A 144,179-nucleotide genomic window follows, 5' to 3' on the forward strand; every position below is an offset into this window, starting at 1 on the left:
ATCTTCTACAGAGTTTATCATCTCAGAGAATACAATATTTCCCAATTTAACTTCCAAGACAAAAGTGATATAATTTGAATGCCTTTTACTGAGCTTATTAAGCATAAAGATCACAGAAATTTCAAATCCTGAAAGATAACTGTTTCATCTGTGATAAAATGGAAGTCACATTTTTGTAGCTTACTGGAGGTAATGGGAGAAAATATGCTAATTAGTAATATAACCTCATTTACTGATTTGGTATGTCTCTTGTTTTAAATGATAGTCTGTCTAGAATAGATATCCAGTCTGATATAAATGTAAAAAGGAAATCAAGTGAAGCTACTGTATATGCAATAAAGCTGTGCGTAGCGTTCTTATCATTCTACTTTTCTCTGTGTGTGTGTGTGTGTGTGTGTGTGTGTTGGAAATCAGGAATCTCCTTAAAATAAAATAATTTTTCTCCTAAGATCTGCCCATTGAAAAGAAGGCTATTTATATCCATGGTTCATGCTCATATTTTGACCTTAAGGAGCGACATATGGGTCAGATTATCAGCTAGTGTAAATTGACATATCTCCAGTGAAGTCAATAGTTATGCTGATTTACATCAACTGAGAATCTGGCCATAATTATAACATCTTTAAACTTCACAATCAAATCTACAGTACTATGAGGCAAAATTCCTCTTCTATATTGTTTCTTAGGCCTGGTCTACACTACGGGTTTATACCAAATTTAGCAGCATTAAACCGATATAACCCTGCACCCGTCCACACAAGGAAGCCCTTTATATCGATATAAAGGGCTCTTAAAACCGATTTCTGTACTCCTCCCCGACGGATTAGGGTTAGTGTGGCCGCAATTTGATGGTATTGGCCTCCGGGCAGTATCCCACAGTGCACCATTGTGACCGCTCTGGAAAGCAATCTGAACTCGGATGCACTGGCCAGGTAGACAGGAAAAGCCCCGCGAACTTTTGAATTTCATTTCCTGTTTGCCCAGCGTGGAGTGCTGATCAGCACAGGTGGCCATGCAGTCTCAAATCCAAAAAGAGCTCCAGCATGGACCATACGGGAGATACTGGATCTGATCGCTGTATGGGGAGACAAATCTGTTCTATCAGAGCTCCGTTCCAGAAGACAAAATGCCAAAGCATTTGAAAAAATCTCCAGGCTATGATAAACAGAGGCCACAGCAGGGACTCAACACAGTGCTGTGTGACAAGTGTAACGGAAAGCCAAAGAATCAAATGGACACTCATGGAGGGAGGGAGGGGGGACTGAGGACTCGAGCTATCCCACAGTTCCTGCAGTCTCTCAAAAGCATTTGCATTCTTGGCTGAGCTCCCAATGCCTGAAGGGTCAAAAACATTGTCGCCAGTGGTTCAGGGAATATGTCGTCAATTTACCCCCTCTCCCCCATCAAAGAAAAGGGAAAAAAATGTTTCTCACCTCTTTTCAATGTCACTTTATGTCTACTGGATGCAGCTGGTAGACGGGGTGCTGCAGCGCTAAACAGCAGCATCCTCTCCCCTCCCTTCCCCGGTGGCAGATGGTACGGTACAATATGACTGATAGCCGTCCTCGTCATCATCCTGTGAGTGCTCTTGGCTGGCCTCGGTGAGGTCGGCTGGGGGTGCCTGGGCAAAAATGGGAATGACTCCCGGTCATTCCCTTCTTTAAGCGTTGTGTCCTGGAGATTCAGTCCTGGCAGATGGTGCAATAGGGCTGGTAACCGTCCTCATCATAGCAGCTGGAGGCTGAGCTCCTCTCCCTCCCCCACCCCTTTCATGTATAATGGAGATTCTGGACTATCATAGCAGTGGGAGGCTGTGCTCCTCTCCCCCTCACCCTTTAATGAGTAATGGAGATGTCCTGCCTGGAATATCATAGCAGCTGGAGGCTGCCTCCCCCTCATTTTATCTCACTAAAAAGTCAGTGTTTCTTATTCCTGCATTCTTTATTACTTCATCACACAAATGGGGGGATAACTGCCATGGTAGCCCAGGAGGGGTGTGGGAGGAGGGAAGCAACGGGTGGGGTTGTTGAAGGGGCACCCCCTAGAATGGCATGCAGCTCATCATTTCTGAGGGATATCTAGGGCTCTGACCTGGAGCGGCTGTGCTGTCTGCTTCTCTAGTAGACTTGCTCCATATTCTAGGCAGGACAGACTCTATTTTTACACAAAACATAAAGAAGGGAATGACCTGGGAAGTCATTCCCATTTTTATCCATGTGCCCCCGGCCGACCTCAGCGAGGCCAGCCAGGAGCACCCATGACAGCAGCAGATGGTACAATATGACTGGTAACCATCATCGCCAATTTCCAAAGCAGCAGATGGTGCAATAGGGCTGGTAACCATCTCTGCTACCTTGCAAAGACAAATGAATGCTGCTGTGTAGCACTGCAGTATCGCGTCTGTCAGCAGCATCCAGTACACATATGGTGACAGTGAAAAAAGGCTAAATGGTCTCCATGGTTACCATGCTATGGCGTCTGCCAGGGCAATCCAGAGAAAAAGGGTGTGAAATGATTGTCTGCCGTTGCTTTCACGGAGGAAGGATTGAGTGACGACATTTACCCAGAATCACCAGCGACACTGTTTTTGCTCCATCATGCATTGTGATCTCAACCCAGAATTCCAATGGGTGGGGGACACTGCGGGAACTATGGGATAGCTATGGGATAGCTACCCACAGTGCAACGCTCTGGAAATCGACACTAGCTTCGGTACATGGACGCACACCGCCGAATTAATGTGCTTAGTGTGGCCGCGTGCACTCGACTTTATACAATCTGTTTTAAAAAAACGGTTTCTGTAAAATCGGAATAATCCCATAGTGTAGACATACCCTTAGTGTGTCTCAGAATGAATGTTACTTTAAAATCAAAATGCTTGTAAAATAATCCTAATAATTAAATAATGATTTACAGTGGAATTTTCATTGACTTTCAGTGGGACTTGTGCTCCTTAATTATTTAGGTGCTTTTGAAAACCTTACGCTTAGTTAGCAGACATTGCGCCTCATTTAAAAGTGTTTAGTTCAGAGAAATATACAATAGTAACTTAATAAAAAACCTTACTCCTTTAAAATTAAAATACACAAAGCAAATGAGCAGCAGGAGTAGCCCCTATATTCAACAATCCCTTTTGGCCTCTATCATTTCCACTGGATTAGCAGTAAATAATTGCAATAACACCTAGACCAGGAGAAGGAAGAGTTGTTATTTGCTAGTGTGTGTCGTTTGATTGCCTGTCAGTAGCTCCTCATAGTTCACCAGAGGAGCCTCTTGTACATATCAGATCTCAGCTGGAATAAGTATTGTTGGCTAGAGTAAAATAAATGGGAATTATGTGATGCTATTTGGGCTAGTATGGAATACAAATTAACTGTTCTGGGACCTGACATATCCTCTTTAAAAAAAAGAACCAGATAAATTAATGGAGGATAGGTCCATGAATGACTATTAGCCAAGATGGACAGGGATGGTGTCCTTATCCTCTGTTTGCTAGAGGCTGGGAGTGGGCAGCAGGGGAAGGGGGGCACTGGCATTGGCCGCTGTCGGAAGACAGGACACTGGGCTAGATGGACCTTTGGTCTGAGCCAGTATGGCTGTTCTTATGTTTTTATGCTATTTAAATCCTTGACAGGCCTCTCCTTGGTGTCTCTTTCTTGCAGGTTGGACTACACAGTAGGTGCTTCTTCTATAAGTGGACTTTCTCTAAATATTTCACATGGAAAGGATTTTGCTTCGGAATTGCCCTTTTGTACACTGGAAGTAGAGTACTGCTGAAAGTCCTGACATATATTTTGCTGTACAGCACTTATGCCTGGAACAAACTACATACTCTGTCTATGCACACAGCTGGACTCGTTCAAGAACTGAGCTCAATAGACCAGGTTTTGAATGACCAAAGTCCAAAATGGCTTGAGAACAGAGCTAGTAGACTCTCTCTCAAAAGTACAGTAGAATATTTTTAATCTGCAATTCTTTTGTTCATTAGTTAATTTGACAAACAAATTATATAAAATGTATTAATAAAATATTTGTATGAAGGTGCATGAAGATATAACTAGATGTCCTGGGTTGAAATTTTAAAAAAGGAAAGTTTTTGGAATGAAAAAGTGTTGTAATGGTGTGATTTATTAGACTGCAGTATAGTCTCCCAGGGGAAGTGGTAGAAGCCTCATTAAATAATGGAAAAACTCGCATCTCCTGAGGACCAGATCTTAAGGGAATTAACACAAGAAAATGGAACACATTTAATTTAGGCTAGAATTGGCCAGTTCCTTTTGCCATTATTGTATTCCCCAGGCAGCAGCAGAACAGATATACAGCATTTCCCCACCATTTGTGTCTGCATGGCATAAACACTATGAAATACGTTCCAAAATAATTGCCCTTGATGATGATTGTTACTATGCACAGTGACCAGTTTAACAGTAGGAATATTGTACTTAAGTTAATCATTCAACCTCCCTAGGCAATTTGTTCCAGTGCTTAACTACCCTGATAGGATGTTTTTTCCTAATGTCCAACCTAAGCCGCCCTTGCTGCAATTTAAGCCTATTGCTTCTTGTCCTATCCTCAGAAGTTAAAGAGAACATTTTTTCACCCTCTCCCTTGTAACAACCTTTTATGTACTTGAAACTGTTGTCATGTCCCCTCACAGTCTTCTGTTCTTCCAACTAAACAAACACAATATTTTCAATCTTCCCTCATAGGTCATGTTTCCTAGACCTTTAATCAATTTTGTTGCTCTTCTCTGGACTTTCTCCAATTTGTCCACATCTTTCCTGGACTCAATACTCCAGCTGAGGCCTAATCAGCGTGGACTAGAGCAGAAGAATTACTTCTCGTGTCTTGCTTATAACACTCCTGCTAATATATTCCAGTATGGTGTTTGGGTTATTATTATTATTTTATTTTTGCTACAGTGTTACACTGTTCACTCATATTTAGCTTGTGATCCCATGATCTCCAGATCACTTTCCTCAGTACTCCTTCCTAGGCAGTAATTTCCCATTTTATATGTGTGCCACTGATTGTTCCTTCCTAAGTGGGGTACTTTGCATTTGTCCATATTGAATTTCATTCTATTTACTTCAGACCATTTTTCTAGTTTGTCCAGATCATTTTGAATTTTAATCCTATCCTCCAAAGCACTTGTAACCCCTCCCAGGATGGTGTCATCCATATACATTATAAGTGTACTTTCTATGCCATTACCTAAATAATTGATGAAGATATTAAATAGAACCGGACCCAGGACCAGTCCCTGGGTGACCCCACTTGATATGCCCCTGCAGATTGACTGTGAACCATTGATAACTACTGTCAGGGAATGGTTTTCCAACCAGTTATACACCCACCTTATAGCAGCTTCATCTAGGCTGTATTTTGGTAGTTTGTTTATGAGAAGGTCATGCAAGTCAGTATCAAGAACCTTACTAAAGTCAAGATATACTATGTCCACCACTTCCCCTCTATCCTGAAGCCTTGTTATCCTGTAAAAAAACAGTTGTTAGGTTGGATTGACTGTTTCTTATAATCTTATCATCTTCTAGATGTTTGCAAATCGATTGCTTGATTATTTGCTCCGTTATCTTTCCAGATACTAAGGTTAAGCTGGCTAGTCTGAAATTCCCCAGATAGTCCTTATTTCCCTTTTTATAGACTGGCAGTATATTTGCCTTCTTCCAGTCCTGTGGAATCTCTCTCGTGTTCATAAGTTTTCTAAGCTAATCACTAATGCCTCAGATATCTCCTCAGTCAGCTTCTTGAGTACTCTAGGATGTATTTCGTCAGGCCCTGCTGACTTGAAGACAACTAACTTGTCTAAGTTCTAACTTGTTCTTTCTCTATTTTAGCCTCAGATCCTTTCATTGCACATCATCTCATTTTCACTGGCATTCACTAGGTTAGATGGCCCATGGCTACTAATCTGAAACAAAAAAGTCATCTAGCACTTCTTCCATTTCCACATTTTCTGTTATTGTTTTTTCCCTTCTAATTGAGTAATGGGCTTACCCTGCCCTTCGTCTTCCTCTTCCTTCTAATGTATTTGTAGCATGTTTTCTTGTTACCCTTTATGTCTCTAGCTAGTTTGATCTCGTTTTGTGCCATGGCCTTTTTAATATTGTCCCTATATACTTGTGTTATTTGTTTATATTCATCCTTTGTAATTTGACCTAATTTCCACTTTTTGTAGGACTCTTTTTTTGAGTTTCAGATAATTGAAGATCTCCTGATTAAGCCTCTGTGATCTCTTACCATACTTCCTATTTTGTCTACTCTTGCATATTTAGCCTGGCACACATGCATTTAACAATCACTCATTTAGGACCTGCTTCTGCAATGGGAACAGGAATGAGCCTTTAGAGACCATTTCCCAGGGGAAGCTAAATATCTCCTAACCACTACCAACTCTTGATGAAGTCAATGATATTTGAGTTTGCTGAGCGTAGAGCAGGTGGTGGTCAGCACCTTGTAGGCTCAAGCCATCAGTCCTGATTCTCATTGAAGTGAATGGCAAAACTCCCATTAACTGTGTGAGACAAAGATCAAAATTTTAAACAGACAATGGACCTGAATCTCCCTTGTGTAGCTTCTTGCACCTGTGCAAAGTGGGCATTAATCTCTACTATTACGTACCTGGGTTGACCACCCAGCTTGCCCTTATTTTGCACAGATAAAATTGCAGTGGAGATTCAAGCCTGGTCTATATAGTGTCATTCCATATTTAATGTCTTTGAAAAGTAAAGACTCAAGGAAGGTTACTTATACATATTCTTTTTTTTTCATATGTCAGAATATTCTTCAAGATATTTGGAGTAAAGTGTGTAAACCTGGCTATTTATTATATTGCCCTCTGAACATGTTATTGAAATGTTACTGGAACACTACACATTGATGGTTTCATGCAGCAAGAGTACAGTGGATGGCATTTAAGAATATCATCCTTGCATTATTATTTTTAAGACTATTGATTTTTTTCTAATAGCCTCTGAACTATTTCTTGGGTTCAATGGTGTTTCTTTATTCCCTAATTGCAGAGAGCTTACTGACTATTATGCTGTTCTTTCTCTCTCTCTATTGTTGACATTTATGGAAATAAGGGACTGTTTGCTGAGTTTCAATATATAGTGTCTTAAATCAGGAAAGCCCATAATAAATATGAAACTAGAATATTCCTTTTTGTATATACATCTGCAAGCCTTACTGCATCACAGTAAGTATATTATAGATTCATTATATTACTTGGCTCACATTGAAGTCACCTCAAATTTTATTTTTACTTTTTCTGCCCATTGTGTGAATAAACATTGGCTTCTGTTTAGTGGAGTAATTGGAAAATATCCAGCATCTGCATGTAATGTATGGAATCAGGAGAATATAAGAGTTATCACCCACACACATTCATTTTTCACATTTGTGTTTCACATATTAAGCTTTTAGGAGGGGGGCAGCATAGGTGTTGCTTACTAGAACCATATGAAATGTTTCACAGAGGGACAGGAAAATGAAAAATTCTTTCTCACACCAATGTAAATTGGGAATAACTCCGATGATGCCAACTGATCTACACTGATGTAAAACTAGCAAGTGAGTAGAAACCCCCAAACCTCTTGCTATTGTAGGTTTAGCAGGTTAGTGGAAATTAAAGTGCCCTGGGTCCAACTATTTTGTGCAGAGAGACCTGAAAAAGTGGCCTTCTACACAGGTCCTGAGGCTGACTCTGGACCCCAGATGCCACTTCAAACATCCACAGGGACAGCTGGCTCTATGTTCTCCCATCTGTACTGGGGAAATTCCCAACAGGACAGTTAAACCAGTTTTTTGCCTGCTTTGGTCTGCCAGAGTGTTCTGACAAGTGCCTCAGGACCTCGTATCTGCTCTGAGCAGTCAACATAAGTAGGAAATCAGGATTCTGTATTCCTTACATTTCATCAACTCCCATAGATTATTCAAGGAATGCAGAATGGGGTCCTCATTAAGAAACTATCTTACTAGCAAGTAGAGTGGTGTCATGGATCAGACAACTAAAGGTCAAAGTACCATCACTTCAGATATACAGACACAGATTAGGTAAGACATTAGTAGCAATGATGTAGTGAGTGAGCCTGCAAATTGAAGAGAGTCAGACTTTGAAACTTCACACATGATTATTTTCTATGCCCTCTGTGCCTCATTCTGCTAACATTCTACAAAATTCCTTGGGCTTCTCAATTAATAGCAAAGACAAGATCAAGTCCATCAATGTTAATGCCTGTGTCATATATCATGGAATCATAGGTTATTAGGGTTGAAAGGGACCTCAAGAGATCATCTAGTCCAACCCCCTGCTCAAAGCAGGGCCAATCCCTAAATAGCCCACTCAAGGATTGAACTCACAACCCTGGGTTGAGCAGCCCAATGCTCAAACCACTGAGCTATCCTCCCCCTTCCCTGTAGTATAGGTCTTGAGAGTCTTTCATGCAAAATAAATGATTAACTTCCTATCAACATGAACCAAATGTTACATGTCCTATTTAACTGTTATTGATATTAGTTATTGATTGTTAGCGGCAACTATTGCTGGCATTAACAGTTCCTGAAAGACAGCATCATTAGGCTCTTCCAAAGCATCAACACATACTTAATGCATGTCTACAGTTGCAGCTGGAAGTGTGATTCCCAGACTGAGGATACATAATTGTGCTAACTCTCATTGAGCTACCACACTAAAAATAGAAGTTTAGACATGTTAACATCAATCAGTGGGGATGGCCCAGACACTCCAATTACAAACCCAAGTACACACCCAGGCGGGTAGTTAGCCTCAGCTGCTGCCCGTGGTACCATAGCTATGCCACAGTTTTTAGCACACTAGATTAGTGAGAGCTAATGTGAGTATGTCTGTTTGAGCTGGGAATCACATCCCCAGTTCCAAGTGTAAACAAACCTTTTGTTATTTGGTCAGCTATACTGGAAATCTTTAATTCATCAGTATGAGCCATGGTGTAAAAAGTCAATACAGTTAAGATCAATCATGTCATATCTATTGTTTGGGTGGATATAGAACTGTAAATAGAATTGGGGACAAAAGATACACAAATAATATATTTAACATTGACACTATTTGTAAACCCTCAAATAATAATTATTTATTATATGTTTACTTGAGGTGAAAATTAGACTTACATAAGAACATAAGAACATAAGAAAGGCCATACCGGGTCAGACCAAAGGTCCATCTAGCCCAGTATCTGTCTACCGACAGTGGCCAATGCCAGGTGCCCCAGAGAGAGTGAACCTAACAGGCAACGATCAAGTGATCTCTCTCCTGCCATCCATCTCCATCCTCTGACGAACAGAGGCTAGGGACACCATTCCTTACCCATCCTGGCTAATAGCCATTTATGGACTTAGCCACCATGAATTTATCCAGTCCCCTTTTAAACATTGTTATAGTCCTAGCCTTCACAACCTCCTCAGGTAAGGAGTTCCACAAGTTGACTGTGCGCTGCGTGAAGAAGAACTTCCTTTTATTTGTTTTAAACCTGCTGCCTATTAATTTCATTTGGTGACCCCTAGTTCTTATATTATGTGAATAAGTAAATAACTTTTCCTTATCCACTTTCTCAACATCACTCATGATTTTATATACCTCTATCATGTCCCCCCTTAGTCTTCTCTTTTCCAAACTGAAGAGTCCTAGCCTCTTTAATCTTTCCTCATATGGGACCTTCTCTAAACCCCTAATCATTTTAGTTGCTCTTTTCTGAACCTTTTCTAGTGCTAGAATATCTTTTTTGAGGTGAGGAGACCACATCTGTACACAGTATTCGAGATGTGGGCGTACCATGGATTTATATAAGGGCAATAATATATTCTCAGTCTTATTCTCTATCCCCTTTTTAATGATTCCTAACATCCTGTTTGCTTTTTTGACCGCCTCTGCACACTGCAGACTTCACCAATTAAAAATAGAACAAAAAATACCTGGATCCTTAAGGGTTTTCTTCTTTAAATTTAAACTTTGCTTATCAGTCTCTCGAGATGCATCTTGTTTCTGAGGGCCCTAGGGAATAGTTGGAAATTCATACATATTTAATATTAGTCAAATCATCCTATGCAGTAACCTTGCTAAAACAATTATGCAGACTATTTATGTAAATATAAAATAGGAATTACATGTTTTTATTTAGAACATTGGAAAGACTTGTAAATTATTTAATCTAAGATGACCCGCTTTGGGGTGATTTTGAGCAATTTTTTTACAATATACACTGTAGCAAAAGATATTATTTATGTTTTCATACTCAAATCAATTTCAGCTTGGTTAAGATTAGAATGATCTTCAGAGGCCAGAATGATGATGATCATACAAATCTTTACAATTGTTTGTCTGGTTCAGAGATAGGTTAGTTAATATTTTATTACAAATATTTTCTACCTAAGAGATTTGGCAAAATCAGAGTTTTTGTTGTTAATAATACATTGCACTTCTATAGCACCTTTTAGGATCTCCAAATGCTTCATCCATTTTACTGAATTTAATCTACACATGGAGATCCTTGCATGTTGTTGATCAACATGAAATAGGCTATGGAACCCATTCCAAAACATTTTGAATCCAGTCATTCACATGACTCTGGGAGGAACAACAGGATTCTTTTGCAGCACCCCAACTTCAGACCTGCTAACTATGGTTTGTAACCTATCATTTAAATCAGCTTCTGTATCAGAGACTGGAGGATAGCTAATGTGACACCAATTTTTTCAAACAGGCTCTGGCAATTACAGGCCAGTAAACCTAACCAGGAAAATTGGTTGAAACTATAGTAAAGAACAGAATGAACAGACATGTAGATGAACACAATATGTTGGGGAGGAATCAACATGGCTTTCGTAAAGGGAAATGATGCCTCACCAGTCTATTAGAATTCTTTGATGGGGGTCAACAAACATGTGGACAATGGTGATACAGTAGATATAGTGTACTTGGACTTTCAGAAAGCCTCTGACAAGGGTCCTTACCAAAGGTTCTTAAGAAAAGTAAGCCATCATGGGATAAGAGGGAAGGTTTTCAAATGGATCAGTAACTGATTAAATGACAGAAAATGAAGGGTAGGAATAAATTATCACTTTTCAGAATGGAACGGGGTAAATAGTGATGTACCACTGGGAACTGTACTGGGACCAGTGCTGTTCAACATATTCATAAATTATCTGGAAAAAGCAGTGAACAATGAGGTGGCAAAATTTGCAGATGATACAAAATTACTCAGGATAGATAAGGCCAAAGCAGACTGAAGAATTACAAAGAGACCTCACCAAACTGGGTGACTGGGCAACAAAATGGCGGATGAAATTCCCTGTTAATAAATGTAAAGTAATACACATTAGAAAACATAATTCCAACTATACAAACAAAATGATGGAAACTCAGTTAGCTGTTACCACTCAAGATAGAGATGTTAGAGTGCAGTGGCAGTCAAAAAAGCTAACCATGTTAGGAACCATTAGGAAAGAGATAGAAAATGAGACAGAAAATATCATAATGGCACTATATAAATTGATGGTATGCCCACACATTGAATATTGAGCGCAGTTCTGGTCACCCCAACTCAAAAAAGCTATATTAGATTTGGAAAATACACAGAGAAAGACAACAAAAATGATTAAGGGAGTGGATCAGCTTCCATATGACGAAAGATTAAAAAGATTGGGACTTTTCAGCTTGGAAAAGAGACAACTAAGGGTATGTCTACACTACAAGAGTAGTTCGATTTAACTTAGGTCGAATTTGTGGATTCGACCTGATGAATTCGAATTTGTGTATCCACACTAAGGACACTAATTCGACTTTGTGAGTCCACACTAACGGGGCAAGCGTCGACATTGGAAGCAGTGCATTCTGGGCAGCTATCCCGCAGTTCCCGCAGTCCCCGCTTCCCATTGGAATGCTGGGTAGAGCCCCCAATGCCTTCTGGGGGAAAAATGTGTCGAGGGTGGTTTTGGGTAACTGTCATCATTCAACCGTCACTCCCGCCCTCTCTCCTTGAAAGCGCTGGCGGGAACTCTGTTCGCGCACTTTTCTGGTCAGTGACAGCGCGGACGCCACAGCACTGCGAGCATGGAGCCCGCTGCGATCATCGCTGCACTTATGGCCGTTGTCAACTCCTCGCACCTTATCGAACACCTCTTCCACAGTCAGCTGCTGAGAAATCGGGCGAGGAGGCTCCGGCAGCGCGGTGAGGACGTGAAGTGTGAGAGTGGCACAGACCTCTCACAAAGCACGGTATGCCGCGCCGTGGAGATTATGGTGGCAATGGGTCACGTTCATGCTATGGGACGGCGATTCTGGGCCCGGGAAACAAACACGGACTGGTGGGACCGCATAGTGCTGCAGGTCTGGGATGAATCACAGTGGCTGCGAAACTTCAGGATGCATAAGGGCACTTTCCTTGAACTGTGTGACTTGCTGGCCCCTGCCCTGAAGCGCCAGGACACCCGGATGCGAGCAGCCCTGAGTGTGCAGAAGCGAGTGGCCATAGCCCTCTGGAAACTTGCAACGCCAGACAGCTACCAGTCAGTAGCGAACCACTTTGGCGTGGGCAAATCTACCATGGGGCTTGCTGTGATGCAAGTAGCCCACGCAATCGTTGACCTACTGCTCTCAAAGGTGGTGACCCTGGGAAACGTCCAGGTCGTCATAGATGGCTTCGCCGCGATGGGATTCCCAAACTGCGGTGGGGCTATAGATGGCACTCACATCCCTATCCTGGGACCGGCCCACCAGGCCAGCCAGTATATTAACCGAAAGGGCTACTTTTCAATGGTGCTGCAAGCACTGGTGGACCATAGGGGACGTTTTACCAACATCTACGTCGGGTGGCCGGGCAAGGTTCATGATGCGTGTGTGTTCAGGAACTCTGGTCTGTTTAGACGCCTGCAGGAAGGTAGTTTCTTCCCGGACCACAAAGTAAGTGTTGGGGATGTGGAGATGCCTACAGTGATTCTCGGGGACCCAGCCTACCCGCTAATGCCCTGGCTCATGAAGCCCTATACAGGCGCCCTGGACAGTGACAAGGAGCTCTTCAACTACCGGCTGAGCAAGTGCAGAATGGTGGTGGAGGGTGCTTTCGGACGTCTCAAGGGGAGATGGAGGAGCTTACTCACTCGCTCGGATCTCAGCGAAACCAATATCCCCATTGTTATTGCAGCTTTCTGTGTGCTCCACAATCTCTGTGAAAGCAAGGGGGAGACCTTTATGGCGGGATGGGAGGTTGAGGCAAATCGCATGGCTGCTGATTACGCTCAGCCAGACACCCGTGCGATTAGAAGAGCCCAGCGGGAAGCGCTGTGCATCCGGGAGGCTTTGAAAGCTAGGTTCCTCAGAGAGCAGGGTAACCTATGACTGTCCAGTCTCTTTACAGAGAAGCTGAACCTGCCCCTGTTTCAGTTACTATTGACTTTTTTCAGCGGTTACATACCCCAGGTTTCCCCCCTTCCAACCGACGTTTAAAAATAAAGTTATTGGAACACTGATTATTAACAAAGTTTTCTTTACTAACTAATTCTCGTTCAAGGGTTCCAACAGGGACGCAGACTGTGGTGGGTACAGTGTGCAGTGATGTACAGACCGCTTCTGCACTCGAGGACTGACAGGCTCCTGCTCCTACAGCGGTCTCTGGGGGGAGGACGGTTACCGGAGGGTGTGCAGGAAGGGGTGGGTTTGCAGGAAGGGGTGAGGGGTGTGTGGGAAGGGTGAGTAGGTGTGGGGGGATGATGGCTCTGGCTGGGGCTCAGGGCATCGGAGAGGTTCATGGCTAGGGTGGAAGGGCATGGTAAGGGCAGCCTGCCTTGCCATTTGTGGATGCCAGGCGCTCGGACCCTGGGGCAACATACACCTCCCAGACTGACCTGGGGCAGCAGACACCTCGCAGAGTGACCCGGGTGCCTAGTGACTGCACTCTGTGTGTGACCTGCTGTTGATCCTGCCCCCATGTCTGTACCCTGTTAATGGTGGCTGTCCTATGCAATTAACAAACCCCTCCCTCCCCCTCACACAAAGTCTTCTGCAAAGAAACATGACGGAAACAGTAATGAACAGCAAACTATTTTTAATACTCAACTACACAGTTGGGGGATGAAACTGGGATTTGGGATCGGGTGAGCCAGGAAGCCAAGCAATTCTCATACTTTAGGGAATGAGAGCTGTTTGGTACATGAGCGCTCTGCTGGGGTGGAGTGACAGTTTTCACGGCCCCTAGCGCCCCTCCTTCTTGTGATATTGGGTGAGGGGGGGGACAGGACTTTGTGGCGGGGGAGGGCGGTTGCAGATACAGTTCAGGGGGGCTCTCTGCTCCTGCCTGTGGTCCTGCAGAAAATCCACAAGGCGCCGGAGCGTGTCCGTTTGCTCCCTCATTAGTCCAAGCAGCGTTTGAGTCGCCTGCTGGTCTTCCTGCCGCCACCTGTCCTCCCGTTCGCTGTGTGAGCGCTGCTGCTGAGAGAGGGTCTCCCTCCACTGGCTCTGCTGGGCCGCCTCGGCTCTGGAGCAGGCCATCAGTTCAGCGAACATCTCGTCCCGAATCTTTTTCTTTCGCCGCCTAATCTGCGCCAGCCTCTGTGAGGGGGATGCCGGGGCAGTTCGGGAAAGAGCTGCAGCTGTGTGATGGGAAAAAGGAAGTGATTTCCTTCCAAAGATACATGTTTGCGAACACTGAACACAGTCTACTCAGTTTCTGTGAACAAGACCATACAGGGCACCTAATCTCATGTGCTCTCAGGACAAGTTCGAATTTTCGGCATTCGCTTTCATTGCCTGGGGTCTTGCACTGGAGATCGGACAAGCGGGGCAGGACAGCAGAATCCGTGTAGCAGCCAGGCCTGGTAAGCCGTAAACTTTAGGCTGCTTAACAGTTAATGGATAGCAGTGCCCTCCTGCTGCAGGCAATCTGGAAAGCATAAAGTCTGACCCTGTTCCAGCCCCTCGCAGCTGTCCCCGGGAAAGATCCCTGTATGCTTTCCCTCTGCAGCCTACAACACGTGGGTGTTAAACGACGGTCATTGTTATGCAAAGGAAAAGTCAAGCATTCACAATAGTAACATTAAAGTAATTCCCCTAATTAGATGCAGCAGTCGCCGAGCGAGATCACCCTGAGGCGGGTCTCCAGGAGAAACAGAGAGTGCCTGCTGCGTGAATCCCTGCACAGACCAGGGCCCTGTGCTGCCATGCTGGTCGAGGTGATGCTCCCATTATACCTCCTGATGGCCTGGCGCGGAAGAGTGTGCTTCCACGGAGCACCCAACAAGGCACCTCTCCCCAGGAACCTCCTGCGGAGGCTTTTCGAGTACCTCTTAGAGAGCTTCGTTGAACTGTCCCAAGAGGATTTTTGTTCGATCCCTATATGCATTGACCTTCTTTTTATATAGTTTTTATTCCTGTTTTGTTAAGAAATAAATGTTTACATGTTTATAGCATTTACCGACTGATCCTTCCCCTGATTCGGAGTCCGGGTTAACGACCGGGGAGGGTTGGTAGGGGATCTCTGTGAGGGTGATGAAGAGATCCTGGCTGTCAGGGAAAGCAGTATTGTAACTGCTGTCGCCTGCCTCGTCCTCCACAAACCCTTCCTCATCTTCCCCATCGGCAAACATCGCCAAGAAACTGCCCCTCGACACTATCCCATCCTCAGAGTCCACGGTCACTGGTGGGGCAGTGGTGGCAGACCCACCGAGAATGGCATGCAGTGCCTCATAGAAGCGGCATGTCTGGGGCTGGGCTCCGGAGCGTCCGTTTGCCGCTTTGATTTTTTAGTAGCCTTGTCTCAGGTCCTTGATTTTCACGCGGCACTGCTTTGCATCCCGGCTGTATCCTCTGAGTGCCATGGCTTTGGAGACCTTCTCGTAGGTCTTTGCATTCCGTTTTTTGGAGCGCAGCTCCGAAAGCACAGACTCATCGCCCCACACAGCGATCAGATCCAAGACTTCCCGGTCAGTCCATGCTGGGGCCCTCTTTCTACTCTGAGATTGCATGGACTCCTCTGCTGGAGAGCTCTGCATCGCTGCCAGTGCTGCTGAGCTCGCCACGACGTCCACACAGGAAATGAGATTCAAAATGGCCAGACAGGAAAAGGAATTCAAATTTTCCCGGTGCTTTTCCTGTATGGCTGATCAGAACATCTGAGCTCGGACTGCTGTCCAGAGCATCAACAGAGTGGTGCAGTGTGGGATAGCTCCCGGAGCTAGTAAGTTCGATTTGCATCCACACCTAGCCTAATTAGACATAGCCATGTCGAATTTAGCGCTACTTCCCTCGTTGGGGTGGAGTACCGAATTCGAACTAAAGAGCCCTCTAGGTCGAATTAAATGGCTTCCTGGTGTGGACGGGTGCACGGTTAATTCGAATTAACGCTGCTAAATTCGAATTAAAGTCCTAGTGTGGACCAGGCCTAAGAGAAGATATGATAGAGGTCTATAAAATCATGACGGGTATGGTGAAAGTGAATAAGGAAGTGTTTTTTTTTTTTTTTTTACTCTTCACATAATAACCAGGTGTCACCCAAGGAAATTAATAGGCAGCAGGTTTAAAACAAACAAAGGAAGTACTTCTTCACACAACACACAGTCAACCTGTGGAACATGTTGCCAGAGGATATTGTGAAGGCCCTATATGGGGTTAAAAAAAGAATTAGATAAGTTAATGGAGAATCAGTCCATCAATGGCTATTAGCCAGGATGTGCAGACATGCAACACGATGCTTTGAGTATCCATAGCCTCTGACTTGATGATTGTCTGTTCTGTTCATTCTCTCAGAAGCACCTGACATTGTCCATTGTCAGAAGACAGAATACTGGACTAGATGGACCATTGGTCTGACCTAGTATGGCCGTTCTTATGGTCTAATGTATATCAAATGAGAAGCCACACCAACATGGATAACCCCTACCTGTAGCTGCCCGTGCTAATATCTGCTAGCATGTCAACAAAGTCTTGTGGTCAATACTATCAATGATGATGCATAAAAGAATCAGCACAGGGGGAGGAATACTTGGCAAGGGGCTATCATCAACCACAGACACCATCAGTTTCTGTATCTTTTCCAGACTTGAAGCCCAACTGAAAAAGATCAAAGAAATCCAATGACTGCAGGTGGGTGTCAGAACTATCTTGCAACCATCTGCTCAATTGTTTTGCCCAAAGGATAAGTTATTGACATGGCAATATCCAGAGAAAAGCGACAAACAGTCCTTTGGCACCTTATAGACTAACAGAAGTATTGGAGCATAAGCTGCATCTGACGAAGTAGGTATTCACCCATGAAAGCTTACGCTCCAATATTTCTGTTTGTCTATAAGGTGCCACAGGACTCTTTGTCACTTTTTACAGATCCAGACTAACACGGCTACCCTGATACTTAATATCCAGAGAGTTCATCAATGTCAACATACAGTGTCTTCATCAGAGGCCTAACTGCTAAAGTTGGATAAGGTAATCTTTCATTAGTGTCCATAGAACCCTATTACAATTTGCTCATATCAGCCATAAAGCTACAAAGATATTATGCGGGCCTGTTCCTTAAAGTCTGGAGAATTAAAATGTTTATTTTTTCTCTTTCCCCTCCATTCCAATGTTCTCCCCTCACCTCACAGAGATAAAAATAGGCTTATTTTCGTTCTTTTTCTCATAGTAGGCCAGGAGGTTAAGCTAACACTTCTTAGCTTTGCACCATTCATGACATGTTTCAAAGGCAGACAAAAGATGTATTTGAGCCTGGCAGGCATAGTTTTATGAGCCAGGCAACTAATATGCCTCTCTTAACTGCTCTGTCTTTTGCTTCTGCTGTGTTCACATACTACAAAAGAGCCTATACTACTAAGGTCAAATTAGACAGCAATATCAACTGAAGATCAATGAGAAGAAATCAATAGATATATCATGATATATATATATATTTTTATCCTAAAAAAACCCTATTGGACTTATGATGTGATTGATTCATGAGCACAACACTTAAAATATGAAGCAACAGTAACTGCAAATATTTGTTAAGATAATTTACCTGATGTGGACTAAATGCTTAGTATTATAACTCTGATGAAGTGATTGAGCAACTGGATTTTAAACCGTAATGCGATTATTCCATTTCCGATAAGTCAGTGTTCATTATTGCATGGAATGCCCACAGACAGAAAAATCTAAAAACAATATATCATTCCTTACTTTCCAATATTCTAATTTGTTAATTATTAAGTTAATTGTAACAATATGGGATATTTTGATTTATAATGCACCCAATTTAAATCAAATAACTCTGTTTTGTCTGACCGGATTCCAGAGTCCTTTTCATTCCACTAGTAAAATAATGCTGCTCTTTCAATTCCTTATAATTCCTTTACTTCCATTTCTAACAAAATGATGTTTGTGAATCTAAATTAGAAGTAGAGATTCTGGGCTAGAGTTATAGGTGGTGTAAATAACTGCTGCTTGTTGGAGATAAATGAGTTGATTTCCCAAATTCCCATTTTTACCTGTACCTTAGCAGGTACATCCATTTTTAAGCTGACTTGAGGGGAAGAACAACCCTTTAATCTTCCATTCTGATGGGTATATGTTATTCATATTAAAAGTTTTAAGAACCTCTCTTTAATGATATTTCTCCAGAATTAATGTCACTAATCATTCCTATGTGTTAGGGTTTACAGTATAACCAGGAGCACACACAAATAGATAGAGATACAGAAATGCATAGATCAGGTGTAGTAGTGGATAAGGACATCAGGTAGATGTTATAGGTATGGAAGATGAGTGGATAATGGGGATAGTTTCATATCTTAGAAGAGACAGAACCTCTAATTGTTGATTAAATTGAGGTTCCATTATATGCATATTATCAATATAATATGGCACCCAAATGATAAATACATCTTCTATTAAATTAATCACAGTTCCATCCACAGGTACCCAGAATCCTCCAAGGGCCAATATCAGTACCAACAACTGCTGAGATCCCATGTGCAGGGTGCAAAAGTATAAAAGTGCTTTACACAGCATTAACTAATTTCCTTTTTTAATTTTTTTTATTTTTTTTGCCTCCTTGTTGCATTGTTATTGGAGAGGCTCATACTGAGGGATTTGCTCTGACCATACCTCCATTTTAATGCTGTGGTTAGTCAAGGAATTGATTCTAAAACTATCATGGCCTCACTGAAACAACTTTATGTAAAATCATATAATTTTGATGTTTTTCTTTTCAAATAAATCTTTTCTACTGCAACCATCAAAAATTAGTAAATTGAGTCCCTTAGCTTTCCTCTATTTTTGGGAAAATGCACTAATATTGTATGTATTATTGAGGAGTGGCAAGATTCCCATTTAAATTTTTGATGAGCTCTGAAAGTTGAGATAAGAAACTACAAGATAAAATGTGGATTGAAATAGTGAGTATACTATGCAAATTATGAATGGTAAATTGGACAGATTGATTAGATCTTAGTAGGTGGAATAGATTGAAGAACGGTGTCTGGCAATGAAATTTTTTGACAGGTGTCAAATAAACTGAACTATTGTATAAGTGAGATAATTTAAATGATACAGTATTCATTGGCCATGCCTTTCCTTATATATTTAATCTACTATTATACTTTTAGTGTAGATTAGGGATTATATATTTAAATGATTGGATCATCTTTATTTATTAGAAATTCTGGCCTTTTGGTTGTTACCGGTCAGACAATAACAGCTCTGACACTGGGTTTTAACCGGTTATTATTACACTAATTCATTATATATTACTTATTTAGTTTAAACACTAAAGCTCTTTGAATTATTCATCACATTATCCATATTTCTGTAAATCTATTCTATGATTTTTTTCATGACTGTCCCTTTTTTCTTGTTTGCAGCGTTGTTGTAGCTGTGTTGGTCGCAGGATATAAGAAAGACAATATAAATGATGTCATTTTTTACTGGACCAACTTCTGTTGGCAGATGGACAAGTTTTGAGCTTCACAGAGCTCTTCTTCAGGTCTGGAGAAGATACCCAGAGTATCTGGACTAAATACAAGTTAGAACAGGTTGTTAAGCATGAGGGGTTCACACATGCTTTAGGAGACTACTTAAAATGAAATGGGCAGTTAAGCCTTAGCAGGCAATAGACTATGTTAAAAATTGTTGTAATGAGCCATAAAACCAGTGTCGCTGTTTAGTCCATGGTATTTAGTGTCTAGCAGAGTTAAGCTTTTAAGTTCCCAAACTTGTCTTTAGAAGGTGTTTTGGGCAGGTTTACTTTGAGGAAAAGGACTGAGATATCAGATATGGAGAGATTGATTTGTGAAAAGTGTTCACCCATGGGTGATATGGTATTTTTGTCTTTCATCATTTTTCTGTGTGAGTTCATTCAAGAGTGTACTGATTGTCTGGTTTCACGCACATAGTTATTGCTGGGGCGTCTGATGCACCACATGTTGTGATAGGACCCATGTATTTTGAAAGGAGCGTTATGGAAGTGCTGATTGTTGGATCAGTGGATATATGTCTGCAGGTTTTGCATGTGTTGTTCTGGCAGGCTCTGGTGCTGCTTTGAGTTGATGTGTCCTGGTCTGTGGGGAGCTTGCTTCTGAAGATGAGCTTGAGGAGGTTGGGGGTTGTTTGAAGGCCAGGAGAAGGGATTCAGGAAAGATTTCTTTCAGGATGTAGTTCCCATCAACTATGGGCAGTAATTATTTGATGATGCCCCATATGAGTTCTAGTGTGGGGTGGAAAATGATAACTAGGGGTATGCAGTCAGTGGTGTTTTTTTTTCCTGCATTGAAGCAGTTTCTCCCAGGGTGGGCCTATTCCATGATGCAATCTACTTCTCTGGTGGAGTGTCCTTGTTTAGTGATGGTGGTTTTAAGTGTGTTTTGATGTGTATCCTGAACCTTCTGTTTGGAGCAAATTTTATGGTATCTAAAGCCTGGTCTACACTAGGCGTTTAAATCGGTTTTAGGAGCGTAAAACCGATTTAAAGCCACAACCGTCCACACTAGGAGGCACCTTATATCGATTTTAATGGCTCTTTAAACCGGTTTCTGTACTCCTCCCTAACGAGAGGAGTAACGCTAGTATCGGTATTAACATATCGGATTAGGGTTAGTGTGGACGCTGATCGACGGCATTGGCCTCCGGGAGCTATCCCACAGTGCACCAGTGACCGCTCTGGACATCATTCTGAACTCGGATGCACTGGCCAGGTAGACAGGAAAAGCCCCGCGAACTTTTGAAATTCATTTCCTGCTTCCCCAGCGTGGAGATCTCATCTCATCAGCACAGGTGACCACGCACAGCTCATCAGCGTTAACAATGCAGTCTGCTGAGAATCGTAAAAGAGCCCCAGCATGGACTACACGGGAGGTACTGGATCTGATCGCTATCTGGGGAGAGGATTCAGTACTAACAGAACTGCGTTCCAAAAGACGAAATGAAAAAGTATTTGAAAGAATTTCTAAGGCTATGACGGATAAAGGCCACAGCCGGGACTCAGTGCAGTGCAGAGTGAAAGTTAAGGAGCTCAGACAAGGCTACCAGAAAACCAAAGAAGCAAACGGAAGGTCAGGGGCAGGTCGAAAAACATGCCGCTTCTATGCTGAGCTGCATGCAATTTTAGGGGGCTGCGCCACAAGTACCCCACCCCTGTTCGTGGATTCCGAGGTGGGGGTTGTAATCTCTGCCATGGCTGAGGATTATGCAGACGGGGAAGAGGAAGATGAAGAAGAGGAGGAAGACCTAGCAGAGAGCACACAGCACTCCGTGAGCCCCAGCAGCCAGGAGCTTTTTAGCACCCTGATGGAATTACCGTCCTCCCAGCCCTCACAAGCCACTATCCCAGACAATGACGCCATGGAAGGGACCTCTGGTGAGTGTACCTTTGCAAATATCAAACATTTTTTTTTAAAAAAGCCTTTTTTAATGATTGATTTGCCCTGAGGTCTTGGGATGCATTCGCAGACAGTATAGTTACTTAGAAAAGTTTGTTAACATGTCCAGGGATTGAGAGGAAATCCTCCAGGGACATCTCGATGAAGCGCTCCTGTAGGTACTCCAGAAGCCTTTGCAGAAGGTTTCTGGGCAAGGCAGCCTTGTTCCGCCCACCATGGTAGGACACTTTACCACGCCATGCATGTAGCAAGTAATCAGGTATCATTGCGTGGCAAAGCATAGCAGCGTATGGTCCCGGTGACTGCTGGCATTCAAGAAGCATCCGTTCTTTATCTTGTTCTGTTATCCTCAGCAAAGTGATATCGTTCAGGATAACCTGGTTAAAAATCAGGAATTTAAGTAAGGGGGGGGTGGCCATTTTTCTACTGGGTTCGTGGACTGCATCAGCTTAAAAAAAAACTTTCCTGCACGTAGCGAAGCGGGGGGAGGGGAGGAGTGAAATGCCGATGATCTTTTCTGTGTTTGGTCACCGGCGATCTTCCCCAAGGCACCAGACACGCAGTGGGTGGGGTGGGGGGAAGGTTGTTGATTAGCAGGGAGCTAGCGTGGTATTAGCCATGCGTTGTTGGGGGGGAAGGGTTAAATCACTACAGAAGCCGAAAGACAGTGGCTTACCATGGCCGCATGCAAGCTGAATTATGATGCCTGGACCTGCGTCTGTGAGATCTGTAACTCCAGAGCTGCAGGCACTCACTATTAAGATGAAAAAATGCGACCTTGTAGGGAAATCACATGTGCTAGGTGGTGAATACTGCTGTTCACTGTGAAATAGTATAACCATTGTTCTGTAAAATGTATTTTTCTAAATATTTATCTCCCTCATGCAGCTGCAAATTTATCAACCATCCCTCCTCCATCCCAAAGGCTAGCACAGATAAGGCGGAGGAAAAAGAAGACGCGAGATGAGATGTTCTCGGATATTATGGAAGTTACACGCAATGAAAGAGCTCATCTGAATGAGTGGAAGGACGTGGTTTCAAATTACAGGAAAGAGGCCAGTGAACGTGAGGACAGGAGGGACAACCGAGATGAGAGGTGGCGGCAGGAAGATCAGCGGTGGCGGGATGCAACTCTGGGGCTGCTGCATGATCAAACTGACATGCTCCGGCGTCTTGTGGAGCTTCAGGAACGGCAGCAGGATCACAGAGTGCCGCTGCAGCCCCTGTATAACCACCCTCAACCCTCACCATGTTCCATATCCTCCTCACCCAGACGTGTAAGAACGCGTGGGGGGAGGCTCCGTGCACCCGCCCACTCCACCCCCGTGGACAGCCCAACCAGAAGGATGTCGTTACTGTGAATTTTTTTTAATGGCCTTCTCCATCCCTCCTATCCTCCTCCCAAACCACACCCTTACTTCTCTCCCTCTTTTTATAATGAATCAATAAAGAATTCATGCTTTTTAAATGAGAGTGACTTTATTTGCATAAGTAAGCTGTACTCGAAGGGGGAGGGTGAGTTGCTAACAGGGAATGAGTCAGTCAAGGCGGGGTGGGTGTTCATCAACAAACACAGCAGTCACACTGTACCCTGGCCATTGATGAAGCTCGTTTTCAAAGCTTCTCTGATGCGCACCGCTTCCTGGTGTGCTCTTCTAATCTCCCTGGTGTCTGGCTGCGCGTAATCAGCGGCCAGGTGATTTGCCTCAGCCTCCCACCCCGCCATAAAGGTCTCCCCCTTACTCTCACAGAGGTTGTGGAGAATACAGCAAGCAGTAATAACATAGGGGACATTGGTTTGGCTGAGGTCTGAGCGAGTCAGTAATGTCCGCCAGCGCGCCTTTAAACGGCCAAATGCACATTCCACCACCATTCTGCACTTGCTCAGCCTGTAATTGAACAGATCCTGACCCCTGTCCAGGCTGCCTGTGTATGGCTTCATGAGCCATGGCATCAAGGGGTAGGCTGGGTCCCCCAGGATAACGACAGGCATTTCAACATCCCCAACTGTTATTTTCTGGTCTGGGAAGTAATCCCCTTGCTGCAGCCGTTTAAACAGAGTAGTGCTTCTGAAGACGCGAGCATCATGAACCCTCCCTGGCCATCCCACGTGGATGTTTGTGAAACGTCCCTTGTGATCTACCAGTGCTTGCAGCACCATTGAAAAGTACCCCTTGCGGTTTACGTACTGGGTGCCCTGGCGCTGCGGTGCCAAGATAGGGATATGGGTTCCATCTATCGCCCCCCCACAGTTAGGGAATCCCAGTGCAGCAAAGCCATCCACTATGGCCTGCACATTTCCCAGAGTCACAATCTTTCGTAGCAGCAGCTTAGTGATTGCTTTGGCTACTTGCATCACAGCAGCCCCCACAGTAGATTTTCCAACTCCAAATTGATTCCCGACTGACCGGTAGCTGTCTGGCGTTGCAAGCTTCCACAGGGCTATCGCCACTCGCTTCTCTACTGTGAGGGCTGCTCTCATCTTGGTATTATGGCGTTTCAGGGCAGGGGCAAGCAAGTCACAAAGTTCCATGAAAGTGCCCTTACGCATGCGAAAGTTTCGCAGCCACTGGGAATCGTCCCACACCTGCAACACAATGCGGTCCCACCAGTCAGTGCTTGTTTCCCGGGCCCAAAATCGGCGTTCAATGGATAGAATCTGCCCCATTACCATCAGGATCTCCAAAGCGCAGGGCCCGCGGTTTGAGAGAATTCTGTGTCCATGTCCTCATCACTGTCATTGCCGCGCTGCCGTATCCGCCTCCTCCTCGCCTCGGATTGAAGGTCCTGGTTCAGCATATACTGCAGGAGAGTGCGCGAGGTGTTTAAAACATCCACGATTGCGGTATGGAGCTGAGCAGGGTCCATGCTTGCTGTGTTATGGCGTCTGCACAGTTCACCAAGCAAAAAAAGGCGCGAAACGGTTGTCTGCTGCTCAGGGAGGGAGGGGTGAGGCTGTACCCAGAACCACACGCGACAATGATTTTTGCCCCATCAGGCACTGGGATCTCAACCCGGAAATGCCAAGGGGCGGGGGAGGCTGCGGGAACTATGGGATAGCTACGGGATAGCTACCCACAGTGCAACGCTCCAGAAATCGACGCTAGCCTCGGACCATGGACGCACACTACCGATTTAATGTGCTTAGTGTGGCCGCGCGCACTCGATTTTATAAAATCTGTTTTACAAAACCGGTTTATGCAAATTCGGAATAGTCCCGTAGTGTAGACGTACCCTAAGTGCCTGGTTGTAGATAACAGATTTCTTGATGTGTCTGGGGTGGTTATTAGATCTTGGAGGTAAGTGTGCTGATCCGTGAGTTTCTTGTATATAGTCATTTATAGGATTCCTTTGTTGAAGCCAATCATGGTGTCCAGAAAGTTGATGCTGGTGTGGGAGTGTTCCAGAGAGAGTTTGATGGAAGGATGGTGGTTGTTGAAATTGTGTTGGAAATCTGAGGAATTTTCCCTCCTTTTAATATCAATTTAAGAACCAATCTATGTAAAATGAGCATTTTAGACACTTCACAGAAGTGTTTCTATATGCATCCTGGCTTATAACCAGGGCCAGCTCCAGACACCAGCGTGCCAAGCGCGTGCTTGGGGCGGCATTTTGCCGGCAGGGCGGCAGGCGGCTCCGGCGGACCTTCCGCAGTCATGCCTGCGGGAGGTCCACCGGAGCCGCGGACCAGCAGACCTCCCACAGGCATGACTGCGGAAGGTCTGCCGGAGCCGCCTCCCGCCCTCCCAGTGCACTCTCCGCAGGCGCGTCTGCAACAGGTCCCCCGGAGCCGCGGGACCGGCAGCGCGCCCCCTGTGGCATGCCACCCTGCTTGGGGCGGCCAAATTCGTAGAGCCGCCCCTGCTTATAACAGATTAAAGCAGAGCTGTCCCACCACAGCTTGTGTGGGACACACACTAGTGTGGAATGCCCATCAGTAATTCTTAAAGCTCACTGTCTAATTCCATAGATCTCCACATGCTGGCAGAGCTATATGCCACCAACTTTATTCCTCTTATCTAATTGCTGCTTCCTCTTCCGGTCCTCACTTCCCTGAGTCATAGCGTGGGTTTACTTATCTACCTTACTTTTTTCTCTGTGGCATCTATTTCAGTTCTGCTTCCTTGGTCAGAGTCTGTTATTCTTTCCTTTTTGCTATGGAAGAGCAGGCTATGGTTTAAATCCACTCTGCATTGCAAATTGAGCATTATTAGCAGCTTGTTCAAAACCACTGAACAAAAGAATAGAAATGTTGTATTTTTTCTGTTCCTGAACATTTTAAATTCCTTGTAAAGGTACAATTCCACCATTAATTAGTAATATTTATTTTTAAATATTTTACTTTGAAGTAGGAAAGCATGCAAGAACTCTAACTTTCAATTTTTTAAAATAAACACCAGAAAGAAGACTCCTGGCTTGGACAGAAAGTGATACATTTTTAGGGTATTTCATGGAGTTTTAACCACCCGACTGCCATAAAATCAATGTGAGTGTAATGGATAAAATTCTAAAACACTTTGAAAATGTATCCCCAAGCTCACAGTTAATCATCGCTATTATGTAAAACATAGTGAAGCAGTGATTTGCCTGGTAAATTAAGAATATTACAGAGTATACAGTAAACACACATATTCATAGGAAATAATTATATATTTTAAAAGAGAAAGTAAAATTCCCACTGGTAAACCATAAAAATCCTTCCTCATGGCTTTGATGCAGAAAGCTATATTTCACTAGTGCAAATATGACTTTTTAATCTACTTTCACAGGATTATAAAGACATATGGTAGTCAAATTTGGCCAACAATGTAGATTTAGTGAAAGCAATCTCTTATAAAACCTTAGATTAAGAGAGACATTTCTGCATTAAAAAACAACAACAACAACAAAAAAAAACAATGGAACTTTTTTTTTTAGAAGAACAAGTTCACATTTTATCCATTCATTCATTCACATTGGTGCCCATCACTATGGCCTTTGAATGCCTGTGCATGAGGACCAGAAAGTGAAAGCTGATTAGAAACTGACCAGTCTCTTTTACTATCCAAGCCTAAAGCCAAAAGTAATCAAACAGCATTAAGTACATTAGGGACCAAATTCTCTAGACTACTTAAGAGTGCATATTCAGAGGTACCAGTTCTGTTCTGTTGTGAGAGATGTGAGGGAAATGGAGAGACCGTTCAGTAAGAGTTCACCATCACCATGCACCATGGATTACTGCTTCAGGCTTGTACTTTCTGTGGGAATGCGGGGTGGGGGAAGGGGTGTAGAAGGAATGTAGTAGAAAGAAAGACACCCTGAAGCATGGGCCTGGTGCAAGGCCTGAGGCCTGAACCAAAGTCAGCAAAAGTTATGCTATGAGAAACGGTCGGGTCATGTCAAAAGCAGATGCTTGCCTGCAGGTTGGTGTCCGGTATACGAACTCGGCACCAGTGTTGCTAGCATTGCTAAAACACGCTGAATATGTAAACACATTCCAGCAGGCCAGCACGAGAATACCCCAACCTACCACATGATACTATGGTTTGGCAAAAGTAATGAATCGTGATATTTTGTCTGAAACATCAGGAGTAAAAGTACAAAAACAGGTGGTGAATAGGAATGTTTTGTCTGAAATATCAATAAGAAAGCACCGGGGGAGGTTGCAAACATGTCATGAAATGCATAAGATGATACCTAAGTTATTTATCCCAGATTGTTTGTCTCAGACTATAAATGTTGAAATACCTCGCTTTAACCCTTTGTCTGACCTGGGGGTAGTGGAAAGTCCCAACATTGACTGAGCTGGTCCATTGTTATGGGCACACATACGTTAGTGTACCTGTAACCATTGCGCTGAAGCATTAGCACCATGCTTCATCGACAATAAACCTGGCCGGGTGCCTTTGCTACTAAACCAAGTCTTGTGGTCTTACTGAACAGCTTGTTTGGAACCTGCTATATGAGCTATCTGGCCAGAGCCAGTGCAGCACGCAGAAAGAACACACGCATGCAGCTGAACATCTGAAGACAGGGGGAAGGAATGAAAAGTGTGGGAATTATCTGCATTAATTTTATCAATATCTGTGGTCTTAGTGGATATTGTGTTGCTGGCTAAGGGATAATTAAGAGTTAAATCAGGTTTAGTTAGCTTTGGTCTGCAGGACCTGAAATTTAATGGCGGTAGACTACCCCAATTTCCAGTACCCCACCAGAAAATTGAGATGATTTCTTTGGGGTTTACCACCACTGAAATGGAATCAGGGTCTGGTTGGTCCCACAGGAGGGTTGAGATGTAGTGGGTGGGGGAAAGGTTCCAGCTTGAAATCCCAGGGTCTTTAAGGTGGGAACTCTCAAATAAGGACTTGCAAGTGGTTAAAAAACTGAACCTCAGAGAAGAGAGAGAGAGGTTCTGCAGAAAAGCAGGCTTCAACTTGGTCCCTAGGAGAATGGGAAGGGGTACCAAGGCTAAGTCAAGCCTACTTACCAGCATGAGGCAAATGCCAAGTTTAGGCCAGGAAACATGTGTTTACATTTTTATTGTTTTAATTCATTTCTCTCTGTTTGCCCCCCGTACTGGACAAAAAAATGATACTTGTTTTAAATAAGCTGTTCTCTGTCACTGCATTTTCAAACTGGTCACAGGTACTGGAAAGAAGTCTATTGCAGGGACCTGCTGAGATAATGCAATTGATAATGGGAGGCGCTATTGCATGGTATTCTACTCTAAAAGTGGGATAAGTGCAGGAGTAGGCCTGTCAGTTGAAAGAGGCGTTCTTTGAGAAGACTGAAAGCTGAGAAAAGATACAGCTCATCCTGAACTGTACTAGAGGGATTTTTGTGCTCCAGAGAAGTGAAGGGGGATAATTAGTAGGTCTGCAAACTATGGCTCCTATCCCACAAGCACTTCTGTATATAAGTAATCTAATGTATGTAAATATTTTCATTAAACTCGTGTCCATAGTGTTTGTATGAGAGTGTTTGCAGGATTGGGGCATACAAAAATTATATCTGCTTGTAGAGCCTATGTGTTATAGATATTGTGGCACAGCTGTGTAGGTGCCCTGTGCCTTGCCTCTGTATTGGGAAGAAGGATTCACAATCCACACATTGGTTCCCTATGTAAACCCTCTTACAAAAGTTTTTGAAGGAGATCAGGAATTCGAATTCTGAGTTTTAAGACTCTGAGAGTCTGTGTGTGTGTGTGTGTGTGTGTGTGTATGTGTGTGTGTGTGTGTGTGAGAGAGAGAGTTTATTTTGTTTATTTATGCCCATGTGATCTTAACAACTAACATTCTGTATAAATGTTAACTTGCTACATTCTGTACTTGGTTTTACATGACTTCTTTTTTTCTTGAAATATTGTAATGTTGTTCAAGTATATAAAATGCAAAGTAAGAATATGGAACGAGGTTATTTTCACACAATGCACCATTCTAACACCATCAGAAACTACCTGATATTCATTGTCATGATTCCCATGGTGGCAGACAACCTCCTTGAAGAAAGAAAGAAAGAGAAATTGTTTTTACTTCCTAACTTCAGTTTTAATCAATGCAAAACTCCTAGTTATGGCCAAAACTTCTTATCATGATATAATTCTATTCTTAAAATGTCATTTTCATTTCACTATATTGATAATTGGAGTCAGATAAGAAAATTAACTTTGCCTTCAAGCATTAAGAAAATGTCTTGCATTGCTAATCAATTATCTCTTCATCATTAAGAAATGTGAGTTCAGGAATGAGAGAAAATGGCAGAATATTCTAGGTGTATAGAACAAAGTATGTGTATATATCTATACAACTGTATATTCTGTCTTTCTGTCGCAAAGTTTCTAGAGCCTTACATTACTCCCCCTCTGTAGGAAGAGAGTGGATTTTTCCTGCAGGAACTCAGGGTGAAATCCTTGCCCCACTGATGACAAAAAGGTCATATGTGTTTGGCATTCTCTTGTATCAAGAATCACATTTTCTTAAGTATGCTAAAAAGTTTCACCTTGGTTTGTGTAAAAAGAAAATGTAACCCCTCTTTGATTTTGTTTCTCAGCTCCCTGGCAATTGTGGCTGAATCCTAAATACTGATTGTATACAATGTATATTATCAAGGAGTTATGAAAAATCATATCAGATGTACAATTACAAGTCCATTTCTCAACATTTCCTAACTTCCGTACTAAAATTTTAGTGATAAATCTAAGAGACATGCATTTCTTGAATAGGCCAGAATGAGGGAGAAAAAAGGACTATGAATTGATCAAAATGTTCTGTATTTTCATAAGTAATGTTAAATACTCAAAAAACCCCACCAAAAACCAAAAAAAATCCTAGTATGGATAAGTGATAATAGCATTCAGAAAGGGGAAAAGCGCCACCTATTGATCACAGCATGGAAGTTGTTTATTGCTCTGGTACCTGTTGTAATCATGGTTAAAATGATCACAACCTACATTTAGAGTGCAGATGGCTATTATAAGTTAATATATTTTCATAACTCACTGCTGAATAATTTACACCATATAATTTATAATATTCTAGAATAAGATCCATATATATATCCTTGAGATAGCCAATAGAATATATGCTGAAATGAAACTCAACCTTTCGTTTCAATTCTAAGAGAGTTTGTATTTATGATGAACAAATCACAAGGAATTCAACAGAATTTTTAATATAATGTCCATTAAAATGAATGGAATATAAGTATGTACCTAATACAGAACCTCGTGTCCTAGTGGATAAGCTGAGATGCTTTCAGTACAAAGAGGATAAATAAACTACTTAGTTTGGCTTTGGTGGGGAATGAGGGTTTGCCACAGATATAAGAAGAGACTGCAACAAAGCAATTCAATCTTTGTTTTAAAGGTTATTATGTGAATACTGCAATATGATTTTAGTATGTTTCAGACCTCTTCAGGATCTATGGAATTTGTTTATCATTATTATTATTATTATTATTTATTTTCAAATGGGCATTAATGATACACATATTGTGACTTTGAAATTGTAGGATTCAGTAATGAATAGTTCATTGACTTCTGTTCAATGAATTGTGTGGAAATTCATGGACCATGCAGGATAAGAGAAAAGGTAACTGTTATTTCAAACGAAGATTTTATGTCTTAGTGGCATTGTGAAAGATTGACCTTCACATGAGATATTGCTGTTCTTGCATTACCACCCTGATATCAATAGAAAACTGCTTTTAATCTACACAAAGGGTCCTGTTATCCTCTCAATGCATGGGGGATTATCATGCTTAACTCTCCAGCACATCCAGAGGCAAAAAGACCTCACAAGTCTCTATTGCTATGGTGAAGCAATTTCTTGAACATTTATCAAATGTTTTAAAATGCTGGCATTGAAAACTTCTCTTAAAAAAGACTGTACAAGACCTGCACAGTATTTGATATGTGATCAGTAAGGAATTACTGAGTTTTCAATATTAGTAATTAGATTAAAATATTCATGATTTTCTCAGTTAACTATATGATCTTTTCTCAGTAATGCTCATCGTAACCATATGATCTCTTCTCACTAATGCTCATTTTAAGAGCTAAGTAATTTGTGTTATAATGGAGGAGTAAATGTGATATTTATACAGTATTCTGGCATCAGGGCATTTATTTTACAAAGGCATATTCAAGATAGTGATAGTAATTTGTTTATCATTATCTGTTTCACTAATCCGTAATTGTGATGGTGTGTCTTCTACTAAGCCTGCATTACAGAACTCATTTTTGCTTTTCCAAATCAATAAGGTAACTGTGGATAACTATTAATATATATATTTTGCATCTGCGGAGTGGAAACTTTTAAATATTAAAAAAGAAGTATTGCAGTCCATATTTCATCTACTCTTACAAGACAGGAATGACAGTATTAAGATGCACATTCAGGATAGCACTCTTTCTACTTTGAACGCTGTCAAGAACAAAGTGCTTTACAGACTTAAAATAAATCTAGGTACTAATCCATTGAATTTCTGACAACAGGAGCCCAAGGTTTCCATGCACTTAGCTGAGTACTGCATAAGAGCTTGTGCATTATTTATGTCCACTAATGGTGTTGCAATGCTCTTTGTGTGAAGCAGTGACAGTGCAATCTGCTAAGATAGCTGCTGCTGTGGACAAAGCCATACATTTTCTTGAGCTTGAATTTTTGACAGAATACTCTATTAATGCCAATTCTGCTTAAGTAAATGCTGAACAGAGGTCAGTTGTTCCTTTTTCCCCCTCTCTTATTTTTTAGGAAAACAGTGCCATAAAACTGAAAATGATGTTCTGGGCTTTGCTGAATTTTGCCACAGAATGGTAACTGATAAAGGTCAGTCTGGTTTGTCTACTTTTGTGTTTTTGTGTGATGGTCCAGCGATTAAATAGGAAAGCTCTTAGCATTGGAAAAGGGGAGGGGGTATTATTAATTCCAGTTTCATTGCCATCATACTCTTCAGTGGATCAATAGAATTAAATGAGCTGAGATATTAGGAAAATATTGTGAAAAGAAGTAGGGTTATGTTATTTGACCAAGGTTAGGATGAGTAGAAAATAAAGAACCATCTATACTGGGCGGTCAATAAATCATAAGACCGATAGGGAAAATGTAATAGGGTATAAAAATCATAAGACTTTAAATAGCTATAATATCTTTCTTTTGTAATATAAATGTTTTCCTAGCAACTTACAGAGGAATTGCTAACTCGGTTTTTTAAACTGATTTTAAAAAAACCAACAACAACATTTTCTGATAGCGTACCCTTTAAAAAATGTGACCTGATTTTAATAACATTAATTATGTTAAAAATTATAAGGGTTTCCTCCTGTCCTGTGATTTTTAGAAGTGTCTTCTGGTTATGCCTTGGATTAACACCATGAACGTGCTCATATTCCCACCTCCCCTTCCTCCTTGTGCACATCCATGCCTGTTGCCTCTGCAGTTTTTTTCATCTTTGCTGTTGCTATCTGGTAAACAGTGCCCTGTTGAAATGGTGTGTACCATCAACAACGCTGTGGAACTGACTAACAGTGAGGGCCTGATTCAGCTCCTTATGCGATCAACCTCCATTGACTTCATTGCGAGCTTGAGCAGGCCACATGGTCAAATGCTCCAAGTACATGAAGTGGAGGAAAAAGGGGTGGGGTGAGGAAGGAGAAAAGTATCTTTTTCTTTTCCAGTGAATGTATATTAATACCTAGCTCTTTTTATCAGCAGATATTGACATGCTTTAGAAAGGAGGTCAGTATTATTACCCCCATTATACAGAAGGGGAAACTGAGGCATAGGACAGTGATGTGACTTGCCCCAAGTCATGCAGCAGACCAACGATACAGAAGGGAATAGAACCTATGACTCCTTCATCCATATCCAGTGATCTACCTACGAGACTGCACGGCTTCCCCACAGTGGCCTTGATGGTTGCTTGTAACAATAGGTATGCAATTTTCAGATGGAAATGGAAATGTCTTAGTTCTTAGAATAAAAAAATACAATGATAAGTTTAGCAGTAGGTCCTTCCAAAGTAAAGAATTGAGGTGGAAGAGGGGGTACCATGAACCAGGGAATTGGTTATGTAATTTCTTTAAAACAAAGTGGCCAAGGCTTTATTCCACCCAAATGTTTTCCAGATGTCTGGGAGAAAGGTCAGCCTACTTCACAGAACTGTTCCACCTTCCAGCCTCCAGTACACTCCCCAGTCCAAAGTTGCTGAGTACCTAGTGGGGAGGAAAACATTGTAAATCATAGAATCATAGAGGATAAGGGTTGGAAGAGACCTCAGGATGTCATCTAGTCCAACTTCCTGCTCAAAGCAGGACTAACCCCAGCTAAATCATCCCAGCCAGTGCTTTGTCAAGCTGGGCCTTAAAAACCTCTAAGGATGGAGATTCCACCGCTTCCTTAGGTAACCCATTCCAGTGCTTCACCACCCTCCTACTGAAATAGTTTTTCCTAATATCCAACATAGACCTTCCCCCACTGCAACTTGAGACCATTGCTCCTTGTTCTGTCATCTGCCACCACTGAGAAGAGGCTAGCTCCATCCTTTTTGGAACCCCCCTTCAGATAGTTGAAGGCTGCTATCAAATCCCACCTCACTCTTCTCTTCTGCAGACTAAATAAACCCAGTTCCCTCAGCCTCTCTTCATAAGTCATGTGCCCCAGCCTCCTAATAATTTTCATTGTCCTCCTCTGGACGCTCTCCAATTTGTCCACATCCTTTTCTGTGGGAGGTGGGGCAAACTGGATGCAATAGTCCAGATTTTGCCTCACCTGTGCTGAATAGCGGGGAATAATCACTTCCCTCAATCTGCTGGCAATGTTCCTACTAATGCAGCCCAATATGCCATTAGTCTTCTTGGCAACAGGGGCACACTGTTTTCTCATAGCCAACTTCTCATCCAGTGTATTCACCACGTCTTTTTCTGCAGAACTGTCGCTTAGCCAGTTGTTCCTTAGCCTATAGTAGTGCATGGGATTCTTCCGTCCTCAGTGTAGGACTCTACACTTGTCCGTGTTGAACCTCATCAGATTTCTTTTAGTCCAATGCTCCAATTTGTCTAGGTCACTCTGGACCCTATCCCTACCCTCCAGTATGTCTATGTCTCCCCCCAGCTTAGTGTCATCCGTGAACTTGCTGAGGGTGCAATCCATCCCATCATCCAGATCATTAATGAAGATTTTGAAGAAACCAGTTCCAGGACAGACCCCTGGGACACTTTGTTTGATACTGGCTGCCAACTGGACTTCAAGCCATTGATCACTACCCGTTGAGCCTGATGATCCCACATACAACATATCATATTCCCTCTTTCCCACATACAACATATCACTGATGTGGTCCTCTCCACAATGCAGTTTTGGAGGAGTTAGTAGAACCTTAGGGCAATAGAAATGCTCCTCTTAGAGGAGAGGAAGAGAGACATTTCCAGAAGTTTTGCTCGAGTTTAAGAGCTCAAACATTTAAACTAATAATAATGACGGAATGTTCACCCTAGATCAATGATCAAAAATAGATGGCAGAAACATTTGATCCTATTCACTGGATGTACTGGATGCCCTATTTTCCCATTGCTCTTGTATAAGGGGGGGGGGTCCCAAAATTGGGAAAGGGGGTAGCAGTCCTTTCTACCTCTCTCTCAGCCTTTTTTGTATATGTGCAATGTCTTTAAATTTCCTCTCTGGCTGTGTCAGCATGGAAGGGCTTGATTCCTCTGTGGGATGCACTGATTATGCATAAACCTTCCTTCAACACTATTCACATCAGTCAGATTGCCATACATGGCCATTTTGCTTGGAGGGGTCTGACTTTTCCAGGTAGTGGCATGGGCGACATGCAGGATTCTTAAGGAGAAATATCCATTGACACAGGGGTTAGCTTCTGAAGCTCTCTAGGATAGGAAGGCTTATTGAGTCTCCACAGGCCACCAGCTGAAGAAATTAATTTAAGCGGCTGACTACCCATATGGCGTAATCCGGCACTCATTTGAATCAATGGAAAAATGCCACTTGATTTCAATGGTGCAGGATCAAGACAACAACAATTAAGCTGGGAACAGTGGGAATGAAAATGAGCAGCGGCAAATGGGCATAAAATTAAAAATTCCCACAAAAAGTACATGCAATACAAATTCATGCTTCCTGTTGGTGAAAGAGTTCAAAGATCAAACATGTGGGAGGGGGAGGAGGAGAACTCCTAAAAGGGTGTTGTTCTATTGATGTCTTTAGCTATATCAATTGCAAATGTTTATACAAATTTTGCTCTGAGGTGTGCCACTGTAATCTGGAGTACTTCAGCTGTCTGCAGGAAGGCTGGGTAGGGATTGTCTCACAATCTGGCCCACATATCTCTCTATATAGGTAGATGTAATCAGGCAGATTCTCAGTTGGTGTTAAATTGCTGTAGTTCTATTGTCTTCCATAGCTTTTTTTCCCCACTTGAAAATCTGGCCCACAGTATAGTAGAACCTCAGAGTTATGGACACCTCAGGAATGGAGGTTGTTTGTAACCCTGAAATGTTTGTAACAAACCATTACAGGATGCTCCTCAGGGAGGACTGCTCAGAGCGGGGGCTCATAGCTCTGCTGTGGCTGAGATGGGGATGTGAACAGGCAGCTGGTTCTGGCACCCTGGGGCACCGCAGTATCAGTGTGGTGACTGTGGCCCTTTAAAACTGAGATGCTCTGCTAGAGCACAGTGTGCAGGCAGGAACTCAAGCTCTGGCTCCAGCAGCTTACACTCTAGGCCAGGTTTCAGTAGCAGCTCTGGAAGTTTCTTTCCAGCGCTCTGAGCTTGCAAGCTTGTCCCCCTCCCGGCCAGGGGCAGGGAGTGGGGAAACAGTGTTCACCACCTCCTACCTGTAAGTGACTGCCCCTTGTGGTGAGAGGGGGTGGGGACAGGCAGCCCAGATGTGCCTACCTTTAAGATGCAATACAAGTACAGTACTGTGTTTGTTTGTGGTGGGTTTTTTTGTTTTTTTGTTGTCTCCACTACTGCCTGATAGCTTACTTCCGGTTCCCCATGTGTCCGGTTGACTGGTCAGTCCGTAACTCTGGTTTTCGTATCTTCGAGGTTCTACTGTATCTAGAATAATAGGGAATAAAAACAAGCCCTATTCAGTGCTATTATAAAACAGTTGCTCTATCCATGCTGGCAAATCTGTCATAAACTCTGATTCTCAGTATTAAAATTCACTTCAGTTTTTAGCTGGGTGTGATGAGTCTGCTGCCTGAAGCAGTTTCATTTTTATAAAATTTGAAAGGCTGGTTGAGCCCATTTTAGTTATAAAAGTGTCAAGAAAGTTGCTAGTGGTTTCAGATAGCTGTTGCACTTGTATTGCTGAAATACTTCAAGCCTTTTAGAGCTCCATTGAATTATAAACATTTTCCAGCTTCTGCAGTGCAGAAGCCATGGAAATTTGCTCTACCCAGCTAGCTGATTCAGCAAGAAAGCAGCAGCTCAGTAAAAGCCTAGGCTAATATTTGTTATGTTTGTTTATTTCTGCTTGGGATCCCCCCTGACCCTGACATCCACCATGATGTACCCCTGCCTGCAGTGGGAAGGGAAGAATTTTATTCCTTCTACCGCTGCCAAAGAGACAAGGCAGGCACCCCTGCAAAGGTAGGGGATAGGGAGAAAGATTTGTATGAGGGGCCCTCAAGAAGTTCTGGTATTAGGATAACCATGAAAACTTCCAAACATTCACCTGAAGTAAGGGCCAGATTCTGTGCCTTGGAGAAAGGAAAGCACAGGAGGCAAAGCTGAGCCAAGGAAATGGCAAATGCGGCTTTAAGGGACCTTTGTGTCCCTTGAATTCTGGGCAACTTAGACCAGCCCTGGCCTTGTATGGACATCTATGGGATGCTGTACTGGCCAGAATAGTTGTAGTGCATCATGCTCCAGTGATTCTTGCTCCCGTGCATGGCCCACCTCTATTGTCCATATCCAAGGGGTGTGCAGGAAGGCCACATAGGACTGCTTAATCAGCTGCATGCCAGTAGGGTACCCTCTTTATTTGGCCCCTTAGTGTGTCCTTTATGCCTCTGGAGAGGTCTAAAGGAGCTACAGTGGGGGACAGAATTCAAACACAAATATTCTGATATTTCTCTATCACTAGAACTTGGTTTTAAGGAGTTCCTTCAGCCAAAATTAGAGGAAAAACTCAGCCCCAAAGCAAAGATTTCAAGCACAAATGGTTTTGTTTGGATAATGAATTACAGGGCCTAAAATTAGTCACTTATTGGGTTTGATTCTTCACAGTGCTCATGTGACTCCACAGAGGCGTTTAAGCCAGCAGTCGGCAACCTTTCAGAAGTGGTGTGCCAAGTCTTCATTTATTCACTCTAAGTTAAGGTTTTGTGTGCCGGTAATACATTTTAATCTTTTTAGAAGGTCTCCTATAAGTCTATATTATACAACTAAACTATTGCTGTATGTAAAGTAAACAAAGTTTTAAAAATTTTTAAGAAGCTTCATTTAAAATTAAATTAAAATGCAGATCTTATTGGTTTAGTGCAGTGGTTCTTAACCTGGGGTGCATGCACCCCTTGGGAGTGCGAGATGCCCTTTCTGGGGGTGCGAGACGTGAGATTTTTTTAGATGGTAAATCATCGAAAACACAAATTAAGCACAGGTACGTAACTACAACTACTTTGTTTAATCAAGCCTATGTATTTATTAACATTATACATGTTTTAATGATTACTGTCATATACAAACAAAGTTTTCAAGTTTTTAAGCTAATTGTAATGTATTTTTTTATAAGGCTGCAGAGTGCTGGGACCAGGCCAGGAGCAGATCCCTGGGCTGGCTGCCAGTACCTCAGGCTGGGAGGAGGGCTTAACAGGGCCAAAGGCCCAGACCTCGGCTGGCAGGGGGCTGGGCGGTTGGAACCCCAGACCAGCAGTGATGTGAGTGGGGTCGGTGGCTGGTATCCCAGGCCGCTCAGCCTGCCGCAGGTCTGGGGTTCCATCCACCTGCTGCTAGCTGAGGTTTCTGTTCACCCAGGCCAGCAGTGGGCTGACCCCGGCTGGCAAGGGGCCGGTGGTTGGGACCCCAGACCAGAAGCAGGCTGAGCAGGGCCGGCAGACAGAATCCCAGACCGACAGCAGGCTGAGTGGGGCCAGCAACTGGGACCCCAGCTGGCAGCAGCGTGCCAGTAAAAATCAGCTTGCATGCTGCCTTTGGCATGCGTGTCGCAGGTTGCCGACCCCTGCTTTAAGCAGTAGAGCAGGGATCAGCACCCTTTGCCATGCTGTCCATCAGAGTAATCTGCTGGTGGATTGGGATGGTTTGTTTACCTGCAGCATTTGCAGGTTCAGTCGATTGCGGCTCCCACTGGCCGTGGTTCATCATTCCAGGTCAATGGGGGCTGTGGGAAGTGGCGCAGACCGAGGGATGTGCTGGCTGCCCTGGCCTGTCAGTGGATTTCCCTGACGGGCCGCGTGCCAAAGGTTGCCGATCCCTGCAGTAGAGAGTGAAATTTGGCAAGAAAGTCATCCAGAACATGGCTTGATCTCTGTTTAAATTGTGAAGGGGAAAACAAGTAGAATGGGTGAATAAGTGCAGCATGTTGCAAATTCGTGGAACCTTCTGTTCAAAAGCATCTTACACAGATTGTATGGAGTGCTTAAATAAATGTACTGTAGTATTTATAAAATAGCTCTTTAGTCATTTCAAAATATTGGGAAAATAAACATCAGGTTCAGAAACATTTACACAAACATATTCACCCGAGAAGCTAAAAGATTTGGCACTGTTGGTGGTATCGGGTACTTAAGGAAATATTCTATACTGGTGTTTCTACTTGTGGCAGTCCTTCTTCTGCAGTCTACAACAGAAAAGAATCCTCCTGCTAGGAAACAGATTATGTCTGGCACTGCGTAGGTGTGCAGCAAGTGAACGAGGGTACAAAGAACCCTGTTTCTATTTCACATACCAGCAAGGGACCACCATTATTCTGCTCTATGAATACAAAAGTCAAGGTGGTGTTGGCACTGCTGGAAATATTACATACTCCAAAAAGGGTGGGACATGGACACAGAGCCTGGTCTCACCAACTTCTACATCAGAAGGTGGACTGTATCTGATGTGGAGGAGCACACACTCCAAATCTAAGCAATGTTCTCCACAGGCAGAATACCTCGACTGGTATAGTGCCCTAGATACACATCATCACTCTCACTGAGCATTATAAAGGTAAAACAGATTCCGAAGTGTTAAGGATACATCTATCACAGGGGTCAGCAACCTCTGGCATGTGGCTCGCCAGGATAAGCACCCTGGCGGGCCGGGCCAGTTTGTTTACCTGCTGCATTGGCAGGTTCAGCCGATTGCAGCTCCCACTGGCCGCGGTTTGCCACTCCAGGCCAACGGGGGCTGCGGGAAGCCACGGCCAGTATGCCCCTCGGTCTGCGGCGCTTCCTGCTGCCCCCGTTGGCCTGGGACAGCAAACCATGAACAGTGGGAGCCACAATCGGCCGAACCTGCCAATGCAGCAGGTAAACAAACTGACCCGGCCCGCCAGGGTGCTTACCTTGGCAAACCACGTGCCAGAGGTGGCAGACCCCTGATCTATCAAGTAGCAAAGAGGCAATTCAGCTGTCTTTGTACAGTTGCCTTAAACATAGTGTACATAAAGGAACAAAAATATGGCCAAATACATGGCACAGCTGGATAAGAACTTCTCATGACTGTGTTCCCGGACATCTAGTGCCGACTTATGGGCTTAAAGAAACCGTACATAGGGTTTTTAAAGATGGTATAGGAAAAGTCATGTTTAAAATCATGTTAAATTTAAAATAACCCCTAGCTCCGAGATACTATGGTGATAGACAACTATTAATTATAATAAATAGATAAGAAAGGAAGGCCTGATTATTCACCAACAGAGAAGACATACTTGCAACTGTGGAACCCACTGGTATCGTCACTGAACCCATATGAGAAGGAGAAGCACATAACGTGCCATTTACAACTGCTAAGGTCCCTGACTTGACTGGAAGATTGACAGGCATTTCTGAGGCATAGTGGCTGATTATGCTCAGATTAATATAATGGTGGGTCAGGACCAAGGCTGACATAATACATGGTGGATAGGCACATCAGAGAACAGGGATAAAGAATACAGAAGGAGGGAAAGTTGTAGAAAGAGATGCCAATGCCAGCTAAAGCTGCAAGTGCCATCTATGATAGCAGCCATGGCGACAGAGGTACTGAGTGCAAGGGTTTCCAATGTGTTCCCAACTCTTCCTTCCACTGTTGCTAAATAGTTAGTACATCCAGCAGACAGATCTCCTGTGCTAGTGAACATACCTGGTATTTCTAATGTAAATGGTTGAGTTCATTAGTTTAAAATGGCAGCACTGGAGTCAAGCATTGGAGAAGCTGGTTAAGAGTCTTTTAGGTATAGAACTTCAGATTTACATTTCTCAAAACTTCAAGTAAAATACAGCACTGACTGTTAATATATAACAGATGTACCAGTGTCTTGAGATGAATACATTATAGATAACAAATCATATTTATTCCCATCACAATAACATTTTATTTTACACCTGCTCTTCCTGGTTGCACCTGTGGCATGTTCATTTGGTTGGAACATGGGAGACTGCCAGGATCATAACAAGCTGTGTATCCTTGTTCCCTTGTGTGAAGTTTTTCTTTTAGTTATTCTTCAGCTTTTCACATAGATTCTCATATGCAATCATTTTATTCAATAAGCAAATTGGTATTAATGTAGCATTGAAAACCCAGGAAATTCCAAAAGTTAAGGTGGAATGCTCAACTTCATCTCTACCTCTGCTGTGCCTTAATGTACAGTGGCCACCCTTAAAAACCCTCCAATTCCCCTTGAAGATATATAACATTAAGTAGTATTCACCTATTCACTATGCTGGGGAATAATACAAATTTTGCAGCACCATTAGCTAGTTGCAAAGGCAACTTTATGATATTTTAAAAGGCATCCACTGCATATACTCTCTTTATATAATTCTATATTGTTAGTTAAATAATACTGTGGGCTACATCCTTTAGCTTTACTTTAGATCGTCCCATTGACTTCAGTGCAACAACATGAGGAGTGAGGTGTGACTCTGTGTGACTAAGGAGCACACAATGCGATCCTATATTTTTTGAAAGCGTTCAGTGTGAAGTTACATCTTAGAGATGGTGTATGCCTTTGGTTTTGGGTGTCTACACTGTAAAAAGATAGGTTCTTAACTCTGGTTGGTTACATTGGGTTAAACCACAGGCTTCTTTAGGCTTTAATTCAAGCTGCTAATCTGAGTTAAAAGACAAGTTGCTGTGCCTTCACTTCTATTTTAATGGAGTTAGCTAATGTGGGTTAGTTTTCCCAAATTTTGCAGAGTAAACATATCCTTTGTCCCTACTCCTTAGGATAGTCTAGCACGGCTAGCAGAGTGGTGATTTCCCCCTTGAACTCTGGGATTGTGGTTGTTCCTTGTGTTCAAGAGGGAAGACAAATGCTCCTTATGCTATCTAAACACCCTTAAACTGAGCCATTCAAAATCTAGCTTTCTGCATCTAGAACAGGTGTCGGCAACCTCTGGCATGCGGCTCGCCAGGGTAAGCACCCTGGTGGCCCGGGCCAGTTTGTTTACCTGCCGCTTTGGTAGGTTCGGCCGATCGCGGCTCCCACTGGCCATGGTTTGCTGTCCCAGGCCAATGGGAGCAGCGGGAAGCTGCGGCCAGCACATCTCTCGGCCCACACTGCTTCTCGCAGCCCCCATTGGCCTGGGACAGTGAACTGCGGCCAGTGGGAGCTGCGATTGGCTGAACCTGCCGACGTGGCAGGTAAACAACTCGGCCCAGCCCGCCAGGGTCCTTACCCTGGCGAGCCGCGTGCCAGAGGTTGCCGACTCCTGATATATCATTTCTCATCTTCCCAGTGAAAACAAAGTGTCATATTATCATTCTAGATCAGGGTGCTTACCCTGGTGAGCCGCGTGCCAGAGGTTTGCTGACCCCTGTGATATATATTATTGCAATAGTTCCAAATTTTTCTAAATTTTTTGTTATACAGAGACCACTTCCAATCAATGAAATGGTTTGAGGCCTTTTGTCTGGCATTACAAAACATAGGTACATAAAATGGATAAAAAATGAGTGAGGCAAAGATGGCTGTGAAATTTCAGAAAAGAACAATCTTCTATCATTGTTTTTGAAAATGTGTAGTTTATTAGTATATGTTTATTATTAATGTTTATATCCACACACTTATATCTGCTAATTTGTTTTTTTTTCATTAGATATCATAATTTGTAAATTGAGGAACACCTACATTTCTGTGAAATAAGGAGAGGGTCTATTGTAGCAAACACTGGTCCTAATGTAGTTATAGCTCCAATTGGAATTACATTTTTATGTAATTCCACTTTGATTAGTGGTGTTCAGGAGTTCTAAAAGGTTCAAGTTTGAAATGGTATTTGAAATATCCACTGGAACAAGGAACTTACACATTTGGCTACCTCTGAAATTTTATCTAGGTTCCTATAATGTCATAGAATCATAGAATCGTAGGACTGGAAGGGACCCTGAGAGGTCATCTAGTCCAGTTCCCTGAACTCATGGCAGGAGTAAATATTGTCTAAACCAGTGGTTCTTAACCTGGGGTGCACACACCCCCAGGAGGCGAGATGCCCTTTCTAGGGGTGCAAGATATGCCAGATTTTTTAGAAGGTAAATCACTGAAAACACAAATTAAGCACAAGGCACTTAAGTACAACTACTTTGTTTCATCAAACCTATGTATTTATTAACATTATACATTTTTAACGATTACTGTAATATACAAACAAAAATATATCCTGGTTTAAGGGGTGTGAGAACATACTTTTTAGGTTTAAGGGATGCAAGAACATATTTTGATTTTTGATAAGGGGTGCGAGAACATATAAGGGGTACGAGAACCAAAGGGGTGCAGGCTGCAGTAAAGGTTAAGAACCACTGATCTAAACCATCCCTGATAGGTGTTTGTCTAACCTGCTCTTTAAATTCTCCAATGAGGGAGATTCCACAGCTGACCTTGGCAATTTATTCCAGTGCTTAACTACCCTGACAGTTAGGAAGTTTTTCCTAATGTCCAACCTAAACCACCTTTGCTGCAATTTAAACCCATTGCTTCTTGTTCTATCCTCAGAGGTTAGAGAACAATTTTTCACCCTCCTCCTTGTAACAACCTTTTATGTATTTGAAAACTGCTATCATGTGTCCCCTCAGTCTTTTTTTCTCCTGTCTAAGCAAACCCAATTTTTTCAATCTTCCCTCATAAGTTATGTTTCTTTCACCTTTTACCATTTTTGTTGCTCTTCTCTGGACAATTTGTCCACATCTTTCGTGAAATGTGGCACCAGAACTGGACACAATACTCCAGGGGTCGGCAACCTCTGGCATGCGGCTCGCCAGGGTAAGCACCCTGTCGGGCCGGGCCAGTTTGTTTACCTGCCGTGTCAGCAGGTTCGTCCAATCGCGGCTCCCACTGGCCGCGGTTTGCTGTCCCAGGCCAATGGGGGCGGCGGGAAGCTGCGGCCAGCACATCCCTCACCCGCGCCGTTTCCCGCCGCCCCCATTGTCCTGGACAGTGAACAGCGGACAGTGGGACCTGCCGACGCAGCAGGTAAACAAACTGGCCTGGCCCACCAGGGTGCTTACCCTGGCGAACCGCATGCCAGAGGTTGCCAACCCCTGCAATACTCCAATTGATGACAAATCAGCATATAAGCAAGACATGAGAAGGAATTCTTCTGCTGTACTCTAACTCTCCTACTAATACATCCTAGTATGATGTTTGCTTTTTTTTTTTTGGCAAAAGTAGTACACTGTTCACTTATATTTAGCTTGTGATGCACTATGATCTCCAGATCCCTTTCCACCATACTCCGTCCTAGGCAGTCATTTCCCATTTTTATGTATGCAACATATTGTTCCTTCCTAAGTGGAGTATTTTACATTTGTCCTCATTGCATTTCATCCTATTTACTTCAGATCATTTCTCCAATTTTCCAGATCATTTTCAATTTTAATCCTATTCTTCAAAGCACTTGCAACTCATCTCATCTTGATATTGTCCGTAAAGTTTATAGGTGTACTGTGTATGCCATTATGTAAATAATTGATGAAGATATCAGACAGAACCAGACCCAGAACTGATCCCTGCAGGACCCCACTCAATATGCCCTTCCAGCTTGACTGTGAACCACTAACTACTTTCTGGAAATGGCTTTCCAATCAGTTATGTATCTAGGGTTGCTGACCCTCAAGGATTGGCCTGGAGTCTCAGTAAATTAAAAATTAATCTTTAATTAAAGATTATGTCATATGAAGAAACCTCCAGGAATATGTCCAACCAAAATTGGCAACCTTATATGCACCCATCTTATAGTAGCTCCATCTAGGTTGTATTTCCCTAGTTTGTTTAGGAGAAGATCATGCAAGTCGGTATCAAAAGCCTTACTAAGTCAAGATACACCACATCTACTGCTTCCCCCCATCCAGAAAGCTTGTTACCTGTCACAGAAAGCTAATAGGTTGGTTTGACATGATTTGTTCTTATCAAATCCATGCTGACTGTTATTTTCTAGGAATCTGCAAATTGATTGCTTAATTAGTTTCTCCATTATCTTTCGGGGTACTGAAGGTAAGCTGACTAATCAATAATTCCCTGGGTTGTCCTTATTTCCCTTTTTATAGACTGGCACTATATTTGCCCTCTGGAGTCTCTCCCATATTCCATGACTTTTAGAAGATAATCACCAATGGCTCAGATATTCAGATCCTTGAATATTCTAGGATGTATTTCATCAGGACCTGGTTACTTGAAGACATCTAACTTGTCTAAGTCATTTTTAACTTGTTCTTGTTCCCTATTTTAGCCTCTGATCCTACCTTATTTTCACTGCCATTCACTATGTTAGAGGTCCAATTGCTACTAACCTTTCTGGGGAAAACTGAAACAAAACAGCCATTTTACACTTCTTCCTTTCCACATTTTCTGTTATGGTTTTCCCCTTTTCATTGAGTAATGGCCCTATCCTGTCTTTGGTCTTCCTCTTGCTTCTAATGTATTTGTAGAATGTTTTCTTGTTAGCCTTTATATCTCTAGTTAGCTTAATCTTGTTTTGTGTGTTGGCCTTTCTAATTTTGTCCCTACATACTTGTGTTGTTTGCTGATAACTTGACCTAGTGTAGGACTCTTTTTGAGTTTCATATCATTGAAGATCTCCTGGTTATGGTCTCTTGCCATACTTCCTATCTTTCCTATGCGGTGGGAGAGCTTGTTCTTGTGCCCTTAATAATGTCTCTTGGAAAAATTGCCAACTCTCTTGAACAATTTTTCTCCTTAGACTTGCTTCCCATCAGATCTTACCTACCTGAGTTTGCTAAGGTCTGCCTTCTTGAACTTCATTATCTTTATTGTGCTGTTTTCCCTCATATCGTTCCTTAGAGTCATGAACTCTACCATTTCATGATCACTTTCACCCAAGCTGCCTTCCACTTTCAAATTCTTAACTTGTTTCTCCCTATTTGTCAAAATCAAATCTAGAACATCCTCTCCCCTAATAGCTTTCTCCACCTTCTGAAATATATTCATGAATGTCACATTTGAGCATCACATTTGTGATGTTAAAGAGTTACTCTGGATTATGTTGCCATGGGTCACTCTAGATTTATACTGGAGTCATTGAGAGCAGAATTTGGCCCTAACTGTCTGTTTTGAGCTGTTTTGATAATTGGAGTTTTATTTCTTTGACCTGTAAGCACTTTGAGTATTTCATACTCAAATGGCAGGACCCATAAGAAGAACAACAATATTTATGTTCTCAAATTGTGTGTCATAGCCCAGAAGTAGGCTTCCCCAGGCATATTTATAATTTCAATAAAGTAATCTTTCATAAATCCAGGTCTTTAACAATAGTTAGAATATATATGGTAAAATCCTGGCATCACCAAAATCAATGGTAAATTTCCTATTGATTTCAATGAAGCCCGTTTTTTACCCCACCATCTGAAAACAGAGTAACTGAGATTATTTTAAAAGAAAACAAAGATAGTTTCATTTGCCAAGAAACTTTATAATCTTAAGAAACATGGCAGGGGAATAGCAATCTTTACTTCTTCGTTTTATTAAACTTATTTAGAGAAATAGGTAGAAGACTGTTCTGTTAATGTAATAAACATTCATTCACCAAAAATTCAACTGTAATAGTGTAAATTCATAACAAATGTTCAAACCAGAGCAACTACCCACCACTATTTACACCAATGACATGTGATATACTCTGAATCTGGATATACAGTGTATTTCCCTTTTATAATAGTCTCTGAGAGATTTACTAGCCATTAGAGCTTTTCCCCAGATGTATGTTCTTTTCATGTCTAATCTGTTACTACTTTCCCAGCAGCCACAGCTCATTGGTTGTCTATACATAGTCTGAAAATGATTTTCAGTTTTGTTCAAAGGCCAACAATTCTAATAATAGAAACTGGAAAGAAATGTGTGCTTTCACATATTTGCTTTATTAGGTCTCTTTTAAAATAAAAGCTCTTGTATAAATTATTTAGGATTTGAGATCCTATTTGGTCAACAAAACAAGGATATTTCTAGGTAAAACTTAAGCTTGCTAATATTATGACTAGTCAGAATGTGAGGAGTTCAGAGATCCTTTCAAATTCCTGACAAGTTAAGGCTTTAGCAAAACTCTAAATACACCTCTACCTTGATATAACGCTGTTCTTGGAAGCCAAAAAATCTTACCGTGTTATAGGTGAAACCATGTTATACTGAACTTGCTTTGATCCACCGGAGTGCGCAGCCCCGCCCCCCCCGGAGCACTGCTTTACCACGTTATATCCAAATTTGTGTTATATCGGGTAGCGTTATATCGAGGTAGCGGTGTATGTTCGACCCATTCAACGTGTTTCAAAGTTTGGCAGAAGAAAAATTAGATGAAACAATATCTTGGCATACATTTTCCCTTGATATATGCATGTAACTTCTGTGAAATTAATGGAAATTACATACCAATAAATGGTCAGAATACTCTGCACAGCCAAAAAGCAACTAGTTCAGATTTCCTGATTTTGTTGCTTCCAGTTCCGGTGTGTCACTATACCCAAGACCAAAAAAATTGGAAAGATACAGTACTAACAGAGTAGAGCTAAAACATGGACTTCTTTATTTCCAGATAGTATTATCTCCAGCTTTTTCAGATTTTGATTAGCTTGGTAATTGCACAACAGAAAAGTGTACATTATTCTTTCTAATCCTCTTTTCTAATCCAAAGTTGTCATAGCTTTTTATTGGTGGAAAAGACATGAGTTTCACTGTGCTAGTTTGTAAAGCAGAGTTCTTTTCATTATCCTGATACCTGGTGCAAAGAGTTAGCTCCAGGGGCAGGTAGGCTTCACCTTCTTCTGGAAGGCAGCTTCCAACATATTGAATGCTAGCTCTTTGGTGAAGTTATGTCTTTCATTGGACCAACTTCTGTTGGTGAGAGAGAGACATGCTTGGTAAGCTTGAAAGCTTGTCTCCCTCACCAGCAGAAGTCAGTCCAATGAAAGATGTGACCTCCCCCACCTTGTCTCTCTAATATCTTGGGACCGATACAGCCAAAACAACATTGCATACCACTCTTTGATGGCATTTTTTAGTGCCATCTACTTCCATGCATATTTCTCTTTCTTTTTGTCTGACTAAATAAAGTCTAAATATAAAACCCAAATGTGAAAAGTTTGTAACATTGAAGTTGGTGGGAAGGTTGAAGTTAAAGGTGAGAAAGTTATTTTGCAGCAGTTTGGTAGTTGATAACAGAGCAGTGTGACAGGGTATTTAAATCATTTGCTTTTAAATTTGGAAAGATGACATTCTATAGCTAGTATAACCCCTGGGTCATCTGGGGCAAACTGTAGCTATTTCTGTAGCTGCCTCGAGTAAATATTGTTCCTCATATTCAGCTGCACTTTCACTAGACTGACTTCTACAGTACTACTTCTCATAGTTCCCATAAGTGTAGTATTTACTGCTGCTTAATGACATCCTGCATATAACTTTACATAATCTACCTTGACAGAGTTATTTTGGCAGGCAACTTTGTTAGAAGTGGTTTTGTGTTTACCACATTGCTGTTTCATGAGGTTTCCAAGAAAGAGTTATAAGCTTGACTGAATCACAACCACCGGATTTTTATTGCCATTCTTTTCAGGTGTTTTAACTGGCACAGATCCCACAAGGATATTCAGAAAAAAAGACAGATGCTTGTTTGTTCTTTTTTTTATTATTATTTTGGCTGGGTTGGAAACTTTTAAATATATTGCTCAAAAGGAATTCATTCACTATATGGAATAAGTGCTATTCCATTCCAAAGCTTTTATTTCATTTCATCTTCTGCCCTCACACTCCTGCCTCTGTCATATCTTTTGAATTATGTTGCCTGGATCTATTGTATAAAAGGGCCTGATCTGCTAGTTCAATCAGTTATTTGATAATCAGAGGTAGCAATAATTGAATGCATTAATGATTAATCAGTCATGCTGTCATTATGCTAAATGTCATTTTCAAATATCATTGGGTCTGCTTTTTACTTAAATAGGGCACTATTTTTACAAGGTTAATAAACTTAATTGGGAAATTGCAACATTGCAAATAGCTTTTTGTTTGTTTTTGCTGCCTGTTTACACCATTGATGTGGATCATAGGCAGGGACAAATAAATCCACAAGGAATTCTTTGGAATAAACATGGACAACCATTTTTTCCCCAAATATTTTACCATACCCAACTCTTCCCCCAATATCTATGGAATTTCTTCAGGGATGTCTTTTGATAATTTCATTTTCTATTGTATATGTCCATATGAATATATTTCAGTATCAGCAATTACTGTGATATGCACAAAATAACATTCAAAATATGTATCGGGCTCAACTGCCTTTGCTGCTTTTTGGAGCCATTTTATTGGAAACCAATAAACTGTAATGAGAGAAACTTCTTAGATGATGGCACTGCTTTACCCTAAAAAAAGAAAGAGGTGTCCAGTGGTACCTTAAAGACTAACAGATTTATTTGGGCATAAGCTTTCTTGAGTAAAAAAACCCACTTCTTCAGATGCATGGAGTGAAAATTACAGATACAGGCATAAATATACTGGCACATGAAGAGAAGGGAGTTACCTTACAAACGGAGAACCAGTGTTGACAAGGCCAATTCAGCGAGGGTGGATGTGGTCCACTCCCAATAATTGATGAAGAGGTGTCAATACCAAAAGAGGGGAAATTGCTTTTGTAGTGAGCCAGCCACTCCCAGTCCCTATTCAAGCCCAAATTAATGATGTTAAGTTTGCAAATGAATTGTAGCTCTGCAGTTTCTCTTTGAAATCTGTTTTTGAAGTGTTTTTGTTGAAGGATGGCTACTTGTTTTTGTGGATACAGACTAACATGGCTACCCCTCTGCTTTACCCTGAAGATTAAAAGACAAAAGCAAATATTTCCATTCTCTTAGTAATTATTTGATAGAATATGAAACAACTGGCATATTCAACATTTTGCATTTTCCAAATAAAAGGAACAATGGCAATGATCATCCAGCCACATGCAGTAGGTACATTAGAGTCCCCTAAAAACTCAACTGGTGCCAGTTTTTACCATGTCCACAGATATGGCCCATTCTAAGTATAGGGGAATAATACAATATTTCATATATTGCTGATTTGTTAATGGCACCACTGTACATTCACACATTCATTAAATGTTTGTGGTATAATATTCCACAATGAAATGCTGGCATTTAAATGAACACAAGTAAGTTTCAAAGTTAGCACTGAATTAAGATGGAAATGGGATGATCTATATGTAGTCTCTCCTTAATCTATTTATACAATTTCTATTTATATCAATTGCTCTTACACAGGTGAATGGAAGGAAACCTACAGGTATGGATGGCCCTAATTGCTAATTTGTTCTATCTGTGTGCTGGCTCAAAGAGAAACCAATGTACTGGGTTATATTGTGACAGCTCTACTTGCACTAGGAAGAGCTGGAATAATATTAATTTTGAATTTAAGACTTGAACAAAGAGAAGAAAGTAAAAATTCCATGATTGCATACCCTTCTCTGGGTTTCAGCTTAGGCAGACCATGTGTGGTCTCTTTCAGGCTCAGCTCAGAAAATCACTTAAGCAAGTGTTTAAATTTCATTGAATCCAAGGTGGCTTTTGGAGAAGCAGGACTTCTGAGTGCTTGAGAGCTGCTGGGTCTGTGTATATCCAGCATCCTCAGTGAATAATCCCTTTTGTTTACTGAGACACCCTGCCTGTTCTCAGTTGTGAGAGACACTACATGTCTAATGCTGCAGGGTGCTGAGCAGATCCTGTGAGATGCTGAGCATGCTGAACTTCCATTGAAGGTCATTCTCAAAATCAGTAGTCCATACATAGATATATTTTCTGTATGCTTCTGCTTTAGTTTTCTCCTAGTCCAATACTCTTCTAGGTCCACTTAAGTAGAAGTTCCATTGCTGAGAACCAAATTACCCAAAACACATAAGAGCTGATTCTCATTAACACTGAGGCCCATTTACACAGCTTTGGCTAAATAAAGGAGCCTTAAAGTGAGAGTAAAATACTGCCAGGGCAGTGTAAAGGGACCTCATTGTAAATGAGAATGAAGCGCTTAGTCTCCTGTTGGTACACACCAGGAAAATAATGATCCCTTGGCCTCCTAAAGTATTTTTTTCAAACCACTCCCGTGAAGTGAAGATGTTAGTTCTAGAATGTTTGGCAACATTTTGAAATATATAAAGATGAGCAGTGAAATCAAGCAAATTCAAGAATATAGACTTAAACTCACATGTATATAGGGAACCTACACAATGAATAAGTAACGAGGCATGCTATACATTCATCTGTGCTAATAAAACTTAACTAATATCAATTTACTGAGCTGTTGCAAAAAGATGCACAAATGAAACCACAATAAGGACAAAAGTAGAATTAAAGGGGAGACAGCCTAGCAAATCCTTCTATAGGGAACATTCAGTTGTTGTACAGCAGACAAAATCAAATGCCTGCACAGTAAAAATCAATGAAAAAGGTAGCCATGCATATCTCACAAATGTGAAAAATGAGGCACAAATTATACAAAGAACAATGGATTTCAATTTGAAATTGCATTTGAACATTTAAAATGTTTTCAGCTCTTACTCTTGACTCAGGGGTCACTCCCACATACCGTGGCAGCCATGAGGATAAAACTGACAAAAGAGTATCTTATAGAGTGCAATACTTGTAAGAGTATCTGATCACCCTGAGCAGCACCTGGGTTAATATCTGTAGCAGCTGTCCTGATCTCTACGGTTTAAGCTTTTAGCTAACTTTAATTAAATAGAAGCTTTGGTGTACCAGGATCCATATGACTGGGACATGAATAAAAGAAACAAACAGCAGAGACTGGCATATGGTTGAAGGCACATGCATCGTATGATTTTTTTTTTCCTGGTGACTATATTTTAACATTCATGAGCAGCAAAAGAGCTTAAAACAGAAATAGAATTGTCTCACTGGACTTGAAACTTTGACTGCTACTGAGGGTTTTTTTTCCCCCTATTTCTTCTATCGCAGCATGCATACTAAAATTAAAAAAAACCTATAGGTATTAATTGTCATGCACAATCTGCAATGTTTAAATGGGCCCTGTGGATTTTGGTATGAAACCAAACCAATCAGTTACAAGCTATTTTTCTCTTCTGTTAGATGTTCTACTGCAATATTTGCATAAATGTAACCATGCTGTCCGTCTTTTAACTTTCACTCAATTAATTATGCTCCCAGCCCCCTGCTGATGGACAAAAATGAGACTTCATCTGCAAATAGCTTCAGCAGTTTACATCTTATTAAATGCCAAAATCTAGTTAACAGTTTGAGAATTCTCATGTCAGACATTTCAACATGCCAGTTTTAACACAAAACTCTTTTTTTTTTGTTAAAGGAACTCACTGCTCCAAGTCAGGGAGAAGAAAATGGGGATAAAGGTAATGGACAGATAAGAATTTTATACAAATTATGTACTTAGCATATGTGGCATATTCTGAGTGTGGCTTAATTGGTTCGCCTAATAATGAAAAACATTGAAAAAGACTACTACTTGACAACAAAATGGTCTCTGCAAATTGCAAACAGCTTTAGTCTACAGTATCACCTTTTATAATTTATATAAAAGTCTGTGCAAGCCCGGGAATAAGCAGATTACATACTACAGCATTCTTTAAAAAATAACTTTTCTATTACTCTTTGCGACAGGTTTTACATTTTGCATCAAGCATCTGGTGCTTTCATTTTCCAGTACATAGTGTTCTGTTATACTTTATACCATGCTGGGTTGTTTCTTGATTTAAAACAGCAAAGGGGAAGCAATGTGCTATGTGTATATGTTAGAGACAAAAAACCAGAAGTATGCCATGTTCAAAAATAAACTAAAATATACGGGTTCACTCTGTAACCATGGCCAGGTCACTTAACTTCCTTGTTCTTTCATCAGCCCATCTATAAAGCTGGATATAGTCAAGATCTCACTGAAAAACATATGCTACATCTGAGTTTTAGCTATCTCTTATGAACACATGGGGGAAAAAAAGATCTAGTCAAATTTCCCTTAAAGTTTAAAAGTTTATTTTATTTATTATTGTTGTTAGATATAACTACTTCTTTATCAGTCTATAATTTATTGAAATTCACCTGTGTCTATAAATCTGAAACACATGATTGAACAAGTGGCATATTGAAAATGTAACTTGTATTTCACCATTATGTAGCATTCTACCGGACTGTTCTTACTCTGATAAAGTCATGTCAAGTACTTCTTGTGATAATTTGATACTCAGCATCCAACCTGAAAGTGAGGTTTTTTTTCCCCAAAACTTTCTGACATATTATCTGGGTTATTGTGACATATTGTGTCATGTTTGTTGTCTCATGTTATAAGCTAATGTGACAGAGCTGGATATGACATGATGATTCATGACAGAAATGTCAGAAATTAAGAAAAAGAAATACAATTCATGTCCAATCATATACCAATTATCAGCTCTTGTAAAAAGTGCCGAAATTTGTCATGTGGGCTTAATCAAAAAGAAGAAAAAAATCCCCTTGCATGGTTTTTTCATGCATTATTAATAGAAAATAATTAATTATAGAAATGCATTTATGCAATTTCAATATCAGCTCTTTTCTTTGATTTATAACTAATGTTCACATATGCTTTAGTTGATATAAATATCAATGAGATTTGGGGGTCAAAGTCAGCAAATAGATTGTACAATCCCCAACACCTCCTACTCACCCACACCCACCACAAAATCCTAGGTATAATGCCCATTGGGGACCTGCTGCCCGCAGGAATTCATTTCCCTGTAGTGCTGAGAAGGTATCAGAAGCCTACCTTGCATATATAAATGGATGTCATCTCATAGTCTGATGATGAGGCCCATGAGGTATATGCTGCTGTTTTGTATGATGTTACTATTGCTGTATTCCAGTGTTTGTTATTTGTATTGGAATAGTGCCCATGGTGTGTCTCATGCATAATACTTTACCCCAAAGTGCTTAAAATCTATTAAGACAAGGCACAGATGTACGGTGTGGGAGAGTGATAAACCTTTAAAAATAAAATCAACTATACTCTTTTTGCCTCTTTTATCATAGAATCATAGAATCATAGAATCTCAGGGTTGGAAGGGACCTCAGGAGGTCATCTAGTCCAACCTCCTGCTCAAAGCAGGACCAAACCCAACTAAATCATCCCAGCCAGGGCTTTGTCAAGCCTGACCTTAAAAACCTCTAAGGAAGGAGATTCCATCACCTCCCTAGGTAACCCATTCCAGTGCTTCACCACCCTACTAGTGAAAAAGTTTTTCCTAATGTCCAACCTAAACCTCCCCCTCTGCAACTTGAGACCATTACTCCTTGTTCTGTCATCTTCTACCACTGAGAACAGTCTAGATCCATCCTCTTTGGAACCCCCTTTCAGGTAGTTGAAAGCAGCTATCAAATCCCCCCTCATTCTTCTCTTCTGCAGACTAAACAATCCCAGTTCCCTCAGCCTCTCCTCATAAGTCATGTGCTCCAGCCCCCTAATCATTTTTGTTGCCCTCCGCTGGACTCTCTCCAATTTATCCACATCCTTCTTGTAGTGTGGGGCCCAAAACTGGACACAGTACTCCAAATGAGGCCTCACCAGTGCTGAGTAGAGGGGAATGATCACATCCCTTGATCTGCTGGAAATGCCCCTACTTATACAACCCAAAATGCCATTAGCCTTCTTGGCAACAAGGGCACACTGTTGACTCATATTCAGCTTTTCGTCCACCGTAACCCCTAGGTCCTTTTCTGCAGAACTGCTGCCCAGCCATTCGGTCCCTAGTCTGTAGCAGTGCATGGGATTCTTCCGTCCTAAGTGCAGGACTCTGCACTTGTCCTTGTTGAACCTCATCATATTTCTTTTGGCCCAATCCTCTAATTTGTCTAGGTCCCTCTGTATCCGAGCCCTACCCTCCAGCGTATCAACCACTCCTCCCAGTTTAGTGTCATCTGCAAACTTGCTAAGGGTGCAGTCCACACCATCCTCCAGATCGTTAATGAAGATATTGAATAAAACCGGCCCCAGCACCGACCCTTGGGGCACTCCACTTGATACCGGCTGCCAACTAGACATGGAACCATTGATCACTACCTGTTGAGCCCGACCATCTAGCCAGTTTTCTATCCACCTTACCGTCCATTCATCCAGCCCATACTTCTTTAACTTGCTGGCAAGAATACTGTGGGAGACTGTATCAAAAGCTTTGCTAAAGTCCAGAAATAGTACATCCTCTGCTTTCCCCTCATCCACAGAGCCGGTTATCTCGTCATAGAAGGCAATTAGGTTAGTCAGGCATGACTTGCCCTTGGTGAATCCATGCTGACTGTTCCTGATCACTTTCCCCTCCTTGAAGTGGTTCAGGATTGATTCCTTGAGGACCTGTTCCATGATTTTTCCAGGGACTGAGGTGAGACTGACTGGCCTGTAGTTTCCTGGATCTTCCTTCTTCCCTTTTTTAAAGATGGGCACTACATTAGCTTTTTTCCAGTCATCCGGATGACTCCCCCGATCGCCATGATTTTTCAAAGATAATGGCCAATGGCTCTGCAATCACATCGGCCAACTCCTTTAGCACCCTCGGATGCAGCGCATCCGGCCCCATGGACTTGTGCTCATCCAGCTTTTCTAAATAGTCCCGAACTACTTCTTTCTCCACAGAGAGCTGGTCACCTCCTCCCCATACCGTGCTGCAGAGTGCAGCTGTCTGGGAGCTGACCTTGTCTGTGAATATAGCTACTACCAACCAGAAGGGGGGGGAGGGATAGCTCAGTGGTTTGAGCATTGGCCTGCTAAACCCAGGGTTGATAGTTCAGTTCTTAAGGGAGAAATTTGGGAATTGGTCCTGCTTTAAGCAGGGGGTTGGACTAGATGATCTCTCAAGGTCCCTTCCAACCCTAATATTCTATGAATTTGTTGCAGATGTAATGATACAGATGAGTGTTGAGGAGTTATTTGAAAGAGGAGAGAGTAATAACCTTATAGTCTAGTTCAGGGTGTGTGTGTTCTGTAGTCATTGGCTAACAGACATTGTAGAAGGAAGCATGGAGCTGGTTGTAAAAAGTGTACTAATAAGAGAGTGAGGCTAGTATCACTGGTAGAATGAGTGCAGGCAACACAAGAAGAGACAAGAATGGTTGGCATTGTCAAAAGGGACAGTGAAAGGGGGAGTGAAGAAGACTAGGGAGGAAAGATAAAGCAGTCATTTGACTGCCATCTGTATTACCCACATCTGATATGTAAGGGAAAGACTTTTTATTTATTTTTGTTAGTTTTAATACTTACAAAACATGATGGACTGGCTGCTTTGAAGACCAATGTCCTTTTCTTCTCCAAATAGGGACACATGGGGATAGTGTGATCTAATCCACCCAGTCAAACAATTGTTCATCAACACTGACCACTTGTAGGGATGACAATGTAGGTCAATCTCTAACAACCAGGATGTGAATTAATGACAATTACAATGATAAATGTTCTAATGTGGTCTTCTGTTCACCAGAGAAAAGCTCCTGGATCTGTTAATGATGAGAAAAGTGGATGATGCATAGGTTTGTTCCAAATGGATTTTAATTTGATTTAAAAGGCTTTTCAAGGAGCAGGTGACTTCTAATGTGGTTCCTTTGGGCTTTGATTTTACTCTAAGGGCACATGGAGGTTGGGAGTTAGTCACTCATCTTTTTAGGTCCTGGAACAGAAATGAATATTGAAATACTGGAATTTTCTGTTGTCAGTTATTGGCACTCAATGGTGGTTTCTGTTAGCTGAAGGCAGCTGGTGTTGATTTGTTCTGTCAGGTATACAAATATGGTTTCTTTAAATCTGTAACAGAAAAACAGGCAAAAGTGGGGTTTGGGAAGTTACCTAGCCAAGAAAGTTCTGGAAGAAGTAGCAAAGAAGAAATTGCCCCAGGGAAAATGGAAGCAAACTAAAAAGTTTCTCTTTAGCACATCAAACTCCCTGGATGAGGATATGTAGCACTGGTACAAGCCCTGTATAATACCAGTGCAGTATATTGACACAGGGGTTTGCACTTGTGTAGCAAAGTAGAACATGCCATAATGTATTTCATGACATACCTAGCATAATTATCCATCTCATATTTGTTCGCACAGGGGCTCAGGAAACAAATTGGGTGTCTTATTCTGTAACCCATACTCACATGACTGCTTCTTACTTTCATGAGCAGCTTCATTAACTTCACTGATTGGTCTGTTCCCTAGACATTTTAGGTATGCCTGTGTGTGCTTTGAGTTCTTTTCTGTACTTCATGCTTTGTGAGTGTAAATAGAGAATGGTATACCTCTCTATAGCCTTGATTCTTTTTATTCTGTTATGGAGTAAAATTTTACCCAGCATTGAATCAATCTGAACCATATCACACAGCCTTCCAGCTGTCATTTAGCTGGAGTGAGTAGGATTTACAGGATTTGGTCCATAAGGATTGATGTTGATATTTCTCACCTATTCTCACCTATTGAGCACTTATTCCTCTAAAAGAGGCTTTCATCATGTTTCAATAAGGTAGAATATTATAGAATTATGTAAAACTAAGAAGACATTTGCACCTCCAGTGTGAACACTGAAAACTGAGAGTTATTAAAGAAGCAGGAAAATTAAAATGTATTAGAGCAGCACATGGTGTATTGCTATTAAAAGTTGCCCAAATGCTCTTTCTTTAGTGGTGTGAATATAATATATTCACAGCAAAGATACGTGCTTCAATAGTTGTAGTGTTGGCACTGACTACTTTATAGCTAGAAAGAAATAGATAAATCATAAAGAACAAGAAGGAGCAAAGGAAGGAAAAAATAGTAACCAAATAAAACAATTATATACATATAACATTTCCTGATGGCAAAAAAAATGTTTGTATATGCATGAGTGTGCATGTGTGCATGTTATCACTATTAAACATACCCAAAATCAGGCTTCCCAAGAATGATAGATGTCAAAAGGATATATAATTAAATAAAAAATATTATTGTCTTTTAATAATAAAACGGATGGGTTTTTCCCATAGATGTGGAATCAAATGCTGCATCATGGATGAGGAACTAAAGACAAACTAAATGTGCTCGCATTCACAAAAGGCCATATTTTTAAAAGGGCAGCCTTCCTTTTCTAATCCACGCACTTGCACATCTAAGTCAATCAAGTATTCTGATTTTTTCCTGTATTCCTTTTGCTCTGAAAAAGGCAGGAGCAAATTTTTATATATACTATTTAAATCACAGCCAACTGTCAGACTTTTCGGAAACTTCCTGCATTAAAATGCAGAGTGTCCAATGGAACCCTCACCTATTCCAGTACAATTCTAGACTATTTGGACCACAGCACTATCATTCTTTAAGTTCCAAACACTTAATGGTTAAGTTACCTTGAGTACCAGCTTATACATACACATTGTATATTGTATTCAAGTATGAATCACTGAAATACACCCACAGAAACCTAATCAATTAAAATACAGTAGGATGCAAATTGGTATATGGTTTGAACACATAGTTGGGTCATTTAATCACCTAATACACAACATTTAAAAAATGTCTCATTGTGTCATACATAAACTATATAATAATCCCTCCTGTTCTCTGTCAGTGGTTGTCCAATTATGGTAAATAGACCACACATAGTCTGTGGAGAACTGGCTGCTCACATGATATTATGGCTCCCTCATCGTTTCCATCTGCTCAGTATCATTATAACATAGCTACAAATACATTAAATGGTTTCAGAATATTATTTTTCCTTGAAAGCAAATGCAGTAGGTCCTACAGGGATGTTAATGGGATCAAAAGTGGGAGGGGGAATAGTCCACAAAACAATTATGCTATTAAAGTGGGTCTGCAGTATGAGAATTTTCAACTCCATCTCATAACATGTTGGTTAAGTATAACTCTGTTATCTTGCCAATGCTTGGAACTGGACTGAGGCTATCCAGTTTATTCTCATATTGTATATATTTACCCCAGATCAGGGTTTCTCAAACAGGGGTCGTCGCTTGTGTAGGGAAAGCCCCCGGTGAGCCTGGCCGGTGTGTTTACCTGCCCCATCCGCAGGTCCGGCTGATCGCAGCTCCCACTGGACGTGGTTCACTGCTCTGGGCCAATGGGAGCTGCTGGAAGTGGCGCGGGCCAAGGGACTTACTGGCCGCTGCTTGCAGCCCCTCCCATTGGCCCAGAGCAGCGATCCGCGGCCAGTGGGAGCCGCGATCGGCCAGACCTGCGGACGGGGCAGGTAAACACACTGGCCCGGCCTGCCAGGGGCTTTCCCTACACAAGTGGCGACCCCTGTTTGAGAAACCCTGCCCCAGATTTACTAAGAAGCACTCATAGATATAATGCTTTTTAGTCATTTGAAAATATACCTGCAGGAAAATACAAAACTACACTATTGCTTCTGCCTCTAGAACTTCTTCATTGTTCTTCATTGTTCTTCTGCCATCCTGATTACAGGAGAGGACTACTTTTCTGAGAGATCAGGGAAACCGGTTTCAGCATACCTCACACAGTAATCTCAGATGATCCTCTCCTGTCTATATACAAGATATACAATGAGAAACCCTTTCTGCAGTTCCTGATCTTGGACATTGAGTGACACATTACATTACAAATTCAAAGTCTGTGTAGACTTTTACACCCCCTGCCAGTTTGGTGTGGTTCAAACAAATATCAAACTCTTCAGTATGAAAATCTATCAAAAGCAGATTTCTTCTGTTCTGTCTGATTCTGCCAGGTCATAAATAGCTTAGTCAACTTTTGGTTTCAATGCTTGCTGATGTCATTCTCCAATGCCTTTTTATAATTCATATTATTTTATTTATTTGTATTACTGTAGAACTTACCATGGGCCAGGACCCCATTGTGCTAGGTGAGGTACCAACAGAATAAAAAGATGGTCCTCATCCCAAGGACTTTATAATACAAGTAGCAGACAAGAGAAAACAGGTGCATACAAACAGAGAGGGAGTGCCACTAAATAATGAGGCAATATTGATCATCATGCAAGGCAGTGGTCTCTGGATGCCAAGCTGTTTGTAGGCATTCTGGTAAAAGAGAATTTTGAGACAGGGTCTGAAGGTGATAATCAAGTTGCTTTGCAGATGTTAATGGCCTTCTGAGAGGGGTAGTCATTTAGACCTATGCAGAGTAAGTATGAAATGCTACTATTTTGATTCTACAGTGTTTTATACATATTTTGTGCAAGTGTGAATGACAACACAAGGTGCAAGGCAACAGAGAATCATGCCCAGGGCAGAGATGTGTGGAACTGAAATTTGGAGTTTGGGGTAACTGCTCAAGTTGTCTCTTTTCCCCCTCTGATCAATCCTTGCTATCTTCTCTGAATTTTCTATTTACTTTTTTTTAGATATTTAGAGAAATTGCTTCAGCAGTAGGTATTATAACAATCACAGTCATCAAAATGCCCAGTAAAACACACATAAATTCAAATTCTCCTTTTAGTTAGCTTAGAGTAACTCCATTAAAGGTAAAAGTGGATGGCATAGTACTATAATGTTGTACTCCAGATTTACAAACTTGTATGTGTAGAGCAGAATCTGACCCAGGGTATCTGTACTGTGTTGTATATTGTATCTTAGGGAGTTCACTCATTTTAGCCCTAATGTTCCTGATGTGTATGGAAGCATACAATCCCAGTAGTGCTGGTTGTATCAGGTACATCCAGTGTTCCATCACTATGATCATCTTATGATTAATTTCAATGGGAGTGGCATGGAAGTTAAGGTATTATTCACTTTTAGGGTAGCACACATGTGCCCTTTGGGTAGAACATGTTTTTGTTCCGTTCCTAATCAGTTCAGGGAGCTAGAACCCACAGAAGCACTAATAGTGAGTAGTGACTATGCTTCCCAGCAGGATTGTGGCCAATGCCTGTGCAATAGAACAAAATATACCTCTTTTGTCCTCTCTGATATCTGCCCCTGGATAAAGTCCTCAACATTTGATCAAACAGGTTTGAACAGTATGTGCTGGAACTTTTCATGTTATGAGCCAGCTTTAGGATCCCCTAAAAACCAAATTACTTTATTTGATACTTATTTTAGGTAGTTATGCAACTAATTGAAATGTAAAAATTGCACAAGCTCACTGAACTGAATAACAACAAACTAAAATTAGTGAAAGCACGCCTAGGGCAAAATACAGCTTGTTACATCTGCTTTAACTTTCAGCTCAGCTCTTCAGCTCTCTGATAAATATGTGACCACGAAAGTTCTAACCAAAATTTACATTTACAATATTATTTCAGCTACAAGACATACTATGGCCTTGCCATAATGACAGCATTAACGTGGCTACTCTCTTTGGCACAAATGCAAATAACTAACTTGGTGGAGGTTTAAAGACAAAGCCGCCATCTAAGGCATAAGCTAGAATATTTGCATTATAGCAGGAGGAGATAGTACAGAAGACAGGATTTGCCTTTTACTAATTCTTTAGTCCCTCAAAAGCTCAAAGGAGTGGTGGAATTCTCATCTTACCGAACGTTTAAAAAAGAATAGACTAAGCGCTTAAGATATGTCACATTCCAACAGAGGGGATGTGAGCAGTGGTAAGGAGGATTCTCCGGAGAGACAGTGCACCCTAGCAATACCTGACCACTGCAATGGTGTCTTTAGGCTGCTGGGAAATGGAACAACTTAGATCAGCCTGGACTCTGATTGGAAACATTTCTGGCAAAGATCATCCTAGCATCAGGGGAGTACAAAAGGTAACCTAAAGCTAGTTCTGCAGAGCTGCTTCTCAGCTGCTGTTCAGTATCTGGATGATAATCTCTATGTTATGAATCAAAATCTGAATATGAACCCTATTGACATTTGGGGAGTCACAATCCAGATCTGAATCTGAGTTTTCCCAAAACATGAGATGTTCCAATTAAGCCCATTACAGAGATAGCTCTGTGCCATGAACTGGGATTTGAACTACATCTGGCTCTCAGGTTTATCTCCTGGATTTTGGTTTGGGCCCATCTCTCTTAAATGAACATTTGGGAAGTATCCTTCATTGGCAAAGTGACTGAAAAAATGACTAAAAGATCTTTCCCATCTTTAGATTCCTTGATTCTGTTTGTCCTTCTTACATACACTTTAGTTCATGGTTTCTCTGCCTCTTTTTTTTTTTTTTAATTTCTTCATTTTGTTTTTTTCTTCACACCAGCTAAAAAGGTACTCAAATTTAATTCAAAACATACTTCACGTAAAGATCAATTATATTATAGGCGGAGCTGGTAACATCACCTATTCTGAAGGCTGCCCAACACTTGCCATTATGAGATCCTGTTGCCAAATTTTAACCATTTAGACTGAAATGCCCTATGCTGCTTTACGCTCTGGTTTTTTTTCTTTTTTTTTTTCAGAAAAAAAAGATTTGGCAAGTTCCAAAACTGATGCTGGGAAAAATACATTATTTTACAAGAATAAAAAAATGTTCATGATCTTTTAAGGGAAAGGGAATGGGGTACATTGTGACTGGAGGGAAGGGACGAGAAGGGCTGTCAGACAAGATAATGAAAAAGATCCCTTCTGGGCTTAAATTCTAGGAATCTCTGAAAGACAGAGAAACTGTGACTGAATGTTGGTGAAGGAGGAAGAGTGACTGGCTGGCCAAGGAAACTGGGACTGGAAGATAAGGGGGGAGACTGGAAGATGGTGAGGGAGATGACATGGTAAAGACTGGGAGCCAGTCAGTTCAGGATATGTTAGGCTGAGATTGGATGAGAAGCTGTGGGAAGAGGAGGAAAATGGGATTGTCAGGACAAGGAGACTTAGACAAGGAATCAATGGGGTTGGGGAGTAGGGAGACAGATCTAACAGGGAATTAGGTCTAGCTGGGCAAAGAGACTGGGTAGAGGAACTGGAGAGGGGGAATTAGGGGATGATGAGTTCACAGAAGGAAACTGAGAATGGGAGCCAGTGGAAGTGAACAGACAAATATATGAAGAGCTGAGATGGGGAAATGGGACTAGCTGGGCAAGGAGACTAGGACTAGTATCTAGGGGGAAGAGACTGGGAGTGGGGGAAGAGTGGGACTCAGACAGAGTCCAAAGGGGGAAACTATGTTAAAGGGTGACTTAATCACAATCTATAAGGATCGTTATGCAGAACAGAAATTTGACAATAGAGGGCTCTTCGATACAGCAGATAAAGATATAACATGAGCCAATGCTTGGAACAGGGGTCAGCAACCTCTGGCATGTGGCTCGCCAGGATAAGCACTCTGGCAGGCCAGGCCAATTTGTTTACCTGCCATGTTGGCAGGTTCGGCTGATTGCGGCTCCCACTGGCTGCGGTTCGCCGTCCCAGGCCAATGGGGGTGATAGGAAGCCACAGCCAGCACATCCCTTGCCTACGCCACTTCCCGCCGCTCCCATTGGCCTGGGCCGGTGAACCGCGGCCAATGGGAGCCGCAATCGGCCAAACCTGCCAACGCAGCAAGTAAACAAACTGGCCTGGCCTGCCAGGGTGCTTACCCTGGCGAGCTGCATACCAGAGGTTGCCGACTCCTGGCCTAGAAATTGAAATTAGACAAATTCAGATTAGGACTAATGCACAGGTTTTTTTAATCAGTGAGGGTTTTTGGCCACAGGAACACCATTCCAATTGGTTGTGGAGGATTCTCCATCACTAGAAGTTATTAAATCAAGATTGGATATTTTTAAAAGGATATGCTCTACTTCAACTTCACCTATTGGACTTGAAGCAGGAATTAGTTCAGGGAAGTCCTACAGCCTGTGTTATGTAGGAGGTCAGACTAAATATTCAAAGTATTCCCTTCTGGCCTTGAAATCTATGACTAGGACTAGCTGTGCAAGTGAAAATGGGATGGAAAGTCTGAGAAATAAAGATGTGGTATGGGTAGACAAAGAGAATGGGACAAGGAGTCAGAGTTTGGGAATAGACAAAATTGGGAGATGGACAGGTTCGAGAGGACGTGATCAATTGATTACAAATATCGTAATGCATAACTGCAAGAGGGCTGAACTTAGGTTACATAGACAGCCTTAATTCTGGTATTTCCTAAGATTTGTGTGCTTGACTTTGCAATCTTAATCTTCCTGTAATGTGTGGATACATAATATAATATGTAGATAGCAATGTCACTAGTAACAATCTGTTGTTCTGGTTAATATGGCACTTTCATTATAACCCTTTGCTTCAATGCAAAGAAAATTCCGTTTTCCTTATTCTCAGCACAGAAAAGACCCTTTTGGGAACTTATTAAGGAAATCAATTCAGATGTTTCAAAAATAGCTCAATATGACAAACCAGCATTTTTCATCAATTTAAAAAGAAACAAAGATTAAAATTTACATTCTGAAACTCAAAAAAGCTTTGAATTGCAAACTTTAAACTAAGCGTGCCAATATTTAAAAAGGGTAAATGGGATTACTTGGTCAACTCTAGGCCTCTACGCTTGACACAACGCCCAGGCAAAAACATGCAAAAGCTGATATTGGATGCAAACAGTAAAGAATTCAAGGTCTGGTAGCAAAATTAATGCCAATATATGTGGTATTGTGGAAAATATACTTGATATAATTTTTTTTATGAGACATTACCTTGGAAATGGTAGATTCATTATCACTTTAAGGCCTGGTCTACACTAGGCGTTTAAACCGGTTTTAGGAGCGTAAAACCGATTTAACACCACACCCGTCCACACTAAGAGGCCCTTTATATCGGTATAAAGGGCTCTTTAAACCGGTTTCTGTACTCCTCCCTAACGAGAGGAGTAGCGCTAATATCAGTATTACCATGTCGGATTGGGGTTAGTGTGGCCGCAGATCGATGGTATTGGCCTCCGGGCGGTATCCCACAGTGTGCCACTGACCGCTCTGGACAGCAATCTGAACTCGGATGCAGTGGCCAGGTAGACAGGAAAAGCCCTGCGAACTTTTGAATATTTCCTGTTTGCCCAGCGTGGAGCTCCGATCAGCACGGGTGGTGATGCAGTTAAAAATCAAAATAAAGAAAGAGCTCCCGCATGGACGATGCGGACGTGATCGCTGTAAGGGCAGGCAAATCTGTTCTATCAGCGCTCCGTTACAGAAGACGAAATTCAAAATAATTTTTAAAAAATCTCCAGACAGATGCCATAGCAGGGACTCAGCGCACTGCTGCGTGACAAGCGAAACGGAAAGCCAAAGAATCAAATGGACGCTCATAGACTAGAGGACTCAAGCTATCCCACAGTTCCTGCAGTCTCTGAAAAGCATTTGCATTCTTGGCTGAGCTCCAAATGCTTCTAGGGTCAAAAACAGTGTCCACGGTGGGTCAGGGCATAGCTAGGCAATTTACGCACCCCCCCCCCAGAATTGAAAGGGAAAACAATCCTCTCTTGATTCTTTTACATGTCACCCTATCTTTACTGAATGCTGCAGATAGACGTGATGGTGCAGCACTCAACACCAACATCCTTGCTCCCCCCATGCTATGGATGGCTGATGGTACAATATGGCTGGTATCCGTCCTCATCATCAGCCTATTGGCACATGGGGCAGTGCAAAAGGACTGGTAACCATGCTGACTAGCATCGGTAAGGTCAATCAAGGGCGCCTGGTCCTAATTTTTCGTGGTAGATGGTACAGTATTGCTGATAACCATCGTCATCATAGCAACAGGGGGCTGAGCTCCATCAGCCCCCACCCTTCATGTGTAAAGAAAAGATTCAATTGCCCCTGGACTAGCAGAGGGATGCTGGGCTCCTCTCCTACACACTCCTTACTGTCCTGTCTGGACTATCATAGCAGCTGGAGGCTGCCTTCCACTCATATCTCACTAACAAGTCACTGTGTCTTATTCCTGCATTCTTTATTACTTCATCACACAAGTGGGGGGACAATGCTACGGTAGCCCAGGAAGGCTGGGGGAAGAACAGAATCAACAGGTGGGTTTGTTGCAGGAGCACCCCCTGTGAATAGCATACAGCTCATAATTTATGCAGGATCTGACACAGAGCAGCTGTGCTCTCTGGTTCTCTGATACAGTGGTTCTCTAGTACACTTGCCCATATTCTAGGCAGGACTGATTCTATTTTTAGATACCAAAAAGGAGGGATTGACTCAGGGAGTCATTCCCAATTTTGGCTTTTGCGCCCCTGGCTAAGAGCAGCCAGGGGCACTTATGACAGCAACAGATGGTGCAGTGCAAAAGGACTGGTAGCCATGATCATCTTATTACCAATTTATGGCATGGTAGATGGTACAATATGGCTGGTAACCATCTCTGCTATCATGCAAAAGCGAAAGCATGCTGCTGTGTAGCGCTGCTGAATCGCCTCTGTGAGCGGCATCTAGTACACATACGGTGACAGTCACAAAAGGCTAAACAGGCTCCATGATTGCCATGCTATGGCATCTGCCAGGGCAATCCAGGGAAAAAAGGCACGAAATGCTTGTCTGCCGTTGCTTTCCCAGCGGGAGTGACTGACGACATTTACCCAGAACCACCCGCGACAATGATTTTTGCCGCATCAGGCACTGGGATCTCAACCCGGAAATTCCAAGGGGCGGGGGAGGCTGCGGGAACTATGGGATAACTACGGAATAGCTACCCACAGTGCAATGCTCCAGAAATCGACGCTAGCCTCGGACCGTGGACACACACCACCGATTTAATGTGTTTAGTGTGGCCACGCACACTCAATTTTATACAATCTGTTTTGTTAAACCGGTTTATGTAAATTCGGAATAATCCCGTAGTGTAGACGTACCCTAAGACCTGACATTAAAGGTACGCCAATACCGTCGATCTGCGGCCACACTAACCCCAATCCGATATGGTAATACCGATATTAGCGCTACTCCTCTCGTTGGGGAGGAGTACAGAAACCGGTTTAAAGAGCCCTTTATATCGATATAAAGGGCCTCTTAGTGTGGACGGGTGCGGCGTTAAGTCGGTTTAACACTCCTAAAATCGGTTTAAACACGTAGTGTAGACCAGGCCTAAGATTGGATGTTTTACCAAATTATATGCTATAGCTCAACCAACAGTTCTGGACTTGATGCAGAAATTGATGGGTAAGATTCTTAGCAAGCTACAGATTTAAATATTATTGAATGTATAACCCCATTTGGTGAGTTCTAGTTCCTGGAACTCTGGAATGAGACTCTAGGGGGTCATACTATATGGACTGTAACAATAATGGCTACTAGAGTCTTCTGACATTATTTCCCAGCAAGCTTGGAGTAGAGAGTGGGGACAGAATAGGCTAGAATCTCCTGCTCAGGCCAGTAGGGAGGTTTCTGCATAGGGTGATATGGACTAGCAGTTTGCTGGCCCAGTGATGGGCCAGGTCAGCTCAGTCCCTCAGGGGGAAGGGACAACCTGACTCAGAGACAAGGAGACTAGCTTTTAGTTTCAGTTTTGAACTCTGAGTTTGGGAACTGAGAGACAAGCAGCCCATGGCATCTTTAATTAACTCCCTCTCCCACCAAAGAGCATCTTTGAATTGCTGTGGGATCTAGTGCATGAGTCAGGCAGTTCTAGTGCTCCAGAGACCAGTGTCCAGGCTGACAGCAATCCAACCTGGCGCTGACTACTGAGAGCCAGCTGAGTCCTCCATGGGACTCCAGACCAAGAGTCGGGAGAGTATCCTACCCCACTCAGGGCAAAGACACTGTAAGATTACCCATTGTGTTGTTTAAGTTGCCCGGCACTCTTCTCTGGACTGAACCCCAGCTTACTATCTGCCCAGGAAGGTGCCAAGGAGGGAGCTGGGGGTTAGGAAGAGTTGTGAGTCCTGAGAGGTGGGGAATATGTTGATTTGTTAATGTTTAGTATTTATTAGTTAATCTAATCCCTTTCCTTCCCCAAATCCTATTTACCTGTTCAATAACCACCACCCCCTTTTTTATTATAATTTTGTAGTGTGTCATTTCTTGGCTGGGATTTGTGTTGAGATACTTTATTGTGTACTGGGCTTTATACTCCATGCCAGGAGTGGAAGTAGCAATATTCACTTTCTCAAAGGATGGTAGCACTTGTGTCTCAGGCACAGTGAGGAGTTACCTTGGGTGGAGGGCCCAGGCATCACAAAAAGAACTGAGAAAGAAGACCATGTGAGGTGAGGTGCCACTACAAGTTGCAAGTACCAGAGAGGAGGTTTGAGCCACACTTAGGGGAGGGGCTACAAATGGTTCTTTCAGACTTTGTTTCTGATGATTTTAGCTTCATTCAGTCTAGCAGAGAAAATAGGAAATCTATGTGCCTGATAGAGCAAATGGTCGATGCATTTTAAAGACTTCGAAAACTTTATAGAACTGCTGTGTACTTTCCTCTTCCTTGGGATCGTAAATCCAAATGGCCTGATTTTTCCATTCCCATGCCCCTTGTGGAGCCATTTTCACTCATGAAACATCACTGCAATGTCAGAATGAGAACTACTATTCTGATGTGGTATCATTTTACACCTACTGGGCCCTCAGATAAATAACTGTGCCCACGATCCTTCATTATGCTCTGTGTGGGTGGAGCCCCATTGAACTTAGTGGGTCCCTGCATGGATGCACCTGTGCAGATCTCATTGAAGGATCAAATGTCTGATGAAGATGTGAGGCAACAGACAATTGTCCCCAATATTTTATTTTCTCTCTTCCAATAATCTTTCCAGTTCACATGTGATGTTTACTTATACATTAATTGTCTAAGAGTTGGTTTTATTTTTCAGTTTAACCATCTGCTAACAACAACACTAAAATGTTTAGCTAAGAAAGTTTTTAAGATTGACTTTTCTAACTATTTATCTGCCAATTGTTAAATGTAAAATTACTAAATTTTAATTAGTAAAAAGTAATACCTCAGTACAGGAGACATAGGATGCCCTTAACTCTATTTACTTTCATCAAAAATTGTAGTTATTCAAGAACACATAATTAGCTTGTTTTAATCTTATCATTTTCAGAGGCATACCACAGTAATTGGCTTTCTTTCCTGTCCTTTTTAGTTAGAAGATTGCTAAAGGATCAATGGAGAATGCATTTTTCTATTCTGCAGCATCAATTACTGTGACCCTGGGTGTAAATTTATTGATTTTTCTTATTAGAACATTATCACCAGTTATTCACAGCATGGTGTTTATTAATTAGTAAGGAAAATAAAGATTCATTTGTGAAATATCTCCCTTTTAAGTTCTCTACCTAGCACACACATAGCTGTGTGAGATCTGCTAATGGCATTCTGCCTTTATGAACTAGCATGCAATATTTCATATTCACTGTTCTGTTTATTTCTCTTGTCATCTTGAAGTAAGCTATAGCATCTCTAGTTGTACTAAGCAAACAATTATATGAAAGTTAAGGACCTGATGCACAGAAATTACCCACTTTGCTGCCATGCAGAAACTTTATGCACCTTCTGGACTCTATAGTGGTGATGGCTACTCCATCTGCACAGGAGACACAAGCTGACTGGAGGAAAAATCTTTCCTTTCCTACAGTCATGGACAGTGAAATTAGCCACTGTGCATCATTTACTTTTCCTGGATAGAATCACTTGCCCACCCTGCCAGATATTCTTAAAGAAGTAATTAGGCAGGCTCAGCTGAATAAATCAACCCTTTACTGTAACACTATTGTTAACTATTTTTCTAGTATTCAATCTTCTTTTTAAGAAAGGCCAATGAGAAAGTTGTGCTGATACAACTCTAGTAGTTTCTTGAGGCCAGAGAGTTTCCTTGCATCTGGATAATCAGACTATAGGGTGTAGGATGTATGGACTATAGGATGTAAAAACTTTACTGATTACATTAGTTTAAGATCTCAGCCTAGCTAAACAATTGCTGATTGTTTTAAAGCCATCACCAGCCTTGGATAGTGTTCTCCATGAGATTGTGTTGAGATTTTGGTTGACTCTACGAGAGATTGATCAAGATACTTGTAAAAGGTTCAGTTTCTATCCTTTTGGGGAATATTCTGAAGGAAATTACTCATGAACCTTGAAGGATCTCTCATATGAGGTATCTGTCATGTGCATCCTGTTCAACATTGATTTTTCTGTTGGGAGGGTCATGGAAGAAACGTGGATTATAGTGCTTTCAATATAATGACATCCAGACCTACCATGTCTGTATTGGTTGGTGCAGTGAAAAAAATATCCCAGGGGGTATCTGAGCTTCGATGAGGGCTGGTTGTCTGAGATTCAATCCAGAAAATATGAGTTGGTAAAGGCAGCTGCAACAGTGACCACCATTCATAATACAGCATACACATGTTATTAGTTTTTGTATTACAGTTTAATATGAGTAGGGTATAACCTATTGGTTTGATATATGGGAATTTATTCTTCAACTATTTATTATTTTTGTGGAAATTACAACTGATAGACTGTTGCTGGATGCAGAAGATTGTACTAGATGAAACAATAATCTGTGTTGATGTCAGTTCCTATGTTTCTCTTGATAGAGAATCATATTGTAAAAAATAAGATTATTGATATTTTAAATAGATTCCAATTAGAATCCAGATGTCCAAGAGTTTATCAGTCTCTCCAGAATTTTTCAGATTAACTCATAGTCACTAATTTAAAGGGTCCATATCTGGGGCTTTTTCACACCATGAATGTTGAAAATAATTGAGGCCCTACCTTACAGACAGTTACACATGGGAGTAGCTTTACATATTTGAATAATCCCCTTGCACTCATGTATGTAAGTGTCTGCAGGAGTGGTCTGTCGATTGCAACCTAGGTGCAAGGTCATAACATTCTGTGCATGGAGAGGGGATGTGGCAGGGCTGAATTAGAAATGACGTCTTCAGCTATGGCCTCAGATTGGGAGACTGGGTTGTACCCCTACGGCCCCCTGTACACTTCACCTTTACAGTAGAGAGTATGTAAATGATTTTAAAAATGGGTGTGTTGAAACAGAGACACATAATAAGTATTTTTTTAAAGTTCTACTAAATGAGTGAAGACAATTTTAAAATTTAACTATCTCCATTCTTTATATTTAATTCTCCAGATCTACCTTATGAAAACAATATCCTGAAAAATATGTTGTTAAAATAAATGGATTTCAATTTCTAAGGGTCTACCCTGCAGGTCAACAAAGACACATGAAAAGTTTTGTGCACTTCTATCAGTTTTGCACACTTCTATCAGTTTAAACAATATTTAATAAATAACACAGAACACATTAATCTTCATTGGAATATTGTCTATCAAAGTCCACCTAAAGAGAATTTTTACAAGTGAGTTATAATACTGCTGAAAAACAAATTTTATAATGGAAACACCGGACCTTACATTCAGCAGCACAATTGGGCACTGCTGCAATAAATTATCATTCATATTACTCCTATCAAATGCTGAGACTGTATAATTCAATTTTGAAGGCAGTTTATGATATCAGCAGAACCCTCTGATGGAATCAAGTTCCATATATTATTGGATATGTTAACATTAGGGTTACTATTGTCTATATATTTTCCACATTATGTTTTGCTCAGTTTACTAATCAAAATAAGTTGCTTGTATAGACCTCTGAGGGTCAAAGCTAGTCGTATTCTATTACATACATCATTACCAACATTGATTCTTCAACTGAATTTTTATTTTTCCTTGCTATTTAAATACATTATTATTGATGATTATGTAGAAAGCAAATGGGAGATGTTGATTCCCAAACGAGTCTTATTCATACAGTGGAGTGAGTAGTTATAACATTAAAATCTCCATTAACCTCAACAATATTATTATTGATGATTCTATAGAATGTAAATGGTAGATGTTGATTAACAAAATCCAAGTTTATTCATACAGTATAGAGGTAGAATTACCACATTAAAGTCCATTATCCCCAGTGGTTATGCTTGGGTATCTTCTTTGTGTATGTTCTCTAAGTTTAGGGCTTGTCACAGCTCCTATTGAAATAAATGGCTAAACTGCCATTGAGTCAGTGTTGAAGGATCAAACCTTCAGTATTCATGTTTGGTGTTTCCACTGAGAAGTATGTAGTTTTATAGCTCCCACTCACTGTCCAGGGAACAGCAAACTCAAGGCCAAGGTCAAAGCCTTACACAAGTAATATTCTCTCTGGAAAGGACAACATGACAGTCAGTCACTTCACATGTGAGCTTTGACATCTGACACTGAAGAAATTGTCCACCGCCCCAGTCAGAGAATGGGTTCAGTGATGGTTTTATAACTTTGTAAAGATCTATACGAATGATAAGTAGACTATCAACCTTCTATCCCATTGTGCACTGGGCTTATTGTAAAACCCAAGATAAAGTCCTTATTCTCATTTACTAAGGTACCGGTAGTGAAAAATGGCCTTGAAAGGTGTGTAAATGTAAGGGACATATGTAGATATAAATAAGAATCATGTTCCAAATCTACAGTAGTAGTCTCATTTTTTGTTTGTTTTTGCGAAAGTCCTGGTCAGGAGTCTGTAGGGGATCTTCCCAGCAACTTGCATCCGTTTTTTAATGAAATCATTGGGAATTTCTTCATTTTAATGCTTATCTTTCTACAGACACTGGCTTTCTTTCTCCTCTGACTGAAAATGGAAGCAACTCAAAAGATACTGTGATATCAATGGAGAGATTTAGGTTTCTTCCCATATGGAGGTAGTTGCAAAACCAATATAACTTTCAGCGCAATATAGCACTGTATATTCATCAACGACATTCCAGAGTTTTAAATTTGCTGGCATTATGATACTTTACTAGAAGTACTGGCCTCAAGATGAAAATTACTGCAAGGGGGACTAACTAGTGGATGGATGCAGCTGCTAGGTAATATATTTCTATCTGTAATTTACAAATGATCTAAACATTGATTTAAGAGAGAGAGAATGTTGTAATATAGTTAAAGTGGAAGGAGAGACTATAATGGATATCTCATTTGATCATTTGAGTACTATAGGTATATATTTTTTATTGTTGTAGGCTCAGCAGAGTGAGTTGCAATTAATTTTCTCCTAAAAATGGTTACATGTAGATTGCGGCTACAAACATACAGACTTTCTCTACAACTTTAGCTAACTAGAAATCAGGAAGCTCATAAAATCAGTGACCATAAACACAAAATACAGATAATCTGCAAAAAAATGTAATAAAATCACAACACTCTGTGAGATAGGTACAGCAATTTTTATGATGGATAAATAAAGGCACAAAGAGATTAAATATCTTGCCAAAAGTCACAAGTTGCTAGCTGACCTAGAAGCAGAATCCTAGGGCTTGATTCTGCTTATTTATTTACACTGGGCTTATTCTGGTGTACACCTGTGTGAAAGAGATTCAGGATCTGACTTGATTCTAGTCTCCTACCATAGCCACTAGATCACACATTATATTTGATATATCATTGAGTCAATCTGTATGTATAACCATATTCCGTTGTTAGAGTGCTGATGCCATCTGACATATTTTGTGTTCAAGTAAGGGCTCTTCTAGGTGTTCTGAAGCTGTATTTAAAACATTTTCCAGCAAAAATCAGATTATTTAGTAAGGATCCTTTTCTCCCTGCTGAATAGGTTCCTATTTGCATATATGCAGCTCCAGATACGTGTAATCATCTTCATTCTCAACCAGCTGACCAGGTGGGATGTGACAGATACATGGTATATACCAAAAGGGAAATTGCTGAAGTACAAAGACACTTGGTCAAGGTTTAGTTCAGCTGCAGGAACCCACTCAGGTGCTCAGATATTTCCAGGCTGCCATCCCATCACTCAGCCACTGCTAGAATATACTATATTTTGCTGATCTTTGAAAGCCAGCACCATTAACAAGTGAGCTAAACCTGCGGTTTAGTGCAATCCTAGTTTGAATGAAGCTATTCTTCTTATATGAGCAAATCATAAGGGAATTCAGTTCAAAACTAGGTCCTAATCTTTGTTAGTGTCAAATAACTCAGTTAAGCAGTAAAGGGCCAATCCGTTTTTATCATTCAAGTCAATGGGAATTTTGCCACGCATTTCAGTGAGAACAGATTGGGTCAGCAATCTGGGAATTAAGATTTCCTTGCAATGTCCAGAATAACTACATTTGTTTTAGAAAAGGAAACTGCGGGGGGGAATAGATGAATGTCTGATTCTGTCTATGAATACAATGTTTATGCCAAGTAGTTTTGGAAAAATTATTCAAGAGCAGTTCATCCCAGGGAAAATATTATCGCTGGACTGCTGCCAAGGTCAATTTCAGTTTGGCTTATCTGCTTTCCTATGTGTCTGTCATTCAGTGTAGACCTGCACAGGGAGTTACTCGAACACGCACACTTGTCTGTTCGGAAAAGGTTGTTTGTTCTGGAATCAGTGTTCTTTACTCACAATACTCATTTACACTTTTGTCAGTTGTGCCTCTTGACAGGTTACATTTTCGGGGGGAGGAGGGGAGAGGATGGAGGGAAGAGAGATGATCCTTCTCCTATCACTTACCCCCCTAAGCAAAAGACAAACACAGCTGGTATCCTTTTGCTTTCTTGGTCGTAAGGATTGTTCCTTCCCTGTGCTTTCTAGGACACAAACTACATGGGAATTAGAGCAATGGGACCATCTCAAGACATGGTGCAGCGGGAACACATTCTACTACCCAAAGCTCTAAGAAGATCTGTGATTCCAAGAAACACAATGCCTCTTGGAGCGCTTCCTGGAGTAGTGAAATGCTACACTGCCCCTAACATGGGTCAGTGAGTTCCAATCATATTTGTTCCTATATGTATAGCACTGTAACTGTGCATCTTGCTTTACAATCACACAAACAAACTGGGGCTTACAAGCCCATTACTACCAGTAAACCACATAAATTAGTGGGACCACTTGTGGACTAAGACCCAGATTCACAAAGGGACTCAGGTACCTACAGTGCAGTTGTAGATTCTATGGCAATCCACAAAAGCACAGGTCTTCTGCCACCTAACTCTGTAGGCACTTAAACTCACCTAAGTTTTTGCTGTAAAAGTCATATAGGCCACCTAAATTTCTGCCTCTAGGTATGCACACTGCTCACTTGGACAGGTGCCTGGTCACCTGTTTCTTGCCTAAGCCCCAGTGCAATCATCAAACCAGGAGAAGACAGACATCGTGCCACATATCTTGCGTACAGGGCCCAATCTGGAAAGAGTTCTCAGAGCGCACATAACCCCACAAAAAAACAGCCCACTGAGGGCAGAGGATGGATGACCTCTCTCCTAACCATTACCCCAGTAATTAGGGAGCTCACTAAAAACTCCCCTCTTCCTGATGAGAAGGAATTTAAAAAGGATTTCCCCACCTCTCAGGTGGGTGCCCAGACTAAGGGGCATTCTGCTGGGGGATGAGGGTGCTTCATTCTCCCCTGTGGATACAGTTCCACTTTTTTATATAATTAAATAAGAATTTGGCCAGAGAGAAAGTAAGACTGATTCAACAGTCAAGTGGTTAGGGCACTCACCTGAAAGGTGGAAAAGAACTGTTGAAATCCCTTCCTCTCATCAGGCAGAGGGCGAAATTGAATTGGGGTTTACCAGTACTCAGGTGAATACCCTGAGCCACTGGCTATAGGGAAAACTTTCCTTGTTTTGTGTGGAGTTAGGTATGAGCTGTTGCTGAAAGAGTTTCCATTATAAATGTCCATCTTGTGTTTTCTATTATGGTGTCCAGATGTTTTGGAAGTTAAGCAGATAATAACTTTTGTTCATGTTGAGCATTAAAAATGCTTACGTGGACAAGAGTTAATTAATCCTAAGGCTGAACAATTTTGAATAATTTTTAAAAATGAGAAAACTAGATTGATGTCAATTTCCTTTTAAAAATGTTAGTTTTATCCATACTGTGGCAAGCATAAGGAAAAATATATAAAGAAGAACCTGCATGTGCTGGATCAGCCCCCACATTGTCAGTTCTTTTGACTAAAAGAATTGTCTCAAGCAGCTCATGACAGTCCCAGAATGCTGGATAGAATTGATTGCTTTTTTGGAGGCGGACCTAAATCCTTCCATATTTTGCTGTCAAGCAGAGCAGTCAGAATCTTTAATCATTGGGCCAAATTCAGACCTTGTGTAAATGGATGAAAAAGAGTTAACTAAATTGAATGAATAAACTGAAAGTAATCACTGAATTAATGAGCTGGTGGTCAAGTAATTAGCTTAATGGAGTTGAGCCATTTAAAACCAGGGCTGATTTTAGCCCATTTTGTTTAAGGAATCCTTTAGAAGGAAGTTGAATATACAAACACCAAAATCAGAATATAAATTAATTTAAGTTAATTAAATGTTTCTGATGTAACTAGTTATCTCACTTATTTCCTCAGTGTTTACCTTTTTGGTATCCACGTTTAAAAATAATTTAATGATTGATTTTCCTTTTAATAGGCCCTTTCCATTTCCCGTCACCTTCTCTTCTTCCACACTCTCTGGATGGTCTTTGCATAAAGCAGAAGCTTTTGTTTGAACAGCACTGTTGTACCACTTTGTCTTTTACCTACTTAAACAGTTCCTTTGTCTTTAAAAAAAAACCCAAAGCAAATGTTTAAAGTAGAGTATGTACACTCCCCAGGGAGAAATGACACAGGAAAGAACTACAGAAACTGAGGCACAAAGGCGAAATAACAATATATGAATACATGCAAGCGCTTTTTCCTCTCGAAGTAAATTTCACAATAGTTACATGTGCCTTTCAGCATTAGCAGTACACTAATTCTATTATCATAATTTATTAACCAGATCTTTTGTTCTATGTAGTAATACACTGTGTTTCCATGCTGTGTATTTTTTATCCTGTGACCTAATTTGCTTAAAAGGAAACTCTTATAACTCCCTTGTTATAATGAATAAAATGTTAATGAAGAACTACAGAGAAATCCCCTTTGCATTAGTTCCTTATTCCCAGGAACATCATCATAAATTTGTTTGCCTGGTTCTGACAATGGTAGTGATGTTCAAGCTGTGGAGAAGCATAGTAACACTAAATGGTTCTGATGGAAAAGTTAAAGATATTCAAGGCATTGTCATCAGGGATGGACTATGGGAAGTTATCTTTTAGAGGGGAACTTGATGGATTTGGCCTGCATCCAATTTTTTTTTAACATTTATTATCTGCATTGATAACTGCACTATGAGATGCCTTTTCAGAAAATGTAAATTAAAAAAGAATCATGCAGGAAGGGCTTTCTGTAGTATGTGGAAGATTGTAGATTAGTGTACTCAGCCACTGCATATTAGTTATACTGTTCACTAATTTCTGAACATCATGTAAAGGTAGGAGCATTATATTTAATGACTCTAAATCATTAAATGTTTGCTTTGAGTATATATTACTGGTTCAAAACTTTATTACTTACTTTCTTATGTACTATCAGAAATTTTTAGCTTCCAGGAACTTTGAGAGTATCTGAAACATAACAAAAATCATGTGAGATGATATTCCATTTAAATAGTGCACCACTCACTAAGAAACAAAAAATACATTAGTAATAAATTGTATTGTGTCTACACTAGTTAATATTTGTACTGAATTTTTAAAATGTTAATCTTGATTATAAATTATATGTATTAAGGACCTGATTGTCCCCTGCCATGAGATTTGCGAAAGTAGGGAGGAAAAAAGACCACTGGAATCTATGAATAAATTGGGGCCCCCCAATCCCTAAAGATAGTAGAGTCTCTTTTTACTCCCTCCTTGGGGCTTGGGGACCCACCTCAAGACCCATGAGTTGTTTGGTCTCAATGTTTCAACCTATTGGTCAGGATTCTTACATGACCCATGTACCATAATAGCACAAATATTTAGGAATTTATCCTCAAAACACTCCTGTGGATTTGGTAACTATTATCATTCCTATTTTTAAAGATGTAGAACTAAGGCTGAAAGATGACATGACATGCCTAAGGTAACACAGGATGTCTGTGGCTTAGCTGGGAATGAATGCAGCTTCCTTATGTCCCAACCCTGTGCTTTAACCTCTGTATCTTTTTATTGTTCACTTCTTTGGGTTTTCTTTCCATTCCCCTCTGAAGGTAAGAGGTTTATAAATTTGAACTGGAGGAAGGACTAAATCCTGGAAGCCATGTGGAAAAAAAATTAGACTGTGATGAAACAGCAGTCCTCCAGATCTTGGAGTGCTAGCATGAAGCGCTGGCTCTAATTGGAACTATACCTTCTACCTGTGCACTGCCTCTCACACCCAAGAGAAGGGTTTTTAAGGTACAGAGGTAATGCTGCTTGGAGCAGCCTGGATTTCCAGATAAATTTCTACTCAAAAATATACCAGTCACAATGGGGGTCAGACTGTATGAAACAGGGGCTTGCCTGGCTCCATTCTGTCCTTTCTTCATGTCATCCCAGCTTTATTGCATGGGCTTGATCCAGTAAACATCTGCACATTGACGTCAGTGGGTGCTGAATCAAGCAAGAGATTCTATGAGTTTCAGGGGAAGGGGAAGAGGAACTCATGAAGCAGAGTGACTGTTCTCCCTTTTCAGAAAAAGTGAAAGAAAAGATCTAGCTCTTAGATGGTAGATACCAGATCCACAAAAGGATTTAACTGCCTATCATATTAGGCACTTAAGTACAACATATAGGCACTATTGAGATCCTCAAAACCCCTGCTGAGCTGCCACCTATAGGCACTAAAAATCCCTTGGCACCTAATTTCCCACTATTAAAGTTATAAGTGCCTATGTTTCTGCACGCAGCTGCTTTGGTCTAGGTACCCTGATGCCTGTCTCCAGTGTGATCCTCAAATTAGGTCATGCCTAACATGCCTATATTTCACATGTATGGCCCGAAATGGCAGGAAGTCTCCTTATGTGCTTTAGATCAGTGGTTAAAGCACCCACTTGGGATGTGGGAGACCTTGTTTCAATTCCTCCCTCTGCCTGAGGTAGAGCAGGGATTTTAACTTGGGTTTTCCACTTTCCAGGGAAGTGCCTAGCCCCTGGACCGGGGGTATTCTGGGTTGGGTTTCTCTCAGTCTCTTCTATTGAAGGTGTTCCATTGTATATAAATAATTTAAATATGCATTGGGCTAGAGAGGGAGTGAGAATCACTCTATAATCCATTGATTATGGCACTCAGCTAACTCCAGGAGACGGTTATTGGCTGAGATTCTCATGCAGAGATAGGCACATCTTGTGGGCCTGGATTAGGTGTTTAACTCACGGAGAGGGGTGGGTTTAGGCCACACCCCACTCGTTGGAATTTTTTATTAACTAGTTTAGGTGGCTGTCCACCCAGCTTGCTGGCTGACTCACATCATGCATTGTACAAGGAGCGTGGACACCTAATTCAAAGCTCTGGGTTCCACTGGGGGGTGGGGTCAGGACACCTGAAAATTAGGTTTTGCATGGACCTTATCATCTTTTATGTCTAAACCAGTGATCGGCAACCTTTGGCACAGGGCCTGCCAGGGTAAGCCCCCTGGAGGGCCAGGCCAGTTTGTTTACCTGCCGCGTCCGCAGGTTCGGCCAGTCGTGGCTCCCACTGGCCGTGGTTTATTGCTCCAGGCCAATGGGGGCAGCAGAAAGCAGGGACCAGCACATCCCTCGGCCCACGCCGCTTCCCGCAGCCCCCATTACCCTGGAGCGGTGAACCGCGGCCAGTGGGAGCCGCAATTGGCTGAACCTGCGGACGTGGCAAGTAAACAAACCAGCCCAGCCCGCCATCGGTGCTTACCCTGGTGGGCCGCGTGCCAAAGGTTGCCGATCCCTGGTCTAAACCAACAAATAAGTGTATGCTATGAAATACAGGATTTGTTTTAAAATATATATAAATATATACAGTACTTTAAAATATATCATGGAGCTATCACAAAGTTTTCCTAATGGCTTCACGCTTATCACAGTCACATTTTCTACTGCTCATAAGCATATCTATTTTTTGCTCAGAACAGAAACATGATAAGTCTGAAATTCTGGAATCACAAAGCTAACTGCAGTTGATATAAAAAAAATCTTGATTAAAATCAGTTACCTCACTTGCTGAGTTCTCAAAACTGTGCACTCTCGTTGACACGGCATCTGCCCAAAGGTTTCCCCCAGATGAAGTGGAGTCTTTATCCTAACAGGAAAGGAAAGGAGACATCAGAATCTCTTTACTCATGGACATCAAGCCATGCCAACTCTGTCATAGCTCCTTGTTGACCTTTTTGCTCCTTTTATGGTAATCACGAGGAAGATGCTAGCATCTTGTTGGGTAACATGTCAGGAAATATTCCGAGGTATAGCCAAGGGACTTTCATTGACTTTAATAAGAATTGCAGAACAAAATGCCTTTTCACTGTTTTGCAAATGTGGTGTAAAGTAAGCTATTATCATACAACAGCGTTAGAAGTAGAAGTGCCCCTTAGGATAAATATATTATGGGCTTAGAATCAAGACACAACCCTTAATGTTACATTGTATAGTATCCTCCTACAATATGGGTTTAACTAACCCTATCAATGGCCTTGGAACAAGCTATGAGTTTCAGCAGAATGTTTGTTATTCAAGGTATTTCTATAATGGTGAATAAAAACATTCATTGTGTTAACTGATATTTGCATGCATGCTCCTATTTGTCATAATCATCCTTGAATTGTAGGGCATGTCTTAGATTCCTTTTTATTTAACCCCTTACTGCTTGTGCTAAATAATAATTGTATGGGAGAGAGAACAAAAAGCTTCCAAATGTGTGTGTGTGTGTGTGTGTGTGTGTGTGTATATATATATTTGAGAATTCTTACCAGGATTTGTTGTTCAAGGCCTACTTGACAAGAGAATTAATGGTGAATTTCATAATGAATTAATTTTGTTGTCGTCTGGATACCATGCATAATGGTACAATATAGATGCATAACACCTGATTTTTTTTCTAACTTACATTGGTTAGTTGTCTTCATTTGAACTATGCTGACTTACATCAGCTGAAGATGTTGTCCTATCTTTGGAGAGCACTTTGTTTCTGCTTATGTAAGTCCTGCCTATATGTCATGCACTGCTATAAAACATACAGATACAAACTTTCCCAAGAAATACTAAACATTTATTTTGCAACACCATAAAAACATTCCCTATTATCCACTATGGAAGTGCACATAGCTGGGGAAAATGAAATTGTGTAAGGGTATGTCTACACTACCAGAGTAGTTCGATTCATAGAATCATAGAATCATAGAACTTAAGATCAGAAGGGACCATTATGATCATCTAGTCTGACCTCCCGCAAGATGCAGGCCACAAAAGCTGACCCACCCACTCCTGAAATAATTCTCTCCCTTGACTCAGCTGTTGAAATCCCCAAATCCTGATTTAAAGACTTCAAGTAGCAGATAATCCTCCAGCAAGCGACCCCTTCCCCATGCTGCGGAGGAAGGCGAAAAACCTCCAGGGCCACTGCCAATCTACCCTGGAGGAAAATTCCTTCCCGACCCCAAATATGGCGATCAGCTGAACCCCGAGCATGCGGGCAAGACTCTCCAGCCAGACACTCAGGAAAAAGACTTTCAATATCCCAACATTGACCCTCGGTACTAATTACCAGTGGTCGCACGTTATTGACCTATTGACTAAATCACGTTATCCTATCAAACCATTCCCTCCATAAACTTATCAAGCTTAATCTTAAAGCCAGAGAGGTCCTTCGCCCCCACTGTTTCCCTCAGTAGGCTGTTCCAGAATTTCACTCCCCTGATGGTTAGAAACCTTCGTCTAATTTCAAGCCTAAACTTCCCGACTGCCAATTTAGATCCATTTGTTCTCGTGTCCACATTAGTACTGAGCTGAAATAATTCCTCTCCCTCCCTGGTATTTATCCCTCTGATATATTTAAAGAGAGCAATCATATCTCCTCTTAACCTTCTTTTGGTTAAGGAAAACAAACCGAGCTCCTCAAGTCTCCTTTCATACGACAGGCTTTCCATTCCTCGGATCATTCTAGTGGCCCTTCTTTGTACCCATTCCAGTTTGAATTCATCCTTCTTAAACATGGGAGACCAAAACTGCACACAGTACTCCAAATGAGGTCTCACCAATGCCTTGTATAATGGGACTAGCACCTCCTTATCTCTACTAGAAATACCTCGCCTAATGCATCCCAAGACCACATTAGCTTTTTTAACGGCCACATCACATTGCCGACTCATAGTCATCCTGCGATCAACCAGGACTCCGAGGTCCTTCTCCTCTTCCGTTACTTCCAACTGGTGCGTCCCCAGCTTATAACTAAAATTCCTGTTAGTCATCCCTAAATGCATAACCTTACACTTCTCACTATTGAATTTCATCCTATTACTAATACTCCAGTTTACAATGTCATCCAAATCTCCCTGGAGGATATCCCGATCCTTCTCCGAATTGGCAATACCTCCCAACTTCATGTCATCCACAAACTTTATCAGCCCACTCCTACTTTTGGTTCCGAGGTCAGTGATAAATAGATTGAATAAGATCGGACCCAAAACCGAACCTTGAGGAACTCCACTGGTAACCTCCCTCCAACCCAACAGATCACCTTTCAATACGACCCGCTGCAGTCTCCCCTTTAACCAGTTCCTTATCCACCTCTGGATTTTCATTTCGATCCCCATCTTTTCCAATTTAACCAGTAATTCTTCATGCGGTACCCTATCAAACGCCTTACTGAAATCAAGATATATTAGATCTACTGCATTTCCCTTGTCTAAAAAATCTGTTACTTTCTCAAAGAAGGAGATCAGGTTGGTTTGGCACGATCTACCTTTCGTAAAACCATGTTGTAATTTGTCCCAATTGCCATTGACCTCAAGGTCCGTAACTACTCTCTCCTTTAATATTTTTTCCATGACTTTACATACTACAGATGTTAAACTAACAGGCCTGTAGTTACCCGGGTCACTTTTTTTCCCCTTCTTGAAAATAGGACTTAAATCGAATTTGTGGAACCGATATTACAAAGTCGAACGTGTGTATCCACACTAAGGACAGTAATTCGACGTTGTGAGTCTACACTAACGGGGCAAGCGTCGACATTGGAAGTGGTGCACTGTGGGCAGCTATCCCACAGTTCCCGCAGTCCCCGCTGCCCATTGGAATTCTGGGTCGAGCCCCCAATGCCTGCTGGGGGAAAAATGTGTCAAGGGTGGTTTTGGGTAACTGTCATCATTCAACCGTCACTCCCGCCCTCCCGCCCTGAAAGCGCCGGCGGGCAATCAGTTTGCGCACTTTTCTGGTGAGTGACAGCGCGGATGCCACAGCACTGCGAGCATAGAGCCCGCTGCGATCATCGCTGCAGTTATGGCCGTTGTCAACTCCTCGCACCTTATCGTCCACATTTTTCAGAGTCAGATGCTGAGAAATCGGGCGAGGAGGCTACGGCAGCGCGGTGAGGACAGGAAGTCTGAGAGTGGCACAGACCTCTCAAAAAGCACGGGACCCCGCGCCGTGGACATCATGGTGGCAATGCGTCATGTTCATGCTGTGGAACGGCGATTCTGGGCCCGGGAAACAAACATGGACTGGTGGGACCGCATAGTGCTGCAGGTCTGGGATGAATCACAGTGGCTGCGAAACTTTAGGATGAGTAAGGGAACTTTCCTTGAACTGTGTGAGTTGCTGTCCCCTGCCCTGAAGCGCAAGGACACCCGGATGCGAGCAGCCCTGACTGTGCAGAAGCGAGTGGCCATAGCCCTCTGGAAACTTGCAACGCCAGACAGCTACCGGTCAGTAGCGAACCACTTTGGCGTGGGCAAATCTACTGTGGGGGTTGCTGTGATGCAAGTAGCCAACGCAATCGTTGAGCTACTGCTCTCAAAGGTAGTGACCCTGGGAAACGTTCAGGTCATCATAGATGGCTTCGCCGCGATGGGATTCCCAAACTGCGGTGGGGCTATAGATGGAACTCACATCCCTATCCTGGGACCGGCCCACCAGGCCAGCCAGTATATTAACCGAAAGGGCGACTTTTCAATGGTGCTGCAAGCACTGGTGGACCATAGGGGACGTTTTACCAACATCAACGTCGGATGGCCGGGCAAGGTTCATGACGCGCGTGTTTTCAGGAACTCTGATCTGTTTAGACGCCTGCAGGAAGGTAGTTTCTTCCCGGACCACAAAATAACTGTTGGGGATGTGGAGATGCCTATAGTGATCCTCGGGGACCCAGCCTACCCGCTAATGCCCTGGCTCATGAAGCCCTATACAGGCGCCATGGACAGTGACAAAGAACTCTTCAACTACCGGCTGAGCAAGTGCAGAATGGTGGTGGAGTGTGCTTTTGGACGTCTCAAGGGAAGATGGAGAAGCTTACTGACTCGCTCAGATCTCAGCGAAACCAATATCCCCATTGTTATTGCAGCTTGCTGTGTGCTCCACAATCTCTGTGAGAGCAAGGGGGAGACCTTTATGGCGGGATGGGAGGTTGAGGCAAATAGCCTGGCTGCTGATTACGCCCAGCCAGACAGCCGTGTGATTAGAAGAGCCCAGCGGGAAGCGCTGTGCATCCGGGAGGCTTTGAAAGCTAGGTTCCTCAGTGAGCAGGGTAACCTGTGACTATTAAGTTTGTTTACAGAGAAGCTGAACCTGCCCCCGTTTCTTTACCCAGCTAATGTTGACTGTCCTCTGCAGTTAATACCCCGTTCACCCCGTTCCCCCCCTTCCAACGCACGCTTAAAAATAAAATACATGGTATTTTGTTAATTAACACCGTTTTCTTTTTACTAATTTTGTGGTAAAGGGTTGAAACTGGGAGGCAGACTGTGGTGGGTAGGGTGTGTAGTGATGTAAAGACCGCTTCTAATCTCGAGGAATGACAGGCTCCTGCTCCTAGAGCAGTCCGCAGTGGCGGACTGGTTGTTTCAATGGAGCCTGCCACCCCTCCTTTTCGGGACTCTGTGTGTGGGTGCTATGTGACTTTGTAGCGGGGGAGGACGGTTACAGATCCCCTGCTGCGTGGCTCTGTGATCCAGGATAAGGACCGCTGCATAAGATCTCTAACCGCCCCCCCCTACACAGAACATGAAAACCACCTCCCAGACTGACCAGGGTGCCTAGTGACTGCACTGTGTGTGTGACCTGCTGCTGAACCTGCCCCCGTGTCTGTACCCTGGTAAAGGTGACTGTCCTGTCCAATTACCAACCCCCTTCCCCCCCTTCAAACACAGTCTCCTCTAAAATGACGGAAACAGTAATTAACAGAAAAGTATTTTTATTATCAACTAGACAGTTAGGGGATGAAACTGGGACGGGGGCTTGGGTGAGGCGGGAAGGAAAGGACTTATCAAAATTTTGGGAATGAGAGCCTTCTTGTACTTGAGCACTCTGCAGGGGTGGAGTGACAGTTTTCATGGCCCCTGCCGCCCCTCCTTCTTGGTACTTTGGGTGAGAGGGGTATGGGACTTTGTGGCGGGGGAGGGTGGTTAGAGATAGACTGCAGTGGGGCTCTGTCCTCCTGCCTCCAGTCCTGCAGAACATCCACAAGACACCGGAGCATGTCCGTTTGCTCCCTCATTAGTCCAAGCAGCATTTGAGTCGCCTGCTGGTCTTCCTGCTGCCACCTGTCCTCCCGTTCACTGTGTGAGCGCTGGTACTGCGATATGTTCTCCCTCCACTGGGTCTGCTGGGCCGCCTCGGCTCGGGAGCAGCCCATAAGTTCTGAGAACATCTCGTCCCGTGTCCTTTTCTTTCGCCGCCTAATCTGTGCCAGCCTCTGTGAGGGGGATGCCGGGGTAGGTCGGGAGACAGTCGCAGCTGTGTGATGGGAAAAAGGGAGTGAATTCCTTACAAAGATACATTTTTGCGAACAATGAACATAGTCTAGTCTGTCTCTGTGAACAAGACCATGCACAGCACCTATCTCATGCACACTCAGGACAAGGTCGACTTTTCAGCCTTCGCATTCAGTGCCTGGGGTCTTGCAGTGGAGATCAGACAAGCGGGGCAGGACAGCAGAATTCGTGTAGCAGGCAGACATGGTAAGCCGTAGACTTTTGGTTGCTTAAAACTTAATTTATAGCAGTGCCCTCCTTTCACGGTCAAAGCAATGCTCCTAGCGTTGGCCAGTTCCTGCTGCCGGCAATCCGGAAAGCATGAACTCTGCCTGTGTCCCACCCCCTCGCGGCTGTCCCCGGGAAAGATCCCTGTATGCTGCCCCTGTCCCGCCTCCACCGCGTGGCTGTAAACTGCCGGTTACAGTTATGTAAAGGAACAGGCAAGCAGTCCCAATACTAACATTCCCCTAATTCAAAGCAGGTCACCATGAGCAAGATCATCCTGATGAGGATCAGTGACATAGATAAAGACCGCATGCTGCGTGAAAGCCAGCAAAAACCAGGGCCCTATGCCGCCATGCTCTTCGAGGCAATGATACCCGAGTACCTGATGATAGCCTGGCATGGAAAAGTGTGCTACCACGGAGAACACAGTAAGGCCACTCTCCCCAGGAACCTCATGCAGAGGCTTTTCAATTACCTCCAGGAGAGCTTCGTGGAGATCTCCCATGAGGATTTCTGTTCTATCCCCGTACATATTGACCTTCTTTTCACATAGTTAATATTCTGTTCTGTTAAAAATAAATGTTTACATGTTTAAAGCACTTACCGACTGATCCTTCCCCTGATTCAGGGTCCGGGTTAACGGCTGGGGAGGGTTGGTAGGGGATCTCCATGAGGGTGATGAAGAGATCCTGGCTGTCGGGGAAATCAGCGTTGTAAGTGCTGTCAACTGCCTCGTCCTCCTTATCTCCTTCCTCATCTTCCCCGTCTGCGAACATCTCCGAGGAACCGGCCGTCGACACTATCCCATCCTCAGAGTCCATGGTCAGTGGTGGGGTAGTGGAGGCGGCCGCACCTAGAATGGAATGCAGTCCCTCGTAGAAACGGCATGTCTGGGGCTGGGATCCGGAGCGTCCATTTGCCGCTTTGGTCTTCTGGTAGCCTTGTCTCAGTTCCTTGATTTTCACGCGGCACTGCGTTGCATCCCGGCTGTATCCTCTCTCTGTCATGGCTTTGGAGATCTTCTCATAGATCTTCGCATTCTGTTTTTTGGAGCACAGTTCCGAAAGCACAGACTCATCGCCTCACACAGCGATCAGATCCAAGACTTCCCGTTCAGTCCGTGCTGGGGCCCTCTTTCTATTCTGAGATTGCATGGACACCTCTGCTGGAGAGCTCTGCATCGTTGCCAGTGCTGCTGAGCTCGCCACGATGTCCAAACAGGAAATGAGATTCAAACTGGCCAGACAGGAAAAGGAATTCAAATTTTCATGGGTCTTTTCCTGTGTGGCTGGTCAGAGCATCCAAGCTCGGACTGCTGTCCAGAGCTTCAACAGAGTGGTGCACTGTGGGATAGCTCCCGGAGCTATTAGCGTCAAATTCCATCCACGCCTACCCTAACTCGACATGGCCATGTCGAATTTAGCGCTACTCCCCTCGTCGGGGAGGAGTACAGAAATCGAACTAAAGAGTCCTGTATGTCGAATTAAATAGCTTCGTTGTGTGGACGGGTGCAGGGTTAATTCGATTTAACACTGCTAAATTCAACATAACCTCCTAGTGTAGACCAGGCCTAAGATATGCCAACAGTGCTAGAGTAATTCAGCAGTGACACAAAGTGCTATAATGTAGAGATATAAGCTGATAAATACATAACAGAACAAAAAAGGTAGAGCTAATTAGCAAGGAGCTGTAAAATGGCATGGGAAGAGTATAAAAAAGTTCTCACTCTGAGCAATGACAGAGGCATGTACAATGCACTTGGTAATTTTGTAACTGGCATGGCACTTTTTTAACGTGGTCCTCTTGTTCCCCTACAGATTTTGTTTGGCTCACTGTTAAATAACTTTACATTAATCAGACTATCCTTTCATAGGTCTGGCTTCACAAAATAAAATAAAAGGAGTTTGATTTCATGCAAGCTCCTCAGCTTTCAGAATTGTAATAGAGTTTTCTAGGATTTTTTTTAATTTTTTTTTTAAATGAAACTTTATTCTTAAAGCACTGTATGTGTTAGTTTAACCTTGGTACATATGCTTAGCTGGAGGCTAAGAAAAGAAAGGCTTACTAAATGACTGTTATTAATCAGCTTTAAATCTGATGAATAATACTTTACAACCTCTCTGACATATGGTAGGGGGTGCAGCAAGTTTGGCATAATGGTTTCACTTAATAAACACCTGATTAGCATTGTTTAACAGGTTTGGATTGCATGAAAACAGTAAAATGGCCATATTCTGTCTAGTTAATTCCTCATTAGCAGCCTTATATTCACTGTGTTTGACAGTCTGTATACCAGACTTGACACAAGTTGACCTCTTGCAGGGGCCTGTTCATCACCTTCAGTCTGTCATAAATGGAGTCAGTATAAATGTCAACATGAATGTGTCATCACCAGATATTTTTGTGAATTAGAACCCATGAGGTATCATAAAGGTTATTTTCCCAAACCTTATCATTACAGACATGATGATATTATACTGAATAACAGGTAAAAATGTAGAGAGAGAAACTACAGGAAAATGTGTGGGTGGAGTCTTGTATTATAATAGACATTTTAAAGATAAAGTTTCCAACAGGTAATTCATTTTAAAAAAATACAAAAACAAATACAAACTTGTAAGAACAGTTTTCTGAAATACTAACCAAATGAAGAAATATTTATGGAATGGCATAATGTAAAGGCAGCTTTCTGAATTACTGTGAGTCATTCTGTTATTTCTTAATACAGTTTGCACACATGCAGTACACAATATTCTAATATATACGCCTTCATTTCTCTAAAATTGATTACTCACTTGACAACCAATTGGACCTATAGGGTTTGAAACTTCACTGGGGATGGGAACAGTTCAGGAGTCAGTCATAGTTCCCTGATTTTCAGCCACTTAGCCCAACTTTTGTTTACACCAGCAAAGAATCAGGCATAGCAAAGACTTGCCATGCCTTTTTCGCCTCTCCACTCCTGACCTGCTGACCACAAGAACTGGCACAGGAGATAGTGAAACCACCTGCATTGATGAGGATTCCCCCTATGTAGTGGAAATTCTCCATTGCAGTCTTCCACCTCCTTTAACATTCACTGAGTGGCACAAAGTGAATTTGGTGGAGCAGGGAATCCTAACCAATATTTAAAATATGTTTAAGAAGGCATTAATTTAAGAATTCTGTCATACCTGATAAATTATTTCTGTTCCAAAATGTAATCATTACTAGAATTACAATGATACAATGCCTCAAGTAACAAACTAAAAGTCGATGTGGTGACAGGTGGTATTATTTCTACTATATTATTGTTAAAGTAAGTATTATTCACATATTTGTAAAATGAGATATAGAGAATGCAAATATTTGTTTTAAATTCTCACAGTAAATTTGGCATAATAACCCCTGCCTCCTGTCCCCAAACAATATCATCATCATCATCATCATCAGTGACAGACCAACATTTTTAGTAGTACTGATTTTTTTGCAACTGTACCTCTTGAAATAGTCTCCGATAAACCTGCTGTGAAATTACAGAAACAGCAGACCCTATATCAAGCTTCATTTTAAATCTTACTCCTTTCACTTGTAAAGAAATACAAAAAATACTTTGTTTAGTGTCTTCTAAATTAAACATTTTGAGAGATGCAACAACAGTTTCAGTGGATTCCATGTTGTCATTTGTAAACTGCGAAATCTGAAATCATTTGATACTGCTCTTGTGATATTGTTGTGCTTTTTGCACTGATCTGCACATTTCTGCCAGTTTGTTAAGTTCATAGAGAATTTGTCCTTGAACAAATATCATTTGCACATTTTCATTGTGAGACTGTTTACCACAACAAAAGAATACACTTCTGAATTGTTGTCCATGCTGTGCTTTCTACTAGTTTATTTGTTGCACATGACACTGTTGCAACTCTCTGGCATCTTTAGCAGCAGTCTTTATTGATATAGCAATTTCTAGCTCACATTTTTAGGGTTAATTTGGCTTTAAAATTGGATTGCTTCATTTTTCATTGCACGCACTAACCAATCCCCTAATGCATCATTTAAGCTTTCTCCAAACAGGCAATGCTCTGTTAATTTCCTTAATTCAGCCACATATTCAGAAATTGTTTCATTTTCTCTTTGATTCCATTTACAAATGCAGAAACACTGCAATCACCATTGGCTCTGGGAATAGGTGATTTTATAGAATTTCCACAGTCTCCACAACTTTTAGACCCCATTACACTCAGTAAAACCGACAGTTTTTTTCTCATCAGTTAGTCTATTAGCAATTATATATGTTCCAGCCTATTGATATAGGTGAGCCTCTACAGAGCTATCAGACAAGTCCATTTTCCCTCAAGAGACAGACTTGTTAAATCCCTTTTTATGTGTTTTGTCTAAGTAAGCAGTTAACTCACAGTCCCAAACTGGCTGAAAGCTGAATTTTCCTTTGGTTTTACTTTCATTAGGCCTCTGCAGGAACTCTTTATTTCACTCTGTTCCTGAATTAGGAATCCTCATGGCCAGTTGTTGTGTCTTTTTGCTTTTTACACTACAAAGGTAATGTGAAGGAACCACATAGAACGGTGGATCCAAATAATCATGTTTGCTAAAAATATATGAAATGCATACACTGCTGCTCTGGAAGTGTTCAGAAGGCCATTAAAGAGCTCATAAACCATTTAAAGAAATAATTCTCAATTTCTGTACACTGCAGGGCCTCTAGGTGCTTCTTTAACACAAATAAAAACAATTATTAATTAAAACTACTCTAGCCTGTCTGTATCATTTTTCCAGTAGTATACCTGATTTCACCCTTAGCAATTTGTCTTCATCACAATTTCAAAATAAAAATTATTCAAGCAAAGTAATGTGGTAACAGCATGATGGGTCCAATCCTGTTCCCACCCATGTCAGTCACAAATCTCCTATGGACTTCAATAGAAGCAGAATTTGACTGCTACTTAAATGGGCTGCTATCCAAATCTCTTACCGACTTCATTGGGACTAGGGACTAATGTATAGCCCAAACCGTTCAAGTGACTTCCCCAAAGTCATAGTAGCATTAGGTTTAGATCACAGGAGGTTCTGACTTCCAATCTGTAGTTAGTCCATTATAACATGATTCATCATTTGTCTATGATTAGAAACTGTATGTTCAGTCTTTGTGGTTTCCTTTTTGAATAAGCTTCATATAAAACATGAGAACAAAACAGATAAAACAGGCAAGAAAATATCAAAGCCTAGCCATACACCATTCACACATATGAACAGTCCCTCTGAAGTCAGCAGGGCCACTTGCATGGGTAAGGATTAGTTGAATGACTTTTGGTCCCAGTTCAGTAAAGCATCTATATTCAAAAAAGTACGTAAGCACTTGTTTAAATCCTATTGGCCCCTCAGTAAAAGGGCTGTAGCAGCAAAAAGGGATGGCAAAATCTTCAAACCAACTGCAGCAGAATTCTGCCGGTGAAGGAGCTGAAGAAGGCTGCCACAGACTGTCCTCCAAGGACCCCTCACAAGCCCTACTTAGCAGGGCAGGGTGAGGCATGTGGCAACGTGTAGCCATAGGAAACCATAGGCTGTTCTCAGTTACTCCAGGGGCTGTTTCAGTCCCTGGCTGCCCCGATATCAGGGGAATGAAAAGCAAGTTTGAGCTGAGAGTTATGCCAGTGACATCAATCAGATAAATGTGACATTTACAGAGTGAGCTCTCCCTCCCCCCATGGGGATATGGCTCACTTGATGATTACCTGTTCTGTTCATTGTCCATTGTCGGAAGACAGGATACTTGGCAAGATGGACCTTTGGTCTGACTCAGTATGGCCGTTCCTATGTAGTAAAAGATGGGGACAGATTCTTGGGGCTTTGCTTTCTGCCTACCATAGAGCAAAGGCAAAAGTGGTCCCTCCATTGGCCTGGGCCCTGTTAAGGTTGTTTTAACATATGCTGGCAGCCCACAGCCCTCAAGGGGCAAGTCCAGCCAGTAATTGCTGGAACACATGGATGGTGGGGTGATAAAAACTATTCTTCTTTTTTCTCTTTGAGGACAGAGAAGAACTGAGTTTTAGCTTATTAGCAAACTGGTAGCAGAGACAGGGGGAGAACATAAGTCCTTCTTTGTCTCAGTCTAGTGCTTTTAATAGCAAATCACACTTTCTCAAAGTCGATAGGAGCTACAGATGTTCAGCATGTAAGCATGTGACTATAACCAAAATCATTTTCTTGCTAGAGAATGTCATGAAGGCCAAGACTATACCAGGGTTCAAAAAAGAACTAGATACATTCATGGAGGATAGGTCCATCAATGGCTATTAGCCAGGATGGGTAGGGATGGTGTCCTTAGCCTCTGTTTGCCAGAAGCTGGGAATGTGCAACATGGAGTGGATCACTTGATGATCACCTGTTCTGTTCATTCCCTCTGAGGCACCTGGCATTGGCCACTGTTGGAGGACAGGATACTGGGCTAGTTGGACCCCTTTGATCTGATCCAATATGGCCATTCTTATGTTCACATGCTGAAAGTTAAGCTCATGGTTAAATGATTTCCAGGATTGGGGCCAGAGCACGTTGGAGCACTAAGCTCTGTAAGCTTTTGGAAACAATCATGAAGAAAACTTGGAGGCAGCACCACCAAATCTACAAAGAAAATTACTGTGTCTAACAAAATATAATACTAGAGGTAAACACAGACAGATACCTTAAGCAATGGCTTCTGACAGGTAACAGTCATGTGGAAGAGTCACTTGAGACACAGGTTTATTTAGTCACTTACACTGTACAGGTGTCAGATATTTAGTCACTTCCACTTTACAGGTGTTGACCTTCTGAGGATTGATTTCTATGGAGCTATGCTGATTTGTAACAGTTGAAGATTGGGCCCCTGATTTTTAAAGGTGAAAGAGTTATGATTAAGACCAGTCATTACAAAGACCATTAATTCAGGATATATGCAACTGGAGACGTGCAAAGTTAGTAGCAGAGACTTGCTATTTTGGCCTGGTCTGAACAGGGGCGGCTCCAGGCCCCAGCACGCCAAGCGCGTGCTTGGGGCGGCAAGCCGCAGGAGGCGCTCTGCCGACGCCGCGAGGGCGGCAGGCAGGCTGCCTTCGGCGGCTTGCCTGCGGAGGGTCCGCCGGTCCCGCGGCTTCGGTGGACCTCCCTCAGGCGTGCCTGCAGAGGGTCCGCCAAAGCCGCGGGACCGGTGGACCCTCCGCAGGCAAACTGCTGGAGGCAGCCTCCCTGCCGTGCTTGGGGATGCAAAATCCCTAGAGCCGCCCCTGGGTCTGAATGTATCAATTGAAGGAGAGGCACAAAAATATCTGGTTTCCTTGAGCACTGCATGTCACACTCTAAAGATTCCATGATTGTTATCCATCTGCCATTTTTCCTACCAGCAAACAATCTGCTCATAGTCATTAATATGAATTGGGGTTACTGAGAAACACAGTAATGGGTAAATATATTTGTCCAACATGCAATGTGTGTGCAGTGATAGGAAGCAATGATTCCAGATACATTCACAAGAATTCCAGAAGATTGCTTATAGCTAGGTCCAGCTGAACTTTTAATTCAAAACTATTTTTTTCTGATAAAGAATGGCCTTCTTTCAAAAAAAAAATCACAGAAAATTTCCATTGTCCTGGAAAAGTACCTAAAATATTTCAGCTTTGGAAAACTGATTTTTTTCAGTTTTTAGTTTTACAATTGTTTCCCCCCCATTTCTTCTTTTTCCTATCATCACCCTGCCAGTGGCAAAACAGAAAAGAAAAAAAAGGGAGACTGGGCAGGGAGGTGGAGAGGAAGGAAAAAAGAAGAGAAAAAAGAGATTAAGGGGTAGGGGGATCCCGATTTAAAACTGGTTTCTGAAATGGGAATATTTTCAGTTTTTCAATTTAGGGTTTTTTCATCAAAAATACAAAAAAATTGAAATTTGTCATGAAAAATGTTGGAAACATTTTTTTTCCAAAATTCTCTGAAACATTCTCAACCTTTTTTTACTACCTATGAGTAGATATTATCGCAATATTGCACTTGCAAATAGTTGTAATCACAAGGTATTGTGCCCATAAATTATAAAATTTGATTATATGATTATGCTACATGCATGCATCCACAAATCATGCCCTTAGATAAGTACATGCTATCATTTGCACTAACAATTAATTTCACAGTTATCTTCGGGAGTGAATCTGTGCCCATAGTATTAGAGGACATTTTGAAAATCTGGCCATGTACTTACTTACTTAAAACATAAGTGCACTGTAGTCCAAAACTGAACTGATAAAAGGAAATATTGAAATTGGAATAGCTTGTCAATCCTGTAAAATAGGCTGTTACAGTAAGTGGTGTAATTCATTAAACTATCCTTATTTTTATATTTCTTTTATGCATATATTATAAAGATGCTACGTATAATTTATATTTAGTGAAACATTCAAAACTTAAATTGTAACAAGCTAGCTGCATGTTGTCCAGTAAAAATATAAAGGTAACTTCCTTTTTCTGTGTTTTCTTGTTAAATATAAAATAATCTTCTCACAAAATAGAGGAATATTATAAAATGCAGTAAAAAAAAGCAATGAAGCTAAAAAGACAAATATGTTTAACATTTAAATTCAAATTGGCTAAATAATTCAGTTTGGATTTCTTGAGATGCGGGTACTGTATATACAATTGAAGTATATTGCACACATTAATGTAAAACAAAATTAAGAATGCAGTAGATTTTTCTACTAAGTTTATATTAGATTCAGGAGAAAGTATTTATATATAATGGTAAGAAGTTGAAAATTTATGTAGGCTTTTTATTGTGGGATTCCTTTTTATATATCCAAAAACAACATGAAAAGTCCTTAAATAAGGCTTAACTTTTCTTTTTGTTTTGACAATTTCTTAATAAGTCAAGTTTTCTAAATCTAATATAAGATGTCAAATTGGCAAAACTCCATTGACTGCAACTGAGCTATGCTGATTTACAGCGGATGAGGATATGTTCCAATATTTTTCAAAGCTTGAGTATCCTGTTTTCCATACCTAGTGTGTGATGTTCTTTACTATTCTTTCATTGTTTGATTCTTTCTCCAACTAGTTTCATACTGTAAAGAAAAGCTTTATTTTGCCTAAACTCTTTACATGGAAAACATTCTGAAAATAAATATCCAGTTACTCTTTCATCAGCCTACTGTTCTTAATTATTTTATACATATGCCACATTGTACTATAGAAGTGCAAAAAGCCAAACATGTTGAATGTATGTTGTGTGTAGTCTTTAAAGTATAAAAGGTAATCGGTCTGATATTGAACTCCTTCCACAAAATAATAACCTGCAGTCTATTAGGAAAGAAAAATATTGAAGTCTTACACACAATGTATATCTTGTCATTTTTAAGCACCAGCATTAACTTACAGTAAAAAGTTATTTTGGAAGACATTACAACTTTTGTCTCTTAAAAAGAATTAATGTAAAATTTCTTTACTATTATTTCAGTAAATCCTGCTGTAATTTACAACATAAAGTATTAAACATATTCAGCATTTAATACAAATAGAATTCAGGTTTCATTGCTGTGATATTTTTTTCCATGAAGTCTGTGGTCATCCATCGTGAACCCAAAGCATGTAGGAAGACATAGGTAGAAGTATATTAAATCTGACAAATGACCTCCCATGTGCAAAGAAGGAAATAAAGATTCATTCTCTGTGTTTGTGAGATCATTTTGATGAAGGGAAGGCTAATTGAGGATGACATATATTCTAAATCTAATTCAAATCAGCATTTTTACATGAAGACTCATCACATTTCCAATGGTACTCTCTACTATAAAACAGCTTAGTAAAGACATTCTGAATTTGATTCTGGGAATACTTTTAAATGCTTCATCAGAACTGACACGTTTAGTGATAATGAGTTTCCAATCTTAGTATTAGTATAAACTAGATACCTGTGGTATTTTACATCTTTTATAAGAAGCAGCATTTTCCTTAGCATAATTAAGACTCATGTTTCAGAGGAAATTGCAACTAATATGTGATTATGTTTAGGAAACATGTGGGAAAAGTGCAACACAGGATTTCTTACTGTAAAAGCAAATCACGTTGAAATCATTATGTTAAATTATGGACTCGTTCTGTGGCATTCAAAAAGTAATCATATTTCAAGAACAAATAGCATTACTGTTGCTTTAAATTTAAGAAAAGGTAATCTAACTGCATCTTCCTCTCAACTTAAAGGCTACCAACTCTGCTTTAAGATCATTATTATCTTATTAACCCAAACTTAATAGCTCAGCTCCATCAGAAGACCACCCCACCATCTTACACTATTAATTTTTCCATTATTAATGCTGAAGATTACAGCTTTTGGATACGATACACAGTAAGAAAAATCATGATCATTCATATCTTGAAGACATTTGTGCAATTAGAATATAAAACTCACTGTGCAACTTTGTACATGCATAAGTAGGATGGGACATTTCAGCTTTTGCTATTATAATAATAATAATAGGAGATATACCCATCTCCTAGAACTGGAAGGGACCTTGAAAGGCCATTGAGTCTAGCCCCCTGCCTTCATTAGGCAGGACCAAGTACTGATTTTTGCCCTAGATCCCTAAGTGGCCCCCTCAATGATTGAATTTATAACCCTGGATTTAGCAGGCCAATGCTCAAACCACTGAGCTATCCCTCCCTACCTTAATGCCTGAGCATTACTTTGTAACCATCTTAACTAAGTTTGTATGCAAACATTGGTATGCAAGTGGGAATGGTGAAAACGTTGGAGATAATAAGATCTTTTGTTTTTAGTACTTCATTTCCACTCACACAATGGCCAGTCATCAAACATTACAAAAATAAATTTACTTTTATCTCAGATAGTACTACTTCAGGGGTACCATGGTAGCCAAGAATGGGCACACTTATTATATAGCCTGTTCTGGAACCTGCTGCCTTGAAAATTACTTCACTTTAAAGGTATGCCATTAGTTTGGGAAATTTTAAAATAAAATATTGGTAACAAAGCAGATACTAACACTATTAAGGTTCTGAACTCTCACTTCCTGTGTTCTACAAAACTAATACAAGGCAAGTATCTTTAAATAATGCATCAGCAAGATTCCACTTTGTGGAATATCTTCTTGAGAACTCCACTATAGAAAACAAGTACCTCAAAATGATTTGAAAACAATATATTATTAAGAAATGTTTGTATCAAGAACCTGATCCCAAACCCTGTTGAAGTCAATAGGAATCTTTCTGTTGACTTCACTGGCTTTCAGAACTAGCTGCAACTGCAGACCCAGCTGTTTCAGCTATGACATTAAAGCCCCCATCCCCTTCTAATAGTTTCTAATTCCTCCCTTTCTGCCTGTGATGAGAGCCATGGAAACATCTCTCTTTCTAAACTTCCCCTTGATGTGTAACAAAGTTGAGTGTTTAGCACCTTGCAGGAATAAAAACCTACAAGGTGCCACACCCTCAACCATGGGGGGAATACAAATAACTTTGAAAATTTTGAAATATTTTGTGAAAAATGTTTTCCATTTTTTGACCTTCTCTAGCAGGGACAGCATCAGGCTTCATACATGTGGAGACAGACCAAACAATATTGTGGGGCCCTTAGTAAAGAATGAGCTGCTAAAGGCAGCTGAGCTTAATAAGGCTACTTGTGTCCATGAGGACCTTCAGAATGAGTCAACTTCAGATGGGGGATCTAACTCATTACCATGGCATGCTGTCTTCAGGGGTAACTGAGAACACTTTCGTTCCTCTTGGATTCCAGGGCAAGCCCACAGAGTCATGGATGTCCTCTCTGGGGAGAAAAAAAATCCAAAGACAGCAAGGATACTGTATTTTTGGCAGCAACTTAAGAGTTCAGGAACTGGTTCCTGTATAGGCTGTAGAGGGAAATATAAATGTATAATGCTGGAAGGAAAACATATGTAACAAGGTTAGCAGACTCAGGTGCCTGTGTAGGAATGCAAGCCTCTTCTCCTGAGTCACCTAAGATTTATGTATAATACCTGCCTCAAGATCGGATAATTTAGTTTTGATTGACGGTATATGGATCTAATTAGCCCCAGGATACAAAGGTAGTAAGAGGATCTAAGGATATGTCTACACTGTAATTAAAAACCCACAGCTGGCCTGTGCCAGCTGACTCTGGCTTGGGCTAAGAGGCTGTTTAACTGCAGTGTAGACATTCAGGTACAGTCTACATCCCAAGTTCTGAGACCCTCCCAGCTCACAGCATCCTAGAGCCTAGGCTCCAGCCCAAGCATGAGCATCTAAACTAGAATTAAACAGCTCCTTAGCCCGAGTCCTGCAAGCTCAGAGCCAGCTGGCATAGGCCAGCTGTAGATTTTTAATTGCAGTGTAGAAATATCCTAAGAGGCTAGGACAGAGAAAGTACTGGATAAATACTATAAAAACAGCCAACTCCAGGTCTAATCGAGAAGTGGGAACACTGCAGGTATGGCTACGCAACCCACAGATGTGAGCCTCGAAGTTTGGGTCTACAGACTGGGGCTTGTGGGGCTTGCGCTATCACACAAAAACAAACAAACAAACAAATAAAAAAGTTGTGTAGATGAGCTCCACCCTGAGCCACAATATCAAAGTCCTATCTACACAGCTGTTTTTAGCACAGTAGTGTGAGTCCTGCGAGCCTGAGTCTGTTGACCCAAGCTGGAAGGCTAGCGTCCATGAGCTGTGCTCTATGTACCCTGCATTGCTTCATTTGCCCCCAACCCCAGGAGCATTGCATCTAATCTAATCTAATCCAAAACCCATAGACAACAGTGGAAAAACTCCCATTGAATTCATTGGTCTGTCAGGGAGGCAGCTTAGATTGATGTTTATATTATTGGTGCTGAATTACGAATAAAGTCAAACCTGAGGGGGAGAGGAAGTTTGGACATTAAGCCAAGGTCTGTTTGCTTTGTTGAGGATGGCTTAGGTCCTCACCTCATTCAGAGATGTAACGTAGTAACTGTTGTAGTTGCTTTCCCCTGTACATTCTGTTTAACACCTATGTACAGTTGGTTATTAAGGATACGTGTCCTCTCTCTTCTAAAGAAATAGTTTTCTCCCTGACCCTGTTACTTCTGCCTTTTCAAAGTGTTGCTGTGAGCATATTTTTTGCGAGCTGTACCACTCTAAGGAAAGCACACTTACTTAGATCATCGCAGCACCAATAACAATAGTACCACCTTTTAGGATTACCACATCCTTTAATTATATCTCTAAAAGTGGTACAGTCCACCAGCATGGAAGATAAGATAAGACTATTAAAGCCTATCTATCTAGGTACATATATGGCCCTCCACAGACATCTGAGTGTCTCATATTTAATAATGGATTTTATCTTTGCAATACCCGTGTGAGGCAAGGAAGTACTATCCCCATTTTACAACTGGTGAAATGAGGCACAGGATAGATTAATTAGGCCAAGAATTTAAAGAACATTACTGTTGATTCTGGGTGCCTCCAGTTAATAGGTGTCTATCTTGAAACACCTTAAAGAGTGTAATTTTCATAGGATGGGTGCTTAGCACTTTCTGAAAATGGGAGTGTTCTAATCAATGTCAAATTTAGCACTCAAATAGACTAGCCACTTTTGAAAGTTTTTACCTAAGGGACTTGCCCAAGGTCACACAAGAAGTCTGTAGCTGAACTGGGAATTGAACCCAGGACATTTTTTGAGTCCCCACTTATAACTATTCCACCTACCCAGAATAGTAGTAGTTACGTCTTAGGCAGAGCAGCAAAAAGTCCTGTGGCACCTTATAGACTAACAGACATATTGGAGCATGAGCTTTTGTGGGTGAATACCCACTTCATCAGATGCATGTCTTAGGCAGAGGTAATCTTTTAAAAGAATTAAACCTCTCTTTATTTCCTACAGTATAATATGACACCAAATGCAACGTAGAAATATGAACAACTCAGAGAAATATGCAAAAAAGAATGAACGTTTCTTCAGTAAATGGACAGTGAGTTTAGTTTAGGGAACATGAATCCTGGATCTCATCCCAGCTTAGCCTCCTTAACAGGATTCCACTCATGCTGAACAAATTAAGGGAAACAAACACCAGTTAGTGGATATTCACTAGCGACAGGAGGACATTTCAAATTACACTGGGGGTAGTTTCTGTAGATATTTCCCTACCTGATCACTTACACTTTTGTATCCTCCCTGATTCATTAACAGCAACTCTGGATAATCTGAGGGTGAAAGTTCCTCTGTAATATATATCTTAGGCTGTTCTGCTGGTAATGATTTTGTTGTTCTTTTAAAGCTTCATTTATTCTTGACAGAAATAATTATGTGAAATAATTATATCAAAAGTGAGGCAGTATGCAATGTTCAATTTGGAAACTAAAGTACATTGTTTGACTGTTGTTACCTAGATAGAACATTCCTCCAATAGTGAATAAAAGCTTACTTTGATAGGTATCTTGGTTTTGGTACTGTGTTATTTTATACACATATAGTTAACGCAGCTTGTCAGTTCAGTGTGCAGAAATAATACAAGTATAACTCCAATGTAAAAAGGAATTGTGGACCAAAATAGTGAATATTTCACTTACAAAAATGAAGAGCTGTCCTGAAAGTTTTCACTGTCTGAACAGATGCCGCTTCATAGGATTCCTTAATATGAAGTCTAAACATATAGAGTGAGCTTATACGTTGCATAAGCTGATTGATCCCATACTTCAGATATTAAAGGAGAAAGAACTACCTTCTTTTAACTGTAAAATATAAACAGTTAATGAAAATGCCAAGAGTTACCTCCATCAATGTGTAGTGGAGAAGAACAGGTTTCACAGCTTTAAAAAAAGGCAAAATGCCTCAAATCCTTCTGCTTTCCTGATGTATCATTAATTTTTCCCCGATCTGAAAAGTGTTTGTATACAACACACATCTGCTGTTGCCACTGGAGTATTAGAGCAATGGGGAAGCCCAAATCTACTTTACAATTGCTATAATTAAGAAAATTCCCCATGTCCAACAAGGACCAAAAAAGACCAAATGACTGCTGCCCAGTGGAGCTAAACATTAGTAGTGTAAGTAAGCACCATTCCAATTGGCTTGATTGGGGGTTGAGTCACTGGCTGTGTGCAGAATATGCCTCTGTTAATTGTGCAATATCACTAGAAGTACTGAAGGAAATCTGCCATTGTAGGAAAAAAAAGCTCATTTTTGGACTTTCACTCTCTTTCATATTAACTTCTTAATAAACCTCCTTCCCTCCCTCAAATGAGGTGTCTTGAGGATTAATGCATGAATGATTTGAGGCACACAGATGCTGTAGTGAAGAAGTACTATACAAAAATAATACATGCATAAGGTTTTAAATAATAAATAAAATATTAAGTATTTGCCAGAGTCAGCAGTGACATTAGGGTGGTCAGTACTTATTTGTAGATGGTCCATCAGTCTAGACTCTAGAGCATGATCAGTCTAGCTGGTCTACCATTCTCTTGGCTCAACATTGATATCTGGATTGGAAAATACAATGTTTAACTTATATTTTTCCCACTGCAAAACATCTGTTTTCTTTATAAAAAGGAAAAATGTTCCTAGCTGCTTCCCAGTAAAACCCTTTCCACTGTGAATTTTTTTCTCATGTTGAAATCCTTTTGGACATGTGTTATCATTAATCATTAGAGTTATTAACTCACTTTCTCCTTTCTTGCCTGCCAACTAGGAAAGAAGTTCAGAAAGGAACATTGTTTACCAATACTGAGAGCAACATTTTTATTTTTAATCTTTTCCTTTCTCAGATATTTTTCAAGCTGTATGTCCAGGGAAGTTAATGGATTAGATGCATTCATGCACTGAGCAAAAGCTGGAGAGGGACTGGAGAGGCATCAAGGAGATAGATCCCTGATCTGGGCTACCCCAGCTCAGCCTCAATTTAGAGCTGCTGACAAAGAGCTGTAAGATCCAGAATTATCTTAGGGTCCTTAATGGACCCTTCCTGCATTTTGTACGTCCTCAGCCAACTGCTTTTATGCCTTGTTGTTGGATGTAGCTTACCATCCTGTCTGCAGTGAGTGCATGGGGAACTAGTGCAGAACAATAGCACCAGTGAGCACTCCTGAGAATTCTGCCTGGTCTTTATGCAAGAAGAACAAGTGTTGGAGAAGGTTTTGTGAGCTCTCCCACTCCACCTGCACTTATGCAAGCAGAAGGCAGACTCTAGCCATGTATGAGTTTCTTGGAGAGCTCATGGTGACACCTTCCCCAGTCTCATTGTTTTGTTTGTTATTAATATATGTTTTCTCAGCACATTTCTCTTCTCCCCACTGCAAATGTTAACATGCTGGATTCAGAAACTTCATTCTGAGACCACGTATCTTGGGCAACTGTGAAACATGGAGGGAAATTGCTGGCTAATAACTCCTGTGTGCTGTGTTTTCTCTTCATTGTGATGTGACTTTATGGTGCCATGCACTATGAGAATAATATTAATAGATAACTATAGTTTGTGCACTTATTTTAATGTTTGCTATGCTCTTCTGTAGCTAGGAGAAATTCTACTTTTAAATTCTTACATAGTGCAGGTTATTAAAACTCTCCATGTGAAGAAGTTGAAGAGTTTTTAAATTAAAATCACCTAGCAGAAGTAGCATCAGCATCAGCAGGCACAATTAGCGTGAACCAATCTGTTTGCCATATTCTGCATCTTACTGGAATCCATTCTGTGTGGGTCTCTAAAAACTAACTGGCTTTATATTATGACTTTATTCTCAATCTGGATCACAGAAAAGCCTTTCTTATCTTTTATTGGGGGACAAATATACTACCCATGAGCAACTGACACATATTTAAGGTCAAAAGCTCAACCTTCATTGTATACATTTTCCAAGTTAAAATCTATGCATCCTCAATGACTGCATTTACAGATTACTGAATAATCTACAGCCTTTTGTGATTAACTCTAGGTACTTCTAGGTTACCACTTCTGATGAAAACAAGGAGGAGGCAGAATCGCTCTCTTCAGTCTCAGACTCATGGAGAGAAATGTATGCACCAAACTCATCAGAATTACTATCAGGATGAATTGGGATCTTTCAGCCATTCATATTTTTAAACTCCTGTTAATGAAAGTTCTTCCTCTTGCTTCTAATAACACAATTATTTAAATTTAATATAAGCTTTCATAAATAATTAATATCTTCATATTACAGAGGTGGAATTTTAGGCACAAAGTAGGTCAGTGACAGTGTCAGGAATGGATTTCCTCCATTGCTCCAATTTCTAGACCATGCTGCTTCTGTTAAACGTCTCACTTGGATAAGATGTGGATGTCCTCAAACAAAACTAGAACCAAAGATGTCAAAAATATACACTACAAAACATAGGTAATAAAAATCATGAGGAAGTACAATTGTAGTAAAAATACCCCTCTGTTTCCACCATCATCCATCCAATAGCATCATTTTCAATCTAGAAGAAACATTGTCCAAATTCTAGACTTCCTTTTATTCTATAGACACCCCTCCACACAAACATATTCTCCACCCGCATGTACATCCCTCTCCGGGCTGTTTTAAACTATAAGTCCTGATTTTGAAACTAAACTCACAAACATGTAATTATATTTTAATGTGATGAATGCCTCATACAACATAATAAAGGTTGTAACTAGAGCCTCCCATGTAGAGTGGAATTATATGAAGGAAATGGATTTCAGCAGCCTGTAAGTGTTATTACAGTTCATATGTATGCATTTCTATCAACAAGATCTTTGACTCCCCACAATTGTTACACAACATCAGAGCAGTTCATGTCCCTCATCATTTTCTTATCACTTTCAGTTTTATTACCCTCTCCCCACTTTTGTTTGGTCCTTCTTCAACTAACCATTGCTGTGTATAATTTTCTTCTATTTTCCCCTTAGTTTTGTTTCCCTTTTGATTTTTAACTATATGTTTCAGAAGAAAAAAAATTGAATCCATAAGGGGTATCAAATACCATATTTTGTTTTTTGTAAACTCTGTTGAGATGTCCTACCACACAGGTGCTCTTTTATATCAACATTTCGTTGCTTCTTTTGAATAATACCATAAAATTGAGTCTATGTGAAATTTTCTGACAAGAAATCTTGGATAAATTATACTTGTTTATAAGATTAGAAATGCTATGGCAAATCCTGACATTTGTATAAAATAAATATGTATTATATTTATTATGATAATAAGTAAATGTTTCATCAGAACTCTTTTTATATGTTTACATCTGACCATTTTTGATCTAAATTAATCTGTGAAAACTACCTTTCCCTTTTGTAAATCCTACAAGTATTATCCTGAACTACTGATTAATATTAAAGATACCCTTGTAAATATTTAGGTCAAATATGCAGGTATCCATTTTTGAACAGGACTGTTATCTTTTTATGCTAATCCTTTCCTAGCCATAATTACTCATCTATTTATTTATATTATGGTAACCTTCAAAATATAGTAGTCATGGTGTAAACAATTAAGGGTGGCATTCACAAAGGTACTTCAGCATGTATCTCTCATTGATTTCAGCACTAACTGTTCACCTCTTATTTAGTGTCATATTTTGCTATCTTTACAGTTTGGGCAGGAGAAAAGTTCCAAATGCATTTCTGGCTTGATGTGCTCACTTACAGCCTCATACATCACAGGTAGCTCCACTGAAGGCAATGGGCATATATCTGTGTGTAACGGGTGTCTGAGTGGAGAAACAGGCCTTCCAATTTCAGGTGATGATCTTGTCCGGCCTGTTACTGCACACAGTAGTGGTTCACACAAGTGGCCATTAAAAACAGGTATCATGAAGTTACCTGGATTATCTGGAGGATGGGTGAGGGTAATAAAACAGTGGACTCTGTTTGAAAGCATTAGGAGCAACTCAGTTCAGCTTACGAGTATCGTATTTTGTGAATTTCTTTATTAACACAGCATAAAAAGACCAAAATAGCTTACCAGTTAACACAAGTGCATTGACTTCAGTGGGGTGACAACCACATGAGAAGACATTTTTGCTCATTATATATAAGCAAAAGCCTATATTTTAACAGGCATATTATTTTCTGAGCAATTCAAGATGTACAATTTAGGGGCAGTCGGACCATTCTCTAAATATTTTAGATTCACTTCAGTGTTGAAAGCATTACGCTACATGAACAAAGGTCTTTCCTGGATGTTTATGAAAGTGACAGAATAAAAGGAGAAAAACTCTCTGCCATTTCAAGAAAATTTAAGGAGAAAAACATTAGGCATTTATAGCTTTTTTCCTACTAAAGTAGAAAAACAGTCTCTGAAGCCCTTCTTAAACTTTCAAATCTCCCAGTTAGATTAACTATGCTTGTTAGATGAATGACTCTAGCAGAATGTTTTACCTAAGGGCAGTTGTATGGACTAAGCACTTCTAACATTTAGTTTAGCCGGTAATAAGTGTTTTGTAAATTAATCTTCATATTGTGGTGTAATCCACAGTGAAGTTTTTGTCCTTCACGCACTTTATTGCCAATTTGGCAAGACTTCAGTATGAGAATTAGTTCTGGGTTACATAACACAAAACCTAAATATTTCCTTATAATGCAGAGTTATATGATGCTGGAATATTCATGGTTACAGCTCTTTGTTATGTTTCACATAATGCAATTACACTAAGGAAAAGATACGTTATGTTAAAAAAGAGCAATGGTTTTAATTTAAAAGCCTTTCCTGTTTCATTACTTTTTACTCTTTTGTAGATCAACAGAAGACTGGAAATTAAATTTTACAGACTGAGTGTTAACTTTATACATCATACAGTTAAGGGTTTACCATGGTTACATAAAGCCCATCTGCAGCAAAAAAATTTTTTTAAAAAGGACATATGTGTTCTACATTAAATACACATATTCCACATTAAACAGTGGTTTGCACAAAGGATTTTTACTTTGAATTTGGTGTCCCTATTTTGATATTTTGAAATTTTATGAACATGTCTTGAGTGTTGCAATTCACTATTCTGCCATTCCATCATCTGAACTGCACAGCTGTGTAATGGCATGTGATGTAAAACAGGGTTAGCTCAGCACACAATTTCAAATGCATGACATAGGACCATAGGTATTGCCACAAAGGAATAAAGAAATGGTCCTTCTACTCTGGTATAAACTGCTATATGTCAATAGTGTGAAGATATATGAATTATGATAATAGAGCAACAATCACTTTCTACTTTCAATATTTCAGGCAAGGAAAGTACACTGATCATTAATCTGTACTGTAAAATTAGCACAGGTTATCCTCTAGAATTCTTGAAAGGGAACCATTCCATTGCTTTAGGATTACTTCAGTAAACAGATGATTGGAATATAATCAAATTTCCTATTTCTACCTTTTTCAGTGCCTGTCCAGTAATTAAGCACACACATGCACACATACAGCAGAAAGTAATTACTTAGTATATATTTTTAAATATATCTTTAACCAATGACTAAAAATGAAATATTTATTTACTGTAAGTAATAAAGTCTTGATAAACAGCAAAGAAAATCTATGAATACCATAAATCTATGAATACCATAAAGAACTAATAAATTTGCACCAAGAATGGATTTTCTTTACTTTCTCCTATTCTTCCCCCATTTTGATGATTTGCTTCACAATTTCTAGACTTGGGCTCCATGATCTGCCTCGCTTATGGTCCTCCTATTTAGCCTCTGGACAGATTCCCACAATTCTTAAGCAATCATCAGTCATCATTATCATCATTGAGGCAAATCCCAGAGGGACGTAGTGCCTTCTTGCAGATGGTGCATCACCCAGACTGATTTCTAGCTAGGTCTAGAAACATCTAGCTGGATATTTAATCCATATCTGACATTGGTGAACATATCATGCCATTGCTTCTTAAGCAAGAGTAACCCAAAAACACTCTCTTCCATTAACTGGCAGATGTTTTATACATTGCTGTATCTATCACATTATCACAGAAGTATTAAGTTCTGTACATGGATCAGTTATGAGAATTATATCCAGGATTTCCTTGGGATCACCATTTTGCCAGTATAGCTGCAGCTAAACAGATCCAGCATCTCCTGAAATCCTTGTGGCCATAGATCTAAGGCCTGGTCTACACTGGGAGGGGAGGGATTGGTCTAAGTTACGCAACTTCAGCTACGTGAATAAAGTAGCTGAAATTGATGTACTTATATCGACTTACCGTGGTGTCTTCACCACTGTGAGTCGAATGCTGCCGCGCCCCCATCGACTCCACCTGTGTCTCTCACAGCGGTGGAGTACAGGAGTCAATGGGAGAATGCTCGAGGATCGATTTATCATGTCTAAACTATCCGGCGGGTAGTGTAGACATACCCTTAGTAGGAATGGCTGTTGATGAAGCTGCAACTTAGATATGGACTTTTCCTCTGTAAGAGGAATGCCAAATGTATAGGATACATGAATTGAACCAATTTTTCCTTTTGAAGTTGATAATTTGGTGACTCACATGAGTGATGCAGGTATTTATGTGTATCTGAAGTCTGCTTGGAAACTTTATAGTAAATGCATTTGCTAAAACTAAAGATATATCACAGAGTAGGCACTGATATAGTGAGAAAGTAACTAATATAAAAATAGATGGTAAAATCACATTGCTAATATTAACAAGATGAATAAGACTGAGGACAAAAATTACCTTGCAGAACATAAGAATATATATATATATATATTCTCTGAAAGTTTAAGACTACGGAGTCATGTAAATTTTTGGCAGGGTTCTTTTGGATCTCTCCCAGGTTATTCTTAGTATTTCATCACATTGCTAGTAAAGCACTCATACTAGGTGTTAGATATGTCACTTGGTTTTAATTAGATACTCTCTGTTTGTGAAATCTGTGACCAAAAATAAGTGTTCTGCTAGATTGAATCTGGATAAAGGTCACTCATTTTTGGTAGCATGATATATCTACAGAGTCTATCAAACATTCAGTCCATTGGAACCCTGCCAACCTGCTGGAATTTAAAATTAAAAAAAAAATGTTATAGAAGTTAAGAATTAATTCTTTCTAATAATGGCAACAAATATTTATGAATGAAGGGTTCGATTGATAGATTAGTGATATGATAAAGTAAAAAGTTAAGGGTTACATTAAATCAATGTAGCTACTTTGAAATTATTTATTCATAATCTGTCTGTTTTAGGTTTTTACATAACTCTTATCTCCATGGTTTGTAGGTGTTCTCGGTGTGGTGTGATATGGTATTTCTAACTGCAGCTGGAAGGTGTACTTTCCAGGTTAAGAAGACATACCATTAACTCTGGTTGAGCTAGAGAGCTAAAAGTCTAGCTGCAGTGATATAAGCAACGTGACAGGTTTAGCTGCCCAAGTACATACCTAGGGCCTTGGATGGGATTGTACTTGGGTGGCTACACACTTTAAATGCAAGTGATGCAGTGGTTTACCAAGTTTAAAAACAGAGCCAAATTTTGTCCCTTGTGGATGTGTTCCTCACTTACTGTATCACTATATTCTGACTGGTAATATCCCCCATGTGGACAACACCATGCAGATTATTCCAGCTAACAGCAGTACTGTTTTACATGTTACGTTTTAGATGTTATACAGCACCTGTCACTGTGTTATCTAACGGTGGGGTGGGGTGAAGTGTGTAATAGTATTTCCTTGCAGCAGCCAGAATTGGACCCATAATATGAGAGAGTTATACTTAAGCCACTGGATTGTTAATAGTAAGAATAAGCCTCAGAACTGAAACAAGCAATATCTCAGCCCACTCAGCTGCATGGAAGCCCTATTCATTCCCATGATGTGTTGTTGGCAGCTGCTAAAGGAGACATTAACATTTTGACCTTTTATTAGGTTCAGGTAGATCTGAGCCAGCGTATGGGATGGATTAGCAAAAATATGTGGGATAAAATACTGCCTTATTCAACAAAAGGCTTTTTTTCTAAACTTGGAATGCTGGAAAAAGACTGTGACAAAGAGAGGGTGCGCTTGAAAGGGCTGGTGAACAGATGAGTGGCAGCTCTCTGTATGGCATGTCTTGAGGGATTGGATACTTAAATCTTAATTACAAAAAACAATAATCATCAGGTATTAAAACCCTGTAGGGAAATTGAAAGACTCAGGAGGAGAATCCCAATAGTGGAAATTTGCTCTACGTAAATTTAATTGACTCATATTATCCAAATAAACCAGATAAATTGGAAAAATCTGTACCTGTAAGAAATTGCAGAGTGATTCTTCTATAGAACAGATGCTTGGAAAAGATAGAAGATGAGATTTTAAACCTGACAAAATTCAATGGCTGTTTAATGAAGAGATAAATGCCACAGCTGATCAACTTTCCTAAAACGATCTGTAATACAGCTGCAAACGGGAAAGTTCCTACTTTTACTTGTCATATTCAAAACGTGGAGATGAAATTACTTATTATTGGTTAGGACTTGATCCTATCATGTAAACTTGAAATAAAGCCTTCTATAGACATCACCAAGTGAAGCTGATGGAACACAAACATTCGTTTAAAAGGTAAAAAAGTACTTAAGTGAAGATGTTGAAAAAAGATACTATACAGAGAGAGGGAGTATTATAGTATTGTTCCTTGAAAGTGAGCTGGAGCTGTCAGCGACTGGTTTTTGTGGCTGCTGTAGAACAGGAGTGTAAAACGGACGTCAATTTGGAGGAAATTCTTTCCTAGTTAAATAGAGACCAATTTTAGATTTTTCAGTAACACTAAAATAGTTCTGTCGCACTTGATTTAGATTTTAACTAACAATGACAGTTTTGTCTTTGATACATACTAACTATTTCTGCTGTGCTGTACATGAGAGATCTGGCAATAAAAATAACGTTTACAGATCAATGAGACCAAAAGTGATATTTGGAGCACATCAGAACCATCATGCACTTTACTTTTTAAAACTGTTGAAAACAGCTACTGCAAAAATGATAAAATGTGGCTATACAGTTGTTGAAAAATGACCACTAACGTTGGATGCCTCATCTTTTGGGCATCCAACTTGAGACACCTAATGTCTCAAAAAAACCAACACAACCCACCCCTAAAGCTAAGAAACTTACAGGTCTCCAAATTGAGGCCTCCAAATCAGTGACAACAATATTTATATTTTCATTCTTAGATTACCCCCCGATCCCCAGTGATTAGTTCTGATTAGCTTAGAACTATATTAGGACTTTTCATTTTAATGTATAATTCTTTCTGGCAACAGACTATGATGTTTCTCACATGTTATATTTACTTGTTTCATGAAATGTAAGTAAGATCATCATCACAATCTACTCTCTTACTGGCAGTCTCAGCGGAGAGGCCAAGGATTGAGTGGACATGAAGCATAAGTTACATTTTTGACACATGACTGCAAATAGTATGAGATATCTTCAATGTCCTTTTAGTTGAGTTTTTATTAATGCTTATAACTTTGAGTGTTAATACTCATATTTATGACCTTTTCACTTTTGATGTACATACCTGTTCACTTTGACGCTAGATTACTCAAATGACTATTACTTCTCTGCTCACTTTCATCATCTTTGCCAAGTTTCTGCTGACATACATCTTTCTTCTTCGTGTTTCATCACTATGGGACTGATTTTTTATTTTCCGCATAAACAGAACCCTGGCTTCAATGAGTTCCACATGTGGAGAGGCTGCAGAATCAGTCGCTGTTAATGTCATTCTTATCTTTTTAATTAATTTATTTCAAACTTGTATTTTGACTATTATAGAATCTGATCCAACTCCCAATGAAGTCAATGGACCAACTGACAGATACCCCTTTAAGGTCAGGATTGTATTGGTCCAAAATGATATTAACTTTTTTGTAGAGAGGTCCATTTCCTTTATAATTTGCCTGAGTAGTGAACATAAGCTGTGTGTTGAAAACATTGTGGCTCTTGGGGTTTTGAAATGTGTCATGTCTCATGTAACATATCAGCTGTCATTGTCAAGCCATCATTTTTCTTTTTATACAGTGATGAATTTGTGCCTTCACCTGTAGACTCTCTGCATATAAATTTCCCACTAAACTCAGTGCAAGCTCAAAGTATGGGACATCTACCAAATCATACTTCTGCGTTCTATGCAAATTGAAAAGGAAGGGACTGATTGAGTCTCAGGGTAATCATATGTCTATGCAGCCAATGAGAGTTTTGTCATTGACTCCAGTGGAAGCTGGATTGGGTACTTCTTTGGACAATATTTGAGCTGTTAGAAAAATGGTGATTTGTCTTTTTAACTAAATAGCATAAACCAGGAGATAACAAACTGTGTATAAGAAAAGCAAAATAAGATATTTCTCCAAATATTACAGTGCAAATGCAAATTATGTATCCAGATTTTTAAGCCATGCACATTACTGTATTATCTAAGCAACAATGAAAAACAAAGTCAAAACAGTTTGCCTCAGAAACATATTAAACAAATAACAAATGCAGTTCAAAGGAGAACCAAATGCAGTCTTTGAAGTTAAAGTTTTGAACATCACGAAATCATTAAAAAGGCCACCCACTGATACAAATTCTAAATAAAATTGAGAATTTTACTCTAACAACTAACAGCGCATTTAGAGACTATATACGGAAAAATCATATCATCTCTCAGAAAATATGCCAAGCCAAACCTTGCAAAGAAGTTAATACATTTTTGAAGCACTGTAAAGAAGCAAAGTCATTTTTGCATTTAGTTCACTTTCTTCTCTGTAATGAATGTGTTCTCGTTTGGCCTTAATTAGCTTACACTGTTCCTTCATACATTCTCATTTATAAATCTTGGTAAAAGATTACTACATTTTATAAATCGCCATCTGCTTCACAAAATATGTTTAGGGGTAGATTGTGATTTTAGACACAGCCCTGACCTAGAAGTGGGTGTGTAAGGTGTACCACCCCAAGAGATATTTGTGACTCAGAGAGACTGTTTCCTGCATGCTACAGGAATGCTGTCCCTTGGTGTTGGCTCAGCTATTCTGAGCAGATGTATCCATTAATTAACATTCCCTACCCACCTGCTCCTGGGAGATGGTAAGTGGGTGAATACCATTCTATTCTATTCAGTATAGGTTTTTATACTGCTTTCATCACCATAGTATCTGAGTACCTTCCAGTAGTGCATTAAGTGACATGACTACACATCTGTCATCTGTTATTTGTTCTCTCATCATCTCCCAAAAGGGAGAAGCATGTTTAGTGGCATGTCTTATTTTGGTGGGGTTTTTTTCCCCTTTCCCACTCCAGCACGCAAGAACTGGGAAGCCCACATAGGATCGAAGGGAGGTTTTTAGCTCCGAATCCTCAATGATATTTATATTCCTAACTTCTCTTGATTCTAATGAAATTAATGGAAGTTAGGTGCCTAAATACCATGGAGGTTCTGGCCTTATTCCTTTGTGTGGGAGTGTAGTCTGAGTCAACAGTTGACGCTGTTTGATTATTTTTAAATTATGCAATAAACATTAATTTATTTCAATTTTTGAGCTTAAAACAAGACTGGATCTTGGCAAATAACAACTTAATAGCAATCACTGTATGCTTGAATTATCATTGTATTTTCCAGTCATGCAAAGACGACATTGTAGTATTACTTGGTTAAAAACTAAAAATACGTTGCTGATATTTAGTAGCTCTTTTGCACAGAAAATACAAAAGTGTTTGTTAACTCAGGACCTAACTGTGCAATCATTACATTGGTGAATACTCACATGAGTAGTCCCATTGACTTTCCAAACAGCTGATCATCATTGCATATCTTGAGTGAGGTGATTTTGGAGAGTTCCTTCTTATTCATGATTCATTGAAGCAGGATTGTCAAAGAATGCTTTTGACAGGATGAGTCATGTGATCAGAGAGTAGACGTCCTCCAGCACACTGCTGCCTCTGGGAGCACTACACAGTCACTGCGCTGCTAGTTTTAGAGTTTCAGTGGCTGCCCGCTAGTGGGCAGCTGAGACGGGACAAAGAGTTAATATATTATATATTGTACTCGATATTATGTATATGTTAATCAATATTTTTATATAATATAAAAGTCAAAATGAAACAACTTGAAACAACACTATTGAAACAAACAAGTAGAGGGTCCCAAATATTTTTTCCCAGATTCGTTGTTTGGTTGGAAATTTGAGAATTTTGGCTTTTCATTGTGAATTAGAATGAAAAAGAAATCGATATGTTAGAATTTCCCACCAAAAGGAAATTCCAGCCTGACCAGCTCTACTGGTGGCCACTGCAGGGCAACTGTAACATCTCCCAGTCTGTTTCAGGAAGCCCTTAGCAGAAGCTCTACAGCTACCATACTGGCTGATAGGCCAAGAAACAGCAGTATATAGGTTGTGGGGCTACAGCAATCCATTTTCTTGCAGGATGTAAAAATCAGCAAAGGGAGGAGGAGCAAAGGGAGTCTGGAGAAGTGGAAAAGAGGGAACTTCTGGAGCAGGAAGTAGGGTTATCTGGCAAAAGGAATAGAGGAGCACTTTGAGATATGGAAAGTGTGACAGTTTCTTTCTTCATCCCCAGGGTTTAGAAGAGGAAAAGTAGCTATGTAAAAAGGGAATAACAATCCTCCACCTAACCATTTTTGTGTCCATTTTAGTTTGTAAATTCCTGTTGAACCATTCGCATATACAAATTGGGTGGCCAGATAAAGGAAACAAACAACAAAAATGCAAATTCTTGTTTGCAAGTATCCTCCTTCAGTCAATTTGTTAACCTACATCTGGCCTGTTTCTGGAATTGACAGTACTAGGATTGGCCCTCGAACAAAGTTCTGGTTCCATATTTACCCCAAGGGAAGACTGCCACCTACTGAGTCATCACCATACACTTTACCACAGTATTCTAATTCAAACATGGTTTTCACATTTTGAAGTATACCAGTAAAATAACTGTCAAGTGACTTTGAGAAAGAGAGAGAAGTGTTTTGTTACTTACTGGATTTCCTTCCTCTTCTCTTCCCAGATTTCTACCTTTAGGCCTTTTTAACCACTAGAGTAGTCAAAGAAGGGTTATGTTCTGTGGGTTTTTTTAAAGGTTTAGGTTTATTTTGCTTGTTTAACAAACTGTTTGCAGTCATAATTAAGGAAAGTGTTAAACCTGCTGTCAATTAACCTAATTGATTTAAAATCTTGATGGGAACCTTGAAGGGAAGGATTTTGCCTGCAGCTGAGCCTTATACAAGAGTAATTTATTTTAATAATGAATGAAGGAGGAAAAATTGAGCAGAAATGCTATGCAGGAAAGCCTCAGAGGGTTAAAATACAAATGCACACAGGCGAATGCTAATGTTTTTAATAGCGGTCTGAGATTTATTACACCTTTTAACATTAGTGCAGCAGAAGTCATTTTAAAATAATGGGACAAATGCAGTTTGGAGTAAAAGGGTTTGTCTTACTTAGAAGTGTCTGAGTTAAATTTAGTGGACATGGGGAGTGTGGCAGTTTATATAATGGGTATGAGTTGATCATTAAAACTCTTTTTAAAACAGCAATATAGTATAATTGGAACTGATTTGGTGAGTTTGCAAATTTTAAACTATGTATAATTCACATGTTCTGGGACTACAAGTCTATAGCCTAAATCAAGGCTCTCCATTCCCCAAAATTTCCTTTACTTTACTTCAATAACATCTCAAATGTTCTATGGAACTGTAGGTATAATTCATTCCATTGTGTCAAAAGGGGGATGAACAAGTGTGAATCTGTTCCTAAAGGATACTAAACTGGTGTAAGTTGCACTTTTTTACATAGCCACTGAATGGTGAATTGGCATAAGTTATACCCATATGTAACTTGAATCCATTGGCCATTTTACACCCACCAAGTATTTGAAACTGCCATTTTGTTGGGACTGAGAGTCTTGATAGAGGAAAAGTGTTCAGTGTTGGGTTACAATGACAGGTGCTTCTGGAAGCATCAGTACCTCTGAAGAAAGAAGATTAGCTAAAGGTGGGAAAATAACAGTGGATCCCAATGAGAAACCTAACAGGCTATAGAATGAGTGTTGTCTCTACTGCAAGGTGCTTGGCTTTTCTATGCAAAGCTCAGATCTCATAGACTGAGAAGAGAAGGAAGTTTTGCAAGAAAAGAACAGACATGGGAAACGCAAGGGAAACCTTGGAAGAAGTATGCTGTGAGGTGACATAATATAATTGTAGGGGTCTTGGTGATAAAGTTCCCAGTCAGTAATAAGAAAATTTCTCCGGATATGATAAACCTGGAAATGGGAAAGATGCTCATTTAAGCAACAAATTGTGTAGCAAATAACTGGATGTATGGATGGGCAGCTGAGTCCTTGCCAGACTTTTCTCTCAATGTAAATCATTTATGAAAATGAGTGAGCAGAGATGTTCTAGTATTATCAGAATTTATGGAGAGCTCTTTTATCTCTTGTGATTCTGTCAGTATGGCTAAAAGCCTAAAGTACTATTCCTTTGTCACCTGGAAAAGGGGGATGGACTAGAGGATTGCCACAATATTCTTCAGTGCCTGCAAAATGCTTATCTATACAAGTTACATTTTACTGTCGATATAACCGATCCTGCAGAAAATGAAAAGAATAATGGGCAATATTTTCAAAACTAGGTACCTAGAGTCAGGCTCCTAATTTCATATTTGGGGTACTAAATGAGTGGCTGGGTTTTAAGTAGTGCTAGAGAACCCAGAAGCTCCCAGTGAAGTCAGTAATGCATCATTGTGTTACTGTTACACTGTATTCCAGTGGAGGGTGCATATGCAAGTGAAATCAATGATAGCTACTGGGTGTTCTGCACTTTAAAAACAAGGCCACATTTATAGGTGATTAAATGTGGTTTTAGGAGCTTAACAATAATGAGATTTTTGAAAGTCCTCAGCACTGACTTACCTCTGTTCTCACTTAAGACAATGGTCAAACTCTGATTGACTGTAGTGCAGGGGTCAGCAACCTCTGGCACGTGGCTTGCCAGGGTAAGCATCCTGGTGGGCCGGGCCAGTTTGTTTATCTGCCATGTCGGCAGGTTCCGTGGACCGCGGCTCCCACTGGTCGCGGTTTGCCATCCCAGACCAATGGGGACGGCGGGAAGCGCCGCGGGCCGAGGGATGTGCTGGCCGCAGCTTCCCGCCACCCCCATTGGCCTGGGACGGTGAACTGTGGCCAGTGGGAGCCACAGTCCACCAAACCTGCTGACACGGCAGATAAACAAACTGGACCGGCCCACCAGGATGCTTACCCTGGAGAGCCAGAGGTTGCCAACCCCTGCTGTAGTGGGACCAGATCTAGGCCAATGTTGAGTGCTTTTGAAAATACAATCTCCAGTTTTGAAAGTTTTGGGTACTGGTTTATTCTACTTTCCCTGACTGGTAAATCATCCACTGGAATATCAGAAATTGTAGCTATAGTCATAGGTGCCAACTCCATGGGTGCTCTAGGACTGAAGCACCCATGGGAAAAAAGATGGTGGGTGCTGAGCACCCCCTGGCAGCCCCCAATTAGCTCCTCCCACCTCCCCTGGCTGATCAGTGCCCCCCCAGTACCTCCCCCTCCCTACCAGCACTTCCTGCCCACCGCAGATCAGCTGTTCTGCGGTGTTCAGGAGCTGCTGCAGGGGGAGGGGGAAGCCCAGGCGTGACATGCTCAAGGGAGGGGGTGGAATTGGGTGGGAAGAGGCGGGGTGGGGGCAGGGCAGGGGCAGAAAAAGGCAGGGAAGGGTTGAGGCCTTGGGGGAAGGGGTGGAATGGAGGTGGGTCTCGGGGCACAGTGCGGTTTAAGTAGCCCCCAGCACAGTAGAAAGTCGGCGCCTCTGGCTGTAGTTGTTCCACCACTAACACTTAGTATTTCTGTAGTTCCTCATTATCCAATTATTCTTTGATTCTTCCATTCAAGTAAAGAGAGACCATGATGATTTTGTAGCACGTTATTCATCATTTAACATTTTACATGGTTATTTCAGTATTTTTTGTCTCTGTTACAACACCCAATGCTATAGTGCTACAACACCCAGCACTATTAATAGCAAAAAGATGATCCATGTATCAGACAAGCTTTTAGAAAGAGAACTTCGTTAACTAGACCATAGATTGTTTTTGAATATTAAAGTAACCTTCTGAACAATACAAAGGAGGCCTATTGGGAAGTAGTTTAACCAAACTATTTTTTAGCATAACGATCAAAATGCATTGAAACAAGGGAATGTTACTAGGCCAAATGGATTGGCTTAAACATATTCGACACATGCCACAAGTTCACATAATCAGCCTGAGGCAGTGGAAAACTTAAAAGCTAGTCTGATGGTGTTTCTTACAAATATTCTTTGAATTTTATTACTTGTCTCCCACATGAGGCATAATAGTTTCAATGTTCTAATTAGTACTTATGTATATTGCTATTACTTTGTGTCTTTAATCACATTATTAAGTCTGTTATGGAGATTCCTTATAGAACCCCACTTTATAATAGTGTTTCTAATTTGAATATGTCGTTTTTTATGTTGTCTGAATCTGAAACATCATAAACTCTTTTTATGGGTCCTTTGATAGTAGTCGCTTTCCTGCTTTATGCTTGATTAGAACATACAGTACTAAGTAATAAAGAAACTTCCTGAAGCTTTGGAGTTTTAGTACCAAAACATCCCAACTTCCTCAGCCTTTCTTTACCTCTGACATTAAGTCAAATAAATATGTCCTCTTTAAGCTATTAACCAGAAAATATAAAAGGAAGAAAAATATTATGTGTTCTATACTAAATTGTATTTTGGTTACTTCACTGTACCCAATGGGGGTGGGCGTTATTTCATCCAAGGAATATATTAAGAAATTGTCTGAAAGCACTGAGATAGTCTGATAAATATTCACATAGTCAAAAATGAATGCATATATTAATAGGGATGCATTTTACCCGAGCAAAATACTAATCTTGGGGAGGGTGTTAAAAACAGCAGTGAGAATTGAGAACTAAGAACTAGAGGAAGAAGCCTAGAAGTATGGGATCAAATGAAGTGCTGACGTAAGTGGGTCTTACTTTACTGAAGTCATTTAGAATGCATTTACTTACATTTAGGCTGAATTTGCTCTATGAAGAGAAAATTAAGTGAGATTCAACCTGGGAAAATGCACATTAATACATGTGGGAGACAATCGTTTGAAACACACACATTCAGTAAAAGAGATATTTTTACAAATCAGTTGTTTCGGTAAAGACCCAGAACAGCTAGTAATCGGAAAATTCGATATAAGGTTGCAATATGTAATAGGGGTAAAAAGACAATGATATTTTGGACAGCACATAGACAGAAGCATCTCAGGATGGATTAACTAGGTGTTAGTTTGTCTTGATAGACCTGATCTAAAGTCTATTGAAGGCAAAGAGATCTTTTCCACTGAATTCAATGGGTTTTGGTCAGGCCTCAGTTTTCAGAGGTGAAAAATCTCCCCTAGATTATAACATACTGCTCTGGGCATCTCATTGTCTGAAGAATGTTGACAAATTGGAAGGCATTCAAAGAAGAACAATAAATGTGATGAAAGAGGTGGAAAGCTGGATTAATGAAAGAAGTTTAAATGATCAGAAATGTGCATTACTTGGATAAATGATGATGGTCAAGGGATGGAATACAGACATGATGATAACCAGTTAGAACTATGACGTGGAGGGTGGCAGAGTGGTACAAAGGCCATGATCATGCATGAAACTGATCAAAGGAAAATGTAGGCTGAACATCAGAAAATAATTTGTATCAGCTAGATCTGCTGATTTGTGGAATAGTCTCCTAATGTACTTGCAGAATGACCCTTTCTGAGCAGGGGATTTGAACAACATAACCTGTTTACTAGCCATGTGCAACTTTCCAGTCTACGTCTGACAAGCTTCATCTAAATGGCTGAGGATAATTTTGGAGGATTTTCTCTGCTTTTCTAAACTTTGAAAACAAGAGTGGCTAAAACAGAGAAAGTATTGTTTTGAGGATTCCCCCTTTCTCTGTTTCTTGAATGGTTTCTGGAAGGAAAAGCACACATAAATTAAAACATAAAGTGCTATTATGGACTTTTCCTTCCTGTTTTCTTTGTTTCTTTGAAATATAAGTAAATAACCATTTAATAGTGTTATATTGTGGAATCAATTCCTGGTCCCTATACATATATATATAGGGACCAGGAATTGACTCCGCAATATAGATATATATATCTATGTCCTTACACTTTGCTATCTCTGATAGTTCCTTCGTCACACATACACTCCTTCTGATAACATACAGAATGAAATCTCAAGGCAGTTAATTCTCTCTAAGTATTTCAGATCAGCAGTTCTATTGTATCAGACCTTCACAAAACATTTAGTAGTGCTACATTCTCCTCTCCAGATTGCACCAAAAATCTTTTGAAGACTCTTCTACTGTCCTTCCAGATTTGGAATCCTCATCAACATCAATGGGAGTTCCACACACATAAGAAAAGCAGAATAGACCAAGGCATCTACTGTGAAGATTCCAGAGGCAAATTTAACCCTTAATTTTTTTTCCATCTTGGAAACTCCAATTTTCACATACCCTCTGATCTTCAATTCATGGTGAATCCAATAGGGAAATTTAACATTTTCATGATCAATCTATACTGTTAAGCTTACAAGCTTTGAGGAAGGCAGGAGTTAAGATATTTCAAGGTCTAGTAGTGGGGTGCAGACCCTTTTACCTTTTACAGCACAGATTTTAATCCAGCTGAGGTCAGTAATGTCATTGTCCTTTGATAGCTATTCAGTGACCCATGTGAGATGGGCTTATAGTATTCCCACAACATGAAAACCACTATAACAGTTGACATTAATTGTCACCCTTCTTTTGGTAGTCTCAGCAGACAAAAGGACTGAATGAGTAAAGAGGATGAATTAGCCTCTCATTCCTCTAGAAATAGTTGAGGTATAATGAAGGATTGGAATGAAAGAAATTAACCCTGCCATTACCTGAGCTGTATATGTTCTGTAGATGGAGATCAGTTTTCAGGTTTAACAATCCAGCAATTTTCAAAAGTATTAAAATCACTAACTTTATTTTCTTTTAAAGATCCTATTTCCAAGTGGAAATCCATTGTAAGACCAAACACTCAAAGCTAATTTTCACAGCTTGGCATGCATAATTAAAATATACCTGCAATTGTGTGTCTATCTTGCATGCACAATTACTGTAATTGTGATGCTTCTAGCTGCCATTTGTATGCAGAATTTGTTTCATTTGCACACACAATCACAATAATTGTATGCACAAATTAGGCAGTCAATTACACATGTCCTCAAAATTCTCTAGCTGTTCTACCAGGATCAGAGATGCTATGATGTTATTTTGGAGCTGTCCTAGAAAAACAAGTCTCTCTGTAAAAATAGCAAAGCAATAATGATTTAAAAAAGGTGTTCCCCCCACAACTTTTCACACAGCACACAAAAGAGAACTTTACTGGTCTCAAATTAGCTTCAGAATTTTTCACATTGACCTATTTGTGTGATCACATAAGAAGACATGGAATAAAACTGAAAATGTTAAAACTGATTAATTGTAAAGCCAGTAGCAGCTATTCTAACCCAACAGCATAGAGCAGAAAGATTAGCATGTACAAAATAATCTGAAGTAAACACATGCTATTTCTACTTGTTTAAAAAAAATTGAGAAATAATGTGACAACACACTTGCTTTATATGTGTGGCAAGTATGAAGCAAGGACTCTCCAAAGGCAAACTTACTATTTCAGAATATTAGCCAAAGTAAAAAAAAAAGAAACCCACTAAGCTTGAAGATAGGCCCAAAACAAAGGTAATATATTTTCTTATTGTAATATTCAGCATCTGAGTCTGCTCTCACACTGATGTACATGAGGAGTAACTCCACTGAAGTTAAGTATCAGAGGGGTAGCCGTGTTAGTCTGGATCTGTAAAAGCAGCAAAGAGTCTTGTGGCACCTTATAGACTAACAGACGTTTTGGAGCATGAGCTTTCGTGGGTGAAAGCTCATGCTCCAAAATGTCTGTTAGTCTATAAGGTGCCACAAGACTCTTTGCTGCTTCCACTGAAGTTATTGGAGTTACACAAATTTTATGCAGTTGTATGTAAGTGAGACCAGAATCAAGCCCACAAGCTGTTAAATGAGACAAAACAAACCACATATACTAAAGTTTCAAACACAGTCTTTCTATTGCCTTCAGTAGGTATTGATTCAATCCTAAATTAGCAGATACTAGGTTTTGGAAATGCAGAAAATGTGGATGCTGAAGAGTATGTCAGAGTCATTACTTGGGTATGTTGTTTTGGAGAGCACGTTTAGGGCTGAATTAATGCCACTTTGAAATTTGGTCCTCTATTTCTATACATACGGGATCTGATTTTGCTCCCACTTACATAAATGTTAATCTCTGGTAATGCTATTTAAATCAGTTACATTACTTTGAATTTACACCCATGTAACTGAGATCAGAATTTGGAAGGTGTGTGAGAAACAGCAATCAGAATGACACTTAGGTGTAAAGAAATGGGGCCAGTTTCTCTTCTCCTTAAAAACCAAAACAAAGAGAATTATGATTTTAAGTTGCACCTTACAGGGAAGTAGAAGAAGCTCTGGGGGAAGTTGGGTGGTGATAATAGAAACTTTATTTTACAAGGTATAAGTGATTAAATGAATCCACATTATATTTTCAGAGGAAGTGTTTGGGACACAAGTTCCAAATGTGTATCTAGGCCAGTATTACTTCTGAGTATTTTATTGTTATATTGTTACATTTCTCAGCTAGTCTAATTTCCTTCAGGATTATTGTAGCACGACATAGGTGACATGTCACAGAAAGGGCTTCTGGAAGGTCATTTTGCTGGATTAATTGGAGGAACAGACTAGCGAGGTGAAATAACTTAGAATGCTGGGTCAAAGAATTAACCAGATTTCCTCTATGTCATTCATCACAGGACTGAGTTCAAAGGTTCTAGCTTTGTCACATTAAACATTCTTATTGTCTTCTACTGCCCTTATACCTTTTGATTCCATACATGTTGTACACACGTTTAATATTTTCATAGCACCAACTCTCTCAGACACAATGAATAAAGGCCAGTCATTGTTTGTATGCTGTGTTCATCCAGTAACACCAGGAACCAGTGAGTGGGCATGGAGTAGTCTCACTAATATTTAATTCCCTCTATGAGCAGTCAAGTTACAGCCTGAGCCACCTCACCCATTCAGCCAAAGAAAAATCTTGATGATTAAACCCTTTCCAGTACTGTCAGTAGACAATGGCAGACCACACATTAGCTGGTAGGGGTAGCTTTACAAACTGCCAAAATTATCCTTATAAAAATGGACTTGTAAAAGCTACCCAAGTTTGAGAGATTTCATGGAGCTTCTCTCTACAACCATCTTGTCATAAAGAACTCAATGACACCTGTTCGGGACTAAAAAGGATGCTAAGGGGCTGTAGTAGGGATAAAGATGTAATTACACACACACACACACACACACACACACACGTGCCTCTTCCTTCCATTTCTCTCCAGAAGGAGATATTCTTCATAGAACCACTTCCAAATTGCTTCTAATTTTCTGCATACTGTTAGTATTTCATTACGTTACTTCACCAAGCAAATATTGTAACTGAATATTTAAAAGTGTTAACAATAGCACTTACTGTTAAAAATACAAATGAGGGAAATTATTCAATGTTTCCCACAGTACAGATATTTATTTTAAACCCTGCACAACATTAACTATTATGGTTCCCATGGGAATTTTTCTTGCTCTCCCCTAGGACTACATGGGTAGAAGAATAGGCCTGCTACCCCAGCATCTCATATGCCTCTCATTATTATCTAAGAGAACACAAATGCATAATTATTAGGGCCTGGATCCTCAACTGCAGAAGTGGAGTGCACAACACAGCTCAGGATGGGGCTGGCTGTGGGGGCTGGGCTGGTCCCTCAATAGTTAGTGTGGCCCCAGGGATTAAATAAGGAGAAGTGTCGGATGAATTCTGCTTCCTCGTCTCCACTAATTGCAGAGGCAGCACCCCCCCTTTGTCCTGTTTCCTGTGATCCAGAACAATTAATTGCTCCCACTCTGCCTTGCTGACAGGCACTGATTGAAAGTGGCTGCTGTAGTGACAAATCCTAGCCCTCAAATGTGGTTGTGCTGACTGCCCTGCCCCCACATCACTACTCCCCTTGCTGACTCACAGTTACCAGGGAACACCTCATGGGAGTAGAGAGGAGACAGCAGGAAAAAAGATGGTGAGAGAGCACCACCCAGACACCCATCTTCCCAGGGATGCTTGGTGGGATCGGGGGGGAGCAGGAGGTGCATGCTCATCATTAGTCCTGGCCAGAAACACACTGTAAATCATGAGCATTGACAATCATGACACAGGCTCTCCTTGAGTTCAGAGGATGAATTTAACCTTGCGGAGGGGGTCTACACATGTATATGTGTATGTATCTACCCTGTGTATCACTTAAGATGCATAAGGACTTAAATGGGACTTAAGTGGTGTTCAGACCTTGCATAGGCTCGTTGCACATGAATAAATTTCAGTCAGAGCAGAAACAGCCAGATTATGGCTGACCCCTGCATAAGAATGCAGGAAGCAGGAGATTTTCCACACAAGTGTTTCTTCACTAAGGCATGAACTGGCTCTAAGGATTATTTTATATAGATCTTGTTTGCAAGTACACTTTATTGAACATGTAAAACATTGGATTAGTCCATAGCAAGGCTAAATTATTAGAACATGAGCTAGCCACAGAGGTTAATGAAAATATAATTAGTATTGCTTGTGCTACATGCAGTTGAAAAGAGGGTCATAAATTCTGTTAATCCTTCTTAGTTCAGAAACTATTGACCTGAAAGACCATAATAGACCTGGTCTATCATGACAGTTTAGTTAAAGTGCATGTAGACTAAATTTTGATTTGGGGGTGGGAGCGGGGAAGAGTGGAATATCAAAAATTGCTTTGCATTTTTAGTAAATAATAGAAGAACAGAACACAGAAAGAGATCAACCACAAATACTTGATGCTCATACTACAATGATGGACATATGATCGATGTACAGTTAATTAGAGAAGAAGGCAACTAAATAACATATGAAATATATAAAGCAGGGATCCCATGATTAAGTCCATATATTTTAACAATTATATAGTGTTACATACTTGTAAAGTGTCATGTAAATATAAAAATACTCTTTCACTGACTCAGAAATGGGAAAACAACAATAGTATTGATACAACCCTAAAGAGTCTTGGAATAGCCATAATCAGCCAGATATGCTTCAACTAGGACAGGAAGCACTGCTTTCACAGGATGTTAAGTATAAACATTTTTATTAGTAGACGATTCAGATAATAATAGGAAAGGTCATTTTAAAAATTACATTTTAAAAGAGTAGCTTATTTTAGTGCACAGGAATTAATTTGTGCCACAAATGTATAAGAGTTTATAGGTTTTTTGCATGTCCAATTCACAGAAGAGCAATAATTTCTAGTGAGTCTTTCATTGTACATATTACTTTCCTATCTGCTTTGCCTAATTCCTTTTTAACCTAACTATTAGAGATTCCCTTCAATAGAGTTCTATATCTGTTTATTGCCTGCCAGTTAATTTGAGGTATCTAATACATTTGTAAAGGTTAGTGTGGACCCTCCACTAATACTTGTTCAAGAGCAATGATAAACCACAAACGTTTATGTCACAGAACAAACATCTGTGGTGTGTCCACACTAGGCTTTACAAATGAGTTAGCGACCTTGAAGTAAAACACACTAGTATAGACACACCTTTAAACTTCTAGCACAGAAAATAGTTTAGCCCTGCAACGAAAATCATGAGTCAGGCCTTTAAAATAAAACAAACAAACATCATTCTGCTAAATTTGGGTCCTGTATTCTAGCTTTTCTCTGCAACCCACAAGGCTAGAAACTTGCTTTCATTAATAGGAGGCTAAGATTCTTATATAATTCCAAAACACCAACAGCTGGGGCTTTATGCAAAACAGGTTGTGTTTAGAAATGTGTTAGCTAGCAGACTTTGACATTAGTGTAAACAGGATTTACACCTTTAAAAATGTATTAGCTTGTTATGGTTAACCAGAGGAAGGAGTAAATAGTTTGCAAATTAAATCATCACTATAAAATGTAATAAAGATTAAACAAATCCCAACAGAATAATAAAATGTAAAGTTACAAGTTAAGGTGCAGTCATGTTGCACCTATCAGTATGACTAGTATAGTGTGAAAGTAGAAAAATGGTAAAATTTATGACAAGGCAGAAATTTGTCCATACAGGAAACCACTCTCACTTCCAAGCCATTGTCTTCCCCGCTTGCTTTGGCTAGTACCCAAGATGAACAGTAGTGTGAATCATTGTCTTTTCAGTTGAAACCTATTGTAAAACTTAAAGCCAAATGCATTTCTGCTTATGCAGTCATGCAGTCCCACTGAAATGATCAGGAGTATTTAGGTTAGTAAGGTGAGCAGGATTCAGTTGTACATCATACAATCAGGCTTTCATATGATTTATTGGTATGAAATATCTCTTCTGTCTTCCTGCATTGAAGGAACAATAACAATCATAGTGAAAGTGAAATGACAACGACACATATAGGTGGACACAGCTATAAGCCTTCTGGGAACATAGGAAATGATCCATGCAAGCCTTCTCCCTGCAGAGCTCCCATTGTCTTCAACAGAAATGCCTCTAACAGGGTATTGTACGACAGGCCCCATCCCATTATAAGTTGTTTCTTAATAAAAAAAATAAAGAAATATATCATGGAAAAAGACTAAGGCCTAACTTTGTAAGAGTAATAACACCCAGCTCTTATATGGGTTTTTCATCAGTATATTTCAGAGTGGTTTATAAAGAAGGTCAGCCTCATTTTATAGAAGAAGAAACTGAGGCACCAGAAGGTGACGTGCATAAGGTCATCCAGCAACTGAGGCAGGATTGGAACCTAGCTCTCTTAAGTTTCAGTCCACTACTTGAACCACTAGGCCACACTGGGAGTGAAAAGTGACTGGCCTATGTGGGATACCTTTAAAGGTCCTGATTTCATTGACCAAATATTCAGTACTTTCTGAATGTCAGGCCCCTTTAAGGTGCCAAACATTAAGACAGGCCAGTCAACAGTCAGTTTTCAAAAATTTAGGCTTATATATTTACATGGAGTAATAAACATTTTGGGGGCTGCAGAATGCAATGAATTGTCATAAAAGAACATTTAGGCCCTGATCCTGCATGCATTCAGATAGACACTGCACCTCTGCAAAGCCCCATTGAGGTCGTTGGACCACCAAGTGGGCAGCAGGTCCACCCACAAGCATGTAGTCATAGGACTGGGGCTTTCCATGAGGAACCTTTTGATCACTACTAATGTAATACAACAACCTCAGTGAGGTTAGAAAGCCAAAGACAGTAAAAATGTAGAGAAAAGAAATCCAGACAAATGTTTGCCTTTCAAAAACAAGTCTAATTATATTTATTTGCATCGGTAGTAGGAACTAGTTTCCAATATAAAGACAATATAAACTACAAAATCATTAAAGTTAGAATATAATAGAGAGAAATTATTCCTTTTTTCTAATTGTCACAATAAAAAAATTAAAAGTGTCCTGAAGAAAAATATAATGTCAATAATCTTTAGCAGCATATAAATAATTGAAATCATTTTTATATTTTATTAATAAAACCTTCTGATTTTCAGATTAACCAGCTGATATACAAGTGAAATGAAAATTGAAACAAGGAAACATGCTGTTAATTTATTAAATGTGGACTTAATGCTTCAGTAATCTTCTAAAATTTCAAAGAATTTCTTTAAAAGATTTACTGCTGTTGTAAAAAATAAACTTTGCAGAAACTCTGCCACTAAATAAATCCCAGGTGAGTTCACAATACTTAGCTTTAGCAGAAGGGAGTTTATAGTGGCAACTCAAGTCTAACTCAAGAATCAAGGTGAGATTCATCTTGGAATATCACTAGATAAAGATTTGTACTAAGTTTGTCCTCATAGTATTAAGATAAACATTTGAGTAAGTGTTTGCAGGGTTAAAACTGTAAAGTGTAAGACTATAAACAACAGGTGGATGAAACACATTTATTGCACGTCTTAATCTTGCATCATCCCAAAATGCATCTCAGATTTATTCCTGAGTTAGAATATAGTTTAATTATGTTTGATTGCCAGTTTAAAATGCCCTCATGGTACGAAAGTCAGGTATGTATATACCATATATACTTGATCATAAGCCGGTTCGTTTATAAGCTGACCCCATCAAGGTGGATAAGTAAAAATGGAAATTTTTTATAACCCGTTGATAAGCCTACCCTATAATTCAGGGGTCAGCAAACTTTGGCTCCCGGGCCATCAGGATAAGCTGCTGGCAGGCCTAGATAGTTTGTTTACCTCAAGCGTCCGCAGGCACGAAGGTAAACCTAAGTAAACAAAGTGTCTCAGCGCTCCAGCTGCTCACCCTGACAGGCCCGGACAGCAACTAGTGGGGAAATTTTTTGCGGGGGAGAAGCTGGGAGTCAGGGGAGTAAGCCCTGTGATCACCTCCCAAATCACCCCACTCCTAGCCCAGGACCCCCACACTCTCCCCATCCCATTCCTTCCCCCCTTTTCTGGGGAGGACAAGGGGAGGATGACCTGGCTGGAGCTTCTCTGGCAGGCTGGGCAGCGCAACTGCAGCCTGCTCTGGTGGGCCCGACCAGGCGGCGCGGCCACAGCATTTTCCAGCGGGCTGGGCCAGGTGTCACGGCCGTAGAATGCTTTGGCGGCGTGGCCACAGCCTGCTCTGTGGGGCGGGGCTGAGCGGCAGGGCTGCAGCCTGCCAGCCCCGGAGCTGCAGCTGCTTCAGAGGCTTGGGGAGAGCAGCGTGGCCAGAAGCGGAGAGACTCTGGCCCCACCTCTTCCCTTCTGGTTCTGCTGGCTGTGCTGCCTCTCCTTGCTCCCTCTGTTGCGGGGAGGGGAAGTGTCCTACCTCTCCCTCTCTATACCCATTCATAAAGTGATCCCCTTCTCTGGTGCTTCCCTTTTTACTAAAAGAATCCGGCTTATGAACGAGTATATATTGCAGAATTGGGGCCTTAGATTGTACACTCTTTGGAGAAGAGACTTTCTTTTTGTCATAAGTTTGTATAATGCAGTAGAACTCTGGCCTCTAAGTGCTACTGTAATGCAAATGATAATAATAATAGTCTTATGTAGCAGTTTAAAAGCAGGTTGGACACTTTATGACAACTATAAAAGCAAACATTTTTCATATGTAATCACAGTTATCTTCACTGAAGGGGAGAGTTTCCTAGCAGATTTGCCCTTGAGGTGCCAAAAAACACTTAGCCCTGTTTCCTTCCCTACTTCCTTATCTGAGGGCTTAAAGAATGTAAGTGCATATTTCAACTTTCTTTTTTCTTTCTGTCCCTTTGTTTTTAGCCTCTTTCCTCACCCCCTTTTTTGTGCAGACAGTCAATAGCAGATGTAAACTAATATAAATAAAGTGATTACTATAATCGAAAGCTTGGAACTTTTTCTTTAAAATCTCAGGTATTTTAAAGATGTTACCCTTTCAGAACCACAGATCTGGGCTTAAAAGTCTAGAAAAACAGGTGTGGGCAAACGCTTGTGTAGTCTGCCATAACGGAACCAAATTCTATGGCAAGCACCTCTAAACTCTGCAGCAATGTTAATTTCCATAAAACACCCCTTATTACCATCCATCCCTTCCATACCTGACTATGGCCTGTAGTTCAAAATACTTTTGATGTACAATTTGTACATTGTCAACAATGATTACTGTTGATAATGGAGTGTTTGGCTGTGACCTCTGTACAGTCCAGATCCATGGGCCTCCGCAACGTTGTTTTGACTGTCTGGGGGCAGTCATTCCCAGGGAAGGGGAAAACTTGTAGTCACCTTACCCAACTCATCAACTCAGCTTCCCAGGCCTTAACCCCATCTCTACAGTCTAGGCAGCCTAACTGTTGAGCATAGACTCCTGGTTCCTTCTCCTTCCTTGTTACAAATTGGAATCCAGCTTTGGCTCCCTGACCCCCTACCACTGCTGATTCCATAGAACAGTGAAGGGAGTGTGCACTCTGATCCATTTAATTCCACCTTATGGGGAAAGATGCAGAGCAAGAATCAGCTGCAGGCATGGCCCAGCAGCCTAGGAAGACAGAAAAGAAAATGCTAGGCAGACCTGGCTGCAAATAAAACAATGAACTCTCAAGCAAAAATGCTTAATTCTGTGCTATCCTGAAAATATGCCATATTTCATGGCCACACAACTATAGAGTCTATGGGATTTGACTGATGCAGTTCACACTTGTCAGAGCCATTGGTTCAGGTTCTTTGCAGACTCATACAGACACTGATTTACAAGTTGTTTCATGTTTTTGAGGTTATCTTTGCAACCACAAGGGCTAGACATTTTCTGTTTAAATGACAGCTGAGATTCCAGAGCATGGTTCAGCAGCAAATGTGGGAAACTGTAGACAATTCTGGAACCATGGATTCATGGAACATCCAGGGCCCTGGCCATAGGTTCCTTGATCCTGGGGAAGAGTTTAGAACAATGTTCACAGTTCTAGATGCTATTCACGCTATTGTATATGGCAGTAGGGACATTGCAAGCTTTCTACTAGCTATGGACTGTGGCAGAGCCAGCTGCTTTCCTGAGCCACCATGTTCTCGGGCCACAAAGAGGGGCACCCTAGCAGCATGAGAGGTAGCATGGCACAAAGGACTGAGCCAGGATTAATCCCAGCTTTGAATATTTTGGCTATGTAACCTGACAAAGGCCACAGAGGGAGTCAGCGTCAAATTTGAGTGTCTAAAATTAGACAGATAAATCCAGAGGTGCCGATTTATCAAGGAAAGGGTAGCAACACTATTGCATAATGGACATGGGGTGGGCTCTGAGATTCATATGTGCCTCCCCCACCTGCTAATCATTTTCACCAACTCAACTGACATGTGGCTCTTTGGATATGCCAGTCTTCTTCAGTTTACCAAAACCAGGGTAAAACATTTGATTTCTGTAAAACTGAAAAGAAGGAGACCTTGCAAACAGGGACATTCCTGGTTTCAAGGAGACAGAGTTAATCTATTTTGTATATACAAAAACTAAGATTATGTTCTTCATTTGCAAAGAATACAAAGAAGGGCCTGACCATAGTGAAGAAGAATCAGTGTGTGTGTCTTGGTCATGGATGTGTGAGGTCTGATGGTGGGCCAGGAGTCTATTTATTCCAACCCATGAAATATTTTGCAGCCACTACTCTTCACCCAGTGCGGGTGCATTTGTAAAATGTTTCATAAGACAAGAGAAAAATACTAAGGCCACCCTCCTCCTTAAGTACCAGATGTGTGGAGATTGGCTTTGGGTTTTGCACACATCCATCCCTTGTCTGTTTTCAGATGTATATTTAAAAATATATATTCTAATTACAAAATATTTTCTTTTTCTAGACTCAGACACAACATAGTAGTGGTGATCACATGAAAGACAGAAATGATAGCCCTATTTGGTAATGCAACACCATTCTGGTAGCTGAATTTTGGGAAAGGAGAGTTTAACAATCAGGCAGACTCTGTCTCTTATTTTTGAAGTTTAATTAATTTGTTTTCTGACTGATGAGCTAGAGATTTAGGACCAAAGTTGTGGACACTGCATCCAGGAATGCATAAGGATTATAGTCCATCTGCTACACACACTAGACCCAGAGGAGCAGCAGAGGTCAAGCTGGCAAAAAGCCTAGGCACAGATTTATAGCAGCGCACCTACTGAACTGAGGTGAGATTCACCCTGTCAGCTTCACAAGAAACCCTGTTATTCTGGGAAGGAAAATTTCAATGGGCTTGTTTAACATAAGAATCCACTTCCAAACTCTTTTATTTTTCTTTCTGAAGGTTTAATTTTTCATTATTTTTCTTTTGAACACATCTCTGGGTTTTTAGGTCTGTGTCAGCACCGGAAATGGAAGTGCTGAATCAACAAAAGAGAAGATGTTTTTATAGTTGTTTTTCTGGACTAATCAAGAATAAAATATGATGGAAATCTTAGGACAAAGTCTGTTCTCTTGAGCTTTTCAGTGAAAGGCCACAATCCAATTTCAGGCCACACTTACACATGTACATTTTTTCAGGAGTATTTCCATTGAGTTCAATCAGACTAATGTGAATAAATTTATGTTTACAGAATTAGGGTCCAAGTTCCATGTATAAATTGCTAGATTTTAATCTCAGTTACAGCAGTGTAAATCCAGATTAACTCCATTGACCTTTTTATTTAGTAAAACTGGATCAACACTAGTGTTATTGAGATAAGAATCTGGCCTGAGAAATTCTAATATTTGGATAAGCTTCTGAATTTTTGCATACTTTTCTGACATGAGTATGCAGACATTGTAAAGTTTACCTATTCAAATTTATGGACTGACATTTTTTCCCTGTGGAAATGTTATAATTAAAAAAACTAGTGGTTTGGGCCATCTCGTCTCTCATTAATAGCAAGCTGAACATTTAAAAAAAATAAGAACATTTGCAGCTGGGTTTTATTTCTTGGACCTTTTCAACAATTGTGACAAGTTAGGCTTGCCAGAAGAATGAAATAAAGAATGAAAACTATTAGAACAAATAACATTGTAAGGAAAACAGTTTAAGAAAGCTAGAGTTTTCTTTAATGTTTACTAAATTTTAAATCTCTCCTTCTTGAGTTCTGTCACGTGATAAAAACTATGCTTGAGATATTTAAGCTATGGAATACATATGTGGCATCAGCTGTTTGGCTGCGATTTTAATTTCTCTGCATGCATCTTATATAGATATGATATTTTGATTGTTTTTAAGCCATCAGATTCTTTACCACTTGCCTAAAGAAATAATTCAGAATTTTTGAAAAAATAAGTTTGAGGATGGTTATTTTCTTATCAGTTCATACATCTGTGCATCAGAGCAATAATTTCAGTATCAACTTGCTGCCTGAGAGAGGTTTCCTTCCAGTTTGTTCCTGACAGCACTCAGCCTAAGCCTCAGTCTGGTCACTGGCAATAGGATTTCTCTTTGTGACAGAATATACCATAAATCGTCAAGACTGTAGAAGCAAACACTTTAATGCATAGAAAGCACCTTTCACAATTCAGCAGTTGATAACTGTCAGACAGAGAAACATTAATTTTTTCCTATACTTATAGTATGAACCTATGATCAATAATATTTTTTCAATGGCAATTGCAGTATGTTCTACTATGCAACACTTCATTCTCTTCCTACCTACCACATCTTAGTCTTCTGAGTGGTGTCCCAATGGGTGTTCCATATCAGGATGAGGATGCACGCTGGTACTTCTGATCCGAGATTTCATCAGCTGTGTCTGTGGATCTGCGCCTGCACCATAGACACCCTTGTGCTTCAATATGATGGGACACAGGGAATGGGTGGAGTTCCTTCTCAACTGCTGGCAGCTTCAAACAGAGCATCATTAGCTAGTTACAGAGTTTGCTACCTCTCCTGTTTATTCTTTTATTTTCTTTCTTTGGATCGTTATTAATTATTATAATTATTTAGCACAAATGTGTGTGTGTGTGTGTGTGTGTGTGCGTGTGTGTGTGTGAGAGAGAGATATTTCCATTCTTTTAATTTACGTGATCTGGATCTTTGTTATTTTTTTCTCAGACTTTCATTGGGAGCCTCAAGAATGGGTTATACCCAAGACCCTGGGCGTCAAACCCTGCCAGACTTGCCTAAGCTTTTTCCCCCACATCAACAGACATTCAAGCTGCCTCCTTTGCCTTGGAGAGACCCATGTATACTCCAAATGTAAGATCTCTCAGATATTAAAAGTAGATCAAAGGAACTGAGGGAGGAAAAACTAAAAGTCCTGTTGATGTATCCACAGGATCCAACTCTTCCCCCTGTATCTTGGATGGTTGCTCCAAGAGCCCCAGAAATTGTGTCTGCTGAAATGGTAAGCAAAGACCCCGGGACTCCTTCAGACCATCGATACTCTCAAAGATTAAAAGACCCCTTTCTCCAGAATGGAATAAGAAAAGTAGAAAGTCACTCCCTTGGTCTGGATCTCAGAAGACCTTGCATAAGGATACAGGTACTGCTGAGGCTCCTGTCCTCTTGGATACTGAGACCATGGCATCAGCCAAGAAGATCATGCCAGGTACCCAAGAAGCTGTCAGGTAAACAACCTAGAGCAGCACTGGCATCATTACTGGTATCAGTGTCTTCAAAATACAAGGACTCCAGAGCCAAGCTGAAATCACTGTTGGTATCATCTTCTGTAGTCAGTTGTGAAGATTTGTACTGTCTGTAATGCTGACCGACATTCTGACTCTTGCATCCGAAGAAGTGGGTATTCACCCACGAAAGCTCATGCTGCAAAACGTCTGTTAGTCTATAAGGTGCCACAGGATTCTTTGCTGACTCCTGAGGGTCACTATTCAGAGTCCCCAGTACTATTCCGATTCCTATTCCTTGAGGACCTTCAAATCCCAGAGAGGGAAATGAGAAACACTGGTGCCTACTCACCTTCCTGACTCTACTTACCCCAAAATCCTACCATCTTCACCTACAGTGACTCATCCTCCAGTACTGACATGATCAGCAGTCCCACACAAACTCTTAGGGGGTACTGAGACACTTTTCCAGCTACTACTGACACAACATCCTCTGGTACTGTCTCATTAACCAACCAACTATTGACCTTTTGTACCGATACAATTACAGGACACTCTCCAGACCCTGTTACTGACTAAACTACCTATACTAACACCACTTGCCCCTCTGATAGACACAAGGAATGGCACCTCGTTCAATACTGAGTTGTCCGTACAAGTTGTTCTACCGTCCACCCTCCCTCCTTTGATGTACACTTTAAGGAAGAAACTCCCAGCAGGATATATACCCAGTAGCCCTGACAACGACAACCTTTGGGACTTGCTCCTTCCCTTATGTGCCACCACAATGGGCTTATTGGCAATGTGTTCTATACCATCTCGTAAGAGGGCACATCTGGAGCAACAATTGCCCTTGGGCTCTGCTTCACAGCAGTGTCTTGCAGAGAAGCAAAAGCCAGCTCAGAGAGAAGAAACACCACCTTACCACAAATCCTCCTCCTCCCCAAATGAGGTTGTCATGCCTCCACCACCCTCTTACATTGTTACCCATGGTTTTGCTGAACCCAAAGCTCTTGGTAACTTTACTCTTTGTGAGGTCATTGCAGGAAATAAATCAATGGAAACACGGCCCATCCAGCTGATAGATAGTTGATGCAAGCTGGCAAACAAAAGTGTTTTCACACAAAGCTTCTACTTTAGTGTCCAGCACTTAAACACATCCACAACAGGTTAGTAAAGCACTCCAGATTAACCCCAGATTCATATTTACCCAGGGTCTTGAGGAGGTCTTGAGTGGATTTCTGTAGATGTCCAGAGATCAGCTTTCTATCTGCAGAGGAATTTGAGGGGTGTCCAAGTGTCGAAATGTTCAAGTGTCCACCGAGCCCAGGTTTCTTCTTCTTCTTATACCCAATTTGTTAGTATTACATAGATTGTTCATCAAATGAACTGCTGAGCAGAAGCTAAGTTAAGTGTGGAGTTTTCCAGCCTGTCAGGCAGGGAATTTTCCAGCAGTTAACCAGACATATTTCATGTAGCAATAGTTAACTATTGCCAGTTTTTTCATCTTGCGAAACCATATGCTTAGAAAAAACCTCAAGTCAGAGGGCACAGATTTGTGTTTACTCCTAGTGATCCTCACTTCCCCCATCCCCTCCTGGAATGTTAGTTGTGCTAAGGCTTCAGAAACAGCCTTTCTAGCTGCTTTCAGCAATGAGCGTAACAATTGGTATTTCAGCTGCAGGCAGTGGTTTAGGCATATTACTGGGATCTGGGCTATCAAAAATTTCCCCCTCCTACAACATGAATCATTTCAAGGCTTTTCAAGATCTTATATGTATAGCGGAGACCCTACCTACTGTGTTGGAGGAGATTCAGGAAACACAACATTCCCTGTTGGACATCCTTCATTCATCTCCTCAGGGCAAAATAACCTTGCCCATCAACAATGTTCTGCTGCTCCCAACACATACAATGTGGCACACTCCAGTTATCCTACTGCCTGTGTGCAAACAGGCTGACAAAGAACACCCCATCCCATCCAGAGTCTGGGAGTATTTTTTTATCCCACCCTACACCCAACTCCCTGGTTGTTGAGGCCATTAACAAATGGAACAGGCAACACTGGTCCTGCTCAGTGCCATCTGACTAGGAACTAAAATTACTGCAAAAGTTACTCCTCAGCAAGAGCTGTCTTCAGTATCTTTGTGGTTCGGAGTAGCCAGTTACCAAGTCTGATGGGAAAAGTGATTTCATACACTTTTCAATGTTTTTGTCTTTTATTGAACACCAGTCTTAGGTTTAGAGGGAACAATTTTAAGCCCTCATAACAGAAAGCCACACAACTGCAAAGGCATCTCTCCTTGTTCAATGCTACCGATACAGCTGCATGGTCCATGGCTATGGCAGTAGTCATGCACCAAGCTTTCTGGCTGTGGTCTTCTACTCTCCTCTGGGAGAGAGATAATATATTAAGGATCTTCCCTTTGAAGGGCCCAAGCTGTTCAGTGATGCCATAGACTGGACCCTTCATTGTCTGAAAGACTCCTGGGTAACACTACAATCTCTGGGCATCTATGCACAGGGAAAAAATACAGTAGGTCATAGTATGCTGAATGGTGTCACCCAGTCTACAACCTTCTCATAAGAATGGCTGAAAACCCCCAGGAAGAAGCCTAGGTTTACTAAGAAAGGGCCATCTTCTACAGCTACTTCCCAGTCAACAAAATATTCAAAACAACTATTTTGACCTATTGGTCAAGGGTCAAGAACTCTTTCCCACTCCAGATCCCACACTGCACCTTTCCTATTTCCACCATTTTGGTGATCGTCTCTCCCATTTCAGTTCCTTTTCACTCCCCCTACCCTCCATCCCTCTTCAGGGACCCTTCTCACCAGGGTCTCTTGAAACAGGAAGTACAATCCACAGAAGGCATGTGGGAGTTCTGCTCTTGCAGCATTGTCTCTTGGGGATCATCACTACAGATGCCTTCCTGATATGCTGGGGAGCACAGTTCCAAAACATAGTTCAGGGCAAATGGTCCCCTCCGGAGGTGATCCTCCATATCAGCATATTAGAGCTCAGAGCAGTTAGCTATGCTTGCCCGAACTTCCTACCCCACATCAGAGGCCAGCCATTCAGAATGATACTGGACAACAGAGCAGAAATATATTGTATCAATCAACAAGGAAGAGCAAGAGCCCAGTACTTATGCACAGAATCCATAAAACTATGTAATCTATGCATATCACACAGCAAACAGATCTCAGTGATATATCTGCAGAAGACAGTGGCATACTCCTCAGCATGTATTTCCAGGTCAACCACAAATGGAAGCTGAACAACGAGGTATTCCAAGAGATATGTTTTGCCTAGAGACATCCAGAGATAGATCTCTTTGCGACACCTTCCAATACAAATACAATACAATTCAAACAGTTCTGCTCAGGGGAAGGCACAGCCACAGCTCAACAGGAGATGCCCTAGTCACTTGCATATTGCTATATACTTATCCCCTGATCCTTTACTGCTCAAGGTTCTAAACAAATTTCAACAGGAAAAATTAGTAGTCATCTTTCCTCACACCATCGTGGCCAAGAATCAGGTGTGGTTCCCAGATCTGGTTTGCATGTCTCTGCACCAGCCTCTCCACATTTTCCAGACAGCAAACACCAGCATCTCCACCTTCCCCAAACCCAGGAGTCAGGATCCATCAACCACCACAACCTCTCAGCACTTCATCTCTAGGCATGCCTACTTAATGGCTCTCTAATATAGAACAATCCTGCTCTCCCAAGGTACAAACAGTATTGTTTAATAATAGAAGACCCCTGATAAGGAAAACTTACCTGCAGAGATGGAAACACTTCCAGACTTGGTATAGCCAGTGATCTATACCTCTTCTCAAGTCTTGTCTAACACACATTCTCAATTACCTGCTCAAATTAAACACCACGGGCTTATTACTAAGCTCCATTAAGGTTTAACTAGATGCCATCACAGCTTTTCACACCCTCACCAAGGGATTTTCAGTTTTTACTCACCTGATCACTAGAAGATTTATCAAAAGCTTGTTCAACTTCTTCTCTCCTATCAAGTAGCCAACTCCACCATGGGACATCAACTTTGTCCTCAGTGCTTTCAGAAAACTCTCATTTGAACCTATGAGGAAATGTTCACATTTTCATTTGTCCCTTTAGACCTTATTTAATAGATCCATCACCTTGGCACAGATGGTAAGGGAGCTTGGCACCTTGATGGCTGACTCATTGTACATGGTTTTCTATTATGATAAGGTGATACTACATCCACAGCCTTGCTTCCTACCTAAAGTTACTTCAGAATTCCACATTAATCAGGAGAGTCACCTTCCTGCATTCTATCCCAAGCCTTGCTTTTCAAGAGAAGAAACAAACCTCCATTCACTGGATGTAACAGAGCCCTTGCCTTTTCCCTAGACAGGCCTACACCCCTTTGGACTTCATCTAGGCTTTTCATCTTGATTGCAGATGGAATGGAAGGGCATCCAATTCCCACCCAAAGACTGTCAAATGGGTTGCAGTATGCATCTTAACTTGTTATGGAGCCTTGTTAATCGCAATTGGACTTTTATCCTTTGTGTAGGCTGCAGCTAGTCACAAGGGAGCAACATAATCACATAAACTCACACTAACTATTACATTAAACACAATCTCCATTAGGCAAAGTTCATTTCTAAGCTCCGAGGATCCACAGTAGTTTGGACCAAATCTATAAAGCAGACATAGGCACAAACCCCACAATTGCCAACAAACCTGGACACAAGGCTAGATTATGTAACAGCCCTTAAATTCCAAAGACACGGGACTTGTCCGCTGAGCTGAAGAGAATCTCCAGTAGTTGTTAGTAATAGTAGGGCTTTCATCTTTTTTCTGAAGGCTGCATCTTCCTAGGGGAGTGTGACATTTATGCCTCCTCCCCTTATGTGCTGCTCATCCTAACTCCTAAGGTGGATGCTATAAGCTTTGTCTGAGGAAAATTCTGCTCAAAGACATTTTTGGTCACATGCGCACACGCGCGCACTCACACACACAGAGGCAGGAGAGTTCATGGCTTTCCCTGTTTATCTGCAGATGACTCACTTTTCCTAAAGGATTGTTGACTAGATAAATAATTCTCTCTAGAATGCTGATCTGCTCCTCCTCATTATATTATTTTCTTAAAGGCCTTACTCTTAATTCAGCTCCTTCTATGACTAGAACACATTAATATTCTTAAGATTACAAAGAAGGCATTTTAATACATCACACATCCACCTAATTATGAGGGAACATTTCACTTAATACAAATTAATGTAAAGAATTTAAATTTGCAATGGTAAATTGTGTGGGTATTAAGGTTTATGTCATTTGGAAGTTAGTTTTTTGGTAAATTGGAATTTCAAAAGCAACATCACCAATTTGTGTGTGTTCCTGGCTGAGTTGTCATGGGGCCTGGCATGCACAAAGTTTTGAAAAGCCCTCTTTAGAATTCTGTGTGTTGAAGCTGAACTGCAGTCCAGAGCATTAGTAAGGTCATTAAGGGTTATTACTCAATCCTCCCTTCTGAGCCACTCAGCCTTTTCAGCATTCTTACATGTTGTTGCTGACACAAGTCTCCCAGATCATGGGTTGTCACAATTGCTAGTCTCACCTGACTTGGAATGTTCCAACCATCTGTACAAATTTCAGAGTTTCATGGCTTCAACCTTGTAGAGCTAGGATCAGCAACCTTTAGCATGCGGCCCACCAGAGTAAGCCCCCTGGCAGGCCGGGCCACTTTGTTTACCTGCCGCATCTGCAGGTTCGGCTGATCGTGGCTCCCACTGGCCATGCTTCGCTGGTCCAGGCCAATGGGGGCTGCAGAAAGCTGCGCAAGCCGAGGGGTGTGCCGGCTGCGGCTTCCTGCCGTCCCTATTGGCCTGGAGCCGCAAACCGCGGCCAGTGGGAGCCGCGATTGGCCAAACCTGCAGACGTGGCAGGTAAACAAAGCGACCTGGCCTGCCAGAGGGCTTACCCTGGCGGGCCGTGTGACAAAGGTTGCCGGTTCCTGTTGTAGAGTTTGCATATATTTATGAATCTCCTTACAGCCTAAAATTTCATTTAACAAAACTACTGTCACTGCATATTGCTTACATTTCATGCCCACAACTGCCATTTATAATTTTCACTTCAGAGGCCTCACAACGTTTTTTTGAGGAATCTTAAAAATGTAGGAAAAACTAAATTATATATCCTGAAAAATTCAATACTATATTAGAAGTCATGAGAAGACCACTTTTTTGGATCCTCACTCTCATTCTCTATCAGGCCACTTAGAAGTGTAGAATTGGTGGACTCTTACAGAACTGGTAAGTGTTAAGAGCTCATGATAGTCAAGGTATCAATAAGAAAATCAACTGGCCTGTTTGCAGATAGCACTCAAAATAGAATCGGAAGAGCAGGACAATCCTTCAAGTCTCATTTACAAAACTGACCACCAGTGTCAATAAGAATTAAGAGAAAAGAAAAAATGTATTGTCTTGGACCCCACCCTTGAGTGGGACAGAAGAATCAAGAGAGGTCAGGTGGGCTAAAGAAAAGCAGGAGGCTCGAAAGAGAGGAGCCAAGAGAACACGAGAGAAGCATATCAGTCCTTTCAGAATAGAGGAATGAAGTCAAATAGGATCCTGGAAGAGAACAACTCCCACTGGCATGAAGGGACAACAAATACTTGAATTAAGAGTTTCAGTTTTGAAAGTTTCAGCAAGAGACAGATAAAAGAGAATGTCAGAGACTATACAAGGGCTACTTTTGGGGAACAATGTGAGGATCAGAGGAGCTGGGCTTACACTCACCTCAGTTTGTAGATTCTTTATATTAATGTTATATATGAAGACAAACACAATTTTGATTTGATTAGTGAAAATAAGACAGATTTCTGCATTTCCCTAGTGATTTGCATGATTGATTTAAAAAAACCCAACAATCCTAAACTAATCCCAACTCCCTTCAACCCACCCCAGCTGTTATAAGCCTGTGACCAGGGAACCAGAAATTTGTATATGCTGCCCCTGTTGTATGCTGGTTTTATTTGTATTCATTCCTTTAACAGTACAACCCAAATGTATTTTATTTGATAACTTTTTATGCAGATCTTACAACACATTTTTCTACCACATGTTGGAACATTTGTGCCTACATACACACAAAAATCCCATCTTTATGTTTGAAATTTATGGGAACACAATTAAAATGAGAGGGGTCCAAAGGTATCAAGATAATTACATTTTTCTAATCTTACTAAACAAGATAAATTACCTGCAGGCCCTCTTATAAAAGATGAAATCTTCATAATAAGTGAATTAATCAAGCAGCAGCTTGCTACTGCACATGCATTTATAACAGGAATGATTCAAAGACTTATTTTATGGGGAAATTAATGGAAACAGGCTTTTCATTCTTCTGCACCAATTGAAAACCTCAGCAACCAGCTGCCCACTTGTCAAGAAAACAGAAAGAAGCTGGAAACAAAGATAAATAAAAACACCTTTTTCCTGGCACTTTTGAAGAGAAAAAGCAGCTCTCATTTACAGCAGCCATCTGTTTGTTATTTAATATGGGTGAATTACATGCTGTAATGAGTTTGTTTCTGCATCACTCAGTGCAATGGAACACAAGTTCACTCTCATAATGTGCAGCAGTTTTTAAAAGCTAATCATTTAATTGGACACAATAGTCAATGACAAATGGAGATGTAAAAACTCAGCCAGCTGTAGAGTGAATATGTAATCATTGTGAAATCATATTATTTTACATGCATGAAGACTTCTTAAAAGTAGCTGCTTTTGGTCAGCACCAGAGATTCTGAAGAATTGAAGAAACATGATGAAAAGCAGCATTTCAAAATTGTTGTTCATATATATTGGGCCACATTCAGGAGCATGCTGTAGCTTCCATTAAGTTTAGGTATCTCAAATCATCTCCAGATTAGTTAGTAGCATTTCCCAATTTTTTGTTTACATGTATTTGCAACATACATGGTTCAGTAGGCATGACCTACTGTTTCTTGGGTTAAGATGTACCTGATATATTTCTGTTAAAGCTGCCTCCTAATTCCTACTTATTTTCTACTTTAGTACACAATATCACATGAAAATAAACAGGAAGAAAGTAGGCTTGAGTTGCCAGAGATAGGAATTAATTTAGGGAACTTAATCCTAAATATTGCTGCATCTTGCAGTGAGGGATTGCAGAGTTTCTAGGACTTTACTGAGAAGCAGTGATATTTAAAAAAAAACAGTATGTCATACAGATTCTGTAGGTTCAGCATTTTTCAGCTGACTTCAGGTGAAGAGCAACCTGCTAAGCCTCTTTGGGGCAATTATTTGATGAAATTCTTACCTGCCCCAGATGGTCTAAACATCCTCCTCCCTTTAACTATACTGAGAGTAAGAAAAGCAGGATCAGTTGGTGTCAGTCATCTCTTGATGGGGTGGGCCAAATTAATCTCTGGTGTAACTCCATTGATATCAGAAGAGTTACACTGGGGATGAATTTAGCCTATCTTGTTCAGAGGCCTCAGATACAATAGATGAGATTATTTTGCATTCTAAACCCAGCTTCCACTCAGTGGGGATTTTCCATTCTAGTTGTCCCCATTCCTAGTAGGCATGTAAGTAGGGAGTTTATTTGGGGGATATTCCCAGGTGCCAAATGCAATTTACTCAATGTGGTCCATTTGTCCTTTGCCAATTAAATGCTATCTATACAAGGTCTGAACTGTTTAATCTTGTTAGGATTTATATTTATTTTATCTATTAATAGGCTAAACTCTCTACTGAAAACACAAGATAAAAATATAATTTGTCATGAAGTCTCCCAAAGGGAAGAATGCATAGGTTGTGCAGGGGAAGTGGTGGATGGCCTTGTCGCACTATCTGGAGTCACGATTATGAGTGCCTACGTTAGTGCAGATTGTCAAAAACATGGCAGACACCGCAAAGTGGTGGTATGTCCTATAATTAACTTTCACCAAGCCAGTAACAAATGCGAACTCCTGGATCACTTTAAAACTCTCACCATGGAGTCACAGACAGTCCCCTTAGGCTTTCGATTCTCTCTTGCCACCCAGGCAAGCTGGACTTAGTGATAAATGGTCACTTACACCAACAATCACAAAATATTCCTGTTGTTTCCAGTCACAAGGGACCAGTCACTTACCCCAGATCAATTGGTACCCTAGTTCTCATACCAAAGACAGTGCATTTATCCAGTCCTGAAATATATTAGCTCAAGGTTTATTAACCAGGAAAAAGATATGAGAGCATTATTAACAAGAAAACATATACATATCAATGAGTTGCAATCTAAATCCTAAGAGTGACAGAGTTGTAGTGATCTGTCAATTCAAAATGTTTTCAGGGTGTACCCAGGAGTAATCGGAGAACATGGTAATCTCTGCCTTAGTTTAATGTCTCTGGCCCTGTCAGAGTTCAAATAGCAAAGACATGACAAATTCTTATGTGACCCTATTCTATCTTTTATATTTAATCTTCCAGTCTATGAGAGGAGCACCCTTGCAAGTAGCATTTCCAAGGTGTGATAGGGCTATTCACCAGTCCTTTGTGTTGCAAGGCTCTTTAATGGCCAATTAAATCTTGATAGGCCTTCTGAATGGGTGGGAAAGATGATTCCCATGCCTGCTGGGTTCACAAGTTCAGAGCAAACTTTTTGAAGTTATAAAGCAACAAGCGAATGCACAACTTCACTTCTCTACAGAGGAAAAAGGACAGTAAACGATCTAAACTCCTACATGACACAGGGGGCTACAACAGTGGTACCCTTAACTCACCCAACAATATTGTCAATCTATCCAACTATAAACCTAGCCCGGCAGAAGAGTCTGTCCTATCTCAGGGACTGTCTTTCTGCCCCACCCCCCCACAAACATGACACAGTTCTGCGGTGATCTGGAAGCCTACTTTCGTCATCTCCGACTTCAGGAATATTTTCAACACACCACTGAACAGTGCACTGACCCATGGGAACCGTCCTACCAACACTACAAGAAGAAGAATTCTGATTGGACTCCTCCTGATGGTCAAAATGACAGATTGGACTTCTACATAGAGTGCTTCCGCAGACGTGCACAGGCTGAAATTGTGAACAAATAGCATCACTTGCTCCATAACCTCAGCCATACAGAACACAACGCCATCCACAGCCTCAAAACAACTCTGGCATTATAATCAAAGGGGCTGACAAAGGAGGTGCTGTAGTCATAATGAACAAGTTGGATTTTAACAGGAGGCTGTCAAGCAACTCTCCAACACCACATTTTACAGGCCACTATCCTATGATCTCACTGAGGAGTACCAAAAGAAACTACACCATCTGCTCAAGAAACTCCCTGCTATAGCACAGGAACAAATCTACACGGACACACCCCTAGCGCCCCGACCAGGAGTATTCTATCTGCTACCCAAGATCCATAAACCTGGAAACCCTGGATGCCCCATCATCTCAGGCATTGGCACTCTTACAGCAGGATTATCTGGCTATTTAGACTCTCTCCTCAGAGCCTATGCTACCAACACTCCAAGCTATCTTCCAGACACACTGACTTTCTGAGGAAACTACAATGCATTAGTGATTTTCCTGAAAACACCATCCTGGCCACCATGGATGTAGAAGCTCTTTACACCAATATTCCACATGAGGATGGACTACAAGTTGTCAAGAACAGTATCCCTGATGAGGCCAGGGCACACCTGGTGGCTGAGCTTTGTGACTTTCATAGAATCTCAGGGTTGGAAGGGACCTCAGGAGGTCATCTAGTCCAACCCCCGACCCACAACCATTTCAGATTTGGGGACAAGTTATAATTTCAGGTCAGTGGCGCTGCTATGACTACCCGCATGGCCCCACAGTATTACAACATTTTTAGGGTTGACTTAGAACAACGCTTCCTCAGCTCTCGTCCCCTAGCACCCCTACTCTACTTGTGCTACATTGATGACATCTTCATCATATGGACCCATGGGAAGGAGGCCCTTGAAGAATTCCACCTGTATTTCAACAATTTCCACCCCATCATCATCAACCTCAGCCTGGACCAGTCCACACAAGAGATCCACTTCCTGGACACTACAGTGCAAATAAGTGATGGTCA

The sequence above is a fragment of the Mauremys mutica genome, chromosome 1 (genome assembly GCF_020497125.1).
Source record: "Mauremys mutica isolate MM-2020 ecotype Southern chromosome 1, ASM2049712v1, whole genome shotgun sequence".
NCBI lineage: Eukaryota > Metazoa > Chordata > Testudines > Geoemydidae > Mauremys > Mauremys mutica.